The sequence below is a fragment of the Engystomops pustulosus genome, chromosome 6 (genome assembly GCF_040894005.1).
Source record: "Engystomops pustulosus chromosome 6, aEngPut4.maternal, whole genome shotgun sequence".
Taxonomy (NCBI): domain Eukaryota; kingdom Metazoa; phylum Chordata; class Amphibia; order Anura; family Leptodactylidae; genus Engystomops; species Engystomops pustulosus.
The window spans coordinates 25,890,417-26,034,595 of NC_092416.1; the positions used below are offsets into that span (position 1 = coordinate 25,890,417).

The following is a 144,179-nucleotide window of genomic DNA, read 5'->3' on the forward strand; positions in this document are numbered from 1 at the left end:
GTAGAAACAGGTTCTTTATAAAAAAAAAAAACAGCACCAGAACTAAGCTCAGAAGAAGAAATACAGCAGCAGAACCGAGCTCCATACAGAAATACAGTGCCAGAACCAAGCTCCACCCAGAAATATAGCAGTATAAACAGGTTCTTTATAGAAATACAGTACCAGAACTAAGCTCAGAAGCAGAATACAGCACCAGAACCAAGCTCTGTTCAGAGATACAGCGCCAGAGCTGAATTTCGTACAGAAATACAGTGCTAGAACCAAGCTCCGTACAGAAATACAGTGCCAAAACCGGACTCCACACAGAAATACAGCAGTAGAACTAAGCTCAGAAGCAGAATACAGCGCCAGAACCGAGCTCCATACAGAAATACAGTGCCAGAACCAAGCTCCACACAAAAATACAGTGCTATAACCGAGCTCTGTAAAGAAATACAGCAGTAGAAACAGGTTCTTTATAGAAATACAGCAACAGAACAATGCTAATTCCACAAAAACACACTGATACAGTGCCAGGTAGTCACTAAACTTTTTGTGCTCTCGAAATACACACACTCAACACACAGCCTTCAACCTCTAAACCACTGGCAACAACAGTTAGTACAACCCTAAGTGAAAATGGCCGAATTATGCCCAATTTCCCTCCAACGTCATGTGACTTGTTCATGTGAAAGTTCAACTTAGATAAAAGAAGGTTGAGAGCAAAACAAAGAAGGAAGAGGAGAGGAGTCGGAGATTGATCCCTCGGAGATCATCAATGGCTACAAGCCTGTGCCATATTACGTATATGTTACGCTGAGCAGTTTTTGGAGCATAAAGCTATGAGGCCTATTATTTAAGGAAACTTACCATCACTGGTCTACCTAATAACAAAGATCCGGTGACAGGTTCCTGAGTTCTTTACAAGTCTGATTCTTATTTTCATTAAACATTTAGTGCCCCAGAACTTCATAAAAATCAGATCTGCAAATTTTCTTTAGAGGCTACGAGGATGTGGAGTAACAGCACCATTTGAGTTGCAAATATGCTAAACCCTACATGAGAATGTTAGAAACTGCCTGTATCTCCAGTTCGGTAGCTCACAGAAACACAATCCTTACACATGCAATTTGACAGATGAGATTTTTATCTTTAATACAACACTAGCTGCATATTTCTAGTTGCCACAGAACGGAAGATATGGGTAACTGAGGTGATGCTCCCCTTGCAGCCTCTATACTTGACTCATCTCAGGCAAAATATGACTCTTCTCTGCTCATTTTCACATGGCTCTGGATAACATTTTTATTTATAGGTAAACGGGTTAGATTTCACATAAAATCAGGAATTCTAGAAAGGACAAGGGGCTGGTATTTTACCCCTTGCCGACACACTCCCACAGACTGAGCCCTCTCTGTACCAGGTGGGCATTTGCTGCATAGTGCAGCAAACACCCACCGGTAACACCCGCAGTTGGCACCAATCACGAATGTTAACTTAAATAAGTCCAGAAAAGCTGCCGGAGGCATTTAAATCCTGGCAGCGCATGCCCCGCCATATTGGATGAGGTCATCAGAGGGCGACAGAGACTTGTCATTCAGCCTGATCTCTGAGCGTCTGCTGGAGTGTAAGGAAGAAGCGATCAGACACCCAATGGTTAAAGTACCGTTGGAGGTCTAAAAAAATAGTAAAAAAAAAAAAAAAAGTAAAAAGAAAATAGAAAAAAAGAAGAAAAAAACCTAAAAGTTCAAATCACTCTGTTTTCCATAGAACTAATATAAAAATAAATGTAAAAAAAAAATCATTAACAAGTTCGGTATCACTGCATCACCAAAATGTCCAATCTATAAAAATATAAAAACAGTTATTCCTGGTGTTGAATTAAAAAAAAAACTGAAACTAGAATAGATTTAGATAGAACTAAAATAGAGCCCAAATATCCGTATTGCAACTTTTTCGCAACTGCTAAAAATTTTTTATAAAAAGTGATCAAAGGTTGCAGCAACCCTAAAATAGTAGCCATGAAAACGCCATCTCATCCCGCAAAAAACGAGACCACACACAGATCTGTACGCTGTAGTTTTTTATTAGAGGCAGAAGATTTTCTTTTTAAAAAAAATCTATTAAAACATATTAAAAACTCTATAATTTTTTGGAACAATTAGTTTTTATTTACAGTTTGCATTAATTAAAACCTATATCAATTTGGTATCGCCGTGATCGCACCAACCCAAGGAATACATCTGAGGTTTTAAATGGGACTAAAAGTGAAAAGCCATAAATAAAAGGCCTCATTTACTTATCCGGACCTGTCACGATCCAGCGGCGCATTCTCCGACGAGGATTCGGGTCTTCCGGCGATTCACTAAGGTCGTCCACTAGGTGTCGCTGCTGCGCCAAGGTCCGCCGGAGTTCACCATCCTATTCCTGCTGCATGTACAGTAAGTGCGTGTCAAGCAACACTTTTTTTAAAAAAAATAGCACGATTTTTCAGATTCCGTTGGGTTTTCAGACGGTCACGTCCCCGATTTTCGTCGCATGCAAGCCGGCGCCGATGCGACACAATCCGATTGTGGGGCAATTCGCGGCAAAACAGTAACATTTGGAAAACCCGACGGAAAAACGCGATTTTGGACCCTTAGTAAATGTGCCCCACAGAGTCCACAAGAAAGTGGTGCAGACATGTTTTTTCACCAATTTCACCACATTTGGGATTTTTTTTCCCCGCTTCCCAGTACACGGCATGGAATATTAGATACGATCACTGGAAAGTACAAAACAAGCCCAAACACAGCTCTGTACATGGAAAAGTCAAGAATTTTTAGATTTTTTGTAGCTGGGAAGCAAAAAATGGAAACACAAAAAGGAAAAGGAGCCAAGTGGTTACAATCTGGTGACCGGTTCCTTTTCAACCAATCATCTTCTTAACTGCTGTATCTAAATGTATCCAAATGTTTGCCATTCCATGTAAGTGTAGCCCACCCTTAGATACTGTATTACATGTCTACGCTGGGTGGATGTGGTCTCCTAGCTCCGGCACCTTCATTATACAGCACAGGGGCAGATATTGAAGGACAGGAGAAGGTTCTGTAATCTCCACGTCCTTGTTTTATCACAGTCCTGAGATTGGATCTTACCTACAGACGTAAAGGTCCAGGGTGAGGAGGGGGGGAAGGGATGGACTCCGTGCCTCTGGGTGGGTCCGTATCCCGAGCTTTATAAGGTGAACCCAAGTCCTGGCCAAGATTTGTTGGCAACAACCATCAGTCTGATCTGGAGTCCCCATAAGAACGAACCAGCAAGATGGGGAAGAAGGTAAGACAGTGCCTATGGGGGGTACAGTGCGGAGGGGGGATATAGTGCAGAGGGGGATATAGTGCGGAGGGGGATACAGTGCGGAGGGGGATACAGTGCGGAGGGGGGATATAGTGCAGAGGGGGATACAGTGCGGAGGGGGGATATAGTGCAGAGGGGGGATATAGTGCGGAGGGGGATACAGTGCGGAGGGGGGATACAGTGCGGAGGGGGGGTACAGTGCCTATGGGGGGTACAGTGCGGAGGGGGGATACAGTGCGGAGGGGGGATACAGTGCGGAGGGGGATACACTCAATTATCACACAGTAATCGTATAAAATTTTAGGGGGGCAAATACAAAAGTAACCCTAAATTTACCAAAATTCACAACTACATACAATATGTGAAGAACTGGTCTTAGAATGAAAACAAAACGAATTTCAACTGGCTACAATATATAATAGTACTACCCCCTATAGAGGACATGTATAGGTACTATGCCTATAATACCGCACTCCGGGCACACGTCCAGCTAATAATCTACCGTACAATTAGTAGTTGTGGATATAATATCTCACCCTTATCGTGTCCACCTGAAATTCTTTTTACCGGCATAACTGAGATTACATAAAGAAGTGTTTACCCAGTGCATTGTATACAAGATATGTGATTGTAAGAGGTTATTACAGCTAAAGTCTAGATTACAGAGCGCGGAAAGTTCTGTGATATCAGTGGAAAGTACAGAGAATAGTGAGGAAAATAGAGTAACAACATGTGATCTTATCAATGTTCAGGATGAGAAGTAAAACCCTGATTATATCAAGATCAAAATATGATTGAAATGATTTAGTAATGTCACTCACTGTATAACTTATATCTGTAACCTATATAATAACTATAATACTGTCCCCTATGTACAGGAATATAACTACTATAATACTGCCCCCTATGTACAAGAATATAACTACTATAATACTGCCCCTATGTACAGGAATATAACTACTATAATACTGCCCCCTATGTACAAGAATATAACTACTATAATACTGCCCCCTATGTACAGGAATATAACTACTATAATACTGCCCCCTATGTACAGGAATATAACTACTATAATACTGCCCCCTATGTACAAGAATATAACTACTATAATACTGCCCCCTATGTACAGGAATATAACTACTATAATACTGCCCCTATGTACAGGAACATAACTACTATAATACTGTCCCCTATGTACAGGAATATAACTACTATAATACTGCCCCCTATGTACAAGAATATAACTACTATAATACTGCCCCCTATGTACAAGAATATAACTACTATAATACTGCCCCCTATGTACAGGAATATAACTACTATAATACTGCCCCCTATGTACAGGAATATAACTACTATAATACTGCCCCCTATGTACAGGAATATAACTACTATAATACTGCCCCCTATGTACAAGAATATAACTACTATAATACTGCCCCCTATGTACAGGAATATAACTACTATAATACTGCCCCTATGTACAGGAACATAACTACTATAATACTGCCCCCTATGTACAAGAATATAACTACTATAATATTGCCCCCTATGTACAGGAATATAACTACTATAATACTGCCCCCTATGTACAGGAATATAACTACTATAATACTGCCCCCTATGTACAAGACTATAACTACTATAATACTGCCCCCTATGTACAAGACTATAACTACTATAATACTGCCCCCTGTGTACAAGAATATAACTACTATAATACTGCCCCCTATGTACAAGAGTATAACTACTAGAATACTGCCCCCTATGTACAAGAATATAACTACTATAATACTGCCCCCTATGTACAAGAGTATAACTACTATAATACTGCCCCCTATGTACAAAAATATAACTACTATAATATTGCCCCCTATGTACAGGAATATAACTACTATAATACTGCCCCCTATGTACAGGAATATAACTACTATAATACTGCCCCCTATGTACAAGAATATAACTACTATAATACTGCCCCCTATGTACAAGAGTATAACTACTATAATACTGCCCCCTATGTACAAAAATATAACTACTATAATATTGCCCCCTATGTACAGGAATATAACTACTATAATACTGCCCCCTATGTACAGGAATATAACTACTATAATACTGCCCCCTATGTACAAGAATATAACTACTATAATATTGCCCCCGATGTACAAGAATATAACTACTATAATACTGCCCCTATGTACAAGAATATAACTACTATAATACTGCCCCCTATGTACAAGAATATAACTACTATAATACTTCCCCCTATGTACAGGAATATAACTACTATAATACTGTCCCTATGTACAAGAATATAACTACTATAATACTGCCCCCTATGTACAAGAATATAACTACTATAATACTGCTCCTATGTACAAGAATATAACTACTATAATACTGCCCCCTATGTACAAGAATATAACTACTATAATACTGCCCCCTATGTACAAGAATATAACTACTATAATACTGCCCCCTATGTACAAGAATATAACTACTATAATACTGCCCCCTATGTACAGGAATATAACTACTATAATACTGCCCCCTATGTACAAGAATATAACTACTGTAATACTGCCCCCTATGTACAAGAGTATAACTACTATAATACTGCCCCCTATGTACAAAAATATAACTACTATAATATTGCCCCCTATGTACAGGAATATAACTACTATAATACTGCCCCCTATGTACAGGAATATAACTACTATAATACTGCCCCCTATGTACAAGAATATAACTACTATAATATTGCCCCCTATGTACAAGAATATAACTACTATAATACTGCCCCTATGTACAAGAATATAACTACTATAATACTGCCCCCTATGTACAAGAATATAACTACTATAATACTGCCCCCTATGTACAAGAATATAACTACTATAATACTGCCCCCTATGTACAGGAATATAACTACTATAATACTGCCCCCCTATGTACAAGAATATAACTACTATAATACTGCCCCCTATGTACAAGAATATAACTACTATAATACTGCTCCTATGTACAAGAATATAACTACTATAATACTACCTCCTATGTACAGGAATATAACTACTATAATACTGCCTCCTATGTACAAGAATATAACTACTATAATACTACCTCCTATGTACAGGAATATAACTACTATAATACTGCCTCCTATGTACAAGAATATAACTACTATAATACTACCTCCTATGTACAGGAATATAACTACCATAATACTGCCCCCCTATGTACAAGAATATAACTACTATAATACTGCCCCCTATGTACAAGAATATAACTACTATAATACTGCTCCTATGTACAAGAATATAACTACTATAATACTACCTCCTATGTACAGGAATATAACTACTATAATACTGCCCCCTATGTACAAGAATATAACTACTATAATACTGCCCCCTATGTACAAGAATATAACTACTATAATACTGCCCCCTATGTACAGGAATATAACTACTATAATACTGCCCCCTATAGGCAGTGTCCTCCTGCTATGTATGGGTCACGTGGTGTGACCGGTGTTTGTGTACTTGGCTGATGACCTTGCAGTGATGGTTGAGGACACAATACACACCACGTGCTGCAAACAAGATAAAACCCCTAGAGGACATTATTCCTCTAGGACAGACGGAGGAGACTTTATTGTATATTAATTCTCACTTTTCTGATCCTATCCTCCTCCTTCTCCCCACACAGGAGAACTATGATCTGTATTCGGTGGAGGTCGGGAAGGACGGACAGGGGGACATGGACGTGAAAATCAAGAAGAAAGAAGGAAAAGGGGTCAAGAAGAAGGAGAAGCTGGAAAATATGAAGAAGGAGATGGACATTGTAAGGATTCTCTTATGCCTTATACTCCAATCACATCCAAAGCTGCATTCAATGGCAACCAACCAAGTTATGCCCGCAGCTCTGGATGTGAATGGAGCATCAGCCATGCTTCTTCTCTAATTAAGCTCAGTATATGGACTGATAGATCTGAGGAAATTCCAATTCAATCGTCATTTTATAGGTTCCTTATACTTAAATTTATACTTGGCCAAAAAATGACACTTTAATTGGAAGTGACGGAAGGAAATGTCAACAGTTGTCAAAAATTTCTATAAGGAGGTGGAAAATAAAAAACCACAACCACATCCTGAGGAAATATCACAACAGACCACAAGCAGTGAACCTGCCGCCTGCTCTATTGCTCTCTGTTAGCAGCCAGCGGTTGCAAACATGACACAATTCCACAGGGTTTCCTTAATGTGTTACAATTTCTCCCAAATGATGTTCAATTCTCAGTAACAAACAACATTGCAGCCACTTAAAATCCCATATAGGTTAAGTCACCCAGCTTTCCCAGGATCCAGAGTGTCCAATTCATCCAGTTATAGAGAGATATCCGATCCCAGGGGGGTCTAATAATCTATGTTTCTTTATCTAGAACGACCATGAGCTGACCATAGAGGAGCTGGAGCTGAAGTATCAGACCAACATCACAAAAGTAAGTAAGATCCGGACCAAAGGGGCCCCTGATGCTGTGGGGCCCATTCCATAGGAATAATCAATGTAGAGCACAGATTATCTCATCTCTCCGAATTATACCCCCATAGGGTATGAAGAGCAGCTACGCGGGTGAGGTCCTAATCCGAGATGGGCCCAATGAGCTGAAGCCACCTAAGGGCACCCCGGAGTATGTGAAGTTTGCCCGGCAGCTGGCAGGAGGGCTGCAGTGCCTGATGTGGGTGGCTGCCGTCATCTGCCTCATCGCTTTCGGTATCCAGGAGTCGCAGGGAGATCTGACGGCCGCGGATAATGTGAGTGGTGGTCCTAGTATCCATAGACCACCTCAATCATAGCTTCCCTGATCATCCGTAATCTATGTGCTAATCACAGGGGAATAGGAAGGACGTAGTATATAATACATAACAACGTTATACCGCCATGCAGTGCTCAAGTAACACCTACATAGAGAAGACACATAATACCACCAAACAGTGCTCAAATAATACAATACCTATACAGTGACCACAAATATCACTGTACAGTAACTGAATGATACCACCATGGAGTGCTCAAATATTACTACTATACAGTAACCACATAATACCACCAGGATGTGCTCAAATAATACTGCAATACAGTAAACACATAATACCACTGTACAGCAACTAAATATTACAAGGCAGTGCTCAGATATTACCGCTATACAATACCGACTTAACACCACTGTATTGTATCTACATAATATCTCACATATTACCGCTATACAGAAACCACATAATGCAACTGTACAGTAACTATATAATACCACATGGCAGCGCTCAGATAATACTGCTATACAATAACCACAGAATGCCACTGTATAGTAACTACATAATACCACCAAGCAGTGCTCACATATTACCGCTATACAGAAACCACATAATGCCACTGTATAGTAACTATATAATATCACCAAGCAGTGTTCCAATCACATAAAACCACCTGGCAGTGCTCAAATAACACCACTATACAGTAAACACATAATACCACCAAATATTACTGTTATACAGTAACCACATAATACCACTGTACAGTAACTATATAATACCACCAGGCAGTGCTCAGATATTACCGCTATACAATAACCGCATACTACCACTGTATAGAATCTACATAATACCACCAGGCAATGCTCAGATATTACCGCTATACAATAACCGCATACTACCACTGTATAGAATCTACATAATACCACCAGGCAGTGCTCAGATATTACCACTATACAGTAACTACATAATACCACCAGGCAATGCTCACATATTACCACTATACAGTAACTATATAATACCACCAGGCAGTGCTCAGATAATACCGCTATACAGAAACCACATAAAACCACTGTACAATAACTACATAATACCACCAAACTACCACTATATAGTAACCACCTATTACCACTATATAGTAACCAAACTACCACTATATAGTAACCACCTATTACCACTATATAGTAACCACCTATTACCACTATATAGTACATACATACATCCACCTTGCAGACCTCAAATAACACCACTATACAGTAAACACATAATACCACCAAATATTACTGTTATACAGTAACCACATAATACCACTGTACAGTAACTATATAATACTCCCAGGCAATGCTCAGATATTACCGCTATACAATAACCACATAATTCCACCCAGGGCAGTGCTCAAATATTACCAAGATACAGTAACTACATAATACCACTGTACAGTAATTATAAATAATACCACCAGGCAATGCTCAGATATTACCGCTATACAATAACCGCATACTACCACTGTATAGAATCTACATAATACCACCAGGCAGTGCTCAGATATTACCACTATACAGTAACTACATAATACCACCAGGCAATGCTCACATATTACCACTATACAGTAACTATATAATACCACCAGGCAGTGCTCAGATAATACCGCTATACAGAAACCACATAAAACCACTGTACAATAACTACATAATACCACCAAACTACCACTATATAGTAACCACCTATTACCACTATATAGTAACCAAACTACCACTATATAGTAACCACCTATTACCACTATATAGTACATACATACATCCACCTTGCAGACCTCAAATAACACCACTATACAGTAAACACATAATACCACCAAATATTACTGTTATACAGTAACCACATAATACCACTGTACAGTAACTATATAATACTCCCAGGCAATGCTCAGATATTACCGCTATACAATAACCACATAATTCCACCCAGGGCAGTGCTCAAATATTACCAAGATACAGTAACTACATAATACCACTGTACAGTAATTATAAATAATACCACCAGGCAATGCTCAGATATTACCGCTATACAATAACCGCATACTACCACTGTATAGAATCTACATAATACCACCAGGCAGTGCTCAGATATTACCACTATACAGTAACTACATAATACCACTGTACAGTAACTATATAATACCACCAGGCAGTGCTCAGATATTACCACTATACAGTAACTACATAATACCACTGTACAGTAACTATATAATACCACCAGGCAGTGCTCAGATATTACCACTATACAGTAACTACATAATACCACTGTACAGTAACTATATAATACCACCAGGCAGTGCTCAGATATTACCACTATACAGTAACTACATAATACCACTGTATAGAATCTACATAATACCACCAGGCAGTGCTCAGATATTACCACTATACAGTAACTACATAATACCACTGTATAGAATCTACATAATACCACCAGGCAGTGCTCAGATATTACCACTATACAGTAACTACATAATACCACTGTAATTTCAATCAAGGTAAACGCAGCACTTCCTTTTAAAATCTTTTTTTCTTCTTTATTGATGACAAAGTTTAAAACATGATAGGCAGGATAAGATTACAGCTGACGCGTTTCGAGCTATTACAGCTCTTAGTCATAGCACTGTACAGTAACTATATAATACCACCAGGCAGTGCTCAGATATTACCACTATACAGTAACTACATAATACCACTGTACAGTAACTATATAATACCACCAGGCAGTGCTCAGATAATACCGCTATACGGTAACTACATAATACCACTGTACAGTAACTATATAATACCACCAGGCAGTGCTCAGATATTACCACTATACGGTAACTACATAATACCACTGTACAGTAACTATATAATACCACCAGGCAGTGCTCAGATAATACCGCTATACAGAAACCACATAAAACCACTGTACAATAACTACATAATACCACCAAACTGCCACTATATAGTAACCACCTATTACCACTATATAGTAACCACCTATTACCACTATATAGTACATACATACATCCACCTTGCAGACCTCAAATAACACCACTATACAGTAAGCACATCATACAACTGCGCAGTACTCAAATAGTATAGGGCACCTCCAACATAGTAACTTCCAGACTCCAGGCTGATTTTTGGAAATCCCAAATATAGTTGAGAAAACCCAAAATAGGGCATAGCAAAAAGTTGAGGGCTTCATTTTGTTGATTTGTGGTGGTTACAGCATCTAGACACCCCCCCCCCCCTCCCCCTCCACCGAGCAAAACATCTTACTATGACCTATCAGACCTGTGTTAAAGTAATAGTTCCCAGTTAACACGCCGTATGTCCACCACCAGTCAATAATTTATCTCTGTCTTCTTCTTCCAGCTGTATCTGGCCGTCGCCCTCATCGCTGTGGTGGTCGTCACTGGTTGCTTTGGTTATTACCAGGAGTTCAAGAGTACAAACATCATTGCCAGCTTCAAGAACCTCGTGCCTCAGGTATCACTAATCATGGCTGGTCACTAAGATCTCCACCAGCCGCATCATTCATACAACATGGAAATGTCATTGCTCGGTGTTAATGTCCATATTTCCGTTTTCAGCAAGCCACCGTAATAAGAGATGGGGAAAAGTTTCAGATCAACGCCAACCAACTGGTGGTGGGAGACCTGGTAGAGATTAAGGGTGGAGACCGTGTACCAGCAGACATCAGAATTATCACAGCGCAGGGCTGTAAGGTAAAGCTTCCAAAACATCTTTCCTCCAAAAAGTTACTAGTTTTGTAGACTCTACCTAATTGCTAAATGCATGACTCCTCCAGCATCTTCTGAGATCTTACGTCTGGGCTTGGGGGATGATCTTGAAAGCTACTCTTTCATAAAGCTGGTGTCTTTCTCATTCATCACGTTTTAGGTGGACAACTCTTCTCTAACTGGTGAATCCGAACCCCAAACTCGATCACCGGAATATACTCATGAAAGCCCCCTGGAAACAAGAAACATTGCCTTCTTCTCCACCATGTGTCTGGAAGGTAAAGAACCCTAGTCTACTACATATTAGGCCACTAAACATGTCTTCAAAGTCAAGTCTGGAAGTCTTATCCTCATCACGAACCTCTGTGGTGGTAAACTCTAGGCACACGCTGACCCGAGATTGAGTATGGCCATATTATGGGAATCTTCTGGGTCATGTGTGGTGCTCTTGGTACTAGAATGGAGTTATGTCTTCCTAATCCTTGACAACCCAGGAATCTAAGTTCATAATTAATGTCAATAATTTGACTTTGCTTCATCACAGGAACCGCCACAGGAATCATTATTAACACCGGTGACCGCACCATCATTGGTCGTATTGCCAGCTTGGCCTCTGGAGTGGGAAATGAGAAAACACCAATTGCCATTGAGATTGAGCACTTTGTGGACATCATTGCTGGACTGGCCATCTTCTTTGGAGGCACCTTCTTTATTGTTGCCATGGTTATTGGTTATCCTTTCCTCCGTGCCATGGTCTTCTTCATGGCTATTGTGGTAGCCTATGTCCCTGAAGGTCTTCTGGCCACTGTCACGGTAAGAAAATTAGTATAGAAAAAGACTACGGTACTGGTTGAAATGAGCAGATGGACCATGACTCCTTATGGGGACTGGTTATCGGATAGTGTTTGCTAGAAGTGGACCATCTGACATGTTTGTTCTCGGTCTTCAGGTATGTCTGTCTCTCACTGCCAAGCGTCTTGCTCGTAAAAATTGTGTTGTCAAGAATCTTGAGGCTGTGGAGACTCTGGGCTCTACATCAGTCATCTGCTCAGACAAGACAGGAACTTTGACCCAGAACCGGATGACTGTGTCTCATCTGTGGTTTGACAACCAGATCCATTCAGCTGACACCACTGAGGACCAGTCAGGTGATTTTTGTCGCCCAAAGTCTTACAGAATTCATAATATCATTGAGTGTTTGGTTCGTCTGAACTTATCGTTTCCAATTTCAGGACAAAGCTTTGACCAGACATCAGACACTTGGAGAGCTCTGAGTAGGGTGGTCAGTCTCTGTAACAGAGCCGCCTTCAAGGGTGGGCAGGATGGTGTCCCAGTACCTAAGGTGAGAACCACTTCATTGTAAACTAGATCTGCAAACCAAAAGCGGTTAGCAGCGAGTTCTCAAAACGTGTATTGTTCTATAGAGAATTGTTATTGGAGATGCGTCTGAGTCAGCTCTGCTGAAGTTCTCCGAGCTGACTGTCGGTAACGTCATGGAGTACAGAGAACGTTTCAAGAAAGTGGCAGAAGTTCCATTCAACTCAACCAACAAGTTTCAGGTGAGAAGGACGACGGATACTTTGAGGAGAAAGATCTTTGTAATGGTGACATTATGCTGATTATGTATTATTCTCCAGTTGTCCATCCATGAGTTGCAAGACCCCCTGGACCTGCGCTACCTTCTCGTAATGAAAGGAGCTCCGGAACGTATCTTGGAGAAATGTTCCAGCATCATGATTAAAGGACAGGAGCTTCCTCTGGATGCCCAATGGCAAGAAGCCTTCCAGACAGCATACATGGACCTTGGAGGCCTTGGAGAGAGAGTCTTGGGTAAGTAGAAGAACATAGGCAGAATATAGGACTTCTATAGAAATATCATTGAGGCTTTAGCCTCCATTGGATATTAGTATTAATGGTCCCATTTATTACACCCATCAGGTTTCTGTCATCTCTACCTCAACGAAAAAGAGTTTCCCCGTGGATTCAACTTTGACACTGAAGACATGAACTTCCCCACCAGTGGCCTGTGCTTCGCTGGATTAATCTCTATGATTGACCCACCTAGAGCCACCGTCCCCGACGCCGTCATGAAGTGCAGAACTGCTGGAATCCGAGTAAGTGAATACAAAGATCTACGAGATTCTATAGTTGAGAACTTTTACAGGAAGTCCTTACATCCCCTCTAAAGTGAAACTTTTGTATTTTCCGACTTGGTTTTCTGTCAACTGTAGCAACATGAGATGATAATATTTGTCCCTGTAGGTCATCATGGTCACTGGAGATCATCCAATCACAGCCAAGGCTATTGCAGCCAGTGTCGGAATCATCTCAGAAGGCAGCGAAACAGTGGAAGACATTGCGGCTCGTCTACGCATTCCTGTAGAGCAAGTCAACAAACGGTAATAAGACGTCCAGTAAGATCCTGATAATCAAAGATTTGGAATGTTACACCATGTGTCAGGCATGTGACGTGTCTCTATGTGACTCCTCAGGGATGCACGGGCCTGCGTCATCAATGGTGGACAGCTGAAAGACATGAGCAGTGAGGAGCTGGTGGAGGCCCTAAGGTTGCACCCGGAGATGGTGTTTGCCCGTACTTCCCCGCAGCAGAAGCTGATTATTGTGGAGAGTTGTCAGAAACTGGTAAATAACCGTCATGTCATATCATCTAGCACCCGAAATCTGGTGTAGACCCAATTGTATCCAGAACACTTAGGTGGTACACCATCAGATCTAACTGCTTGCTATGCCTACAGGGAGCCATTGTGGCTGTGACAGGTGATGGTGTCAATGACTCTCCCGCTCTGAAGAAGGCCGACATCGGAGTCGCTATGGGTATCGCCGGGTCTGATGCTGCCAAGAACGCGGCCGACATGATCCTATTGGATGATAACTTTGCGTCCATCGTCACAGGTGTAGAACAGGGTAAGCCACAACTGAAAGAATTTGTTACCACCGAGGGGCAACACTGGTGAAGAAATACTGTTTTGCTCCCCACCTCCCTTATGTGTATGATTCATGGGATCGTTGTTTTATCTCTCAGGTCGTTTGATTTTCGACAATCTGAAAAAATCCATTGCCTACACATTAACCAAGAACATCCCCGAGCTGGCACCATATCTCATCTACATCACCGCCAGTGTCCCCCTACCCCTGGGCTGCATCACCATCCTCTTCATCGAGCTGTGTACTGATATTGTGAGTACTGAAACTAGATAACAAGCAGAATAGTGAGTGCAGCTCTGGAGTATAATACAGGATCAGTACAGGATAAGTTATACATGTTCCACATTATAAATGTCCTCCTTTCTTCCTCTGATCAGTTCCCCTCTGTGTCCTTGGCCTATGAGAAGGCAGAGAGTGACATTATGCACCTGAAACCAAGAAACCCGCGCCGTGACCGCCTGGTGAATGAAGCTCTGGCTGTGTACTCCTACTTCCAGATCGGTAAATGATGGGGACATACAGACATAAGACACATCGCGAGTGTGTGGTGGTGGATGTGACTTGGTGGACTTGTCCTCCATCTATGACCCAGCAGATCTTCTCTCTCCGTTCTCCAGGTGTCATCCAATCATTTGCCGGCTTTGTGGATTACTTCACGGTGATGGCTCAGGAGGGCTGGTTCCCGGCTTACTGCCTGGGACTCCGCGGGAACTGGGAGAACCAGCACTTGCAGGACTTACAGGACAGCTACGGCCAGGAATGGGTAATTCAAGCAGGGGGACATAGCACCAAAAACCAAAATAGGGCCTCTAGCAATTTAAGCAATTGCCCTATATGCAGTACTCACAAACCTCCGCAAGGGTCACTGTTAGGGCAGTATAAAGTGTAGAATTAAAGTCCTTATTTAAAGGGATTAAAACAATATGGCTGCCTTTTTCCAGAAACAGCGCCTCGCCTGTCCTCAGATTGTCCCTGGTATTGCAGCTCAGCGATGAATAAGCAGTTGTGCGGCGCTGGTTTAGAAGGCGCAGCCATGTCTTGTTGATTTTGGACATCCCCTTTAAATCCGACTTGTATTTGCAGACCTTCGGGCAGCGCCTCTACCAGCAGTACAACTGCTACACCTGCTTCTTCATTAGTATTGAGGTCTGCCAGATCTCCGACGTCCTCATCAGGAAGACCCGGCGTCTGTCCGTCTTCCAGCAGGGATTTTTCAGGTGCGTATCTTCCGTCCTCATCCGGATTTTCCTATTAAATCATACGTCATTCCTTACTTTCTTCTTCCCTTAGGAATAAGATCTTGGTGAGCGCCATCATCTTCCAGCTGTGTCTCGGTAACTTACTGTGTTATACCCCAGGAATGCCCAACATCTTCAACTTCATGCCCATCCGGTAAGAGAATCCCTAAGACGTCCGTCCTTGTGTGTCGACCCCTGACCTTACATCCTTAAAGGGGGTTCTCCAGGATATTGCACATTGATTCCCTAAGCCTAGCATAGGTGACAGATATTAGATTGAATGGGGGCGCCATGATGTGTCCTATTCAAATAAACAGTGCTGAACTGCAATACCAAGCGTGGCCTCTATGAAAGGAATGGCGCTGTGCTCAGTAAGAAGTAAAGACACTGCAATGGTCATCTTTAAGCTGCAGTTTATTTTGTGGTCTGACAAACATCCCAGAGGATCCCTTTAACCCAGCCTTAACCTAATCGCTTCCTCCTTCTCCATAGATTCCAGTGGTGGCTCGTCCCTCTGCCGTTCGGTATCTTGATTTTCGTCTATGATGAGATCCGTAAGCTCGGAGTCCGCAGGCACCCAGGAAGTGAGTACATTTACCCCAAATACTATACAACATATATATATATCACACACACACACACGAAGGGGAGACCTCCATAAAGGGACTGAGATACGAATCAGTCATTCTCTGGCTCCTCCTCCTTGTCTATGTGCAGGATTTATAATAATCCCTTACTCACTGGAGGGTTATAATCGCCCCTTTCCTTTTCTCATCGATAAAGAAACTTATGTGTAGAAGCAGAGTTGAAGTGTAAAGGATGGCGGAGGGAGATACAGAACACTAGTCAGCAAGTTGACTATAGACTAGGGCAGCCTTAAAGGGGTTGTCCAGTCATGACAATTTATCCTGTAATTCACAGGACATGGAATAACTTGCTGATTAATGGGGGTCCATGGATCACGAGAGCAGTAGGGCGGACATGCACGCACCATAGAGACAAATAGAGCAGTAGGTGCATGTGTGAGCAGCTGCTCCGTTGAGTTGGGGTACAATGGACCCCCATTCTTGTGATCCATAGGGGTCCCAACATTGATCAGCAAGTTATTCCCTTTCCTGCGGATAGGAATTTTCACTTTAGCGGCTGAACAACCCCTTTAATCGGTCCTGTAGCTAAACTGGAAGCTCTGAGAGCTCATAGCTGTATCCATATAGACCTGCAGTGTAAAGCATAGAACAGATTACAGCTGTAGTGGGCGGAGCTTAGACTACCATACACTTCAATAGCAAGTGCATGTGAGCTGGCATCACCGATTTAATATATGAATGAATATCTGGATACCTTCTTGAATAACTTGATTACCTTCTTAATTCTTTGCTGCAATGCATAGGGGTGTGGCCTAATTTTACTACACCCCAAACCAATAAAAAGTTTTGTTCCCACCCCTTTAAGTCATCTTCATACTAACTTTGTGTTCTCCTTAGGCTGGTGGGACAAGGAGCTTTACTACTAGACCCCTTGCAGACCCCAGTCACATACCCTTCACCTCCTCCGCAGCTGAAGACGCAGGAAGTCAGGCCCCTCCCTCCCAAGGAGCCGCTCCGTATCATCTCTGTTCATTTTACAAGACAAATCAAGAGAATCTACTGTATATAATAAGAAATCTGGAAATCTTGATCTGAGAAACGGTGCGGCCAGGGAGCTGCTCTGGGTACTGCTGCAGTGTCGCTTCATTGTGCCTGGGCAGGCTGAGGGGCGGTGCTTATACTATCTACTTCTGCTGTGACCCCGCCCCATGCACCACCCCAAAAAGGGAGGCACGTGGTAATAGATCTCGGGTGATGTCACAGCTCCGTACGATGGAGATTAACAAGTTATATTAATAAATTATTAAAACAGTAACATTTGTCCTCTGTGTTCAGTCTTCACTGCAATCCTAGCATTCTATTCGTGAACCAGGAAGCACAGGATGAACAGTGCCTTCAATTATGTTCACATAGGAGAGAACTGCAGAGCAGGGAAATGGAGGAGGGTATAGAAGTCAAGCTGAAGAGCAAATAATGACTTAGTCCTAGTCACAGCTGAAGGTTTGTTACAGTTGTATTTAGTTTTTTTCCCTGCTTTTGCAAAATAGTCACCCCTGTAGGCCAGCATGGCTCTCTTAAGGTTCTGTTCTTGCTGGGCTAGAGGTAATGATAGTCTTAAAAGTTAGTTTTTTTTCCAAAGCATGGAAAGCCCCTGTAAGAATGCAGCTCTGGATGTGACTAGAGAAGATCTGATGCACCTTGATAAGTAATACACACAAAATAGAAATATTCAACAAGTCTCCTGCTGCACTGCATTATGGGAGATGTATTACACCACATAGTAAGGGCGATATCTTTCACAATGCACTGCAGCAGGACATGCTCTATGCATGCACTTACCAGCAGGGGTCAGCAGTGACATAAATTGCTCTGCATCTTTAAAGCAGATTAGTGAATGCAGCTTTGGTTGCAACCGGAGTAAGACCAGAGGTGAAAGGTCAGTGTGTGTTTTATTATAAAGAATTTATGAAATTAATTTAATACATACAGAAGAATACATATAGAGTTCTTCATGAATGAAGAGTCCGCAGAGGGCCACCAGGGGGCGCTCAGTTACCGTGTACGAGACTTACAAAGAGGGTGAGGCAGCTCAGGGACAGGACGCCGGTGCTCACAGCCTTCAGGAGCAGAGCCGTCCAGCTGCCCAGCAAGAAGATGTGCACAAAGCAGCTGCGGAGAGAGAGCAAAGACTGGGTCAGCACCTCTGCCTGCTGTCAGTGACTAGAATCATTCACATTTACATCCAGTTCATACGAGTCCAGGCTAAACATAAAATCTCCTGCCCAAGACCCCCACACATCACACAGGCCCCTTTAGTAGATACTCACTCCATGAGGAAGGACTTGTACATGCTGAGGCCCAGGAGGACCGTGACCGGGAGCCGGAAGTGTGCGGGAAGATCGTAGCGCGTCCACATCCAGACCAGGGCAGCCACCGCCATGTAGTGCACCTGACACCAATGGAAACACATTAAAGGTATAAATCTGGTATAATGCAACCACCATAGAAGACTCCACAAGCTTAAAGGGGTTGTGCCAAGGTTTAAAATGACCCCCAACCCACACACATCACAATATGATAGTTGGGGGTCCCATTTTCCTGTATGGTCTCCACACAAGACAGTGAGAATGTCTTACCAGGCTGATGTTAGAGTCGATGCTCATCTGGATGTATTTCCAATCAAATTCAATACCTCGGGCCCCGACCCATAGGGGGAGACACCTGGCACCAAAACAAGACAAGAAACAGCGTCAGCACACAATGTATTCACCAAACTCCAACAGGGACTTCTTAAAGGGGAAGTGATTGTTTCACATCATAGTCAGTCATTGTGCTCACATCAGGTGAAGACTTACAACTATCATTTAAAGGTGAAGTGAACACCACAGACATCACCTTGGTGCAGTCAGGGAGCTCACATTACCACTGATTTTGAGAAACGAGTGGCTGCCGTGCCGTATACTCCTCCGCACTTGGCACAATACAAAAATTGCATTTTTTACACGCACTTACCTGGACATGACAAGTTCTGCTGTCGCCCATCCCATCGCTGCCACCATGATCTTGTATTCGCCTTTCCCTGCGTTGCGGGACATCACCAGATGCAACCCCAGGAGGTCCGCCAGGTCAACCGTGGCCTTCATGAACTCCTAGGAGATGCCAATAATACCGTCATAATGGGCACTCACATCAAGGAGCCACAGTAAGTGTTATATGTGGTACTACAGAATGGGGCTAAGCTACTATACCAAACACAATCAATTTGGGACAATCCATTAAGGGTTACATCTTATACTCCAGTCACATCCAGAGCTGCTGCATGTAGTGGATGGCACTTGACGCCGGATCAAGAGTGAATAAGATAATGACTGATAAAATGCAGCTTTGTATGTGACTGGAGTATAAGACTTTACCCTTAATGGATTGTTATAACTAAACACGTGTGAGAGTAGAGTTACTATTAACCTATTGGTCACGGAGTCTCCCCATAACAAGCCCCAAGTGTCTCTCACCCCAATAAAGTCGTAGGCTCCGGCTGCTCCTTCCCAAGTTGGGAAAAACGTTGCCAGGAAAAGCATCTGGAAGAGAAAACAAGTCCATTACTAAGACACTATGGTGGTGGTAACTGGAGGACCCCGACCTAAGCCGTCCGGAGATTATAAATAAAAATCAATGCACTTACTTATAGAGCTAAACTGCCCAATACTGCACCACATTATTACATAGATGTCCCCCAGACCTCGTTACCCACAATAATAAGAGCTCGCTGCACCAGTATGTCCCTCCGATGCCACCAATAGCCCAGGTACCAGGCTGCCCCGCAGGCTACTCCCTCCTAATGATCCACCACCTGCCCAACGTTGTACAACTACCACTGCCCTCCTTTGCCATCAGTACCCCTGGTGTCACTTACCTTGCAGAGCTGCACACACAGGTAGGTGGCCCCAGCCTGGACACATCTCCAGAAGGCGCTGTACTCCGACCTGTGAGAGGCAGATTGTCAGTCATACCAGAGCCCGGTACCAGCACAACCTCCCCTCCACCCCCGAACCCGGGACCAGCGCATCCTCCCCGCCCCTGCAGCCTCCAGAGCCCGGTACCAGAAGCCTCCCCTCGCCCCCAGTGCCCGGTACCAGCGCTGCCTCCAGAGCCCGGTACCAGAAGCCTCCCCCCGCCCCCAGTGCCCGGTACCAGCGCAGACTCCCCTCCCCTCGGCCCCGGTACCAGCACTGCCTCCCGCAGTACCAGTACTGCCTCCAGCGCCCGGTACCAGAGGCCTCCCCTCCCACAGTGCCAAGTACCATCAACCTACAGTGCCTGGTACCAGTCTCCCCCTGGAGCCCGGTACCACATGCCTCCCCTCTCCTTAGTTACAGCAGTCTCCTCCCGGTACCACATGCCTCCCCACACCTCCCGGTACCACATGCCTCCCCTGTCCTTTGTGCCCGGTACCACATGCCTCCCCACACCTCCCGGTACCACATGCCTCCCCTGTCCTTTGTGCCCGGTACCACATGCCTCCCCACACCTCCCGGTACCACATGCCTCCCCTCTCCTCCCGGTACCACATGCCTCCCCTCCCCTTAGTGCCCGGTACCAGAACCTTCCCCCTGCTCCCGGTACTCACAGGCCGCTGCATTTGTATGTAATGAAATACGGGAAATAAGCTAAAGCAAAGCAATTCCCGAAATGAAAGAGCGTCATGGCGACCAGCGACCCCGGCCCGGTCACCTAAAAGAGACCAATCACATCCAGGACAGTGCGCCTGCGTAATGCAGCCCTAACCTCTTGGAACATGCGCACTACTGCACGGGCTGAGGGAACCGCTCGGAGCATGCGTATTACGTGTAGCAAGATGAGGGCCGTCTTTTTCAGGAGCATGCGCAGAGAGTGTGAGCTGTCAGTGACTACTCAGCAGATTTGGGACTTCTGTCACTGTCCTGCAAGTGAGGGATTTACTATAAGACTTCGGGATGTACATAAATACATAATCACTAGACCATATCCTGCCTGGATACCTCACTAATCCACCATCCCTGACAAATCCTTTAAGTCCTGCATCGGGGGAAATATTAATTGGCTTTAATGTTGCAAAGCATGCTGGGTTGTCCACTTACATTCATATGGTTTGTGTAAGGAAAAGTTCTACAATTTTCCAATATGCTTTCTGTATGAATTCCTTACGGTTTGCTAGATCTCTGCTTGCTGTCCTGCTATAGATTGTTAAAGAGTAGAAACTACTAAACCGTTCATCCCATTGTAATGTGGATCCCCTCAAATGAACGTTGGAAGTCTGGACTTTATGTTTAGGTGCATTATATAACTATATCTTACATATGCTTCAGTAAAGGGGTCATTTATGTAGGTATCTAAATATTTATGGACCTACATGCGTCACCTACATATGTCTATACTATGTCTTACTATACTATGTCATACTAGTGCAAGATTTGGGGGGCGGTAGGAGTAGCGGCAGAGGGAGGAGTGGGTTTTCCCACAAATTCAAGTTAGGACCTATCCACAGGGCCTAACTCGCTGATCGTGGGGGTCTCAGTGATAAGACCCCCACAGACCACAAAAACGAGGTGTCCGATGGGGCCCACATACCTCAGTCAGAACCTTTGTCACTCCGGGAGATTAATGGAGCAGACCGCGGAGCTTGTTTTTTGCTGGAAGACCTATCGTTTAATTGACGCAACTTTCATAAGTTTTTGGGGCCTTGTCTTGATTTTTGTCACATCTGTTGTGGATGCAGTAGGGTCATTAAAGAGGATGAGAAGGTGCGTTGTACACAGGGACTGGGAGCCATTCGGGGTCAATCAGATGACCCTATGTTTTCATTAGGACCGAAAACCGTAAAATAAAGTTACTCCTCTGTGTAGGTCAGGGAAATACCTTGGGGTAGTCTTCCGTGGGGTCGGCTTGTATTGGATTAGCTAGCGAAGCTGAGGAGCATTTTGAAGGAGTCTCCTACTATATTGGAGGTTCCATGGGTGTCATTGGGGCGGAGCTTTCTATGAATATAATGAAGCTCCTCCCCTATATTCAAAAATATCCCTCTTCTTTTAAATAGCCTTGTCCCCTTTTTTGTCTCATTCCTTATATTTGATGATATGACAATTTATGTGTTAGTTTATGTTTTTACTTCATTCACATCTGAATTTACTGACTCTCAGAGGGGTTGTCTGGTTTTGCAAAACATGCTGTCATTCGGGATTAGAGTGGGAATACCCCTCTAAATTTGAGCAAAGATGCGCCTCTTTCTCTCGGAGGAATCCCCCTTTATTATACAGCATCTCACTGATTTTATTAACAATGGTGTAATGCTTCCTATCCCCTGCGGGGGCACTGCAGGGAGGTGGAGCACTGACTGCTGATCATTCACGATCACAATGATGACACTTTTTTTTTCTTTTTAATTCATTTTACGCAACAATAATTTCAATGTTCAGTTTATTTTTGGAATTACCATTTTACAGCAATGTTTTGGTAAAATACAGAAAAGTTTTTGAAAAAAAATTTTAAACGGGCCGGTGTAATCTGAAGAAAGTTTCAGGATGTTTTCTGATATTCTGCCGATTTCTAGAGGTCTTAACTTTAGTTGGATGCAATAGTCTGAGTAAGAAACAGAGAGCAAAGAGTTAATTATAATAGATATTATACCAAACAATAAAGACATAAAAGTAGATGGATCACATGAACCAATCAGAATTTTGTTCAACAGGGATTGGTTGGTGGTGGGTTCTGCCCACCTGGATTTTTTGGTCTTGTACCATGTGACACTTACTGTACTGATCCAACTGTTGAAGTCGGAGACGCGGGTGAAGACGGACGGCTTCTTATAGTAGTTACATCCAAGAGAGGAGCCAAAGCTGACCACACCATGGACTTCCCAAGCACCCTGGTCATTCTGACAGTTCAGAGGTCCACCAGAATCTCCCTGCAGGACCAGAGCAGATTATGGGTGAGTGGTCTTCAACGCCAATACAACCCCCCACATGTCATGACATATAGAAATAGTATAAAAGTAAAATAAATTACATAGCAGCTTGAGATGATGCCATCTCCTCCGGCGCAAATCATATTGGTCTGAACGTTTCTACCCCACCAGTCTGCCTGAGAGCAGGTGGCGTGGTCCACTACCAGCAGAAGACCCTGCTGCAGCCTGTCAGGAGCAGGGCCATTAGCTGTAGAAAAAAAAGATGGTGAACTAATGACAAGATGTCCAAATGTTGTGGCACCACCATGGGGTCAGACATGTATCCCCAGACATGTATCAGACATGTATAAGTGTAGCTATAGATACAAAGATAGCAGTCATCTCCAGCTCCTGCAGACTGAGCCTTCTAAAGTCTGAGCTGTAAGAGGGCAATTAAGAGATGTATGGACCCTGTAGTAGCTGACAGAGCCTAGTACAGATTTTGCACCGGGGTCTTGTTACACTTTAAAGGGAACCTGTCACCAGGAGACCCATTTTTAGCACTCCCCCAGTCCCCACAGAGCATAGTACATACACTGCCAAAGTGTTTTTGTATTAAAAATTGGTTTTGCAGAAAAAAAGATATGTTACATTGTACCTTTCATTAGCATCTGCAGTTGCCTATTGGGAGTGGCTGGAAAGGAGCAGTTCCCCCCCTCCACCCTTGGGAAACAGCTTCTCCATGTGACCTTTTCAAATATATGAAAACACCCATCACTTGGCTTAGCGACGCCCCCTGCTCCTCTACAGCCAATCCTGAGTGTGGGAAGTTATTCATATATTTGAAAAGGTCACATGTTTCCCAAGGGTGGAGGGGGAACTGCTCCTTTCCAGCCCCTCCCAATTGGCAACTGCCTAGTCACACAGCAGATGCTAATGAAAGGTACAATATAACATATCTTTTTTTCTGTAAAACCTATTTTTTTTATATAAAAACACTTTGGCAGTGTATGTGCTATGCTCTGTGCGGACTGGGGGAGTGCTGAAAATGGGTCTCCTGGTGACAGGTTCCCTTTAAAGTCATTTTGAAAGGACTTAATACAACATTTACTTTGTTTGACTTCAACAATAATCATTTTATTTTTGTGGGGGGTTCCTTGGAAATTTTAGTTGCCATCCTGTGGAACCGCCATGGGGTCCCGCAACCACCCCATATCCCCAAGTGAAAAAGTGAGACTAGAAAAACTAAATTTTTTAACATTACTTACTTTGCAGGTTGCCCCATCCAGTGACGTAGCAGCCAAAATTGTGTGCCAGGATAGTGCCAGCAGGGGGCAGACATGCAGGCTGGATTGTATCACTGTATTCCACCGATTGTTCAAGTTTAATCAGAGAGATATCAAATCTGTGGGGAAATATTTGAATTATAATGAGTCTTTTCTTTGCTTCAGTGAGGATGGATTATTTATTATGCAGGACAACCTTATATTATGAAAAAATTGAGGTTTTGTGATCTTTTAAAACATGTTTAGCACAAAAATTTGTAAAACAAGGGACACCATGTATATGGGCTTATGGAGGTTCTTTCCATTGGATTGAGTCACTCATTAAGAAGTAGATACAAATTTAAACCCATAGAGACGGTCCCTGGTAAGACGTACCCTGCAGCGAGCCTGTTAGGGTTCCACCTGGAATGGTTGATCAGTTTGATGACACTGATGGTCTTCTGACCGGCTTCAGCCTCCCGGAAGTTGTGTTTGCCCAACATGACGCGGTAAGTGTAAGAGGAGCTGTAAAATAGAAAGAGAAGCCATGGGGGCGAGTTTGACGCCAACTTTCTAACTTGTGTCCATTTCCAACAACATCCATGAGTAAACCCCTGTTGCCATTTGTCAATGATCTGCTTTACCTGATGCAATGAGCAGCAGTCAGAACCCAGTTGGGTGCCACGAGGCTTCCTCCGCATGTATGATACCAGTATCCATTATAGATGTACTGGAGCGACACCTTTATAGAGAAAGACAGCACCCAGTATTATCACTGTGCACCCAGTCCATGTGAGGGTGCGGTGAGAGATCATCAGGATATTCCAGAACAATTCCAAAATTGTATGAAGATTTTAGGGGATCAGGACCTACATGTGATATTTATAGAGGATAAAGCTCTACTCACCTGCCATGGCCAGCTGTGGGGTACCACCTCCTCACCGTTCACCACTCTGGACACTGAAGGCTTGTAAGTGGGAACTCCACAGCCGGATGCTGCAAACGACAGGAGAATATCAAATATATATATTGTCAATAGAAAGATATATATATATCGCTAACACTGCCCTTCCTAAATACCCCCCTGTACCACCACTGCCCTTATCCAACTCCCCCAGTCACTGTCCATGTGAGTTATATAACTTATACATTACTATGCTTTCTCCCAGCCACCACATTCTACAGCCACATAATCTATCCGACTTACCACTAGCCACCAGGGACAATACTTGGCTTTCTTCCAGCCATATGGAACCGGCTCATTCCAGCCATTACACTCTACAGCCATGGAATCTATCCAACTTACCACTATCCAGCAGGGACAATACTTGACTTTCTCCCAGCCATATGGAACACAGCTCATTCCAGCCATTACACTCTACAGCCATGGAATCTATCCAACTTACCACTTGCCACCAGGAACAGTACTTTGCTTTCTCCCAGCCACATTGAACGCATCTAATCCCAGCCACCACATTCTACAGCCACATAATCTATCCAATTTACCACTGGCCACCAGGGACAATACTATTCTTTCTCGCAGCCATATGTAACCGGCTCATTCCAGCCATTACATTCTACATCCATGAAATCTATCTGACTTACCACCAGCCACCAGGAGCACTGCTACTACCAGGGGGATCATTGTGGGGAATGTCCATCTCCGCTCCTGGGCGAGTATTTATGGAGGGGGCTTATCTTGTATGTTACATGCACAGCCGCACCTGTACACTGGGATCTGGGGTTCTTCCCAGCACCAATAACATTTACAAACCAGATAATATGAGACCTTGTATATAAATAAGTTTCCAGGTTATAGTTTAGTTCTGAAAATAACCGCAGCTTTTATAATGAACCTGTTACCATGAAAGAAAACCCAAGGTCACACCGATATTAGCTCCATAGGTGTCACATGTCAGGGGTCACTGTTACTGGGGAATGGGAAACAGAAAACTTACACATTGCACACAAAGTTGGAAAACTAACGGCTCCAAAACTTTGGAAGGGGTAAAGTCATGCCCAGGGGTGTGACATGAAGCTGCATTGGTGTCCAGGGCTCTAAGAACGGCATTGAGACCCATGGCTGTCCTGTCCGCCTTTGGTTCCCTTATTGTATCTCATACTTGTATGTTACATCCTAACTAGTCATAAATACAATCTTGTAACATAACTTTGCAGCACCAGCTTGGCATTGAGCTGACTGTTAGTTTGCAGTCTAAACATTACCAATTTAATAAAGATTTAGCAGTATATAAAGGCAAACTTTTTCATAGACTGCAAGGCAGCTGCTACACCGCTCTGTGAGTATATATGTATAGTGTAGAGAGTGAGGGTGGGTGGAGGCAGCACACCTGGTCTGATCACACAGAAGAGATACCGGGGGCACAAATGACTCAATAAGTTCCAATGGGCTATGATAGAAAGGACTGTGTCAGGACACAGGACATGGCAGCTCGCTGTGTATGGGGGGTGTAGTCACAGAGAGGTCAGAGCCCCCATGCTGACCCCTGACCACTGCTGGCTATGATAGAAAGGTGTCAGGACACAGGACATGGCAGCTCGCTGTGTATGGGGGGGTGTAGTCACAGAGAGGTCAGAGCCCCCATGCTGACCCCTGACCACTGCTGGCTATGATAGAAAGGTGTCAGGACACAGGACATGGCAGCTCGCTGTGTATGGGGGGTGTAGTCACAGAGGGGTCAGAGTGCCCATGCTACCCCTGACCACTGCTGGCTATGATAGAAAGGACTGTGTCAGGACACAGGACATGGCAGCTCGCTGTGTATGGGGGGTGTAGTCACAGAGGGGTCAGAGTGCCCATGCTACCCCTGACCACTGCTGGCTATGATAGAAAGGTGTCAGGACACACAGGACATGGCAGCTCACTGTGTATGGGGGATGTAGTCACAGAGGGGTCAGAGCGCCCATGCTGACCACTGCTGGCTATGATAGAAAGGTGTCAGGACACACAGGACATGGCAGCTCGCTGTGTATGGGGGGTGTAGTCACAGAGGGGACAGAGCACCCATGCTGACCCCTGACCACTGCTGGCTATGATAGAAAGGTGTCAGGACACACAGGACATGGCAGCTCACTGTGTATGGGGGGTGTAGTCACAGAGGGGTCAGAGCGCCCATGATGACCCCTGACCACTGCTGGCTATGATAGAAAGGTGTCAGGACACACAGGACATGGCAGCTTGCTGTGTATGGGGGTGTAGTCACAGAGGGGTCAGAGCGCCCATGCTGACCCCTGACCACTGCTGGCTATGATAGAAAGGTGTCAGGACACACAGGACATGGCAGATCGCTGTGTATGGGGGTGTAGTCACAGAGGGGTCAGAGCTCCCATGCTGATCCCTGACCACTGCTGGCTATGATAGAAAGGTGTCAGGACACACAGGACATGGCAGCTCGCTGTGTATGGGGGGGTGTAGTCACAGAGAGGTCAGAGCGCCCATGCTGACCCCTGACCACTGCTGGCTATGATAGAAAGGTGTCAGGACACAGGACATGGCAGCTCTCTGTGTATGGGGGGTGTAGTCATAGAGGGGCCAGAGCGCCCATGCTGACACCTGACCACTGCTGGCTATGATAGAAAGGTGTCAGGACACACAGGACATGGCAGCTCGCTGTGTATGGGGGGTGTAGTCACAGAGGGGTCAGAGCTCCCATGCTGACCCCTGACCACTGCTGGCTATGATAGAAAGGTGTCAGGACACACAGGACATGGCAGCTCGCTGTGTATGGGGGGTGTAGTCACAGAGAGGTCAGAGCGCCCATGCTGACCCCTGACCACTGCTGGCTATGATAGAAAGGTGTCAGGACACACAGGACATGGCAGCTCGCTGTGTATGGGGGGTGTAGTCACAGAGGGGTCAGAGTGCCCATGCTGACCCCTGACCGCTGCTGGCTATGATAGAAAGGTGTCAGGACACACAGGACATGGCAGCTCGCTGTGTATGGGGGATGTGGTCACAGAGGGGTCAGAGCACCCATGCTGACCCCTGACCACTACTGGCTATGATAGAAAGATGTCAGGACACACAGGACATGGCAGCTCGCTGTGTATGGGGGGTGTAGGCACAGAGAGGTCAGAGCACCCATGCTGACCCCTGACCACTGCTGGCTATGATAGAAAGGTGTCAGGACACAGGACATGGCAGCTCGCTGTGTATGGGGGGTGTAGTCACAGAGTGGTCAGAGCGCACATGCTGACCCCTGACCACTGCTGGCTATGATAGAAAGGTGTCAGGACACACAGGACATGGCAGCTCGCTGTGTATGGGGGGTGTAGTCATAGAGAGGTCAGAGCGCCCATGCTGACCCCTGACCACTGCTGGCTATGATAGAAAGGTGTCAGGACACACAGGACATGGCAGCTCGCTGTGTATGGGGGGTGTAGGCACAGAGAGGTCAGAGCGCCCATGCTGACCCCTGACCACTGCTGGCTATGATAGAAAGGTGTCAGGACACAGGACATGGCAGCTCGCTGTGTATGGGGGGTGTAGTCACAGAGGGGTCAGAGCGCCCATTCTGACCCCTTACCACTGCTGGCTATGATAGAAAGGTGTCAGGACACAGGACATGGCAGCTCGCTGTGTATGGGGGATGTAGTCACAGAGTGGTCAGAGCGCACATGCTGACCCCTGACCACTGCTGGCTATGATAGAAAGATGTCAGGACACAGGACATGGCAGCTCGCTGTGTATGGGGGGTGTAGTCACAGAGGGGTCAGAGCGCCCATGCTGACCCCTGACCACTGCTGGCTATGATAGAAAGATGTCAGGACACAAAACATGGCAGCTCCCTGTGTATGGGGGGTGTAGTCACAGAGGGGTCAGAACACCCATGCTGACACCTGACCACTGCTGGCTATGATAGAAAGGTGTCAGGACACACAGGACATGGGAGCTCGCTGTGTATGGGGGGTGTAGTCACAGAGGGGTCAGAGCACCCATGCTGACACCTGATCACTGCTGGCTATGATAGAAAGGTGTCAGGACACACAGGACATGGCAGCTCACTGTGTATGGGGGGTATAGTCACAGAGGGGTCAGAGCGCCCATGCTGACCCCTGATCACTGCTTGCTATGATAGAAAGGTGTCAGGACACAGGACATGGCAGCTCGCTGTGTATGGGGGGTGTAGTCACAGAGGGGTCAGAGCACCCATGCTGACCCCTGACCACTGCTGGCTATGATAGAAAGTTGTCAGGACACACAGGACATGGGAGCTCGCTGTGTATGGGGGGTGTAGTCACAGATAGGTCAGAGCACCCATGCTGACCCCTGACCACTGCTGGCTATGATAGAAAGGTGTCAGGACACACAGGACATGGCAGCTCGCTGTGTATGGGGGGTGTAGGCACAGAGAGGTCAGAGCGCCCATGCTGACCCCTGACCACTGCTGGCTATGATAGAAAGGTGTCAGGACATAGGACATGGCAGCTCGCTGTGTATGGGGGATGTAGTCACAGAGGCGTCAGAGCGCCCATGCTGACCCCTGACCACTGCTGGCTATGATAGAAAGGTGTCAGGACACACAGGACATGGCAGCTCGCTGTGTATGGGGGGTGTAGTCACAGAGGGGTCAGAGCTCCCATGCTGACCCCTGACCACTGCTGGCTATGATAGGAAGGTGTCAGGACACACAGGACATGGCATCTCGCTGTATATGGGGGGGTGTAGTCACAGAGGGGTCAGAGCGCCCATGCTGACCCCTGACCACTGCTGGCTATGATAGGAAGGTGTCAGGACACACAGGACATGGCAGCTCGCTGTGTATGGGGGGTGTAGTCACAGAGGGGACAGAGCGCCCATGCTGACCCCTGACCACTGCTGGCTATGATAGAAAGGTGTCAGGACACAGGACATGGCAGCTCGCTGTGTATGGGGGGTGTAGTCACAGAGGGGTCAGAGCTCCCATGCTGACCCCTGACCACTGCAGGCTATGATAGAAAGGTGTCAGGACACACAGGACATGGCAGCTCGCTGTGTATGGGGGTGTAGTCACAGAGGGGTCAGAGCGCCCATGCTACCCCTGACCACTGCTGGCTATGATAGAAAGGTGTCAGGACACACAGGATATGGCAGCTCGCTGTGTATGGGGGGTGTAGTCACAGAGGGGTCAGAGCGCCCATGCTGACCCCTGACCACTGCTGGCTATGATAGAAAGGTGTCAGGACACACAGGACATGGCAGCTCGCTGTGTATGGGGGTGTAGTCACAGAGGGGTCAGAGCACCCATGCTGACCCCTGATCACTGCTTGCTATGATAGAAAGGTGTCAGGACACACAGGACATGGCAGCTCGCTGTGTATGGGGGGTGTAGTCACAGAGGGGTCAGAGCACCCATGCTGACCCCTGACCACTGCTGGCTATGATAGAAAGGTGTCAGGACACACAGGACATGGCAGCTCGCTGTGTATGGGGGGTGTAGTCACAGATAGGTCAGAGCACCAATGCTGACCCCTGACCACTGCTGGCTATGATAGAAAGGTGTCAGGACACACAGGACATGGCAGCTCGCTGTGTATGGGGGGTGTAGTCACAGAGGGGTCAGAGCGCCCATGCTGACCCCTGACCACTGCTGGCTATGATAGAAAGGTGTCAGGACACACAGGACATGGCAGCTCGCTGTGTATGGGGGGTGTAGGCACAGAGAGGTCAGAGCGCCCATGCTGACCCCTGACCACTGCAGGCTATGATAGAAAGGTGTCAGGACACAGGACATGGCAGCTCGCTGTGTATGGGGGGTGTAGTCACAGAGGGGTCAGAGCACCCATGCTGACCACTGACCACTGCTGGCTATGATAGAAAGGTGTCAGGACACAGGACATGGCAGCTCGCTGTGTATGGGTGGTGTAGTCACAGAGGGGTCAGAGCGCCCATGCTGACCCCTGACCACTGCTGGCTATGATAGAAAGGTGTCAGGACACAGGACATGGCAGCTCGCTGTGTATGGGGGGGTGTAGTCACAGAGGGGTCAGAGCTCCCATGCTGACCCCTGACCACTGCTGGCTATGATAGGAAGGTGTCAGGACACACAGGACATGGCATCTCGCTGTATATGGGGGGGTGTAGTCACAGAGGGGTCAGAGCGCCCATGCTGACCCCTGACCACTGCAGGCTATGATAGGAAAGTGTCAGGACACACAGGACATGGCAGCTCGCTGTGTATGGGGGGTGTAGTTACAGAGGGGTCAGAGTGCCCATGCTGACCCCTGACCACTGCTGGCTATGATAGATAGGTGTCAGGACACAGGACATGGCAGCTCGCTGTGTATGGGGGGTGTAGTCACAGAGGGGTCAGAGCACCCATGCTGACCCCTGACCACTGCTGGCTATGATAGAAAGGTGTCAGGACACACAGGACATGGCAGCTCGCTGTGTATGGGGGGTGTAGGCACAGAGAGGTCAGAGCGCCCATGCTACCCCTGACCACTGCTGGCTATGATAGAAAGGTGTCAGGACACACAGGACATGGCAGCTCACTGTGTATCGGGGGGTGTAGTCACAGAGGGGTCAGAGCGCCCATGCTGACCCCTGACCACTGCTGGCTATGATAGAAAGGTGTCAGGACACACAGGACATGGCAGCTCGCTGTGTATGGGGGGTGTAGTCACAGAGGGGTCAGAGCGTCCATGCTGACCCCTGACCACTGCTGGCTATGATAGAAAGGTGTCAGGACACAGGACATGGCAGCTCGCTGTGTATGGGGGTGTAGTCACAGAGGGGTCAGAGCGCCCATGCTGAACCCTGCTGGCTATGATAGAAAGGTGTCAGGACACACAGGACATGGCAGCTCGCTGTGTATGGGGGGTGTAGTCACAGAGGGGTCAGAGCTCCCATGCTGACCCCTGACCACTGCTGGCTATGATAGAAAGGTGTCAGGACACACAGGACATGGCAGCTCGCTGTGTATGGGGGGTGTAGTCACAGAGGGGTCAGAGCTCCCATGCTGACCCCTGACCACTGCTGGCTATGATAGAAAGGTGTCAGGACACACAGGATATGGCAGCTCGCTGTGTATGGGGGGTGTAGTCACAGAGGGGACAGAGCGCCCATGCTGACCCCTGACCACTGCTGGCTATGATAGAAAGGTGTCAGGACACACAGGACATGGCAGCTCCCTGTGTATGGGGGTGTAGTCACAGAGGGGTCATAGCGCCCATGCTGAGCCCTGACTACTGCTGGCTATGATAGAAAGGTGTCAGACACACAGGACATGGCAGCTCGCTGTGTATGGGGGTGTAGTCACAGAGGGGTCAGAGCGCCCATGCTGACCTCTGACCACTGCTGGCTATGATAGAAAGGTGTCAGGACACACAGGACATGGCAGCTCGCTGTGTATGGGGGGTGTAGTCACAGAGGGGTCAGAGCGCCCATGCTGACCCCTGACCACTGCTGGCTATGATAGAAAGGTGTCAGGACACACAGGATATGGCAGCTCGCTGTGTATGGGGGGTGTAGTCACAGAGGGGACAGAGCGCCCATGCTGACCCCTGACCACTGCTGGCTATGATAGAAAGGTGTCAGGACACACAGGACATGGCAGCTCGCTGTGTATGGGGGGTGTAGTCACAGAGGGGTCAGAGCACCCATGCTGACCCCTGAACACTGCTGGCTATGATAGAAAGGTGTCAGGACACACAGGACATGGCAGCTCCCTGTGTATGGGGGGTGTAGTCACAGAGGGGTCATAGCGCCCATGCTGAGCCCTGACTACTGCTGGCTATGATAGAAAGGTGTCAGGACACACAGGACATGGCAGCTCGCTGTGTATGGGGGGTGTAGTCACAGAGGGGTCAGAGCGCCCATGCTGACCCCTGACCACTGCTGGCTATGATAGAAAGGTGTCAGGACACAGGACATGGCAGCTCGCTGTGTATGGGGGGTGTAGTAACAGAGGGGTCAGAGCGCCCATGCTGACCCCTGACCACTGCTGGCTATGATAGAAAGGTGTCAGGACACACAGGACATGGCAGCTCGCTGTGTATGGGGGGTGTAGTCACAGAGGGGTCAGAGCGCCCATGCTGACCCCTGACCACTGCTGGCTATGATAGAAAGGTGTCAGGACACACAGGACATGGCAGCTCGCTTTGTATGGGGGGTGTAGTCACAGAGGGGTCAGAGCGCCCATGCTGACCCCTGACCACTGCTGGCTATGATAGAAAGGTGTCAGGACACACAGGACATGGCAGCTCGCTGTGTATGGGGGGTGTAGTCACAGAGGGGTCAGAGCGCCCATGCTGACCCCTGACCACTGCTGGCTATGATAGAAAGGTGTCAGGACACACAGGACATGGCAGCTCGCTGTGTATGGGGGGTGTAGTCACAGAGGGGTCAGAGCGCCCATGCTGACCCCTGACCACTGCTGGCTATGATAGAAAGGTGTCAGGACACAGGACATGGCAGCTCGCTGTGTATGGGGGGGTGTAGTCACAGAGGGGTCAGAGCTCCCATGCTGACCCCTGACCACTGCTGGCTATGATAGAAAGGTGTCAGGACACACAGGACATGGCAGCTCGCTGTGTATGGGGGGTGTAGTCACAGAGGGGTCAGAGCGCCCATGCTGACCCCTGACCACTGCTGGCTATGATAGAAAGGTGTCAGGACACACAGGACATGGCAGCTCGCTGTGTATGGGGGGTGTAGTCACAGAGGGGTCAGAGCGCCCATGCTGACCCCTGACCACTGCTGGCTATGATAGAAAGGTGTCAGGACACAGGACATGGCAGCTCGCTGTGTATGGGGGTGTGTAGTCACAGAGGGGTCAGAGCTCCCATGCTGACCCCTGACCACTGCTGGCTATGATAGAAAGGTGTCAGGACACACAGGACATGGCAGCTCGCTGTGTATGGGGGGTGTAGTCACAGAGGGGTCAGAGCGCCCATGCTGACCCCTGACCACTGCTGGCTATGATAGAAAGGTGTCAGGACACACAGGACATGGCAGCTCGCTGTGTATGGGGGTGTAGTCACAGAGGGGTCAGAGCGCCCATGCTGACCCCTGACCACTGCTGGCTATGATAGAAAGGTGTCAGGACACACAGGACATGGCAGCTCACTGTGTATGGGGGGTGTAGTCACAGAGAGGTCAGAGCGCCCATGCTGACCCCTGACCACTGCTGGCTATGATAGAAAGGTGTCAGGACACAGGACATGGCAGCTCGCTGTGTATGGGGGGTGTAGTCACAGAGGGGACAGAGCGCCCATGCTGACCCCTGACTACTGCTGGCTATGATAGAAAGGTGTCAGGACACAGTACATGGCAGCTCGCTGTTTATGGGGGGTGTAGTCACAGAGGGGACAGAGCGCCCATGCTGACCCCTGACCACTGCTGGCTATGATAGAAAGGTGTCAGGACACACAGGACATGGCAGCTCGCTGTTTATGGGGGGTGTAGTCACAGAGGGGACAGAGCGCCCATGATGACCCCTGACCACTGCTGGCTATGATAGAAAGGTGTCAGGACACAGGACATGGCAGCTCGCTGTGTATGGGGGGTGTAGTCACAGAGAGGTCAGAGCGCCCATGCTAACCCCTGACCACTGCTGGCTATGATAGAAAGGTGTCAGGACACACAGGACATGGCAGCTCGCTGTGTATGGGGGGTGTAGTCACAGAGGGGTCAGAGCGCCCATGCTGACCCCTGACCACTGCTGGCTATGATAGAAAGGTGTCAGGACACACAGGACATGGCAGCTCGCTGTGTATGGGGGTGTAGTCAAAGAGGGGTCAGAGCGCCCATGCTGACCCCTGACTACTGCTGGCTATGATAGAAAGGTGTCAGGACACACAGGACATGGCAGCTCGCTGTGTATGGGGGGTGTAGTCACAGAGGGGTCAGAGCGCCCATGCTGACCCCTGACCACTGCTGGCTATGATAGAAAGGTGTCAGGACACACAGGACATGGCAACTCGCTGTGTAAGGGGGGTGTAGTCACAGAGGGGTCAGAGCACCCATGCTGACCCCTGACCACTGCTGGCTATGATAGAAAGGTGTCAGGACACACAGGACATGGCAGCTCGCTGTGTATGGGGGGTGTAGTCACAGAGGGGACAGAGCGCCCATGCTGACCCCTGACCACTGCTGGCTATGATAGAAAGGTGTCAGGACACACAGGACATGGCAGCTCGCTGTTTATGGGGGGTGTAGTCACAGAGGGGACAGAGCGCCCATGCTGACCCCTGACCACTGCTGGCTATGATAGAAAGGTGTCAGGACACACAGGACATGGCAGCTCGCTGTGTATGGGGGGTGTAGTCACAGAGGGGTCAGAGCGCCCATGCTGACACCTGACCACTGCTGGCTATTATAGAAAGGTGTCAGGACACAGGACATGGCAGCTCGCTGTGTATGGGGGGTGTAGTCACAGAGGGGTCAGAGCGCCCATGCTACCCCTGACCACTGCTGGCTATGATAGAAAGGTGTCAGGACACACAGGACATGGCAGCTCGCTGTGTATGGGGTGTAGTCACAGAGGGGTCAGAGCGCCCATGCTGACCCCTGACCACTGCTGGCTATGATAGAAAGGTGTCAGGACACAGGACATGGCAGCTCGCTGTGTATGGGGGGTGTAGTCACAGAGGGGTCAGAGCGCCCATGCTGACCCCTGACCACTGCTGGCTATGATAGAAAGGTGTCAGGACACACAGGACATGGCAGCTCGCTGTGTATGGGGTGTAGTCACAGAGGGGTCAGAGCGCCCATGCTGACCCCTGACCACTGCTGGCTATGATAGAAAGGTGTCAGGACACAGGACATGGCAGCTCGCTGTGTATGGGGGGTGTAGTCACAGAGGGGTCAGAGCGCCCATGCTGACCCCTGACCACTGCTGGCTATGATAGAAAGGTGTCAGGACACACAGGACATGGCAGCTCACTGTGTATGGGGTGTGTAGTCACAGAGGGGTCAGAGCGCCCATGCTGACCCCTGACCACTGCTGGCTATGATAGAAAGGTGTCAGGACACACAGGACATGGCAGCTCGCTGTGTATGGGGGTGTAGTCACAGAGGGGTCAGAGCGCCCATGCTGACCCCTGACCACTGCTGGCTATGATAGAAAGGTGTCAGGACACACAGGACATGGCAGCTCGCTGTGTATGGGGGGTGTAGTCACAGAGGGGTCAGAGCGCTCATGCTGACCCCTGACCACTGCTGGCTATGATAGAAAGGTGTCAGGACACAGGACATGGCAGCTCGCTGTGTATGGGGGGGTGTAGTCACAGAGGGGTCAGAGCTCCCATGCTGACCCCTGACCACTGCTGGCTATGATAGAAAGGTGTCAGGACACACAGGACATGGCAGCTCGCTGTGTATGGGGGGTGTAGTCACAGAGGGGTCAGAGCGCCCATGCTGACCCCTGACCACTGCTGGCTATGATAGAAAGGTGTCAGGACACACAGGACATGGCAGCTCGCTGTGTATGGGGGGTGTAGTCACAGAGGGGTCAGAGCGCCCATGCTGACCCCTGACCACTGCTGGCTATGATAGAAAGGTGTCAGGACACAGGACATGGCAGCTCGCTGTGTATGGGGGGGTGTAGTCACAGAGGGGTCAGAGCTCCCATGCTGACCCCTGACCACTGCTGGCTATGATAGAAAGGTGTCAGGACACACAGGACATGGCAGCTCGCTGTGTATGGGGGGTGTAGTCACAGAGGGGTCAGAGCGCCCATGCTGACCCCTGACCACTGCTGGCTATGATAGAAAGGTGTCAGGACACACAGGACATGGCAGCTCGCTGTGTATGGGGGTGTAGTCACAGAGGGGTCAGAGCGCCCATGCTGACCCCTGACCACTGCTGGCTATGATAGAAAGGTGTCAGGACACACAGGACATGGCAGCTCACTGTGTATGGGGGGTGTAGTCACAGAGAGGTCAGAGCGCCCATGCTGACCCCTGACCACTGCTGGCTATGATAGAAAGGTGTCAGGACACAGGACATGGCAGCTCGCTGTGTATGGGGGGTGTAGTCACAGAGGGGACAGAGCGCCCATGCTGACCCCTGACTACTGCTGGCTATGATAGAAAGGTGTCAGGACACAGTACATGGCAGCTCGCTGTTTATGGGGGGTGTAGTCACAGAGGGGACAGAGCGCCCATGCTGACCCCTGACCACTGCTGGCTATGATAGAAAGGTGTCAGGACACACAGGACATGGCAGCTCGCTGTTTATGGGGGGTGTAGTCACAGAGGGGACAGAGCGCCCATGATGACCCCTGACCACTGCTGGCTATGATAGAAAGGTGTCAGGACACAGGACATGGCAGCTCGCTGTGTATGGGGGGTGTAGTCACAGAGAGGTCAGAGCGCCCATGCTAACCCCTGACCACTGCTGGCTATGATAGAAAGGTGTCAGGACACACAGGACATGGCAGCTCGCTGTGTATGGGGGGTGTAGTCACAGAGGGGTCAGAGCGCCCATGCTGACCCCTGACCACTGCTGGCTATGATAGAAAGGTGTCAGGACACACAGGACATGGCAGCTCGCTGTGTATGGGGGTGTAGTCAAAGAGGGGTCAGAGCGCCCATGCTGACCCCTGACTACTGCTGGCTATGATAGAAAGGTGTCAGGACACACAGGACATGGCAGCTCGCTGTGTATGGGGGGTGTAGTCACAGAGGGGTCAGAGCGCCCATGCTGACCCCTGACCACTGCTGGCTATGATAGAAAGGTGTCAGGACACACAGGACATGGCAACTCGCTGTGTAAGGGGGGTGTAGTCACAGAGGGGTCAGAGCACCCATGCTGACCCCTGACCACTGCTGGCTATGATAGAAAGGTGTCAGGACACACAGGACATGGCAGCTCGCTGTGTATGGGGGGTGTAGTCACAGAGGGGACAGAGCGCCCATGCTGACCCCTGACCACTGCTGGCTATGATAGAAAGGTGTCAGGACACACAGGACATGGCAGCTCGCTGTTTATGGGGGGTGTAGTCACAGAGGGGACAGAGCGCCCATGCTGACCCCTGACCACTGCTGGCTATGATAGAAAGGTGTCAGGACACACAGGACATGGCAGCTCGCTGTGTATGGGGGGTGTAGTCACAGAGGGGTCAGAGCGCCCATGCTGACACCTGACCACTGCTGGCTATTATAGAAAGGTGTCAGGACACAGGACATGGCAGCTCGCTGTGTATGGGGGGTGTAGTCACAGAGGGGTCAGAGCGCCCATGCTACCCCTGACCACTGCTGGCTATGATAGAAAGGTGTCAGGACACACAGGACATGGCAGCTCGCTGTGTATGGGGTGTAGTCACAGAGGGGTCAGAGCGCCCATGCTGACCCCTGACCACTGCTGGCTATGATAGAAAGGTGTCAGGACACAGGACATGGCAGCTCGCTGTGTATGGGGGGTGTAGTCACAGAGGGGTCAGAGCGCCCATGCTGACCCCTGACCACTGCTGGCTATGATAGAAAGGTGTCAGGACACACAGGACATGGCAGCTCGCTGTGTATGGGGTGTAGTCACAGAGGGGTCAGAGCGCCCATGCTGACCCCTGACCACTGCTGGCTATGATAGAAAGGTGTCAGGACACAGGACATGGCAGCTCGCTGTGTATGGGGTGTAGTCACAGAGGGGTCAGAGCGCCCATGCTGACCCCTGACCACTGCTGGCTATGATAGAAAGGTGTCAGGACACACAGGACATGGCAGCTCACTGTGTATGGGGTGTGTAGTCACAGAGGGGTCAGAGCGCCCATGCTGACCCCTGACCACTGCTGGCTATGATAGAAAGGTGTCAGGACACACAGGACATGGCAGCTCGCTGTGTATGGGGGTGTAGTCACAGAGGGGTCAGAGCGCCCATGCTGACCCCTGACCACTGCTGGCTATGATAGAAAGGTGTCAGGACACACAGGACATGGCAGCTCGCTGTGTATGGGGGGTGTAGTCACAGAGGGGTCAGAGCGCTCATGCTGACCCCTGACCACTGCTGGCTATGATAGAAAGGTGTCAGGACACAGGACATGGCAGCTCGCTGTGTATGGGGGGGTGTAGTCACAGAGGGGTCAGAGCTCCCATGCTGACCCCTGACCACTGCTGGCTATGATAGAAAGGTGTCAGGACACACAGGACATGGCAGCTCGCTGTGTATGGGGGGTGTAGTCACAGAGGGGTCAGAGCGCCCATGCTGACCCCTGACCACTGCTGGCTATGATAGAAAGGTGTCAGGACACACAGGACATGGCAGCTCGCTGTGTATGGGGGGTGTAGTCACAGAGGGGTCAGAGCGCCCATGCTGACCCCTGACCACTGCTGGCTATGATAGAAAGGTGTCAGGACACAGGACATGGCAGCTCGCTGTGTATGGGGGGGTGTAGTCACAGAGGGGTCAGAGCTCCCATGCTGACCCCTGACCACTGCTGGCTATGATAGAAAGGTGTCAGGACACACAGGACATGGCAGCTCGCTGTGTATGGGGGGTGTAGTCACAGAGGGGTCAGAGCGCCCATGCTGACCCCTGACCACTGCTGGCTATGATAGAAAGGTGTCAGGACACACAGGACATGGCAGCTCGCTGTGTATGGGGGTGTAGTCACAGAGGGGTCAGAGCGCCCATGCTGACCCCTGACCACTGCTGGCTATGATAGAAAGGTGTCAGGACACACAGGACATGGCAGCTCACTGTGTATGGGGGGTGTAGTCACAGAGAGGTCAGAGCGCCCATGCTGACCCCTGACCACTGCTGGCTATGATAGAAAGGTGTCAGGACACAGGACATGGCAGCTCGCTGTGTATGGGGGGTGTAGTCACAGAGGGGACAGAGCGCCCATGCTGACCCCTGACTACTGCTGGCTATGATAGAAAGGTGTCAGGACACAGTACATGGCAGCTCGCTGTTTATGGGGGGTGTAGTCACAGAGGGGACAGAGCGCCCATGCTGACCCCTGACCACTGCTGGCTATGATAGAAAGGTGTCAGGACACACAGGACATGGCAGCTCGCTGTTTATGGGGGGTGTAGTCACAGAGGGGACAGAGCGCCCATGATGACCCCTGACCACTGCTGGCTATGATAGAAAGGTGTCAGGACACAGGACATGGCAGCTCGCTGTGTATGGGGGGTGTAGTCACAGAGAGGTCAGAGCGCCCATGCTAACCCCTGACCACTGCTGGCTATGATAGAAAGGTGTCAGGACACACAGGACATGGCAGCTCGCTGTGTATGGGGGGTGTAGTCACAGAGGGGTCAGAGCGCCCATGCTGACCCCTGACCACTGCTGGCTATGATAGAAAGGTGTCAGGACACACAGGACATGGCAGCTCGCTGTGTATGGGGGTGTAGTCAAAGAGGGGTCAGAGCGCCCATGCTGACCCCTGACTACTGCTGGCTATGATAGAAAGGTGTCAGGACACACAGGACATGGCAGCTCGCTGTGTATGGGGGGTGTAGTCACAGAGGGGTCAGAGCGCCCATGCTGACCCCTGACCACTGCTGGCTATGATAGAAAGGTGTCAGGACACACAGGACATGGCAACTCGCTGTGTAAGGGGGGTGTAGTCACAGAGGGGTCAGAGCACCCATGCTGACCCCTGACCACTGCTGGCTATGATAGAAAGGTGTCAGGACACACAGGACATGGCAGCTCGCTGTGTATGGGGGGTGTAGTCACAGAGGGGACAGAGCGCCCATGCTGACCCCTGACCACTGCTGGCTATGATAGAAAGGTGTCAGGACACACAGGACATGGCAGCTCGCTGTTTATGGGGGGTGTAGTCACAGAGGGGACAGAGCGCCCATGCTGACCCCTGACCACTGCTGGCTATGATAGAAAGGTGTCAGGACACACAGGACATGGCAGCTCGCTGTGTATGGGGGGTGTAGTCACAGAGGGGTCAGAGCGCCCATGCTGACACCTGACCACTGCTGGCTATTATAGAAAGGTGTCAGGACACAGGACATGGCAGCTCGCTGTGTATGGGGGGTGTAGTCACAGAGGGGTCAGAGCGCCCATGCTACCCCTGACCACTGCTGGCTATGATAGAAAGGTGTCAGGACACACAGGACATGGCAGCTCGCTGTGTATGGGGTGTAGTCACAGAGGGGTCAGAGCGCCCATGCTGACCCCTGACCACTGCTGGCTATGATAGAAAGGTGTCAGGACACAGGACATGGCAGCTCGCTGTGTATGGGGGGTGTAGTCACAGAGGGGTCAGAGCGCCCATGCTGACCCCTGACCACTGCTGGCTATGATAGAAAGGTGTCAGGACACACAGGACATGGCAGCTCGCTGTGTATGGGGTGTAGTCACAGAGGGGTCAGAGCGCCCATGCTGACCCCTGACCACTGCTGGCTATGATAGAAAGGTGTCAGGACACAGGACATGGCAGCTCGCTGTGTATGGGGGGTGTAGTCACAGAGGGGTCAGAGCGCCCATGCTGACCCCTGACCACTGCTGGCTATGATAGAAAGGTGTCAGGACACACAGGACATGGCAGCTCACTGTGTATGGGGTGTGTAGTCACAGAGGGGTCAGAGCGCCCATGCTGACCCCTGACCACTGCTGGCTATGATAGAAAGGTGTCAGGACACACAGGACATGGCAGCTCGCTGTGTATGGGGGGTGTAGTCACAGAGGGGTCAGAGCGCCCATGCTGACCCCTGACCACTGCTGGCTATGATAGAAAGGTGTCAGGACACACAGGACATGGCAGCTCGCTGTGTATGGGGGTGTAGTCACAGAGGGGTCAGAGCGCCCATGCTGACCCCTGACCACTGCTGGCTATGATAGAAAGGTGTCAGGACACACAGGACATGGCAGCTCGCTGTGTATGGGGGGTGTAGTCACAGAGGGGTCAGAGCGCTCATGCTGACCCCTGACCACTGCTGGCTATGATAGAAAGGTGTCAGGACACACAGGACATGGCAGCTCGCTGTTTATGGGGGGTGTAGTCATTGTCACATATAATGGCCTCTCCTCTGTGCGCCATCCACTGTCTAAAACTGGTAATGCAGCTGAATTATATAATATTATTTGCCTGGGGAAAGAGGGTTTAATTGCTCCCCAATGATAATTATTGTGTCACTTATGTCAACAATGTTCTGCCCAAGGTTCCTAATGGGTGAATGCCTGAAACTCCGCCCAGAAGAGAAGTTTAACCTATACTCCCCCTGGATGAAGTTCCAGATCTTTCTGAGATTCTTCTGCTGCTGTCGTCTTCTATGTGAGGATAATGGGAAAGGCAAGGTAAGTTTTCCTGCTGGAAACCCTGGCATCATGTGGATCTTAATGTGAGACATGAACATCCCCTGTCCCCAGGGGCGTAACTTTAGGGGATGCAGAGGTTGCGGTGGCACTTGGGCCCAAGAGGTTTAGGGGGCCCTTATGGTGTCACTTTCCCATATGAGAAGACTATTACTATGCACCATACATTATAGTCAGGGGCCGGTACAGACTTAGCACTGGGGCCCATCAGCTTCTACTTACGGCGCTGTCTGTCCCCATCACTGGGAGTTTTACATGTATATTTCTGTATTTGTGTCCCCTCAGTGGTTTGGGTCGTGTCTTATAGATACAAGTTTTCAGTTCAGCACAGATTCTAAGTTTCTTTATTGTTTTACAAAGTTATTACATTGTACAAGACATTAACCACAAGATGATGTGTGATACGATCTGTCCAGGGTTTACAGGATGAATCTCCATGACTCTTCTTAGTTGTTGATGATTTTCTGTAAAGGAAGAGACACAAGTGAGAAACCAGAGCAGGATCGTATCTAAGCAGCAATACCCCCCGCAGTACCCCTGGCCCCCCGTAGAGGGCGGACACTCACATTGTTTATCCAATCTATGTAGGCGGACACGCGGGTGAAGACGGTGGGCTTCTTCTCATAGTTACAGCTGATACCAGAGCCAAAGCTGACAATACCGTGCACCTGCCAGGGTCCACCGGCAACCTGACAGTTCAGAGGACCCCCAGAGTCTCCCTGCAGAGCAACATTCACGTGTTATAATCTGTATTAGTAATAATCTGTACTAGTTATAATCTGTACTAGTAATAATCTGTACTGGATACAATTTATTATAAGGTGCACACTATTGGGTCGCTGCGGTCACAGTGCAGCCGCGACACCAAACTGGCGGAAACACTTCATAAATACACATGAAGCAGATTGATAAATCCGGCTCAGGGTGTTCCATATTATCTACACATTCTACTCAAATTACCAGGTTGTATATCGTATGGATACAAAATGTCCAACTTCGACCCCAGAGCTGCAGTCACAATACTGATGGGTGGTAGCTGACGTTTAATACAGGATGTAACTCGGGATCAGTACAGGATAAGTAATGTCATGTATGTACACAGTGACTGCACCAGCAGCAGAATAGTGAGTGCAGCTCTGGAGTATAATACAGGATGTAACTCAGGATCAGTACAGGATAAGTAATGTCATGTATGTACACAGTGACTGCACCAGCAGCAGAATAGTGAGTGCAGCTCTGGAGTATAATACAGGATGTAACTCAGGATCAGTACAGGATAAGTAATGTCATGTATGTACACAGTGACTGCACCAGCAGCAGAATAGTGAGTGCAGCTCTGGGGTATAATACAGGATGTAACTCAGGATCAGTACAGGATAAGTAATGTCATGTATGTACACAGTGTCTGCACCAGCAGCAGAATAGTGAGTGCAGCTCTGGGGTATAATACAGGATGTAACTCAGGATCAGTACAGGATAAGTAATGTCATGTATGTACACAGTGACTGCACCAGCAGCAGAATAGTGAGTGCAGCTCTGGAGTATAATACAGGATGTAACTCAGGATCAGTACAGGATAAGTAATGTCATGTATGTACACAGTGTCTGCACCAGCAGCAGAATAGTGAGTGCAGCTCTGGGGTATAATACAGGATGTAACTCAGGATCAGTACAGGATAAGTAATGTCATGTATGTACACAGTGACTGCACCAGCAGCAGAATAGTGAGTGCAGCTCTGGAGTATAATACAGGATGTAACTCAGGATCAGTACAGGATAAGTAATGTCATGTATGTACACAGTGACTGCACCAGCAGCAGAATAGTGAGTGCAGCTCTGGGGTATAATACAGGATGTAACTCAGGATCAGTACAGGATAAGTAATGTCATGTATGTACACAGTGTCTGCACCAGCAGCAGAATAGTGAGTGCAGCTCTGGGGTATAATACAGGATGTAACTCAGGATCAGTACAGGATAAGTAATGTCATGTATGTACACAGTGACTGCACCAGCAGCAGAATAGTGAGTGCAGCTCTGGAGTATAATACAGGATATAACTCAGGATCAGTACAGGATAAGTAATGTCATGTATGTACACAGTGACTGCACCAGCAGCAGAATAGTGAGTGCAGCTCTGGTGTATAATACAGGATGTAACTCAGGATCAGTACAGGATAAGTAATGTCATGTATGTACACAGTGACTGCACCAGCAGCAGAATAGTGAGTGCAGCTCTGGTGTATAATACAGGATGTAACTCAGGATCAGTACAGGATAAGTAATGTCATGTATGTACACAGTGACTGCACCAGCAGCAGAATAGTGAGTGCAGCTCTGGAGTATAATACAGGATATAACTCAGGATCAGTACAGGATAAGTAATGTCATGTATGTACACAGTGACTGCACCAGCAGCAGAATAGTGAGTGCAGCTCTGGTGTATAATACAGGATGTAACTCAGGATCAGTACAGGATAAGTAATGTCATGTATGTACACAGTGACTGCACCAGCAGCAGAATAGTGAGTGCAGCTTTGGGGTATAATACAGGATGTAACTCGGGATCAGTACAGGGTAAGTAATGTCATGTATGTACACAGTGACTGCACCAGCAGCAGAATAGTGAGTGCAGCTCTGGAGTATAATACAGGATGGTACTCAGGATCAGTACAGGATAAGTAATGTCATGTATGTACACATAGACTGCAAAAGCAGCAGAATAGTGAGTGCAGCTCTGGAGTATAATACAGGATGTAACTCAGGATCAGTACAGGATAAGTAATGTCATGTATGTACACAGTGACTGCACCAGCAGCAGAATAGTGAGTGCAGCTCTGGAGTATAATACAGGATAAGTAATGTGATGTATTTTCCTTACATTACATCCGGACACGATTCCGTCCCCTCCGGCGCAGACCATGGTTTGTCTCACTTGGAAGCCCCACCAGTCAGACTTGCTGCAGGTAGCGTGATCAACCACGGGGAGAAGAGCCTGCTGGAGAGTGTCAGCGATGGGTCCATTGGCTGAAGAACAGGAAATACATAATAATAGTAAGTAAATTACTATAGTTGAAGACTCCCGGACAATGACATGATACATATGAGGCACATAGAGAAACGCTGTAAAGTTCTTGTTTTCATTCTCTGCACAGAAATGTCATGATGCAGGGCTCCCCCTACTGGACGAAAACTATAAGGACTTTTTGAAAAGTTGCATTTAATAACTAGGATTAAATAGGATTTGATGAATTTTCCTAATTGTACCCAGTCTATGGAGCGGTTACTTACTGTACAGACGTCCCCATCCGGTGACGTAGCAGGGGAAGTCGTTTGCCAGGAGGGCGCCATCAGATGGCAGGCAGGCGGGCTGCACAGTCTTGCTTCTCACTACGGGTTGGGACAGCTTGATGAGGGCGATGTCATTACTGAGACAGAAGCAGAAGTGGAGCTTTAGACCCTTTTCTTGTTGGGGGGGCCAGGGATGCATGTCCTCACCAGGGTCTGATGTACTTACAGGATAAAGAAGGAGTTCCAGTTCTCGTGGACAATGATCTTCTCAGGAGTGATGGCTTCGGATCCTTCCTCCTCTTCCAGCAGGTTGTGCTTTCCGACAAAGACTCTGTAGACGCGGGTGGAGCTGGGGGGGGGGGGACAAGAGATATGATAGGGTCAGAGGTCAGAGATCAGGGCACGACCCTGGTATTGTATGAGGACAGTACCTGATACAGTGGGCAGCGGTCAGCACCCAGGTGTCAGAGATCAGGGTGCCCCCGCATGTGTGTGCCCAGTTGCCGGTGCTCGCCAGGTACTGCAGAGAGATCTAGAGAGAAGGAGAAAACATCACATAATGGAGGTTTTTTCTTTCAGTTTTTCTCTTCATATTCGATACCCGGCTCAGGGTCCGTACCTGCCATGGCCAGCTGTGTGCGCGCGCATCAATGCCATTCACCACCCGGGTCAGGATGGGCTGCACAGCCGGAACACCACAGCCGTAGGCTGCAACAAAAACAATACATATCCATCAAAAATCCTGTGGTGACAACCTAGAGGACAATCACCCAGCTTTTCTACCATCCTGAATGTCAGATCCTTCCTAATATTTAGCAAGAAAGCCTTGGACAACTAGACCTGTCTGGGAAAGCTGGGTGCCTCTATCACCCAGCTTTTATAGGACTTTTACATGCACATCACTCAGCTTTTCTACCATCTTGAATGTCAAATCCTTCCGATTATTTAGCAAGAAAGTCCTGGACAACTAGACCGGTCTGGGAAAGCTGGGTGTCTCTATCAACTGCCAACCCATGGGGCACCTCTATCACCCAGCTTTTATAGGACTTTTACATGCTTTTCATCCATACTTGATGGCAAATTCTTACTATTTGCTTCGTGACTAGACCTTTCTAGAAAAGCTGGGTGACAACCGATAGGGCGCTTATATATATATATATATATATATATATATATATATATATATATACATATACGTAGGGAAAGTCCAAAACAGCACATCAAAGAAACAGCAGTGGTGGGTGCAGGCACCAGGCTTTAGGTCCTCCAGAGGTAGGTAATTGAAAATAGGCAGCACTCCAAGGTATTCAGTGAAAAAGCGGTGTTCTTTATTCCATGTTAGAGTACATTAAAGTACATAAGCAGCGAAGTTTCGGCTCCCTGGAGCCAAAACGTCGCTGCTTATGTACTTTAATGTACTCTAACATGGAATAAAGAACACCGCTTTTTCACTGAATACCTTGGAGTGCTGCCTATTTTCAATTACCTATATATATATCACCCAGCTTGCACCCTTACGGCATAACTGGGTGCATCTTTAAAAGCTGGGTGAAAACCTGAAGGGAGCTTATATGGCCATCACTCTGCTTTTCTACTGTCCTGAATGGCAAATCCATTCTGTTATTTAAGAACCCACCCCATACCGCACAACCAGGCCTACCTGTCCAACTTTTCTGGTGCCCTGAATGGCAAATCCATCCCGATATTTCTGTGACACATTACTTAGTGTATAACTGGGTGCACCTGGGAAAGATGGGTTTTAGCCATAAAAACCGCCCTATTGATTAGCACCCAGGTTTCCGAGGTGCACCACCCAGCTTTTCTACTATCCTGAATGGCAAATCTACCTCAAATGCACCTCCTGTTGTGTAAATGCCCTTTTGGAAAAGCTGGGTGAAAACCTTTAGGGATATATGGGCATCATTCTTTTACTGCCCTGAATGGTAAATCCATTGCATTATTTAGCAACACACCCCATATTGCATAACCAGGCCCACCTGGAAAAGCTGGGTGACAATATCTAGGACACTTATATGCCTGTTACTCAGCTTTTCTATCCTCCGAAATGAGAAATCCATCTTGTTATTAAGTAACGCAAACCTCATTGTTCGGGAAAGCTGGGTACCAGCCTATAGGGCGCTGCTTATATCCCAACTGGAGGGTATAGAAGACAAAGAGTTGTCATTACCGTAAGCCAGGCACAGAGCGAGGACCACAAGCTTCATCATGTTGACGTGTGAGGTCCTCCCAGAGCCAGGTAACCCCTTATATGTAGAGGCACCCTGGCTCCCTGCCACCCAGGAGATAGGTGCAGCCAATGAGACCCATCCACCCTGCTCCTGGAGGACGTTGACCGCAGAATCCCTACATTACAGCCAGACGAGATAAGGACCTGTTTACCTTGGAAGACTGAATCCGCCACAACTTACACGGACAGATGTGCGGACAACGAAATATTCACAGGCCGAGGCCTCAACCGCAACTCTAATGATCCATAGGCATCCGTAGGGTTATGTATAAGGATGGTTCTGTCTCTGGCTAGTCATGTGATGCTGTGCGGAGGCATCATGGGATTAACAGCAGAAGAGTCAGCAGCCTTTTAAGAATTACAGTGCAAATATCAAGTGTAGTAACTATAAAGAACAGTCAACTGCAATAGGATGGAGACCTTTACACTGGACGTCTCCTTTGATTCTCCTTTAAAGAGAACCTATCATCAGATTTTACCCCAATAACCTACCAGCCCCCTCAAGTAGGGGATAAAATGTCCTTTCTAAAATTTTTAGAAATCTGCCCCATTTACCTATATAAAAATCTCCTCCAGGATCATGTGATAATGAGCAAAGAAGAGACACATTTTGCCTGAGATGAGTCAGGTTAAGAGGCTGTCACTTCAGATGCCCCAGTCTTCGATTCTGTAGCACCTAGAAACATGCTGCTGGTGTCATATTAAGGATGAGAAACTCATCTTTCAGATCAGGGACTTGTGATTCATTCGTCTACAAGGGTGATGTCACACATGCCGTTTTTAGGCCGTTTTTGAGACGTTTTTAGTTAGTGCGTTTTCAGATCGAAAAAAAATGCATGCGTTTTTGTTCGGTTTTCCGAAATTGCGCAGTTAAAAATGGACAAAAACGCATGCGTTTTTTCTAAAAAAAATGGCTGCGTTTTTTACGATCTAAAAACAGGCCAAAAACGGCCTTAAAACGCCATGTGTGACATCACCACAAAACTATATAATACAGTTCTAGTACAAAAAAACATAATAAACACCCTAAGGGCTTTATTTTCTTTGTACCTGAAATAGTTAAAGGAGATTGGAGCAGGGAGGACCTGGAAAAGAAACTAATCCAACTAATTGGATTAATAAATCCAAAGGTTATTGGATTTATTAACTTAAAGGGAACCTGTCATCAGCAATTAGCCTTATAAACCACTACCAGAATATTGTAAAACAGTGTAACACCCTCTAGTTTATGTTTCTTTCATGGTCCACTATTGGTGGCATCATCCAGAAAATCAAATTTGGAGTGAGATGTAAATTGGTTGTATAAAGTCACGAAGGAGGAGAGTTTACACTGAAGTCAAGGTCGGAGCTCTGAACGCCTCCTCCTCTGTGATTGACATCATTCAGCGCACTTCAGGAGATCTAGTGAGTGATGTCTCTGGATGCAGGACCATCAATTACAGTGAAAGGGGCTTTCTGAGGAAGAGAGAGCTTGACTTCAGCGTTATAATCTCCGCCTCCTTGACTTTTATACAACCAGTTCGCATCTCACATCAAAGTTGATTTTGTGGATCAGACCAACACACTGGGTCATAAAAGAAACATGATCTGCAAGGTATTCAACTGCTTGGCAACATACTAATAATGGTTTATTTGTTCAATTTCTGCTGACGGGTTCCCTCTAACACATTATAATCCAGTTGGGCTCAATATACATTTTGAGATTAAAAGTGAAATGGAGCCTTCCAAGGAGCGTCCTCCATGACCAGTCTCACCGCTATTCCCAAACCTTCTATTGTTTCCCCCTCCTTTTAGGTGTTGTAGTTGGGAGGCTAAATAGTAAATCCACGGGTTGGGAATGGCCAAGCCCCCGTCATCTTTTAACACGTTGCAATGTTTTCCCTTCTACAATGAGGATCAAAATGTCTTACCTAGTTTTCGGAAATATTTCAGGGGTCTCCAGATTGGGGTGTTATGTAGCAAGTGCAGCTATTGGGGCATTAAAATCATTTTAATCAAATTACTTTGTCCTAACTGGGATATTGGAAGCTCACACCACACACATGGAGCGCCCTAAGATTGGGGGAATGTTGAGGGTCGTATATTCTGTAGGGTTTCTGGAAATGACCACCACCAAATATTTGAAGCTCTGAGCACATTTTATTTGCGTCTCCTCTAAAAGTTGGATTCCGGGAGCAGATCACCCGGCATTTAATTAATAATTCCTAAGGATTAATTTAATAATATTCATAGCAGGTTCCAGTGATGACCCCACATGTCCCAGATATAGCCGCATGTCACCACGTACCAAGAGATGTATCCTCCATCTCCCCCCTACGAAAGCCACCAAATCCGGCGAGTGCCTAATCAGCAGGGGAGATAGGCTTTATCCCTAAAGTTCACTTCGGGGAGTCCCAGTTACCTCCATACGGAACTACCCCTTCATCAGAGCTAAAATACTCTTTCACTTTAGCTGGAATAATTCCCCTACTAACTGCTACCAGAATGGGCTGACCTTCCAAAATCCCTAATCAGGGGTGCCCCCTGTCACCACAACAAGTAGTGAGTGATCCCTTCTAGCCAAATACTGAACCTCCCCTACATAGGGGAGCAGCAGATCTGAGCCCATTGCTAAATCAATACAGGAAAGGAAACCGGTGCGAAAAATTAGTTTTTCACAATTTTGTGCTGGGATTATCAATAAAGCTTCATTACAGACACCTTACAGCTGATCATTGCAGCCTGGGACTATAGTAACATCCAGAGAGGTCACCAGAGGTCACAGGGGGCAGTTTGTAACTAGGGGTTGTCTGCAAGTCGGGTGTCCTAAAATCAAGGACCGCCTGTATTGTCTAACCCCTGTATTCCTGTAGTTCTACACATCCAATATAGGGAAAACACTGTAGTGGGGGCCAACTCCAGTGCGGGGAATCGGCCACAAAGAACCATACTGGTGAACGGGGCAGGAGGGGGACATAGATTGCACCAATAATGCACTGAACCTCATCAATGGCGCTTTGCAAGCAGAGCAGATGGTTCTAGTTTCTCATGGGAGCCAATCAGATTAGTTCCCATGGGCAAATAGAACAGTTTTACCCCAGACGCTTCTGATAAATCTCCCCCAATGTCTCTGTCCTTGAAATAAAGGAGCCTAATCAGAACCGGCCCTGGAGCGCCTCCGGGTGGTTGAGACCCTATCGATTTGCCCCTCAAGTCTCCTTCAGCCGGATTTTACTGCATCCTTGCCCTCTGTTTTTTCAGGGACACCATCTATGTGCACGTGTTTCTTCAGGGTCTGCGCATGTTATTTCTTCGAAGTCTAAATTCCAGATCATCCGTTTTAGATATGAGCGTCTGTGTGACGGTAACAACGCTTTCCATATCCCTCAGGATGTCAGGCAGGACTGTCCCGCGCAAAAAGCTGAAGCCGGGCCACAAAGTCAGTCAGGCAACTTTTGGCGCAGCGCTCTACCGCCATGTGCCCCAATGAACCACCTCTCCCCAAATTCTCTTGATGGGCACCGCGCCTAGTGATCTTTGAGCTGATCGGAGCCAGCAGTGCGATAGCATGTTCTTGGGAGTCGGTGGAGCAGTTCCGGTGAAAGTCCCCCAAGAAACAGGCCAGATATAATAATAGTAATAATTATTATTTATATAGCGCACACAGATTCGGTCCCTGTCCCCATGAGGTTCACAATCTAATCAACCTACCAGTATGTTTTGAAGTGTGGGAGGAAACCGGAGGATCCGGAAGAAACCCACGCAAACACAGAGAGAACATACAAACTCTTTGCAGATGTTGATCCCGGGTCGGACTTGAACCCAGGACCCCAGCGCTGCAAGGCTTTAGTGCTCATCACTCAGCCACCATGCTGCCCATATCCAGATATGCAGGATTTCACTGTATAGTTTGCAGGAGACAGTCACACATGCGTCTGCTTACATCAGCGCACTAGTAGATGGGATTCTTATCTTTAATATGACACCAGCATCTGTCTAGGTATAATAGAACAGAAGATAGGGGTGTCTGAATTGATGCTACCTCTGCAGCCTCTGAACTTGACTCATCTCAGGTAAATATGACTCTTCTCTGCTCATCTTTTTTTAAAAAAAATTTTTTTTATAGGTAAACAGATGATATTTGACATAAAAGAATTTTAGAATTCTAGAAAGGACATTTCATACCGGAACTAAGGGGGCTGGGAATTTAATGGGGTAAAATCTGGTGACAGGTTCCCTTTAATGAAAGTTACATGGTGTAAACATGTGCCCTATTTTCCTGGCAGGAGCACTAGATACGCTCGCTCTCAAGGATACATCGGCACGTCGCAGGGCCGGGCTTGGTGCAGCAGCTGGGCTTCTTCTCAGTCAATAGAAGTAAAGGGTCAGGTCCTTAAAAAGTCAATTTTACCTTAAAGGGGTCTTCTAGTTCTATGCCACTAGGGCGAGTAACGACACGTAGCCCCTTGTCCACGTCCCACAAGGTTTGTTAGACTAGTCTGATACACTGTAACAAACACACAGGTGACAAGTCATACAAATTTTTCACATTTTTTTTTTTATTTTTCATAGAAAAATACAAAAGTTGACCCTCCAGCGACCTGTGGAGGAGGGATCTTCATGTCACTGGTCCTGGCGCGGTGTGACCTGGCCCCCATCCTTTATAATATATGTCTTATTCAGAATAAGATGCGCTGTCATCCCCGCTTCAGTACGCTCTGAAGAAAAACCTCTTTCGGAGAAAGTTGAACATTCCCGGGATCTGCTTGTAGGTTCCCTTTCCCGAAACTCTGTCTGCAACCTACATCATATAAAGGACGGTTACTGATGACATCATAGCTCCTTATCTGATAACCCCGCCCTTCATTCGGTGACATCACCATCTCCCACAATCCTCTCTGTCTTGGTGTGACAGAAGGTCCAGACGTTACTGACTCACAGCTATACTGTAGGCTGTAAAGCGACATACTGGATTATACATAAGGATTACTAGAGGAAGGAAGAATATTAAAGGCCCAAACAATACATCACATTAATATCTGACAGGTGCATGCTCCATCTACCCGGGGTCAAGGGGTGAAGTCACTACAGAGGGGGAAGGGGATAGAGACTTACCATCACCAGCATCGTCTGCAGATCTAATTTCCTAGAGAACTGATCCAAGACATCGTCCAACGTCTCCACGTACCAAGAACCCTTTAATTTCTCCCTCCAAGATACATAACCTGCATAGGGGGCAGTATTATAGTAGTTATATTCTTGTACATAGGGAGCAGTATTATAGTAGTTATATTCTTGTACATAGGGAGCAGTATTATAGTAGTTATATTCTTGTACATAGGGGCAGTATTATAGTAGTTATATTCCTGTACATAGGGGGCAGTATTATAGTAGTTATATTCCTGTACATAGGGGGCAGTATTATAGTAGTTATATTCTTGTACATAGGGAGCAGTATTATAGTAGTTATATTCTTGTACATAGGGGCAGTATTATAGTAGTTATATTCTTGTACATAGGGGCAGTATTATAGTAGTTATATTCTTGTACATAGGGGGCAGTATTATAGTAGTTATATTCTTGTACATAGGGGGCAGTATTATAGTAATTATATTCCTGTACATAGGGGGCAGTATTATAGTAGTTATATTCCTGTACATAGGGGGCAGTATTATAGTAGTTATATTCTTGTACATAGGGGCAGTATTATAGTAGTTATAGTCTTGTACATAAGGAGCAGTATTATAGCAGTTATATTCCTGTACACAGGGGGCAGTATTATAGTAGTTATATTCTTGTACATAGGGGGCAGTATTATAGTAGTTATATTCTTGTACATAGGGGGCAGTATTATAGTAGTTATATTCCTGTACATAGGAGGCAGTATTATAGTAGTTATATTCTTGTACATAAGGGGCAGTATTATAGTAGTTATATTCTTGTACATAGGGGCAGTATTATAGTAGTTATATTCTTGTACATAGGGGTCAGTATTATAGTAGTTATATTCCTGTACATAGGGGGCAGTATTATAGTAGTTATATTCCTGTACATAGATGGCAGTATTATAGTAGTTATATTCTTGTACATAGGGGGCAGTATTATAGTAGTTATATTCTTGTACATAGGGGGCAGTATTATAGTAGTTATATTCTTGTACATAGGGGGCAGTATTATAGTAGTTATATTCTTGTACATAAGGGGCAGTATTATAGTAGTTATATTCCTGTACATAGGGGGCAGTATTATAGGAGTTATATTCTTGTACATAGGGGGCAGTATTATAGTAGTTATATTCCTGTACATAGGGGGCAGTATTATAGCAGTTATATTCTTGTACATAGGGGGCAGTATTATATTAGTTATATTCTTGTACATAGGGGGCAGTATTATAGTAGTTATATTCCTGTACATAAGGGGCAGTATTATAGTAGTTATATTCTTGTACATAGGGGGCAGTATTATAGTAGTTATATTCCTGTACATAAGGGGCAGTATTATATTAGTTATATTCTTGTACATAGAGGGCAGTATTATAGTAGTTATATTCCTGTACATAAGGGGCAGTATTATAGTAGTTATATTCTTGTACATAGGGGGCAGTATTATATTAGTTATATTCTTGTACATAGGGGGCAGTATTATAGTAGTTATATTCTTGTACATAGGGGGCAGTATTATAGTAGTTATATTCCTGTACATAGGGGGCAGTATTATAGTAGTTATATTCTTGTACATAGGGGCAGTATTATAGTAGTTATATTCCTGTACATAGGGGGCAGTATTATAGTAGTTATATTCTTGTACATAGGGGGCAGTATTATAGTAGTTATATTCTTGTACATAGGGGGCAGTGTTATTGTACAGTATGTAGACCAACAGACAAAAAAAAGAATATTCCATCTACAATATATAGATCAATACATCTTTATTAGACATAATACACACTTAAACTCACATAACAAAGCCAATACAATAAAGGGCTCAAATGAACACCATGACACACAAAACTGGTGGGAGGCACAGTATACAATTCATATATTATATAGTGCCAGTGCAGGTCAGTAAGTCTACATGTGGATAAACAATCTGTACAGATCGGTAAAATTGCATAAACTGGTGATTCATAACCTTCCTTGTAAACTCTGTACAAGGCAAATGCAAAAATATATAAATGAATGGTAAAGCATCTTACCCCTGTATGAATTGTGTCAAAACACCATGTACGTTTTAGCGGGTCACTACAGGCAGTCCCCGCGTTACGTACAGGATAGGTTTTGTAGGTTTGTTCTTAAGTTGAATTTGTATGTAAGTCGGATCTGTATATTTTATAATTGTAACCCCAGACAGAATTATTTTGGGTCTCTGTGACAATTGGATTTTAAAAATGTTGGATTGTCATAAGAACCAGGATTAATAATAAAGATTCATTACAGACACCGGTGATAACTGTTACATCTTATCATTGTAGCCTAGGACTAAAGTACAATAAATTACCAATATCCAGAGGTCCGTTTGTAACTAGGGGTTGTCTGTAAGTCAGGTGTTCTTAAGTAGGGGACTTCCTTTCCAATATATGATTTGTATACTAGGTTTCTGTGTCGGGGTGTTTCTTTGAACCCTTTATCCTATTGGATTTGCCATGTGGTTTACTATGATGTATATATTGTAGATGGAATATGTAGGGACATATATTTACTGACTTTATGGTCTCAGGTTTCTGTATTTCTCTGGTTTGTGTACTACAGTATCATAGTGCTCTGTAGGTAAAGACGATGATGCAATTACCTGGAAAGGTTGAATAGGACACCAGGATATCCCCAGGTGTGGGCAGTGTGGCCACGGCATCTGTCTCGTCTGTGTCCCCTGCGTCCGGGGGCAGGGCGCTTGCATCGCTCTGTAAGGAATCTGTGTCAGGTTTATTGGGTTGATCTCCCGAGTCCCCCAGATCCACCGTGCAGCCTTTATCCTGTTCCTCTAAAAATAAAAATGCAAAAAGTCAGCAGATGGGAAGTCGTAATTACACACTGTGACCAGCAGGTGGCGACAGTGCATATGGATATTAGTCACATATAGACTGATAAGGGGGAGAGGTGGCTGATAACAAGGAGTAATGATCAGTCCATCCCGAATTTGGGTCAAGGGGTACACTGAAAGACTGTGTATGCCCTGCAGGAGCTCTGAAATGGCTGATACCAGAGAACAACAGATAGCATTAAGCAAGTAAAGACCACAGAGTGACTGATCTCTACCTCCCCCGCAGGCCTGGATGAAGAACAGCTTTGGTTTTCCCCGCAGTCCGGGGCAATTGTAACCGTTGAAGTAATTCACGATCCCTTCAACAGAGATGCGCCCCCCGTCTGTCCCGTATACCCCACCAGGAAAGCGAGTGTGCCGGGTCTGAGCAGGGGGAAGAGAGAGTTTATTAGTATAAAAAACTGTACAAGTCCATTAGGCTGTGTTCACACGTTGGGGCCATTTACCAAGAAATCATGAATGTGTCGCTTCCTCGAACTGGCCCGAAGGAGTCCACCATCTTTTTTGTCGTGCAGCTTTAACATAGGGAATGCGACGAAGTTAAATATGGCGCTTGGTCCGAATCAGTCGCCAGCATGCCCTTAATTTGTGCCACGTGGAGGCCAGCGCAGCTGCGCCACAAAAGGATCACGTGCGACACAATAGCGGTACAGACACTTCTTATATACCTGTGCAAGTGGTTTGAGGCTAGAAGAAGGTGCACAGTCCGACAAAAGTGCAGCGCAACCCTTAGTAAATGAGCCCCATTGGGGGTCATTTACTAAGGGCACGAATCGCGTTTTTCCGACGGGTTATCCGAAAAATTCCAATTTGCGCTGATTTTCCCTGAATTGCCCCGGGATTTTGGCGCACGTGATCGGATTGTGGTGCATCGGTGCTGGCATGCACACGACGGGGGCGTGGCCAAACGAAAACCCGACGGATTTGGAAAAACCGCCGCATTTAAAAAAAAAAAAAAAGGGTCGCTTGATACGCACTTACCGGCACCCACGATAGGACGGTGAACTTCAGTGCATTTCGATGAACTTCAGCGCAGCAGCGACACCTGGTGGACGTCGGAGGAACTACCGTAGTGAATCCCACCAGAACCCGAATCCACCGCAGAGAACGCGCCTCTGGATCGCGAATGGACCGGGTAAGTAAATCTGCCCCAATGTGTTTCAATTGTATTAGCGTTATGTTTCTATTACAACTACACTGTGTTTACATCATATTTACATTATGTTTAATATTTGTTTACATCATGTTTACTTTGGGTTTATATTTATCATTGCTGCTTGTTTACATTACATTAATGTCAACACAATGTTAATGGAATGTGTGAACGTAGCCTTAATCGGGCACCTTCTGAATGTTGTGGGATTGTCAGGAATGTATCTGTGTGTCCGTCATGCGGCAGTAGGGGGCGCTCACCTCGCAGCCATGGGATAAGATGACCACCAGGCAGCAGTCGCGCTCCGTGTGATCCCTGGCGGCTAGCCTCTGCAGCTCCTCGCGGATCTCCTGCCAGGATACACAACGATACATTGTAACCAGAGGATTCCGGAATTATCGGACTCCACATGGATGGCTCCTCCCACTTACCGCCGCCTTCAGGTCGTTCTTCACCGTCACTTCGAAGCGATACAAGCGCATCCGCTTCTCCAGCTTCTCGCGGTCAATGTCTGAGCCGGTTCTGTAGGACAAACCGGACGACTCTGAAAACTTCATGTTATTGATGATCAGGCAGTAGCCGCAGGGGTCAAAGTTCATGGGATAATCCTAAAACGAGGATATATAAACGTATAGCGGAGACTGAGCAAGTGCCGCACTATTTACCCTCCACCAATCAGAGACAAGATCATACATGTACATACCGTCTCCACGTTCAGGGGATCAGGCGTCTGATCAACGGGATCTGGAGACAGAAGAACAGGTACAAATATTACAGCGCTGCTCATCCTGAGCTCCCTGGTTCATGAACAGAACTCCAGGAGGAAAGGTCCTGGATGTGACATTATAGACTCACGTCTCTTCTTAGGGATCTCTGTGACGGGTGTTTGGGGTGTAGGTCTGATCACCTCCCTCTGCCCCCCGCTTTCCTGCAGGAGGTTGGCGAGGACGAGCTGCCCGGACTCTCGCAGACATTGTAGGAAGAGGTGGAAGGCGTCGCTGCCGCGGGTCTCCAGGTCTATCAGTAACTGGCGAGCCTGATCCCTGCGCGTCCCGGACACCTGGGGGAGAGAGGGGGAATTGGGGGACATGCCCTCTATGTCTGGGGGGTCCTGACTGCTCCTCTGTGTCTGGGGGGGTCCTGACTGCTCCTTTGAGTCTGGAGGGGGGGGGGGGGGTCCTGACTGTTCCTTTGAGACTGGGGGGGGGGGGGGGGTCCTGACTGCTCCTTTGAGTCTGGAGGGGGGGGGGTCCTGACTGTTCCTTTGAGTCTGGGGGGGGGGGGGGTCCTGACTGTTCCTTTGAGACTGGGGGGGGGGGGGGGTCCTGACTGCTCCGTTGAGTCTGGGGGGGGGGGTCCTGACTGCTCCTTTGAGTCTGGGGGGGGGTCCTGACTGCTCCTTTGAGTCTGGGGAGGGGGGGGGGGTCCTGACTGCTCCTATGTGTCTGGGGGGGGGGGGGGGGGGAGTCCTGACTGCTCCTCTGTGTCTGGGGGGGGGGTCCTGACTGCTCCTATGTGTCTGGGGGGGGGGGGGGAGTCCTGACTGCTCCTCTGTGTCTGGGGGGGGGGTCCTGACTGCTCCTATGTGTCTGGGGGGGGGGGGGGGGAGTCCTGACTGCTCCTCTGTGTCTGGGGGGGGGGGGGGGGGGGTCCTGACTGCTCCTATGTGTCTGGGGGGGTGTCTCGGGGAGGTTCCTGACTGCTCCTATGTGTCTGGAGGGGGGGGGGGGGTCCTGACTGCTCCTCTGTGTCTGGGGGGGAGGAGTCCTGACTGCTCCTATGTGTCTGGGGGGGGGGGGGGTCCTGACTGCTCCTTTGTGTCTGGGGGTCCTGACTGCTCCTTTGTGTCTGGGGGTCCTGACTGCTCCTTTGTGTCTGGGGGTCCTGACTGCTCCTTTGTCTCTGGGGGTCCTGACTGCTCCTTTGTGTCTGGGGGTCCTGACTGCTCCTTTGTGTCTGGGGGTCCTGACTGCTCCTTTGTGTCTGGGGGTCCTGACTGCTCCTTTGTGTCTGGGGGTCCTGACTGCTCCTTTGTGTCTGGGGGTCCTGACTGCTCCTTTGTGTCTGGGGGTCCTGACTGCTCCTTTGTGTCTGGGGGTCCTGACTGCTCCTTTGTGTCTGGGGGTCCTGACTGCTCCTTTGTGTCTGGGGGTCCTGACTGCTCCTTTGTGTCTGGGGGTCCTGACTGCTCCTTTGTGTCTGGGGGTCCTGACTGCTCCTTTGTGTCTGGGGGTCCTGACTGCTCCTTTGTGTCTGGGGGTCCTGACTGCTCCTTTGTGTCTGGGGGTCCTGACTGCTCCTCTGTGTCTGGGGGTCCTGACTGCTCCTCTGTGTCTGGGGGTCCTGACTGCTCCTTTGTGTCTGGGGGTCCTGACTGCTCCTTTGTGTCTGGGGGTCCTGACTGCTCCTTTGTGTCTGGGGGTCCTGACTGCTCCTTTGTGTCTGGGGGTCCTGACTGCTCCTTTGTGTCTGGGGGTCCTGACTGCTCCTCTGTGTCTGGGGGTCCTGACTGCTCCTTTGTGTCTGGGGGTCCTGACTGCTCCTTTGTGTCTGGGGGTCCTGACTGCTCCTTTGTGTCTGGGGGTCCTGACTGCTCCTTTGTGTCTGGGGGTCCTGACTGCTCCTCTGTGTCTGGGGGTCTGACCCCTCCTTTCCCCCCGGTATATACTCCCAGTGCAGCCGCCATCACCTGGATCTCCTCGATCATGTCACCGCTGAACACTCCCTTCTCCAGCAGCGGGTCCCACAGCTCCTTCACCTCCAGGGACTTCACCAGCTGCACCCGGTTCCGCTGCAGGATCTGCCGGTGTCTTTGCTCCATCTTCTCGGTTCTCTGTCACTGCCACTTCCGTAAACAAAACGTCATCACAGAGCGCCGGCGCCATGTTTGTACACCCCGCAGACATCACTGGCCGCCGTGTATATACACCCCCGTTAGGAAGTCGCTGGCCGCCATGTTTGTACACCCCTTGAGAGAAGACACATCCGCCATGTTTGTACTCTCAACACTAGTATACACAGTGTCATCTATAACGAGGCGTCTTCTCAGAAATGTCCGCAGTTTCAGTGTAAGACTGACAACTACATTTAACAATCACATTTAATTTCCTAAAAACATATTAGAAAATGAAAGCTGCACAGTTATTTTTTTTGTCAGTCTGACTCTACTAACCAATCACAGTGCAGCTTTCATTTGAGAGGAGTTTTCCTTTTTCTATAACTTTTCTTGACTTTATCTACTTTCTCCCATCATCGCTCTGGGGTACATGGAACATTTTTTTTAAATTTCAATTTATGTATTTTCTCCTTTATTTTTCTCCTTGTCTAGAAAAGCAAATATCTCATATAAAAAGAAAAATATTTTACAATTTGTTTACAATAATGTATTAAAAATATGTATAATTAATAGGAAAAGGTTGGTTTTTGGATCTGAATTTATTTTTATTATAATTTTATTATATTTTTTATATTATAATTTTATTATATTATATTTTTGAGTAGATCATGTGATCCCCTCTTCAGTGATATAATAATATCCCATGTGCGCAGTGGAATATGGCGTAGATAGGGGATTAGATGTGACACATCCTCTCCCCTCCCCCATCTTTTAGGCACTTTTTTTTATAGGAACCCTTTGGATGCCGTGTTCCATATTTGCCCACAACATCTAAGGGGTTTTTAAGGGTTTGCCCATAAAAAAAGAAAATTCTCAAATTTCAACCCCCTAGTGATGTTTACACAATAAAGATAACTCCTTACTTTACAATTTTACTCAGTTTTATTACTGCTTTAGCTCCTATCACTCAGTGATGGTCAGTGCAATAATCCAGAGTGTGAGCAGGGACTCTCTAAGCAGACACTTCATGATTCCACTGTGCTATGAGATGCTGTGTGCTGACAATGTGCTTGGATAATCAGGGTGCAGGGTTTATATACACTTTAATTTAGCTTCTGAACATTCTGCTAGCATCTGACACATAGAAAGAGAGATGAGACAGATCACAGATCATGAGATCCTTATTACACATGACTCCTATGATTGCCATAACATACACAGCTCTGCTATATCTCACCTACAATACTGATCTGTTTCAGTGGTCAGATCTGCTGTGCCTCACCACGAGATCGGATTGTGGCGCAGCTGCGCTTGCTTTCATGCGACAGAAATTGGGAGGCGGGCCGTCTGACTGATTCGGACTGAGCGCAGGATTTAATATTCAAATTGTGTAACAAGCCCAAGCACTTACATGCACCAGGAAGAAGAAGGTGAACTCTGTCAGACCTGAGCGGGGAAGCGCCATATGTAGGATATTGGGCGCACGATCTTTGTGAATTGCGGCACAGCGCATTGATGTCGGAAGATGCACTTCAGGTGAACTCCGCCGCACGGGTAGGTAATTGTCCCCAGTGTGTCACATTGTAGCCCCTCTAATATTGTGCCCCCAGCTCCCCCTCTTATTCTGTTCCTCAGAAGCTCCCTCTCTTAGGGTGAAGACATACGTGGTGTTTTTAGGCCGTTTTTGGGCCGTTTTTACTAAATGCGTTTTCAGATCGTAAAAAAACCCATGCGTTAAAAAACGCATCCGTTTTTTAAAAATGCATGCGTCTGTGTCCGTTTTCAATTGCGCAAATTCAGAAAAACGGACAAAAACGCATGCGTTTATAACGATCTGAAAACACACTAACTAAAAACGCCCCAAAAGCGGGCTTCACCCTTATGCCGCGGTCACACGTATCGCTAGGCGTCCGTCATAAAGCGACACTAGCGCACAGGGGGAGGTCCTCGGCCCTCGGACGCCTAGCGGTATGTGTGACCGTGGTATATAGTACCTGTGAGGGCGCGTTCACACGTTGCGCTTTGGTTGCGTTTTCATTGCGTTTTAAAACGCATAACAGCAGGTGAGGAGAGGTGATTTGACTAATTACATTACTATTTACATGTGTTAACGCTATGTTAATGCATGTGTTAACAAAACGTATGCGTTAACTTGCTGTTAACATATGAGGTATGGAGGTATGAAAGAGCCTTAAAGGGGTATTCTCGCCTAGGCATTCTCATTCAGTTTGATAAATCTTCCATATATAAACATTTCTTCAATAAGATGTTATTAATAAAAATGTTCCTGTGTGAAGATAATTTCTCATAAATGTAGTCATATGGTCCCTTAGAAACGAGACAGCTTCCTCGGATACGGCCACCTCTGCTGGAGGGATTACACAAATAAGCAAAAAAGGTTTTTGTATATGAAGTGTCCTGGAGTTACTACATGTCGCACAGCCGTCCTGTGGTAATGATTGCTGAATCCTGGTGGTCCGGCAGGACTCTATAGCGCAAGTCTGGCCACCGCTGCCAGAGTGTGACGTGGTCGTATCCGAGGAAGCCATCTTGTTTCTAAGGGACAACATCACTACATTTATGAGAAATTATCTTCACACAGGAACATTTTTTTTAATAACATCCAATTGAAGAAATGTTTATAAATGGAAGATTAGTGAAACTGAATGTGAATGCCCAGACGAGAATACCCCTTTAAGGCTCTAAGGCCTCTTGCACACTAGCGTTGCGTTTCACGTCAGGGTGCAATGCGTGAAAAACTGACGTTTTGGCTGCGTTTTTGTTCCATTTTTCCTTGGAGTAATTTGCGTTTTTTTGCGTTTTCGGCGCATTTTTGACGCGCGATTCAATGGGAGACTCGAGCATTTTTCAAAGGGACCATGGTTTGGGATTAAAATGTGTTATTTAATTGAAAAATAATGTCTTCTGATAATTTGCAAACATCTGCAATCTATTCTTCACTGTTCCGCGCGTATATTATCTCCCGACAATTTAGCAGATGTGAAGAACAGTGAAGAATAGAATAAAAACATTGTACACAGTGAACACAGTGACCACAGGATCATTTAAGAGAAAAACACAGTGCAGAATAGATTACAGATGTTCGGCACATCTGCTTACTTGTCGGGAGATACGCGCGGAACGGTGCGCCCAAAATAGCATGTGAAGAACAATATATATGTGTGTGAAGAACACATTGCAGATGTTTAAATACATCTGCAATGTGTTCTTCACACATATATATTGTTCTTCACATGCTATTTTGTTCGCGCCGTTCCGCGCGTATCTCCCGACAAGTAAGCAGATGTGCCGAACATCTGTAATCTATTCTGCACTGTGTTCTGCACTGTGTTTTTATCTTAAATGATCCTGTGTTCACTGTTTTTATTCTATTCTTCACTGTTCTTCACTGTGTTTTTTTAATTAAATGATCGTTCGCGAGCAGGGGAAATAATGTTATTCTGGTCACCTAGCAACCCTTACGTTTAAAACGCATTGCACTCGCATTGCACTTGCAATGATTGCGAGTGCAATGCGTTCTTGATGCATCTCCATAGACTTGAATGGGGCGTGAAAATTGCGCGTGACTTGCAAAAATAGAGCATGCTGCGATTTTGACGCGCGTGCAAACGAACGCAAGCACGCGCGTCAAAAACAACGCTAATGGAGAAAGACCCATTGAATACAATGGGACAGAGTGCAATGCAAGTTCTGAGCGTCAAATGCACGCGCAGAACTCGCGCGTGAAAAACGCCAGTGGAGAAGGGGCCTTAGGGGTGTTACTGGAGCCTTTCAATGCTGCAGATTCACAGGCTGTTACACTGTGCAGGACCCTACCCACTCGCAGTGTGCACAGAAACTTCCTCTGCTGCCGTGAAATTACTATTATTGTGGAGGTGAATTAACCACTTTTTTTCCTTTTTAACTGCTTTGGCGCAATTTAGAAATTCTAAAACCTGTTGAGCTAATTGAATATGTTTCTTTTCAGATGTTCAGCAGCAGTACCGCATCTCACCAGCAGATGGCACCATTTTGTTTTTGTATTTCTCCTTTGTCTTTGTTGGTCGTTGAGGCCCCTGAATTCACAGCGGCTAAATTTGACCCCCACATTGTCTAAAAACACCCCAATTATCCAGTGACGCTTTATTTACCTTCCTCTGCAATAAAGGGGGTATCCTGCTGCTGATGATTGTGATGCAGACCCTCACTTATCCAGGATGGGGGAATGATAGGGGGTGTTAATTCACTGCCAGGGTGCGTCATTCATAATGGGGGAACAGGACCCCCTATTCTTGTGATGAGTGGGGATCACAGATTTTCACCAATCAGTATGTTATGCTATATGCTGTGGCCAACCCCTTTAAGTGGGGGTGTGTTACTGTTGAGTGTAGGGATCGGCTGTGATACAATAGAAGAGGTGGGGGCCTTAAGGGCGAGGGGTGCAGTCAAGTTATTACCACTTACAGGACCCGTCCTCAAAGTAAGAGCTTCATAATGAGATGAGGAGCGGAGGGGATAATGACAGCCCCAGTAATTACATGTCACCCAATATTACGCCAGATGCTCTCCTCTTACAGGGGATCTCCACTCACTGCAAATCTACATCCAGAAAATGACCTGATTCAACTCACAGCTGAGGGTTTGTTACAATTGTATCCAATCTAAACACTCCAGCTCTGTACATTCCGCCTGCGCTGAGACATTGAAACAAACCATCAGCTGCTGATAGGTTCAGCTCACAGGGGATTGCCTCGACTGGGTACAATTGCAACAAACCCTCAGCAGTGAGAAGTATTAGTATGTCTGATAGAGGTCAGTGCTGTAGGGTGGGATGATAACACTGTGGAGGCATTTAAGCACCATAATCACAACTCATTCCAATATGGTTGTCACCCAGCTTTCCAGGATCCCTGAATGGCAAATTTACCAGCTGTACCTAAGTTTTTGATCAGGGAGTATAAACTTATTGATAAGAGCTGTATTTATTGTGACCCAGCTTTCCAGGACCCCTGAACGGCAAATTTACCAGCTGTACCTAAGTATTTGATCAGGGGCTATAGGCCTATTGATAGGAGCTGCATTAATTGTGACCCAGCTTTCCTAGATGCAGATATTGAATTATTATTATGGAATACACATAAAGCTATGATAGAATTTTTCCTCCATTTTATTTTTTAAAGAGACAGGACGAGAGGAATTCACAAAATCTGCTGAGAAAGATCGGAGGAAGGTTCAGCACCGCGGCCAGCGCCCACATCTACTCACCCTGTACCAAGTATACAAAGCTTACTATGAGGTTCTGCAGTTACTGAGGTGTGTACTATGAGGTTCTGAAGCAGCTGAGGTGTGTATTATGAGGTTCTGCAGTAGCTGAGGTGTGTATAATGAGGTTCTGCAGTAGCTGAGGTGTGTATAATGAGGTTCTGGAGCAGCTGAGGTGTGTATTATGAGGTTCTGCAGTAGCTGAGGTGTGTATAATGAGGTTCTGGAGCAGCTGAGGTGTGTATTATGAGGTTCTGCAGTAGCTGAGGTGTGTATAATGAGGTTCTGCAGTAGCTGAGGTGTGTACTATGAGGTTCTGGAGCAGCTGAGGTGTGTATTATGAGGTTCTGCAGTAGCTTAGGTGTATTATGAGGTTCTGCAGTAGCTTAGGTGTATTATGAGGTTCTGCAGTAGCCGAGGTGTGTATTATGAGGTTCTGCAGTAGCTGAGGTGTGTATTTTGAGGTTCTGCAGTAGCTGAGGTGTGTATTTTGAGGTTCTGCAGTAGCAGAGGTGTATTATGAGGTTCTGAAGCAGCTGAGGTGTGTATTATGAGGTTCTGCAGGAGCTGAGGTGCGTCTTATGAGGTTCTGCAGTAGCTGAGGTGTGTATTATGAGGTTCTGAAGTAGCTGAGGTGTGTATTATGAGGTTCGGCAGTAGCTTAGGTGTATTATGAGGTTCTGCAGCAGCTGAGGTGTGTATTATGAGGTTCTGCAGCAGCTGAGGTGTGTATTATGAGGTTCTGCAGTAGCTGAGGTGTGTATTATGAGGTTCTGCAGTAGCTGAGGTGTATTATGAGGTTCTGCAGCAGCTGAGGTGTGTATTATGAGGTTCTGCAGTAGCTGAGGTGTGTATTATGAGGTTCTGCAGTAGCTGAGGTGTATTATGAGGTTCTGCAGCAGCTGAGGTGTGTATTATGAGGTTCTGCAGTAGCTTAGGTGTATTATGAGGTTCTGTAGTAGCTGTGGTGTGTATTATGAGATTCTGCATCAGCAGAGTTGTGAATAATGAGGTTCTGCAGCAGCTGAGGTGGTTTTGAGGTTCTGCAGTAGCTGAGGTGTGTGTTCTATGAGGTCCTGTGGCAGCTGAGGTGTGTATTATGAGGTTCTGCAGTAGCTGAGGTGTGTTATGAGGTTCTACAGCAGCTGAGATGCTCTATCCCCATTCTTGCAGACCTTGCTTTTGAGGATTATTGGAAGCTATTTCTGGTCCCTGCTGTTGTATTGGCATCTGATGGGCACGGACTGATGTGTTTGGTTTTGATGGAGAAGTCGGTGATTGCAGGAGATGATGAGATTTTCCTAGAGGAAGGGGCTCGGAGGGTGGGACCCAGCGCTGGAGTTCCCTTATCCTCGCTGTCAGTAGCCGCTCACTCACCCGCTCGTACACATCTCACATTCGCTGCCTTCCAAAGGCTGTTGCATGTGATTAATATCGGCTCTGCCAGATCCGCTGCTCCTGCAGGAGGGGGAGTTATGGCGGAGACGAGGACGAGAGTCTCACAGAGGAGAAGTGACAGCGAGACAGGAGAAGACACAATAAACTGCAGGAAAACAGAGTAATTACAGGGAAGGAACAACCACCCGGAGGAGATTATTATTAGAGACGAGAAGACGTAGGAAGACGACGGCAAAGACTCATCCAAATTAACGAAAAATCAAGGAAAAAGTGGAAAAGATTGAAAAAAAGTGAATGGAACATAAAGCACAGGACCGGGATTGTGGACCATAAGTGGATGGTGGAAGAGGTAAGAAGATAAGACAAGACCAAGATCTGGGTGGTGGAGAAGGTGGGAAGATAGGACCATAAGTGGATGGTGGAAGAGGTAAGAAGATAGGACCAGACCAGGATCTGGGTGATAGAGAAGGTGAGAAGACAGGACCATAAGTGGATGGTGGAAGAGGTAAGAAGATAGGACAGACCAGGATCTGGAAGGTGGAGAAGGTGAGGCGATAGGACCATAAGTGGATGGTGGAAGAGGTAAGAAGATAGGACAGACCAGGATCTGGAAGGTGGAGAAGGTGAGGCGATAGGACCATAAGTGGGTGGTGGAAGAGGTAAGAAGATAGGACCAGACCAGGATCTGGGTGATAGAGAAGGTGAGAAGATAGGACCATAAGTGGGTGGTGGAAGAGGTAAGAAGATAGGACCAGACCAGGATCTGGGTGGTGGAGAAGGTGAGAAGATAGGACCATAAGTGGATGGTGGAAGAGGTAAGAAGATAGGACAGACCAGGATCTGGAAGGTGGAGAAGGTGAGGCGATAGGACCATAAGTGGATGGTGGAAGAGGTAAGAAGATAGGACAGACCAGGATCTGGAAGGTGGAGAAGGTGAGGCGATAGGACCATAAGTGGGTGGTGGAAGAGGTAAGAAGATAGGACCAGACCAGGATCTGGGTGATAGAGAAGGTGAGAAGATAGGACCATAAGTGGGTGGTGGAAGAGGTAAGAAGATAGGACCAGACCAGGATCTGGGTGGTGGAGAAGGTGAGAAGATAGGACCATAAGTGGGTGGTGGAAGAGGTAAGAAGATAGGACAGACCAGGATCTAGAAGGTGGAGAAGGTGAGGCGATAGGACCATAAGTGGATGGTGGAAGAGGTAGAAGATAGGACCAGACCAGGATCTGTGTGATAGAGAAGGTGAGAAGATAGGACCATAAGTGGATGGTGGAAGAGGTAGAAGATAGGACCAGACCAGGATCTGTGTGATAGAGAAGGTGAGAAGATAGGACCATAAGTGGATGGTGGAAGAGGAAGATAAGAATTAGATAGGACTAGATCAGGATCTTGGTGGTGGAGAAGGGGAGAAGACAGAATAGAATGAACCAAAGATATGGTTGGTAAAAGAGGTAGAAACTAAGGTCGATCTGGAATTTTGGAGAAGGTGGAACACATCCTGGTTGTTGGAAAGGTTAAAAGAAACAAAAGGTGGAGAGTATAAGAAATCGGTACAGGATCAAGGTGGTGGAAGGTGAGAAGTTTAGACAGGATCTGATTGGTGGAGATGGTGAGAAGATACTATATGATAGGGCCAGGATCTGTGTAGTGAAAAAGCTAAATATCTAAGACTGGTCTGGAATTTTGGTGGAAACGGGAAGAAGATAAGAAGATGGTTCAGAAGATGGGAGAGTAGAACCAAGTTTAGAAAGTGGAATGTGAGAAAGTAAGAAAGGATCAGAAGTGGAGGTGAAGGAAGGAATATAAGACAGAACCAATATAGCTTTAAAGATGGAAAGATAGGACAGGGTCAGTATCTACTTGGTAGAGAAGGTTGGAGAATTGGACTGGACTAAAATCTCAGTGGTGGATACTGTGAGAAGATTGGACTAGACGGGTCAGAATGGTGAAGAAGGAACAAGTTAAGATGGGGCCACGTTGGGAATGGTGGAGCAGATAGGGCAGGACCAGTGTTGGAATGGTGGAGAAGCTCTAGGATCGATGGAGATACACCCGGGAAAGAGGAGACACTTGCATTGGTCACGTCTTGATAGGATAATTCTTCATGGCTCAACAAATGGATGAACATTGGGATGGACTGTATAGCAGAGCGGCAGAGGGGTCATCTCCCAATGGGCGACGGGTCTGGATGGCGGTTTTCCTTTCCTTTATCATCTTTCTTACGACCTTAGGAAACTCTCTGCTTATCTTACTGATCTTCACCCAGAGATCCCTGAGGAACACCTCCAACTATTTCCTGGTGTCCCTCTTCATGTCGGACCTCATGGTGGGACTGGTGGTGATGCCACCGGCCATGTTGAATGAACTCTATGGGAAGTGGGTCTTAGACGTTGAGTTCTGCAGCGTCTGGTATTCCTTTGATGTCATGTGCTGCAGCGCGTCCATCCTCAACTTGTGCGTCATCAGCCTGGACCGCTACCTGCTTATCATCTCTCCACTAAAGTACAAGCTCCGGATGACGTCCTGCAGGGCGCTGGCGCTGATATTGGCCACATGGACCCTGGCGGCTTTGGCTTCCTTCTTGCCCATTGAGATGGGATGGCATGACCCGGAGTCCGAGTTACAACCGTCCAACCTGACATTGGTGTCCGAGGAGAAGCAGTGCCGCCTGCTGGTGAGCCTACCCTATGCACTGATCGCCTCCTGCCTGACCTTCTTTCTACCATCAGCCGCCATATCATTCACCTACTGCAGGATCCTACTGGCCGCCAGGAAGCAGGCGGTGCAGGTGGCATCACTGACCACAAATGTGCCCAACATGTCCGAAGACCATGTGCAGGTGAGTGCACTATCCATATATACAGGAGAAGTGGTACTGTGCACTGCCCATATATACAGGAGAAGTGGTACTGTGCACTGTCCATATATATACAGGACAGGAGAAGTGGTACTGTGCACTGTCCATATATATACAGGACAGGAGAAGTGGTACTGTGCACTGTCCATATATCTACAGGACAGGAGAAGTGGTACTGTGCACTGTCCATATATATACAGGACAGGAGAAGTGGTACTGTGCACTGTACATATATACAGGACAGGAGAAGTGGTACTGTGCACTGTCCATATATATACAGGACAGGAGAAGTGGTACTGTGCACTGTACATATATCTACAGGACAGGAGAAGTGGTACTGTGCACTGTCCATATATATACAGGACAGGAGAAGTGGTACTGTGCACTGTCCATATATATACAGGACAGGAGAAGTGGTACTGTGCACTGTCCATATATCTACAGGACAGGAGAAGTGGTACTGTGCACTGTCCATATATATACAGGACAGGAGAAGTGGTACTGTGCACTGTACATATATACAGGACAGGAGAAGTGGTACTGTGCACTGTCCATATATATACAGGACAGGAGAAGTGGTACTGTGCACTGTCCATATATCTACAGGACAGGAGAAGGGGTACTGTGCACTGCCCATATATATACAGGACAGGAGAAGTGGTACTTAGCACTGCCCATATATATACAGGACAGGAGAAGTGGTACTGTGCACTGTCCATATATATACAGGACAGGAGAAGTGGTACTGTGCACTGTCCATATATATACAGGACAGGAGAAGTGGTACTGTGCACTGTCCATATATATACAGGACAGGAGAAGTGGTACTGTGCACTGTCCATATATATACAGGACAGGAGAAGTGGTACTGTGCACTGTCCATATATATACAGGACAGGAGAAGTGGTACTGTGCACTGTCCATATATATACAGGACAGGAGAAGTGGTACTGTGCACTGTCCATATATATACAGGACAGGAGAAGTGGTACTGTGCACTGTCCATATATATACAGGACAGGAGAAGTGGTACTGTGCACTGTCCATATATATACAGGACAGGAGAAGTGGTACTGTGCACTGTCCATATATACAGGAGAAGTGGTACTGTGCACTGTCCATATATATACAGGACAGGAGAAGTGATACTGTGCACTGTCCATATATATACAGGACAGGAGAAGTGGTACTGTGCAATGTCCATATATATACAGGACAGGAGAAGTGGTACTGTGCACTGTCCATATATATATACAGGACAGGAGAAGTGGTACTGTGCAATGTCCATATATATACAGGACAGGAGAAGTGGTACTGTGCACTGTCCATATATATACAGGACAGGAGAAGTGGTACTGTGCACTGTCCATATGTATACAGGACAGGAGAAGTGGTACTGTGCACTGTCCATATATATACAGGACAGGAGAAGTGGTACTGTGCACTGTCCATATATATATACAGGACAGGAGAAGTGGTACTGTGCACTGTCCATATATATATACAGGACAGGAGAAGTGGTACTGTGCACTGTCCATATATATACAGGACAGGAGAAGTGGTACTGTGCACTGTCCATATATACAGGACAGGAGAAGTGGTACTGTGCACTGTCCATATATATACAGGACAGGAGAAGTGGTACTGTGCACTGTCCATATATATACAGGACAGGAGAAGTGGTACTGTGCACTGTCCATATATATACAGGACAGGAGAAGTGGTACTGTGCACTGTCCATATATATACATAGGACAGGAGAAGTGGTACTGTGCACTGTCCATATATACAGGACAGGAGAAGTGGTACTGTGCACTGTCCATATATATACAGGGCAGGAGAAGTGGTACTGTGCACTGTCCATATATATATATATACAGGACAGGAGAAGGGGTACTGTGCACTGTCCATATATATACAGGACAGGAGAAGTGGTACTGTGCCATGCCCATATATATACAGGACAGGAGAAGTGGTACTGTGCACTGTCCATATATATACAGGACAGGAGAAGTGGTACTGTGCACTGTCCATATATATACAGGACAGGAGAAGTGGTACTGTGCACTGTCCATATATATACAGGACAGGAGAAGTGGTACTGTGCACTGTCCATATATATACAGGACAGGAGAAGTGGTACTGTGCACTGTCCATATATATACAGGACAGGAGAAGTGGTACTGTGCACTGTCCATATATATACAGGACAGGAGAAGTGGTACTGTGCACTGTCCATATATATACAGGACAGGAGAAGTGGTACTGTGCACTGTCCATATATATACAGGACAGGAGAAGTGGTACTGTGCACTGTCCATATATATACAGGACAGGAGAAGTGGTACTGTGCACTGTCCATATATACAGGAGAAGTGGTACTGTGCACTGTCCATATATATACAGGACAGGAGAAGTGGTACTGTGCACTGTCCATATATATACAGGACAGGAGAAGTGGTACTGTGCACTGTACATATATATATACAGGACAGGAGAAGTGGTACTGTGCACTGTCCATATATATACAGGACAGGAGAAGTGGTACTGTGCACTGTCCATATATATACAGGACAGGAGAAGTGGTACTGTGCACTGTCCATATATATACAGGACAGGAGAAGTGGTACTGTGCACTGTCCATATATATACAGGACAGGAGAAGTGGTGCTGTGCACTGCCCATATATATACAGGACAGGAGAAGTGGTACTGTGCACTGTCCATATATATACAGGAGAAGTGGTACTGTGCACTGTCCATATATATACAGGAGAAGTGGTACTGTGCACTATCCATATATATACAGGGCAGTAGAAGTGGTACTGTGCACTGTCCATATATATACAGGACAGGAGAAGTGGTACTGTGCACTGTCCATATATATACAGGACAGGAGAAGTGGTACTGTGCACTGTCCATATATATACAGGACAGGAGAAGTGGTACTGTGCACTGTCCATATATATACAGGACAGGAGAAGTGGTACTGTGCACTGTCCATATATATACAGGACAGGAGAAGTGGTACTGTGCACTGTCCATATATATACAGGACAGGAGAAGTGGTACTGTGCACTGTCCATATATGTACAGGACAGGAGAAGTGGTACTGTGCACTGTCCATATATATACAGGACAGGAGAAGTGGTACTGTGCACTGTCCATATATATACAGGACAGGAGAAGTGGTACTGTGCACTGTCCATATATATACAGGACAGGAGAAGTGGTACTGTGCACTGTCCATATATATACAGGAGAAGTGGTACTGTGCACTGTCCATATATATACAGGACAGGAGAAGTGGTACTGTGCACTGCCCATATATATACAGGACAGGAGAAGTGGTACTGTGCACTGTCCATATATATACAGGAGAAGTGGTACTGTGCACTGTCCATATATATACAGGACAGGAGAAGTGGTACTGTGCACTGTCCATATATATATACAGGACAAGAGAAGTGGTACTGTGCACTGTCCATATATATACAGGACAGGAGAAGTGGTACTGTGCACTGCCCATATATACAGGAGAAGTGGTACTGTGCACTGTCCATATATATACAGGATAGGAGAAGTGGTACTGTGCACTGTCCATATATATACAGGACATGAGAAGTGGTACTGTGCACTGTCCATATATATACAGGACATGAGAAGTGGTACTGTGCACTGTCCATATATATACAGGACAGGAGAAGTGGTACTGTGCACTGTCCATATATATACAGGACAGGAGAAGTGGTACTGTGCACTGTCCATATATATACAGGACAGGAGAAGTGGTACTGTGCACTGTCCATATATATATACAGGACAGGAGAAGTGGTACTGTGCACTGTCCATATATATACAGGACAGGAGAAGTGTTACTGTGCACTGTCCATAAATATACAGGACAGGAGAAGTGGTACTGTGCACTCCCCATATATACAGGACAGGAGAAGTGGTACTGTGCACTGTCCATATATATACAGGACAGGGGAAGTGGTGCTGTGCACTGCCCATATATATACAGGACAGGAGAAGTGGTACTGTGCACTGTCCATATATATACAGGACAGGGGAAGTGGTGCTGTGCACTGTCCATATATATACAGGACAGGGGAAGTGGTGCTGTGCACTGTCCATATATATACAGGACAGGAGAAGTGGTACTGTGCACTGTCCATATATATACAGGACAGGGGAAGTGGTGCTGTGCACTGTCCATATATATACAGGACAGGAGAAGTGGTACTGTGCACTGTCCATATATGTACAGGACAGGAGAAGTGGTACTGTGCACTGTCCATATATATACAGGACAGGAGAAGTGGTACTGTGCACTGTCCATATATGTACAGGACAGGAGAAGTGGTACTGTGCACTGTCCATATATATACAGGACAGGAGAAGTGGTACTGTGCACTTTCCATATATATACAGGACAGGAGAAGTGGTACTGTGCACTGTCCATATATATACAGGACAGGAGAAGTGGTACTGTGCACTGTCCATATATATACAGGACAGGAGAAGTGGTACTGTGCACTGTCCATATATATACAGGACAGGAGAAGTGGTACTGTGCACTGTCCATATATACAGGACAGGAGAAGTGGTACTGTGCACTGTCCATATATATACAGGACAGGAGAAGTGGTACTGTGCACTGTCCATATATATACAGGACAGGAGAAGTGGTACTGTGCACTGTCCATATATATACAGGAGAAGTGGTACTGTGCACTGTCCATATATATACAGGAGAAGTGGTACTGTGCACTGTCCATATATATACAGGACAGGAGAAGTGGTACTGTGCACTGTCCATATATATACAGGACAGGAGAAGTGGTACTGTGCACTGTCCATATATATACAGGACAGGAGAAGTGGTACTGTGCACTGCCCATATATATACAGGACAGGAGAAGTGGTACTGTGCACTGTCCATATATATACAGGACAGGAGAAGTGGTACTGTGCACTGTCCATATATATACAGGACAGGAGAAGTGGTACTGTGCACTGCCCATATATATACAGGACAGGAGAAGTGGTACTGTGCACTGCCCATATATATACAGGACAGGAGAAGTGGTACTGTGCACTGTCCATATATATACAGGAGAAGTGGTACTGTGCACTGTCCATATATATACAGGACAGGAGAAGTGGTACTGTGCACTGTCCATATATATATACAGGACAGGAGAAGTGGTACTGTGCACTGTCCATATATATACAGGACAGGAGAAGTGGTACTGTGCACTGCCCATATATACAGGAGAAGTGGTACTGTGCACTGTCCATATATATACAGGACAGGAGAAGTGGTACTGTGCACTGTCCATATATATACAGGACATGAGAAGTGGTACTGTGCACTGTCCATATATATACAGGACAGGAGAAGTGGTACTGTGCACTGTCCATATATACAGGACAGGAGAAGTGGTACTGTGCACTGTCCATATATATACAGGACAGGAGAAGTGGTACTGTGCACTGTCCATATATATACAGGACAGGAGAAGTGGTACTGTGCACTGTCCATATATATACAGGACAGGAGAAGTGGTACTGTGCACTGGCCATATATATACAGGACAGGAGAAGTGGTACTGTGCACTGTCCATATATATACAGGACAGGAGAAGTGGTACTGTGCACTGTCCATATATATACAGGACAGGAGAAGTGGTTCTGTGCACTGTCCATATATATACAGGACAGGAGAAGTGGTACTGTGCACTGTCCATATATATACAGGACCGGAGAAGTGGTACTGTGCACTGTCCATATATATACAGGACCGGAGAAGTGGTACTGTGCACTGTCCATATATATACAGGACCGGAGAAGTGGTACTGTGCACTGTCCATATATATACAGGACAGGAGAAGTGGTACTGTGCACTGTCCATATATATACAGGACAGGAGAAGTGGTACTGTGCACTGTCCATATATATACAGGACAGGAGAAGTAGTACTGTGCACTGTCCATATATATACAGGACCGGAGAAGTGGTACTGTGCATGAATCTGGTATACTGGGCCTGTAGAACAGTGATTTGGTTCTGGTTCTGGTGCTTGTACACTGTGGATATTACTATGGAGATAGTAGTAAATCTCAGTGAATGATTAGACTTTATAACGTGATGGTAATTTCCCTTCCTCTTTTATCAGGAAATAATTATTGGCTCCTGTCACTAGTGATGTGTTGGTCGCGAACGGGCTCGGCACAAAGAGCTCACTAAATCCTGGCCCTAAACAGCTCACCACGCCCCCTTTAACCCGATAAAATCGCTTTAATAGTGGAGTTGTGTGGGGGGACTTAGTGGCCGTTCAGGAGCCAGAAGAGCTGGAATTCCCATCACTTGGAGTCACTGACCCTCAGGCAGATATAATAGAGGATTGTATTACCTGCTGCAGCCATAGGGGGCAGTGCACTGCACAGAGAGCAGCACCTAGTGGTGGTTAGTGGTAGTGCTATAAGGCTCTGGGCAGCAGTCACATGCAGGGATTTGTGAAAGTTTTCACCCCCTTGAAGTTGTACTTGGCCACAAACAAATATTTTATGTGGTTGAGGAACACAAAGTATCAGGAAATGTTCAGGAAATGATACCTGATTCTCCAAATTTCTGCAAATTATAAAATGTAAATGTGTTATATATTTACATCCACATCCAGAGACTGGAGGTTTTACCTATTCTTCTTTTGAGTGTCCTAACCCTGCTGTGCTCTTAGTTCTCTGCACTGAACTTCACATCCTTTCTGCTCTGAGTAACTGCTTTCATTAAAAGAGGAGGGGCTCTGAAGCAGTTTAATTCAGAGAGCTAAGAGAACAGCAGTGTGAGGAGCTACAATCCTGCGGATAACAACATGTGCAGAGGTAAGGGGCAATAACTAACACTGGCTGTAGAGAGCACAGAGCACAGCAGTGCACATATTACAGTCCTGCAGCTACTGTTGCTAGGTTAGTGGCTTTCATCAGGTTGAGGACCACTTACCTAAAAGAAGAGAGCACAGAGCACAGCAGTGTAAGAAATATAAATCTATTTCACAGTCCTGCTGCTACTAACAATATAGACCTGTAACAAACTTAAAGGTCTGATTACACAGATCCCCAATAACTAACATTGGCTGCAGAGAGCACAGAGCACAGCAGTGTGAAGACACTCCCCTAGTGTACTTGGGGAAAAGTTACAACCCTGTAATATAAATCCATATTTTACAGTCCTGCTGCTGATAACATATGGAAGGGTAAGGGCAAATAACTAATGCTGGCTGCACAGAGCACAGCAGTGTGAGGACATACCAACAGTGTACAACCCTCTAATACAACCCTTCTGCTACTAAAAACATACACGAAGGTCTGATCACACATCTCACCAGGGACAATACCTTACACTGCTGCAGGGTAAGATTGATTGAAACATCCCCTTTAAAGAGGACCTTTCATCACCTCATACTTGTGGAGATGAACCCAACATAATGTAGGGACTGCCACACAGATTCAGGGGCACTTTCTGGTTGTGGAGATATCAGTCCAAGGATCTGACCATTATAATTCTCTCCACTGTCAGAGAGGAGGAACTGGAGCAGAGGAGGGGGCGTGTGTTATGCTAATCTACAATTCTGAGACACTGAGAAGATTATTATAAGACACGCCCCCTCCCAGCTCCTCCTCTCTGACAGTGGAGAGGATTATAATGGTCACATATCTTCAGTTTGTCCGAGAAAATTAGCATAACACACGCCTCCAGCTCCTCCTCTAACAGTGGAGAGGATTACAATGGTCAGATACCAGGACTGATATCTTAGCAACCGTGGGGACTAGAAAGAAAATTCAAAGTGCCCCTGAATCTGTGTAGTCGCCCCTACAGCATGTATTATACTCATCTCCAGTGGTGAAAGGTCCTCTAGAGTGAAAGTTTCCACCTCTGATTGTGATCATTTCCTCTTTGTGAGTCCGATGTAGAAGACCCCTGTGTATACGTCCAGAAGCTTGGGGTGTATTCACACTATCCCAGGATGCGTGTGCTCGCTGCTGCAGATGAATGGGACTGATTATAAAGCTGCAGCATGTGAACAGTCCCAGCCGGGTGCAGAACAGCCGCTGCGATGAGTCACATGTCTCCCCCTCCCCGATCTCCCTGTGAACATGAGTCCTGCCAGGCACCACGCATGCATAAAACATCCACACACCCCTCTACCCTCTGCTGCGGGGTAACCCGTGCCAAGTCACTGTGTGGCAGGGGGAGGGGAGCCATTGCCAGGTCTCTGCTGTTCCACGTTATAATAACACTGACAGGTCCTCAGCTCTGGTAACATTCCCTTTAATTAAAGGCATGAATATAAAAAGCGGGTGCTGCTTCACCCACAGGACACCTACTGCTAGACCCTGCGCGATAGAAAAGACCCACAGCCAAATCCATGATAGAAAATGAAGAGAGGCTTAAAGGGAACCTGTCAGCAGGTAAACCATATTGTCCCTGGAGAGATGTGTAATCATGCCTTTGTGTATATTGTTAGTAGCAGCAGGACTGTGGCGTAAGGATTTATATTCCAGGACTGTAGTTTCTCCAAATGTCCTGGGGTAGGTGTCCTCACACTGCTGTGCTCTATGCTCTCTATAGTCAGTATTAGGTGTTGGCCCTGGAGAGAGATGTAATCATTCCTAAGTGTATATTGTTAGGAGCAGCAGGACTGTGAAATATATATTTAAATTCCAGGATTGTAGTTTCTCCAATTGTCCAGGGGTAGGTGTTCCCACACTGCTGTGCTCTATGCTCTCTGCAGTCAGTGTTAGGTATAGTCCCTGGAGATCTATGTAATCAGACCTTTAAGTATATTGTTAGGAGCAGCAGGACTGTGAAATATGTTTTTAAATTCCAGGATTGTAGCTTTTCCAAATGTCCTGGGGGTGTGTGTCCTTACACTGCTGTGCTCTATGCTCTCTGCAGTCAGTGTTAGGTATTATTCCTGGAGATCTGTGTAATCAGACCTTCAAGTATATTGTTAGGAACAGCAGGACTGTGATATATGGATTTATATTCCAGAACTGTGGCTTCTCCAAGTGACCTCACACTGCTGCGCTCTTTGCTCTTAGGTTAGGGGGCTTCAACCTGTAAGAACTCTTCCACTCCCAACATGTCCTGATTCCTTCAGAGAACACAGTTCTATCTTCCCTACTGAATTCAGCTTTAGATGTGACTGGAGTATGAGGTAGAAATGCACATAAAGGGAACCTGTCAGCAGGTATGACCATACAGGCTGCAGCCAGTGTTAGGTATTGTCCCTAATGAGATGTGTTACCATACCTTTATATTTGTAGCAGGAGGACTGTGAGATATGGATTTATATTCTAGGATTGGATGGGTGTGTCCTCACACTGCTGTGCTCTGTGCTCTCTGCATTGAGAACGTCACAGCACATCCCCTCTGCTTTCCACTAAGGCTGTAGCAGTCTTCTAGTTTACATAGTACAGAAGTCACTCACACCAGAGATGAGGTACTGTGGAGCAGCTTCACTCCAGATAGCTCAGAGCACAGCAGTGTGAGGACACCGCCATAGTGCAGTGACCTTATCAGGACAGAAGAGAGATTTACACAGCACACATTTAGCTTCAAGGGGATTGTGTTAACTGGATGTAACTGTTACAAACCCTCAGCTGTAAGGACTGGTTCTTATATCACGGGCAGTAACGGGCAGATGTGGGCATCGCCCGGCAGCTGCTATGATGCCAGCGCTGCACATCTCCAGCTCTGATCTCCCGAGCCGCTGCTTGACCCACATTAGATTTTGGAGAGCGGCTGCGGATGTGTAATCCAACGACAGATTGGCAGGTTACGTGGGCGCGGTGCCAGGGGGATTATCATGCCCACAATATGTGATGTGTAATCCATTACACCTCATTATACACTCACTGTACAATATGTCTTATACTCTAGTCCCCTCCAGAGCTGCATCCACAATTCTACTGAATCACTAACTGATGTTAGCTACACATCTCCCATTGTTCTATTGATTTGGTGAATTATGGGCAAAGCTGCAATACCAGACTCAGCCATGGACAAAGGGGGGCCCCATTTCTCTCATGCAGCCCAAATCATGTAACCCCGCCCCCCTCTCTCTCTTTTACGCCCCCAGGTGCTTGCAGTCCCGGTCGTGGAGGGCAGGAGGTTTGTGACGAAGCACAGTAAGAAGGCTCTGAAGGCCAGCCTCACCCTGGGCATCCTCCTGGGCATGTTTTTCGTGGCCTGGTTGCCGTTCTTTGTTGCCAATGTGGTTCAGGTAAGGAGGATTCCATTATATCTGTTCACGGGAAAGCTGAGTGGCAGTAAATATGGCTGCTAATATTGCTTCCTCTCAGGATTCAAGGAAAGCAGGAATTTCCCCAGACCAAGCATCTTTGGTAAACCGTATCGGCTCTGCTGCATCAACATCACAGAATAGCAGCCTGCAGCAGTCAGTGTGTTCTCTCACAGAAATCCCCAGACCCAGAGCCCTAGGTGGAGCCAGTCTTTATAGACTTGCTATGTCTAGACGCTCTGGGCTGCCAGCTAATCACAGCCTGCTACACCTCAGGAAAGTCCAGAGCCATACACGGAGCCTGTCTTTATAGACTTGCTATGTCTAGACACTCTGGGCTGCCAGCATATCACAGCCTGCTACACCTCAGGAAAGTCCAGAGCCATACACAGAGCCTGTCTTTATAGACTTGCTATGTCTAGACACTCTGGGCTGCCAGCATATCACAGCCTGCTACACCTCAGGAAAGTCCAGAGCCATACACGGAGCCTGTCTTTATAGACTTGCTATGTCTAGACGCTCTGGGCTGCCAGCTAATCGCAGCCTGCTACACCTCAGGAAAGTCCAGAGCCATACACGGAGCCTGTCTTTATAGACTTGCTATGTCTAGACACTCTGGGCTGCCAGCATATCACAGCCTGCTACACCTCAGGAAAGTCAAGACCCAGAGCCCTAGATGGAGCCTGTCTTTATAGACTTGCTATGTCTAGACACTCTGGGCTGCCAGCATATCACAGCCTGCTACACCTCAGGAAAGTCCAGAGCCATACACAGAGCCTGTCTTTATAGACTTGCTATGTCTAGACGCTCTGGGCTGCCAGCTAATCGCAGCCTGCTACACCTCAGGAAAGTCCAGAGCTCTAGAAGGAGTCTGTCCTTATAGACTTGCTATGTCTAGACGCTCTGGGCTGCCAGCTAATCGCAGCCTGCTACACCTCAGGAAAGTCCAGAGCCATACACGGAGCCTGTCTTTATAGACTTGCTATGTCTAGACACTCTGGGCTGCCAGCATATCACAGCCTGCTACACCTCAGGAAAGTCCAGAGCCATACACGGAGCCTGTCTTTATAGACTTGCTATGTCTAGACACTCTGGGCTGCCAGCATATCACAGCCTGCTACACCTCAGGAAAGTCCAGAGCCATACACGGAGCCTGTCTTTATAGACTTGCTATGTCTAGACGCTCTGGGCTGCCAGCTAATCGCAGCCTGCTACACCTCAGGAAAGTCCAGAGCCATACACGGAGCCTGTCTTTATAGACTTGCTATGTCTAGACACTCTGGGCTGCCAGCATATCACAGCCTGCTACACCTCAGGAAAGTCCAGAGCCATACACGGAGCCTGTCTTTATAGACTTGCTATGTCTAGACACTCTGGGCTGCCAGCATATCACAGCCTGCTACACCTCAGGAAAGTCCAGAGCCATACACGGAGCCTGTCTTTATAGACTTGCTATGTCTAGATACTCTGGGCTGCCAGCATATCACAGCCTGCTACACCTCAGGAAAGTCCAGAGCCATACACGGAGCCTGTCTTTATAGACTTGCTATGTCTAGACACTCTGGGCTGCCAGCTAATCACAGCCTGCTACACCTCAGGAAAGTCAAGACCCAGAGCCCTAGATGGAGCCTGTCTTTATAGACTTGCTATGTCTAGACACTCTGGGCTGCCAGCATATCACAGCCTGCTACACCTCAGGAAAGTCCAGAGCCATACACGGAGCCTGTCTTTATAGACTTGCTATGTCTAGACACTCTGGGCTGCCAGCTAATCACAGCCTGCTACACCTCAGGAAAGTCAAGACCCAGAGCCCTAGATGGAGCCTGTCTTTATAGACTTGCTATGTCTAGACACTCTGGGCTGCCAGCATATCACAGCCTGCTACACCTCAGGAAAGTCCAGAGCCATACACGGAGCCTGTCTTTATAGACTTGCTATGTCTAGACGCTCTGGGCTGCCAGCTAATCGCAGCCTGCTACACCTCAGGAAAGTCCAGAGCTCTAGAAGGAGTCTGTCCTTATAGACTTGCTATGTCTAGACGCTCTGGGCTGCCAGCTAATCACAGCCTGCTACACCTCAGGAAAGTTACAGTAACTTCAGACATAAAATACATAAATCCATTTAACGCTTTGTAACAGCACAGCAGGAACAGCGTCTCTGGTCAGAAAATGGCAGGTAATTAATGGGGTCAATGGCTCTTAAAGGGGTGACCCAAGCCTTAAAGGAGCTATGAGCTTGAAGGTGGTCTATGGAGGACAGCAATACCATCACTGCTGAGGTTTATTTGTTCAGAGACTGACAACCATGTGAGAGATTTAGAATAGCAGCCATATTGTTTGTCACCCAACTTTCCAAGTCATATTTAACATCCTGACATAAGAAAACCACTAAACCTTAATGCACTGAGATAAGGGGCGCCTATCTATGGTAATAAATGACCATGCAGACTGTAGCCAGTGTTAGGCATAGTCCCCGGAGATCTGTGTGATCATACCTATGTGTATGTTATTAGTAGCAGCAGGACTGTGATATATGGATTTATATTCCCGGATTGTAAATAATATGGGTGTGCCTCACACTGCTGTGCTCTCTGTAGTGAGTGTCAGGTATTGTTCCTAGACATCTTGTGTGATCATACCTATGTGTATGTTATTAGTAGCAGCAGGACTGTGATATATGGATTTATATTCCAGGATTGTAGATAATACTGGTGTGCCTCACACTGCTGTGTTCTCTGTAGTGAGTGTTAGGTATTGTCCCTGGAGATCTCTGTGATCAAACCTGTGTGTATGTTATTAGTAGCAGCAGGACTGTGATATATGGATTTTTATTCCAGGATTGCAGATAATAGAAGTGTCTCACACTGCTGTGCTCTCCCTAGACACTGTCAGGTATAGTCCATGGAGATATGTCTAGTCATACATGTAAGTATGTTTTAGTAGCAGCAGGAAGGTGAAATATGTATATAAATACTCCAGGGTATTACTGGTGGGTTGTCCACACACTTGTCCACACACTGTTGTGCTCTGTGCAGCCAGTATTATGTGTAGTTCCTGGAGACAGGTGTAATTATACCTTTGAGTATGTTATTAGGAGAAGCAGGACTGTGAAATATGGATGTATACTTAGATTCTACTCATGTGTCCTCACACTGCTGTGCTCTTAGTTCTCTACATTGATCTGCTTCACAGTCACTGATATAGGATTCAACGAGAATCATGCAACTGTTTTTACTTCTGAGGGACTATGGAGCATCTCAATGCAGAGACCTTAGCACAGCAGTGTGAGGAGCTGTACTCTTAGTGTAAAGAACCATTTTCACAGTCCTGCTGCTACTAGCAAAAAACCCCCAACGGTATGATTACAGATCTCTCCAGGGACAATACCTTACACTGACTGCAGAGAGCACAGCAGTGTGAGGATTAGGGTTCACCCCCAGTAAAGTTAGAGAAGTTACACGCCTGGATTATAAATCCATATTTCACAGTCCTGCTGCTACTAATAACCTACACAAATGTATGATTACACATCTTGGCAGAATACCTAACACTGGATTCAAATTCAGATTGAGGAGCTGCAATCTTAGACTAAAGATCCATTTTCACAGACCTGCTGCTACTAGCAACACACATAAAGGTATGATTACACATCCAGTTAAAATACCTAACAATGGCTGCAGAGAGCACAGAGCACAGCAGTGTGAGGAACTGCAATCTTAGACTAAAAATCATTTTCACAGTCCTGCTGCTACTAAGAACATACACTAAGGTATGATTACACATCCAGATATAATATATAACAATGGCTGCAGAGAGCACAGAACACGGCAGTGTGAGGAACTGCAATCTTAGACTAAAAATCATTTTCACAGTCCTGCTGCCACTAAGAACATACACTAAGGTATGATTACACATTCAGGCACAATACCTTACCTGGCTGCAGAGAGTACAGAGGACAGCAGTGTGAGGAGCTGCAATCTTAGACTAAAGATCCATTTTCACAGTCCTGCTGCTACTAAGAATGTACACAAATGTCTGGCTACACATCCAGGCACAAAACACAACACTGGGTGCAGTCTGTATGCTCATACCTGCTGATAGGTTCCCCTTAAACGCCATCTTGTACTTTGTACCCCGCAGGCGGTCTGTGACTGCGTCCCCCCGGACCTGTTTGATGTCCTGACGTGGCTGGGCTACTGTAACAGCACCATGAACCCCATCATCTACCCGCTCTTCATGAGAGACTTCAAGCGCGCCATGGGGAAGTACCTACCCTGCTGCCGCCGCTCCAGGGTCATCTCGCTCTCCGTGCGCAACTCCAACAGCGCCCCCCGCCTGGGGCTGTCCCTGAGGAACGTCCTGACCCTGCGCGGGGAGACAGACTCCTTGTACTCCGCCACCCTGGGCAACGAGCACCTACTACACAACTACAAAGACCACAGCACCGACCCCCTGCCCGTCACCGCCGCGGACTCCGTCAACCTCTTCGACCTGGAGCAGGAGATGCAGGTGCACCAGCTCAACACACCCATGGACTGAGCCGGCACCCACCCTCAGCGTCTGCTCATCCAGGGCCGCCTGCTTCACGAGTAGAATTCTGGATGCGCAGTAAAGACTGACACATGTATAGTTTATATAGGTGACCTCAGGGACAGTGCATTTGTAGAGGGGGGTTGTGTTTTTTTTGGTTCCGGGGGTCATGTGATCGTGGCTAATTCACTGTGAGAGGAGTAAATCACCAGCGCCGATGCTGAAAACATTCTGCTTCACCGTTTCGTTTCTTATATTGCGCCGTCGTGTTCTCCAATCACAGCCAAAGCAGCTTCCAAAACTCCCAGCAACAGACATGGCTGAGCCGCCACCCATTGTGGGTGACCCAACCCGACTTGGCTCTAAGCTCACATAATGCACTAACAACACCGGGAAACACTAGGATTGTGACCGCAGCTTTGGATGTGATTGGAGTAATGAGATGTTTTTTTTTTTTTTTAAAGAAAACTAGAAAGGAATCAAAATCAGAGCTTTCCTTTAAAAGGAATATATCATAGAAATGTGTGTGTGTGTTGTTAGTAGCAGCAGGATTGTGAAAAATGCATTCATATTCCAGGATTGTGGCTGCTCCAAGTGTCCTCACACTGCTCTGCTAAGCACTCTCAGGAGCCTTGCTTCTGGGGATCTGTGCAATCATGCCTTTGCTTATGTTGTTAGTAGCAGCAGGATTGTGAAAAATGCATTTATGTTTCGGGGGCATGTCCTCACACTGCTGTGCTCTGTGCTCCCAGCAGACAGTGCTGCCCCTCTAGAGATGTGTAATCATACCTTTGTGTATATTGTTATTAGCAGCAGGATTGTTAAAAATGGATTCCAAGTTTGTACACTGGGGGTGTTTCCTCACACTGCTGTGCTCTGTGCTCCCAGCAAACACTGTTGCTCATGGAGAGATGTGCAATTATAGTTTTGCGTATGCTGTTAATATCTGCAGGACTGTGAAAAAAGCATTTCTGTTGTAGGGTTGTAAATGTCGGGTGTGTCCTCACACTGCTGTGCTCTGAACACTCGGCATCAAACTTCATTACTGAATGACGGTGACTATAGTATCCATCCAGGTGTCTGTTATAGCTTTGAGTCTGAGCAGAGTTAAGCTGTGGAGAAGGTCATTGCAGAGAACAAAGAACACAGCAGTGTGAGGATACGACATGCACAGAAATGCAGCTCCCCTTTAAGCACGGCTTCATTCTGCAGCGAGGTCCATAAGTTGCCTCGTGTCACCATCCCGGGGCATCACCGCTGACATTTTATACAGCAATTTACTGCTTTTCTCTAAAATGTATGTTTTTAAATAAAATCTGTGATATTTGATGAGAACACGGGGGAGGGGTCAGTCCTCGCCTCCGGCAACGATGGAACAACCTCCATGACATTACACAAATGTCAGGTACTTGTAGCCTGGGAGACAGAAAATTAAAAAAAAGTGAACCTCCCCTTTAAGAAACTGCAGCCTTCATCTGTCCAGTAGTCATCACGTGACTCGTTATCTTCTCATCTCTGACTGCTCATTTACAACCTACAGCTGGGAGGAGACGTAGCTGCTGTGACTCACCCCCCTCCCCTCTCCATAGACTATTTTCTAACCAATTTTTATTGGTGTCCCATGAAAGAAAATTGCTCAGTGAAGTCTGTACTTCCTGAGAATGTTATTTTTATAAGCGACATTCTAGAATGTTCTTGCAGTTCTCTGTATGTTAATTGCTGGGAGGGGCCTAGCACCTGCGACTCGCTCTCCATAGATCCCCCTCCCCTCTCCATAGACTACTATATAATTGAAAAACTCCCCGACCTGCTGTCTAACTTCTTGGGAAAAGTTTCCTGTTTCACCTCTTAAATGGGTTTTCTTGCAATTTCACCGAAAATTAAACAATTTGTCCCGGCCCCAATCCCTTCTTAAAGGAAATTGTTATTTATAGAATGTCAGGAAAACCCCTTTAAGAGAGGGCAGATCTTGAGAGACTGATTCTACGCGGAGGGTGTAGATTTTTTTTGGTATTTTTAATGATGGCAGTAAGGAGGGGCTTCCTGTTGAGCAACCCCCCTCAGGCAGCGGAGCGGATACTCAATGCAGTGTCACAGCTTCTCCTCCAGGGGGCGATAGAGCCTGACATCTGTCCTGCCCCCCCAGGTCATGGACGGTCTCCTTGTATCACAGTATCTGGGTTGATAAGTCTGGATCACCTTTCAGAGCCGCAGCTGATCCCCGGCTCGTGTTCTGTCTCTTTAAGAGGAGGAGGAGCCTCCATTTCTTTGGTGGTGATGTTGTTATTGTTGGCGCAGTCCTTACAGAATGAACCCTCCCCCTGTGTGGTGCCGCAGCGGGTGCAGGGAGATGGGGCGGAGCTGCTGACAGGTTCCCAGTGCCAGGGGGAGGTGTCCTCCTCGCTGGGCGCTTCTTCTTCCGCAGCAGCAGTACTGGGAGATGGGGCGAGGACGCCCCCTAGTGGGTGCAGGAGGCCGTTGTGCTCTTCCAGGCGACACTCCTTAGTCTTGATACCTACAGCCTTCAGGATGGTGTCCATCTGCTTCATGTAGTCCAGGTGTCCATTCACCTATGGAGTAGACACGAGATCAGTATCAATGTGCGACCATTGTGCGTCCTATAAACACAGTGCAAAATGTATTCCCCCCCCCCCCCTTAAAGGGAACCTGTCAACAGGCGTGACCATACAGACAACAGCCAGTGTGAAGTATTATCCATGGAGAGCCCTGTAACTGTACCTTTATGTGTTGTTGGTAGTAGCAGCAGGACTGTGGAATATGGAATTATATTCCTGGATTGTAGCTTCTCCATGTGCAGTGTGTCCACACACTGCTGTGCTCTTAGAGCCCTGCAGCCAGTGTTATCTATTTAAGCATACCCCTGTTACCTTGTGTGTAGTAGCAACAGGACTGTGGACTGAAATATGCATTTTTATCCCATTACTGTAGCTTCTCCAAGTACCCCAGGGGAATGTACTCACACTGCTTAGCTCTGTGCTCTCTGCAGACGGTGTCAGGTATTGTCCCTGGAGAGATGTGTTCTCTGACCTTTGTGTATGTTTTTGTAGGAGCAGGACTGTGAAATATGGATTTATATTCCAGAATTGTAGCTGCTCCAAATGCAAAGGGTGGGTGTCCTCACACTGCTGTGCTCTGTGCAGCAGTGTTAGGTATTGTCATTCAAGACATAAATATTCATACCTTTGTGCATGTGATTAGTAGCAGCAGAACTGTGTAATATGGATTTATATTCCAGGACTTGTTCATCTCCAAGTGTCCTCTTAGCGCTCTGCATTAAGCTGCTCCACAGCCTGAGTCACTGTTGTCATATTCAACCAGAAGCATGCTACAGATGCGGGGCCGTGGAGCAGTTCAATACACAGAGCTAAGAGCACAGCAGTGTGAGGACACGCCCCCAAAGCACTTAAAGAAGCTACAATCCTGGAATATAAACCCATATTTCACAGTCCCGCTGCTACTAATACTACATGCAAAGGTATGATTACACTTGTCGCCAGGGTCAATACCTAACACTGGCTGGAGATAACACAGAGCAAAGCAGTGTGAGGAAACACCCCAGTACAAACCTGAAATATTAATGCCTACTTCACGATCCTGATTATGTAAATTCCGTGGACCAATTTGTGTAGTCCTACATTTGTGTATGATAGTAGCAGCAGGACTGTGAAATCGGCATTTATATTTCAGGATACTACACTGGCTACAGAAAGCACAGAGCACAGCAGTGTGAGGACACAGCCCCAGTACAATCTATGAATATAAACTTGGGGATAGAAAAGCTGGGTAACCACATGGGTACGATGGTCAGGAATTGGCGCTGGTGGTGATTACGTGGGAGTCGCGGTGCGATACGTGATCTCATTGCTGCAGCTGGATCTCAGCGCCAGACGAGGGCGAGGTCTCAGGATACGAAATTACAGAAATAGAAGGAAATTCTGAGAATATAAAGTGGATTATCGCTGCGGGTAATTATAGGGGGCAGCGCTGCGCCATTGTACCCAGCAGCTGCCCCCCTCCCTCAATATACACGACCTGCTGGGCCTGAGGGGCTGTGAATGGGACGGCGGGTCAGCGCATAACCTGGAGGTGTAATTAAGTTCTGCCAGGTGGGGGCGCCGCGCCAATTATCTGCTGTGAGCCTCAGCGCTGACCATTAACTCAATGACAAAACACGGCAAAGAAATGTGCAGAGAAAAACAGCAAATATGTGGGCGAGACAGGCTGGGACTTGTAGTACCACAGGCCATGGACTAGGAGAGCACAGAGAATAACATACAGACAGGCTGGGAGTTGTAGTACCACAGGTCATGGACCAGGAGGGCACAGAGAATAACATACGGACAGCTGGGAGTTGTAGTACCACAGGCCACGGACTAGGAGAGCACAGAGAATAACATACAGACAGCTGGGAGTTGTAGTACCACAGGTCATGGACCAGGAGGGCACAGAGAATAACATACAGACAGCTGGGAGTTGTAGTACCACAGGTCATGGACCAGGAGGGCACAGAGAGTAACATACGGACAGCTGGGAGTTGTAGTACCACAGGTCATGGACCAGGAGGGCACAGAGAATAACATACGGACAGCTGGGAGTTGTAGTTCTACAGATGCTACAGTACTAATCTGCTACACGGCCCATATTATGTGTAATGTAAAGCTGGGACTTGTAGTCCCACCGCAGGTGATGAGCAGCTAGTATGTCTCAGGTCCCAGCAGTCTCCACATCTAAAGCTTTTATCACCTGTAACGTGCAGCGCCCTCCCCCTGCCGGAGGTGATAATGCATCCCCTCAGGGGTAAGTACTCAGGCCTGGCCTATATATAACCCCACAGACCCATCACCGCTCCACAGCACGAGCAGCCGCCGCTCCAGGGGAAGACGTCTAGTGCTGAGAGATGGAGGCCGGAGGTGACATGACTTATTCATCACTAGCGGCTCCTCTGTAGTATCCTCCTCTGCTCCACATCCAGCAGGGAACAGGGAGGGAGAGAGGAAACTGACACGTGAGTGCACCCGCAGCATCTCCAGCTCCAAATAATCATCCCCTACTGATCCTGAGTTATACTCCAGAGCTGCACTCACTATTCTGCTGCTGGTGCAGTCACTGTGTACATACATGGCATTACTTATCCTGTACTGATCCTGAGTTATATCATGTATTATACTCCAGAGCTGCACTCAGTATTCTGCTGCTGGTGCAGTCACTGTGTACATACATGACATTACTTATCCTGTACTGATCCTGAGTTACATCCTGTATTATACTCCAGAGCTGCACTCACTATTCTGCTGCTGGTGCAGTCACTGTGTACATACATGGCATTACTTATCCTGTACTGATCCTGAGTTACATCCTGTATTATACTCCAGAGCTGCACTCACTATTCTGCTGCTGGTGCAGTCACTGTGTACATACATGACATTACTTATCCTGTACTGATCCTGAGTTACCTCCTGTATTATACCCCAGAGCTGCACTCACTATTCTGCTGCTGGTGCAGTCACTGTGTACACACATGACATTACTTATCCTGTACTGATCCTGAGTTATATCCTGTATTATACTCCATAGCTGCACTCACTATTCTGCTGCTGGTGCAGTCACTGTGTACATACATGGCATTACTTATCCTGTACTGATCCTGAGTTACATCATGTATTATACTCCAGAGCTGCACTCACTATTCTGCTGGTGCAGTCACTGTGTACATACATGACATTACTTATCCTGTACTGATCCTGAGTTACATCCTGTATTATACTCCAGAGCTGCACTCACTATTCTGCTGGTGCAGTCACTGTGTACATACATGACATTACTTATCCTTTACTGATCCTGAGTTATATGCTGTATTATACTCCAGAGCTGCACTCACTATTCTGCTGGTGGTGCAGTCACTGTGTACATACATGACATTACTTATCCTGTACTGATCCTGAGTTATATGCTGTATTATACTCCAGAGCTGCACTCACTATTCTGCTGCTGGTGCAGTCACTGTACATACATGACATTACTTATCCTGTACTGATCCTGAGTTACATGCTGTATTATACTCCAGAGCTGCACTCACTATTCTGCTGCTGGTGCAGTCACTGTGTACATACATGACATTACTTATCCTGTACTGATCCTGAGTTACATCCTGTATTATACTCCAGAGCTGCACTCACTATTCTGCTGCTGGTGCAGTCACTGTGTACATACATGACATTACTTATCCTGTACTGATCCTGAGTTACATCCTGTATTATACTCCAGAGCTGCACTCACTATTCTGCTGCTGGTGCAGTCACTGTGTAAATACATGACATTACTTATCCTGTACTGATCCTGAGTTACATCGTGTATTATACCCCAGAGCTGCACTCACTATTCTGCTGCTGGTGCAGTCACTGTGTACATACATGACATTACTTATCCTGTACTGATCCTGAGTTACATCGTGTATTATACTCCAGAGCTGCACTCACTATTCTGCTGCTGCTGGTACAGTCACTGTGTACATACATGACATTACTTATCCTGTACTGATCCTGAGTTACATCCTGTATTATACTCCAGAGCTGCACTCACTATTCTGCTGCTGGTGCAGTCACTGTGTACATACATGACATTACTTATCCTGTACTGATCCTGAGTTACATGCTGTATTATACCCCAGAGCTGCACTCACTATCCTGCGGCTGGTGCAGTCACTGTGTACATACATGGCATTACTTATCCTGTACTGATCCTGAGTTACATCCTGTATTATAGCCCAGAGCTGCACTCACTATTCTGCTGCTGGTGCAGTCACTGTGTACATACATGACATTACTTATCCTATACTGATCCTGAGTTACATCCTGTATTATACTCCAGAGCTGCACTCACTATTCTGCTGGTGCAGTCACTGTGTACATACATGACATTACTTATCCTGTACTGATCCTGAGTTACATCCTGTATTATACCCCAGAGCTGCACTCACTATTCTGCTGCTGGTGCAGTCACTGTGTACATACATGACATTACTTATCCTATACTGATCCTGAGTTACATCCTGTATTATACTCCAGAGCTGCACTCACTATTCTGCTGGTGGTGCAGTCACTGTGTACATACATGACATTACTTATCCTGTACTGATCCTGAGTTACATCCTGTATTATACTCCAGAGCTGCACTCACTATTCTGCTGGTGGTGCAGTCACTGTGTACATACATGACATTACTTATCCTGTACTGATCCTGAGTTAAATCCTGTATTATACTCCATAGCTGCACTCACTATTCTGCTGCTGGTGCAGTCACTGTGTACATACATGGCATTACTTATCCTGTACTGATCCTGAGTTACATCATGTATTATACTCCAGAGCTGCACTCACTATTCTGCTGGTGCAGTCACTGTGTACATACATGACATTACTTATCCTGTACTGATCCTGAGTTACATCCTGTATTATACTCCAGAGCTGCACTCACTATTCTGCTGGTGCAGTCACTGTGTACATACATGACATTACTTATCCTTTACTGATCCTGAGTTATATGCTGTATTATACTCCAGAGCTGCACTCACTATTCTGCTGGTGGTGCAGTCACTGTGTACATACATGACATTACTTATCCTGTACTGATCCTGAGTTATATGCTGTATTATACTCCAGAGCTGCACTCACTATTCTGCTGCTGGTGCAGTCACTGTACATACATGACATTACTTATCCTGTACTGATCCTGAGTTACATGCTGTATTATACTCCAGAGCTGCACTCACTATTCTGCTGCTGGTGCAGTCACTGTGTACATACATGACATTACTTATCCTGTACTGATCCTGAGTTACATCCTGTATTATACTCCAGAGCTGCACTCACTATTCTGCTGCTGGTGCAGTCACTGTGTAAATACATGACATTACTTATCCTGTACTGATCCTGAGTTACATCGTGTATTATACCCCAGAGCTGCACTCACTATTCTGCTGCTGGTGCAGTCACTGTGTACATACATGACATTACTTATCCTGTACTGATCCTGAGTTACATCGTGTATTATACTCCAGAGCTGCACTCACTATTCTGCTGCTGCTGGTACAGTCACTGTGTACATACATGACATTACTTATCCTGTACTGATCCTGAGTTACATCCTGTATTATACTCCAGAGCTGCACTCACTATTCTGCTGCTGGTGCAGTCACTGTGTACATACATGACATTACTTATCCTGTACTGATCCTGAGTTACATGCTGTATTATACCCCAGAGCTGCACTCACTATCTGCTGCTGGTGCAGACACTGTGTACATACATGACATTACTTATCCTATACTGATCCTGAGTTACATCCTGTATTATACCCCAGAGCTGCACTCACTATCCTGCGGCTGGTGCAGTCACTGTGTACATACATGGCATTACTTATCCTGTACTGATCCTGAGTTACATCCTGTATTATACCCCAGAGCTGCACTCACTATTCTGCTGCTGGTGCAGTCACTGTGTACATACATGACATTACTTATCCTATACTGATCCTGAGTTACATCCTGTATTATACTCCAGAGCTGCACTCACTATTCTGCTGCTGGTGCAGTCACTGTGTACATACATGACATTACTTATCCTGTACTGATCCTGAGTTACATCCTGTATTATACCCCAGAGCTGCACTCACTATTCTGCTGCTGGTGCAGTCACTGTGTACATACATGACATTACTTATCCTGTACTGATCCTGAGTTACATCCTGTATTATACCCCAGAGCTGCACTCACTATTCTGCTGCTGGTGCAGTCACTGTGTACATACATGACATTACTTATCCTATACTGATCCTGAGTTACATCCTGTATTATACTCCAGAGCTGCACTCACTATTCTGCTGGTGGTGCAGTCACTGTGTACATACATGACATTACTTATCCTGTACTGATCCTGAGTTACATCCTGTATTATACCCCAGAGCTGCACTCACTATTCTGCTGCTGGTGCAGTCACTGTGTACATACATGACATTACTTATCCTGTACTGATCCTGAGTTACATCCTGTATTATACTCCAGAGCTGCACTCACTATTCTGCTGCTGGTGCAGTCACTGTGTAAATACATGACATTACTTATCCTGTACTGATCCTGAGTTACATCGTGTATTATACCCCAGAGCTGCACTCACTATTCTGCTGCTGGTGCAGTCACTGTGTACATACATGACATTACTTATCCTGTACTGATCCTGAGTTACATCGTGTATTATACTCCAGAGCTGCACTCACTATTCTGCTGCTGCTGGTACAGTCACTGTGTACATACATGACATTACTTATCCTGTACTGATCCTGAGTTACATCCTGTATTATACTCCAGAGCTGCACTCACTATTCTGCTGCTGGTGCAGTCACTGTGTACATACATGACATTACTTATCCTGTACTGATCCTGAGTTACATCCTGTATTATACCCCAGAGCTGCACTCACTATTCTGCTGCTGGTGCAGTCACTGTGTACATACATGACATTACTTATCCTGTACTGATCCTGAGTTACATGCTGTATTATACCCCAGAGCTGCACTCACTATCTGCTGCTGGTGCAGACACTGTGTACATACATGACATTACTTATCCTATACTGATCCTGAGTTACATCCTGTATTATACCCCAGAGCTGCACTCACTATCCTGCGGCTGGTGCAGTCACTGTGTACATACATGGCATTACTTATCCTGTACTGATCCTGAGTTACATCCTGTATTATACCCCAGAGCTGCACTCACTATTCTGCTGCTGGTGCAGTCACTGTGTACATACATGACATTACTTATCCTATACTGATCCTGAGTTACATCCTGTATTATACTCCAGAGCTGCACTCACTATTCTGCTGCTGGTGCAGTCACTGTGTACATACATGACATTACTTATCCTGTACTGATCCTGAGTTACATCCTGTATTATACCCCAGAGCTGCACTCACTATTCTGCTGCTGGTGCAGTCACTGTGTACATACATGACATTACTTATCCTATACTGATCCTGAGTTACATCCTGTATTATACTCCAGAGCTGCACTCACTATTCTGCTGGTGGTGCAGTCACTGTGTACATACATGACATTACTTATCCTGTACTGATCCTGAGTTACATCCTGTATTATACCCCAGAGCTGCACTCACTATTCTGCTGCTGGTGCAGTCACTGTGTACATACATGACATTACTTATCCTGTACTGATCCTGAGTTACATCCTGTATTATACCCCAGAGCTGCACTCACTATTCTGCTGCTGGTGCAGTCACTGTGTACATACATGACATTACTTATCCTGTACTGATCCTGAGTTACATCCTGTATTATACTCCAGAGCTGCACTCACTATTCTGCTGGTGGTGCAGTCACTGTGTACATACATGACATTACTTATCCTGTACTGATCCTGAGTTACATCCTGTATTATACCCCAGAGCTGTACTCACTATTCTGCTGCTGGTGCAGTCACTGTGTACATACATGGCATTACTTATCCTGTACTGATCCTGAGTTACATCCTGTATTATACTCCAGAGCTGCACTCACTATTCTGCTGGTGGTGCAGTCACTGTGTACATACATGACAATTTCATCTTTTCTTTTTCTCTTAGACACATAATGTTAAGTGACAGGTGACTTTTCATGTAACAGTCTTAAAGGGATAGCCCATTAAAGCCTAGATCCTGCAGACTCCTTTCCCCCTGTATCACAGCTGTCAGTCCTATAACATGTAAGGTGCACAGTGAGGCGTGAAATCCCAGATCGCCGCTGATGCCTCGTGATGTAGGACGTGTAGTAGGGGCTGAGTGATGCCCGGGCGCTCAGTATAGAAATCATGTCTCTTATGTAAAGAGCAGTATAAGCGTTGGAGCAGAAGGGGTAACATATGTGCCACAGGCAAGGAGGGAGGGGGCAGACAAATGTAGGGGAGTGGAGTACGTCCTGCCGCACAGCTCATGCCCGCAGCACAATGGGGATATCACACTGGACAATCTCAGCACTGCTACATCAGGGGAGCTTCCTTCTAATATTAGACAAGTCTCATTCACATCCATGTTGTCAAACTGCAGTACCAGACCCAGCCCTTGGTTCTGTGTGGCACTGTTTTTGTAAAAAGCCTTGTTCTATGGCTTCATCCAGCTTTCCCAGGAACAGATGTAACTAAGAAATATCTGAATATAATCTATATAAGTATGTGATGGTTTTCTATACAGATACATGGAGTGCGCTCAGGACCCGCTCGCTCTGGGGATTAGAACCAGCGAAGGGGCCGCTGGCACAGAGACCACCCTCACATCTTGTGCTGGATTAGATGTTCATCTTATTAGCATCTTCACATCCAAGAGCGAAACCAACGGGGATTAAGAGATAATTACATCTGATGGAGATGGGAACAAAGCTCCACGGATGTAACATATAGAGAGCGAGGAGTAAGGGACATGGATGTAACATATAGAGAGCGAGGAGTAAGGGACACGGATGTAACATATAGAGAGCGAGGAGTAAGGGACATGGATGTAACATATAGAGAGCGAGGAGTAAGGGACACGGATGTCACATATAGAGAGCGAGGAGTGAGGGACATGGATGTCACATATAGAGAGCGAGGAGTGAGGGACATGGATGTCACATATAGAGAGCGAGGAGTGAGGGACATGGATGTAACATATAGAGAGCGAGGAGTGAGGGACATGGATGTAACATATAGAGAGCGAGGAGTAAGGGACACGGATGTAACATATAGAGAGCGAGGAGTAAGGGACATGGATGTAACATATAGAGAGCGAGGAGTGAGGGACACGGATGTAACATATAGAGAACGAGGAGTAAGGGACATGGATGTAACATATAGAGAGCGAGGAGTAAGGGACATGGATGTAACATATAGAGAGCGAGGAGTAAGGGACACGGATGTAACATATAGAGAGCGAGGAGTGAGGGACATGGATGTAACATATAGAGAGCGAGGAGTGAGGGACACGGATGTAACATATAGAGAGCGAGGAGTAAGGGACACGGATGTAACATATAGAGAGCGAGGAGTGAAGGACATGGATGTAACATATAGAGAGCGAGGAGTAAGGGACACGGATGTAACATATAGAGAGCGAGGAGTGAGGGACACGGATGTAACATATAGAGAGCGAGGAGTGAGGGACACGGATGTAACATATAGAGAGCGAGGAGTGAGGGACACGGATGTAACATATAGAGAGCGAGGAGTGAGGGACACGGATGTAACATATAGAGAGCGAGGAGTAAGGGACATGGATGTAACATATAGAGAGCGAGGAGTGAGGGACACGGATGTAACATATAGAGAGCGAGGAGTGAGGGACATGGATGTAACATATAGAGAGCGAGGAGTAAGGGACATGGATGTAACATATAGAGAGCGAGGAGTAAGGGACATGGATGTAACATATAGAGAGCGGGGAGTAAGGGACACGGATGTAACATATAGAGAGCGAGGAGTGAGGGACACGGATGTAACATATAGAGAGCGAGGAGTAAGGGACACGGATGTAACATATAGAGAACGAGGAGTGAGGGACACGGATGTAACATATAGAGAGCGAGGAGTGAGGGACATGGATGTATAACATACATAGTGGGGAGCAGTGTCTATGAGCACCTACCACAGATGACAGGTCCACGTTCACCATTCTGCGGTCATCCAGGTCCACGGGCTGTAACCCGGCCACGCTGAGCTTCACCGAGGAGCTGCGGTACACAAAGCTGAGCAGCCAGTCACCTCTGCAGGGGATACATCAGCATATAATACTCACAGTCACTATACAGAATTCTGGATTCCTGCAGTCACCACTAGATGGCGCTCACTGAATACAGATATCATACATAACCCACAGAGCTCAATCAATGTTCTGCACTTCTACATGTAAGAACGGTCAGGCCAGCAGTGCATTTTACCCTTGAGTTCCATTCACTGACAGCAAGCAGTGCACTGAGAATATTGGAGGAAAAGACAGATAAAAGTGCCTATACTGTAACATATGATGAGAGCTATCACAGCCCGGGCAGGCATGATGACATCATCCTCACAGTCCTCCCCCACACACTCCGCTCCCAGATCTATTCCCGGTTTTGTGTAATCAGGATAATTATTTATCGCACTATTTATTCCGCTGCAAACAATGAGTAATGGTCCGGAGGAGGGGGGAGTAATACAATGTATACACACACATATATATGTACCTATACATCTATGAGCTGCGGGGGAGGGGTACTACCTGCAGTAGCCATTTATGATCCTGCCGGCCACGACTCGTGTGAGGGGCTTCCATTTCTTAACGTCTCCTTCCACGGGGGCCCCCAGCAGCACCACGTCCTCAATGATCCCTTCAGCACCTGCAAAGAGGATACAGAATAATAACTGGTAATACTGGATTACAGGAAATCTACCACCAAAATCCATCCTGATAAACCCGGGACATTACTCATAGATCCAGGCACCGGGACTGTGGTATCTTCTTATATTTGTTATCCATGGTCTCCATCCTTCCAAAATCAACTGTTAGAATTCTGCTAATGAGCCAGAAGGGCTTTGGGGGCATTACCAGAGCTCCTCCATGCTGCAGCTTCACAGGCTGATAAACTGTGCAGAAGCATTTCCTCTCACTGACTGAGATTACATCAGGCAGAGGAAGGGGGAAGTGCTGAGAGAGGAGGGGAGACAGTGTAACAGCTTGTGAAGCTGCAGCATGTGAGAGCCTCTGGCAACACTCCCCAGTAGCCCTGCTGTCTCACTAGCATAAATATCAAAGTTGATTTTAGAAGGAAGGAGGCCATGGATAACAAATATCTGTGATCTAGCATTATGCTAATGAAGCTGAGGGGCTACGCTAGCCCTTCTGTGATCTGATTTTATAGGCTGTTACACAGTCTCACCCCCCCCCCCCCCACTTGTTCAGTCAGCAGGAAGTCTGAGTGTTACATCCTTTAAGGCCAGATCACAGAGGGGCTTGTATTTGTTATCCATGGCATCCTTTTAAAATTACCTTTTATAATTCTCCTAATGAGCCTGTAGGGCTCCTGGGGAGTGTCACCAGAGCCCCTCCATGCTGCAGTTTCACGGGCTGTTACACCGCCTCCCCCTCCTCTCTCAGCACTTTACCCTCCCTCATGTAATCTCACACTGTGGTAGGAAGTGCTACTGCACAGTGTAACAGCATGTGAAGCTGCATCACAGAGGAAGGGGTCCATAGACAACAAATATAAGATGATACCACAGTCCCGGTGCCTGGATCTATGAGCAATGTCGCTGGTTTATCAAGATGGATTTTGATGGGAGATTTCCTTTAAACCCTAAACCTACCATATACAGAGAGGATCGTGCCAAGCAGTAATCACTTTGCATAACAACAAAAGTAAGTCAAAGAAAGTTGGGTGAAGAGAAATATGAATTCTGTTACAGAACCCAAAAGAAGTGAAACCCAGCTTTCCTAGATACAGATAAGGGATGACTGCAGAACTCCATTTACGGTGTGCATTATTCCTGGTGCACTCATTTTTTGGGCCAAAATAGATTGAGAGCCGACCCTATTATAGGTCATTGGGGTCATCACATAATGGATTTGACATGTGTTGTGGTTTCAAATTTAAAGGGGTCGTCTACTTAGTCATCAAAATCAGTTTGATAGTCGAACCCCTAAAAAACACTCTGCATGAAAATCAGTTTGATAGTTGAACCCCTAAAAATCATCTCTGCAGCATGGCACTCCACATAAACAAGACCCCCAATTAGTTACTTACCCCCTATGGTGGAGCAACCCCTTTAGGATAAGTATTCAACGTGTAAATCCTTGGCTAAAACCCTGCCCCCTACATGATGCCAAGGCTGAGTGTGCCTCTTACCTGCCTCCTGTGCCAGCTCCTGTAGGCAGAAGTATAAGACCCGAGCCCCTAGGCTGAAGCCTATTAGTGTTACCGGCCGCCGTCCCTGAAAACGGAGAACAGAACCGGATTTTATGCCAAGCATACCCACCAGTCACATCTATGGGGAATGGGGAAGGAGGATTGTGCCACTCTCACCTCTGACCTCCCTCCTCGGGGTGCCTCAGGGCACTGGATGTTTAGAGGAAGAGTCACTGACTGTGTACTGGGAACTGTAAGCCTCAATCTTTATATGATTGTACTGCATAAACTCACCACAGGGTGGCGCTCTTAGATTGGAGGGGTCCATTGGATCTGACATGCAAAACCCAACAGCGATCAGATGTGACATGAATTATCTGCTGCTCAGTCTCATTCAATAGGAATGGAGCAAAGCTGCAATACCAAGTGTGGCCACTAATCTAAGTCAGGCGCTCTATTTAGTGGACTGTGATCAGACCTAAGATCTCTGATATACAATGGGGCGGGTGTCAGACTTACGCTATTCATCAATCATAAATGGAATCCCCTTTAACTAATCGTCTTCTTTGTTACAACTTTATCCCCTATGAAAGGAGCACAAATGTCTTGCACTGCGCTGACAATTTGTTGCAATGTATCAGTGTAATTCAAATGTACCAGTTTGGAGCCTGACCTGCAACTGTAACAAATTCTCAGCGGTGAGAAGTTTTGGGATATCAGTCCCCTTGGGGTTATAATAGAGACTTTGCTTTTAGTGTATGACCCCTGCATGAACTAAGTAACTATAAGAGGGGAGGGGGGTCCTCTGCTCCGCTATGAATTAATAATGTCACCCCCATGCCGGAGGAAACGCCAGCACACCAGCCGGGGGGCTGACACCACCCACACAGCTGTGCCTGACCAAGTGGCGACATGGAGAATAGCAGGGACGTGCGGCGCGGCTGCTCTGCATAAGTAACGTAATGAAGTGGCCGCGTCTAATCCGCAATTATCCGTCTTCAGCTCCGAGGACATATGGTCGTTACAGAGATAGCTGTCAAGAAATAAAATCACCCGCCTGCTAGACGTCAGCCCCCACCCGCAGGTGTGTGACCCCCTCATACACGCAGTGATTCATCAAGCCTTCCCACGTGTCTCTGCATATAGCGAGATGTGCTGCAGGGAGGGGGATAACTCACCCCCCCCCCCCCCCACCCGCTACACATACAGAGACACGAAGAAAGACAACGCTGAAATGATTGTCCTGCCCTGACACATTGTAATGACCCTGCCCAATCCCTGCTCTATGTCTCTCCCCCCCAACTCCATTACCTGCTGTCTGCGGAGCAGTATGTGTGCCAGATGCTTCCCAACCTCAGCGGAGCGGCTAAGGCAAACACCCCAGGGGTTATCAATCACGCTGGCCACCGTGATTAGGGAGGCCGGCCACGTCAGGGCAGCCACAATACCTGGAGATGAGAGAAGGAAGGACACAGTGACTGCAGCAGAATAGTGAGTGCAGCTCTGGGGTATAATACAGGATGTACCTCAGGATCAGTACAGGATAAGTAATGTCATGTATGTACACAGTGACTGCACCAGTAGCAGAATAGTGAGTGCAGCTCTGGAGTATAATGCAGGATGTAACTCAGGATCAGTACAGGATAAGTAATGTCATGTATGTACACAGTGACTGCACCAGCAGCAGAATAGTGAGTGCAGCTCTGGAGTATAATACAGGATGTACCTCAGGATCAGTACAGGATAAGTAATGTCATGTATGTACACAGTGACTGCACCAGCAGCAGAATAGTGAGTGCAGCTCTGGAGTATAATACAGGATGTAACTCAGGATCAGTACAGGATAAGTAATGTCATGTATGTACACAGTGACTGCACCAGCAGCAGAATAGTGAGTGCAGCTCTGGGGTATAATACAGGATGTAACTCAGGATCAGTACAGGATAAGTAATGTCATGTATGTACACAGTGACTTCACCAGCAGCAGAATAGTGAGTGCAGCTCTGGAGTATAATACAGGATGTAACTCAGGATCAGTACAGGATAAGTAATGTCATGTATGCACACAATGACTGCACCAGCAGCAGAATAGTGAGTGCAGCTCTGGAGTATAATCATATTATAATATATATATATATATATAGCATGCCTATACCTGATAATATGGTGTACTTCAGGGCTTCCTGCGCCACTATATTCACCAGGCCGTTCAGTAAAGTATCCAGTGCGTTTCCGAGCTCCATGAGGTACTTGGACTCCCATGCCAGGCAGTATTGCTCTGTGGAGTGCAGCAGACTCTGCCATGGGGCAGCAAAACTCCCTACACGGGATATAAAGATATTACATGGGGTCCCCCTACCTCACCCATATACTATAACCAGTAAGAAGTCTCACCGTACTTCCCGGTACACAGCCACCCAGTGACAGCGATGCAGATATGAAGCTGCCGCCCACCGGTCAGAGGCAAAAACTCAAACTCCTCGATGGCTCCGACGCGTTTCTTCATCTTATAACCTGAGACAAAGGAGGACGCTCCGTCATTTATAATAGGATATTGGGTCCATGATTCCTGGGTGGCTGCACATGGGGGTCGTCCATTTTCAGCAAATAAACTTAGAAAGTTCTACAATTTTCTAACATACTTTCTGTTCCGCAGTTTTCTAGATCTCTGCTTGCTGTCATTCTGCAGAAGCTTCATTGTTTACTTCCTGTGGATAAACACTGCTCCTTGGACATGTGATGTCACACAGGTGCACTGCTCGTTATATCACACAGCTCTAATTATGCTTTTTGATAATGAGCCGTGCACCTGTGTGACATCACATGACCAGAGATATAACGTGCCGTGCACCTGTGTGACATCAAATGACTGGGGATATAACGAGCGGTGCACCTGTGTGACATCACATGACCAGGTATATAACAATCCGTGCACCTGTGTGACATCCAATGACCGGGGATATAGCGAGCCATGCACCTGTGTGACATCACATGACCAGGGACTGGCATTAATTTACAGGAAGTAAACAATAAAACTTCCTATACTGTAGAAGCAAGCAGAGATCTAGAAATCTGTGAGGAATTGATATAGAAAGTATATTTGGAAAATGTATAACTTTTTATTACACAAAGAATATTAAATATATTACGTATATTATTCTGGTGCCATCATGGTTACTACAAACCTGTTAACCCTGCCCCTGCTGCTCCGAATAGTGACGCCATGATAGCGATGCCAGCGGTGGACCCCAGAACGGCAGCTCCGGCGCTTCCAATGATGGTTGCGGCTCCTGCGGCTACGAGTGGCGCTGCCAGCCCTCCCGTCAGCCCTGTCATCAGAGGCAGAATACATCAGAGACATGACAGGAGGTGACCGGGTCACACTAAGGGGTAACAAGACCCTCACCTATAACCGTCCCCCCGCCCACAGTGGCCAGGCCTATAAGGAGGTAGCGCTTCATCTTCTTCCGACTTTCCTTCTTTTTGCGAGACGCCTGTTCTGACCTGAAAACCAAAAAGGACCAGGATGTTATCACAAATGTAAAACATACTGGCTGCCACCCAGCTTTCCCATGAACTCATCGTGAAAGGGAACCTGTCAGTAGGTATCCCTTTAATATCCAGTTTCAAGGGAAAGGTGGTTTAACCACATCAGTGCTGGAGCTCACATTCTCAGCTATACAAAAGCCGCTATTATTATTATTATTATTATTATTATTATACAGGAATGATCTGTGCAGTGACTGTAAAAACAAATGAACCCGGCGGGATAAAAGGAGAAAACAAGCAAAATAATTGCAGGCGGGAGTCAGGTGACGCTGTCAAAAAGACGAACAGCCGGGAGCCGAGAAACACAACAACACGAGAGGAGGCCACGGATCAGTGCACAATCCTCCAACGCTATCAGGAAGAAGCAACAAGCGTATCAAGCCGATCCCTGTGTTATACACAAGGCGTACTGATATATAATACACGTAACACCCCGGAGCAAACACAAAGGCCTGAAAGAACAACTACAATCAATACTAATAAGACATAAGAGCAGCAAGAAGCACCGTCTGATCCACTAACAAAAGACTTACTGTGACTTTATCGTAAATAAAAGATGTGTGCTCAGTGCTGCCCCCTATGTGCAAGAATATAACTACTATAATACTGCCCCCTATGTACAAGAATATACCTACTATAATACTGTCCCCTATGTACAAGAATATAACTACTATAATACTGCCCCCTATGTGCAAGAATATAACTACTATAATACTGCCCCCTATGTACAAGAATATAACTACTATAATACTGCCCCCTATGTACAAGAATATAACTACTATAATACTGCCCCCTATGTACAAGAATATAACTACTATAATACTGCCCCCTATGTACAAGAATATAACTACTATAATACTGTCCCCTATGTACAAGAATATAACTACTATAATACTGCCCCTATGTACAGGAATATAACTACTATAATACTGCCCCCTATGTACAGGAATATAACTACTATAATACTGCCCCCTATGTACAAGAATATAACTACTATAATACTGTCCCCTATGTACAAGAATATAACTACTATAATACTGCCCCCTATGTACAAGAATATAACTACTATAATACTGCCCCCTATGTACAAGAATATGACTACTATAATACTGCCCCCTATGTACAAGAATATAACTACTATAATACTGCCCCCTATGTACAAGAATATAACTACTATAATACTGCCCCCTATGTACAAGAATATAAACTACTATAATACTGCCCCTATGTACAGGAATATAACTACTATAATACTGCCCCCTATGTACAGGAATATAACTACTATAATACTGCCCCCTATGTACAAGAATATAACTACTATAATACTGCCCCCTATGTACAAGAATATAACTACTATAACACTGCCCCCTATGTACAAGAATATAACTACTATAATACTGCCCCCTATGTACAAGAATATAACTACTATAATACTGCCCCCTATGTACAAGAATATAACTACTATAATACTGCCCCCTATTTACAGGAATATAACTACTATAATACTGCCCCCTATGTACAGGAATATAACTACTATAATACTGCCCCCTATGTACAAGAATATAACTACTATAATACTGCCCCCTATGTACAAGAATATAACTACTATAATACTGCCCCCTATGTACAAGAATATAACTACTATAATACTGCTCCCTATGTACAAGAATATAACTACTATAATACTGTCCCCTGTGTACAAGAATATAACTACTATAATACTGCCCCCTATGTACAAGAATATAACTACTATAATACTGCCCCCTATGTACAGGAATATAACTACTATAATACTGCCCCCTGTGTACAGGAATATAACTACTATAATGCTGCCCCCCTCTGTACAAGAATATAACTGCTATAATACTGCCCCCTATGTACAGGAATATAACTACTATAATACTGTCCCCTATGTACAAGAATATAACTACTATAATACTGCCCCCTATGTACAAGAATATAACTACTATAATACTGCCCCCTATGTACAAGAATATAACTACTATAATACTGCCCCCCTATGTACAAGAATATAACTACTATAATACTGCCCCCTATGTACAAGAATATAACTACTATAATACTGTCCCCTATGTACAAGAATATAACTACTATAATACTGCTCCTATGTACAAGAATATAGCTACTATAATACTGCCCCCTATGTACAAGAATATAACTACTATAATCCTGTCCCCTATGTACAAGAATATAGCTACTATAATACTGCCCCCTATGTACAAGAATATAACTACTATAATCCTGCCCCCTATGTACAAGAATATAACTACTATAATCCTGCCCCCTATGTACAAGAATATAACTACTATAATACTGCCCCCTATGTACAAGAATATAACTACTATAATACTGCCCCCTATGTACAAGAATATAACTACTATAATACTGCCCCCTATGTACAAGAATATAACTACTATAATACTGCCCCCTATGTACAAGAATATAACTACTATAATACTGTCCCCTATGTACAAGAATATAACTACTATAATACTGCTCCTATGTACAAGAATATAACTACTATAATACTGCCCTCTATGTACAAGAATATAACTACTATAATACTACCCCCTATGTACAAGAATATAACTACAATAATACTGCCCCCTATGTACAACAATATAACTACTATAATACTACCCCCTATGTACAAGAATATAACTACAATAATACTGCCCCCTATGTACAAGAATATAACTACTATAATACTACCCCCTATGTACAACAATATAACTACTATAATACTACCCCCTATGTACAAGAATATAACTACAATAATACTGCCCCCTATGTACAAGAATATAACTACTATACTACTGCCCCCTATGTACAACAATATAACTACTATAATACTACCCCCTATGTACAAGAATATAACTACAATAATACTGCCCCCTATGTACAAGAATATAACTACTATAATACTGCCCCCTATGTACAAGAATATAACTACTATAATACTGCTCCTATGTACAAGAATATAACTACTATAATACTGCCCCCTATGTACAACAATATAACTACTATAATACTGCCCCCTATGTACAAGAATATAACTACAATAATACTGCCCCCTATGTACAGGAATATAACTACTATAATACTGCCCCCTATGTACAAGAATATAACTACTATAATACTGTCCCCTATGTACAAGAATATAACTACTATAATACTGCCCCCTATGTACAAGAATATAACTACTATAATACTGCTCCCTATGTACAAGAATATAACTACAATAATACTGTCCCCTATGTACAAGAATCTCATTGATATAATATCCTCCCTTTATGGATATGATTGGATAGAAGATTTTCATATATGACTGGAGTTGCTCTTTAGGGCTTGTTCACACAGACACATAATAGGAGTATTATCATGCAGGTACATACCGCGGTGGCGTCTCCTTGATGGGCAGCACAGTGAGTAAAGACAAGGTTATTGCAGGTGATAATCATATAACATTAGATATAGGTGTTGTACTATCTGTCCTCACCCCTGATCTGCAGGTCCCCCCAGGCTCGGGTCATTGTATAGGTAGCGGTAACTAATGCCCATAATAAAGCTGTGTGATTTATGTCACCTTGTCATGTCCCCACACACAACGCACCATAAATATCACACAGATCAATAGTACCGGCCACTAATGGCAAAACAACAGATACCGAAATGTTTTTCTGACCTCACCCGGAGCTGAACCTCCTGCACTGCATCGCTGTACAATACTGCAACTTCCTCATACAGTTTACAATTATTAATTCTGCTGGAAATGGGAAAGGAAGACAATGCTGCTGCCTTGGGGAAGGGGCAGGAAGAGAGACAATACTACTGCTGGTTGTGCAGAAATGTGGTACTTGGAGTTACTGGGGAGATATTTTGTACTGCATTGTTCTATTTAGAGCTGTCAGGGAGGTATTTTGTGTTGCACTGTGCACCCGTGTAGGGAGGTATTTTGTGCTGTAGTGTAGTACTTGGAGCTACTGGGGAGGTATTTTGTGCTGTACAGTAGTACTTGGAGCTACTGGGGAGGTATTTTGTGTTGCACTGTGCACCCGTGTAGGGTGGTATTTTGTGCTGTACAGTAGTACTTGGAGCTACTGGGGAGGTATTTTGTGCTGTACTGTAGTAATTGGAGCTATTGGGGAGGTATTTTGTGCTGTACTGTAGTACTTGGAGCTACTGGGGAGGTATTTTGTGCTGTACTGTAGTACTTGGAGCTACTGGGGAGGTATTTTGTGCTGTACTGTAGTACTTGGAGCTACTGGGGAGGTATTTTGTGCTGTACTGTAGTACTTGGAGCTACTGGGGAGGTATTTTGTGCTGTACTGTAGTACTTGGAGCTACTGGGGAGGTATTTTATGCTGTACTGTAGTACTTGGAGCTACTGGGGAGGTATTTTGTGCTGTACTGTAGTACTTGGAGCTACTGGGGAGGTATTTTGTGCAGTACTGAGATACTTGGAGATGCTGGGGAGCAATTGTTTCCGGTCCTAGGGTACAGTATTTGAAGCTACTGGGGAGGTATTTTATACTGCACTGTTCTTTTTAGAGCTGTCAGGGAGGTATTTTGTGTCGCACTGTGCTACACAGGAGGTATTTTGTGCTCTACTCTAGTACTTGGAGCTACTGGAGAGGTATTTTGTGCTGTACTGTAGTATTGGAGCTACTGGAGAGGTATTTTGTGCTGTTCTGTAGTACTTGGAGCTACTGGAGAGGTATTTTGTGCTGTACTGTAGTACTTGGAGCTACTGGAGAGGTATTTTGTGCTGTTCTGTAGTACTTGGAGCTACTGGAGAGGTATTTTGTGCTGTACTGTAGTACTTGGAGCTACTGGGGAGGTATTTTATGCTGTACTGTAGTACTTGGAGCTACTGGAGAGGTATTTTGTGCTGTACTGTAGTACTTGGAGCTACTGGAGAGGTATTTTGTGCTGTACTGTAGTACTTGGAGCTACTGTAGAGGTATATTGTGCGGTACTGAGACACTAGGAGTTGCTGGGTAGCAATAGTTTCCGGTCCTCGGGTACAGTATTTGAAGCTACTGGGGAGGTATTTTCTACTGCATTGTTATATTTAGAGCTGTCAGGGAGGTATTTTGTGTTGCACTGTGCTATACGGGTGGTATTTTGTGCTATACTGTAGTACTTGGAGCTACTGGAGTGGTATTTTGTGCTGTAGTGTAGTACTTGGAGCTACTGGAGTGGTATTTTGTGCTGTAGTGTAGTACTTGGAGCTACTGGAGAGGTATTTTGTGCTGTAGTGTAGTACTTGGAGCTACTGGAGTGGTATTTTGTGCTGTAGTGTAGTACTTGGAGCTACTGGAGTGGTATTTTGTGCTGTAGTGTAGTACTTGGAGCTACTGGAGTGGTATTTTGTGCTGTAGTGTAGTACTTGGAGCTACTGGAGTGGTATTTTGTGCTGTAGTGTAGTACTTGGAGCTACTGGAGTGGTATTTTGTGCTGTAGTGTAGTACTTGGAGCTACTGGAGTGGTATTTTGTGCTGTAGTGTAGTACTTGGAGCTACTGGAGTGGTATTTTGTGCTGTAGTGTAGTACTTGGAGCTACTGGAGTGGTATTTTGTGCTGTAGTGTAGTACTTGGAGCTACTGGAGTGGTATTTTGTGCTGTAGTGTAGTACTTGGAGCTACTGGAGTGGTATTTTGTGCTGTAGTGTAGTACTTGGAGCTACTGGAGTGGTATTTTGTGCTGTAGTGTAGTACTTGGAGCTACTGGAGTGGTATTTTGTGCTGTAGTGTAGTACTTGGAGCTACTGGAGTGGTATTTTGTGCTGTAGTGTAGTACTTGGAGCTACTGGAGTGGTATTTTGTGCTGTAGTGTAGTACTTGGAGCTACTGGAGTGGTATTTTGTGCTGTAGTGTAGTACTTGGAGCTACTGGAGTGGTATTTTGTGCTGTAGTGTAGTACTTGGAGCTACTGGAGTGGTATTTTGTGCTGTAGTGTAGTACTTGGAGCTACTGGAGTGGTATTTTGTGCTGTAGTGTAGTACTTGGAGCTACTGGAGTGGTATTTTGTGCTGTAGTGTAGTACTTGGAGCTACTGGAGTGGTATTTTGTGCTGTAGTGTAGTACTTGGAGCTACTGGAGTGGTATTTTGTGCTGTAGTGTAGTACTTGGAGCTACTGGAGTGGTATTTTGTGCTGTAGTGTAGTACTTGGAGCTACTGGAGTGGTATTTTGTGCTGTAGTGTAGTACTTGGAGCTACTGAAGTGGTATTTTGTGCTGTAGTGTAGTAGTAATTTTTATGGTATTGTGGTAGCTGGGAGCTACTAGGGATTCTGTGCAGGACTGTAAGGTTTTCGGGCAATTCAGGGGAGGTATATTGTGCTGTATTGTGTGTTAATCAGGCAATGCTACCAAGGTTAATTATGTATAAGAGGCTTTTCTCCTGGGATATCATGTCACTCTATCACTTGGGGATAACCTGTCCCCGTTATCAGCGTGTGATAGTGAGGAAGCCATTAATGATACGGCTCCATCCATCTCTGGAGCCCACGCCCTGTACAATACGCTGAGGTCAAGGCTGCTGTTGGTAAGGGTGATAAGTATGTGATTACAACACTACCCCACACATCACAGGGATCAATGGTGGCTGCACTGATAATAGGAGGTATAAACAATGCTATAAAAGGGATGATAACCCTATAGAGAAAACTAGGACAAGGGAGAACAACACCCTCCAAATAGGGAATGAGGAGGTTATGGAGTCATAGAGGATAACTCTCAGAATAATGGTGGACAACCCATACTGCAAGCGCTGACCATTAGGACCCCCAGTTGCTCTCGGGGTCCCCTGGGGCATCCAATGTCAATGGCCAGAGTTCCATTCACTTCTATAGGATTTCCATGGTGCATGCAGCTCAGCTCTGGGATAACTATGTGATTATACCCCACTCTGCTGTATCAGTACTCACTCTGACGGCTCCTCCGTATACTTTTTCAGGTTCTCCATCATGGACTCCTCACTCAGTTCCATGGTTTCCGGTGGGACCCGCAGCAGCCAGGAGACGTGGGAGATTAATACTCGGCTCCTTGCATCATAATACCCTGCAGATAAGGAAACAAATCAGGACATGTACAGTGGGAGCTTCTCCTGTAGAAGACTCCTCTACAGTGAAACAATCGTCAACCCCTTTTAGTCGTTAAAGGGGGTGTTCAAGGTTGGAGTCTATCAAGAACTAAAAGTTTTTGCATCAGATTTCTCTGTGCGAGTCGTAGGGCCAATCTCACATCATCCGCCGCTCAGTTTATGGGGCGACATAAAAGGCGACGATCTCTGCGGCTGCAGTTTCATCAGATAAAACAGATGGATTTTGGAATTAGCATTTAGATCACTGCAGGTTTTACAGCGCGACGCGTTTTACCGCTGGGTGACGTCAGCGCGGGCATCATTCAGGGGCTTATAGAGGTTCAGCCGTAAAACACTGGCATAGGAGATGGAGGATTGTGAGATTATTGTATGGGGGGGGGTCATCATCATTTGTCGTAACTCACCGTCTCGCAGGCAGAACGACACCAGATCCTGAAATATAGAAAGAAGAAAATATAAGGACAAGAACTGATCAGCTTATGTGATGAGATCCCAGTAACCATTAATGTCCTAATCAGCTAACGGAAGCTGGGGGACCACTATACTTCTGACCGAGCACACTGCCATACATCATACAGTGGTTGTGCTTGGTATTACAACTCAGCCCCATTCAAGTGAAAACACTTACTCATTGATCCAGGCACTGTTACTGTGGTAATCTCTTATATCTCATTTCCATTCCCACCTTTCTTATAAAATAAACTTTTAAAAAACATCTACCACCAGGATGAAGGATTGTAAACCCAGCACACTGATAGACTGGTGTGCGCCCCCTCTGGCAGGATCTGCTCTTCTTTTAGCTTCTTATGCCCTAGTTTATACAAAAAAAAGGCTTTCAAAATTACGCAAATGAGCCCAAGGTGCTCCGGTCTCCATAGATGTTAATGGAGCATAGAGCCCCTCAGGCTCATTTGCATAATCATTACAGCCCTTTTACTTAAAACCAAGGCCATAAGAAAGAAGCGCAGAAGCTAAAAGAACTGCAGATCCTGCCAGAGGGGAAACACCAGTATTTCAGTTTGCTTGGTTTACAATTCTTCATCCTGGGGGCAGATGTTCTTTAAAATTATGCTAGTGAACCAGAAAGGTTCTTGGGGCGTTAGCAGAGCTGCTCCTTGCGCTTCACAGACTGTTACACTGTCTCACCCTCCCCCTTAGAACCCACCACCACTGTGTGAGAATACAACAGGAAGAGGTGCTGAAGGAGCAGGGTGAGACAGTGTATCTGCAGGAGTTCTGCTAACACGCCCTAGAGTCCTACTGGCTCATTAGCAGAGTTTTAAAAGTTGATCTTAGAAGGAAAGAGGCCATGGAGAAGAAATATAAGCAGATTACCAAATTGTGTGTGCGTCAAAGTGATGTAAATGTAATGTAAATATAATGTAAGCACAATGTAAACGCAACCTAAATGTGTCCTACCTCTGGGATTGTTATTGAGAATGTTCCCTATTCACTGATAGCAAGCAGGGGGCAATATGAAAGAAGATAATATATTATTAAAGTCAAGCTTCAGCAACTATTCAGAAGGCGAAAAAGAAGGTCCTCGGTTCCGGGAAACAGTGATTCCAGGACATGCATTACCTGAGTTATTATGGTCGGGTTGGTCTTTAGGTCTGAATCTTCCAGTAAAACTTTAGTGAACGTGTCGGTTCCTTCACCGCCCAAACCACTGGCAAACGCCTCCATGGCCGGAATGACGGAGGGGCACAGGTCCAGCCATCGCACCAGGTCCTCCACAAACTTCCTGCAGAACTCCCTGCATAGGGGGAAAACATCCCATGTTAACCAGGGGGCAGTGGCAGGGCCGTGGAGTTGGAATTTGTGACCAGTTTGGTGGAGACAGGGTCGTAATAAAATGGACCGGATCCACAAACATATTCTGAAATTTCCGTTAAATGTCTGTTTAGTTCCTGATCTAAGGATTCGGGCCAGGGTGAACAACATTTATTGGTCCAAGGGCCGCACCGTTATACAGATCCGTCACCAGCATCCTAGTTAATAACAGATAATAATAGTACTGGAGACCGCAAGAGCAGACGAATACTAATACTGGAGACCCCCAGAGCAGATGAATACTAATACTGGAGACCCCAGAGCAGATGAATACTAATACTGGAGGCCCCAGAGCAGATGAATACTAATACTGGAGACCCCAGAGCAGATGAATACTAATACTGGAGACCCCAGAGCAGATGAATACTAATACTGGAGACCCCAGAGCAGATGAATACTAATACTGGAGACCCCAGAGCAGATGAATACTAATACTGGAGACCCCAGAGCATAGGAAAAGTAATACTGGAGACCCCCAGAGAATTCTCTCCTAAGTTTTTAGTTGAGGGGAATGTGGCTGCACTTTATGTACATGCTCAGGAGTGAAGCTCCTCCCCTACAGATCACAGGAATAATGCCCTAGGAAGGACTCATGTCAGCACTGCTAGACTGATCAGGAAAGCAGGACTGTGGAGTCGGTGACAATTTTGGAGGAGTTGGAGTTTGAGTTAAGGTGGAAATTTGGTTTACTGACTCTACAGCCCCGGGCACTGGGTGAATCAGGAGAGAACAAACATCCCTGAAATCTTTCAGTCCTTACCTCTGCTCTTTCTCTGGGAAGAGCTGCGCCAGTGACATGCCGCACAGCCCGGCGTAGGAAAAGCGTGCAGGTTCGCTCAGCGACCTCCCCAGCAGGATGGCGGCGCTGCTTCCATCTGATTCGTCCTGCATGATGTCACCTCCGCTGGCTCACCTGTAGACACAGAACAAGCTTCAGCCCGGAGCACTAATTTATTACAATAAATTACAAAGCCTGTGCGCTCTTCTGGCCTCTCCCATGCTTTACACTACAGCACTGCTTGTATGCACTGGCAGGCAATGTATTAATGGAAGCTCAGCAGAACAGGATGCGGTACTGCGGCTCCTTCCACATGGAGGACATAGGTGATAGGACAACCCCTCTAATGAGGCTAATAGCGCACATTACTCCTGGTATCTGTGATTCTGGGTCAGGTAGTAAACTCTATGGATTTCTTCACGTGCAGCGAATAACAAATAGCGGAGATAATACAGGACACGGCTGAAAGGGCCGGTGGTCTCAAGGTATTCACATCCTTGTGTTCATATATCTCTATCAGCAGTGGGGGTCGCTGTTTTTTACAATGGGAGGGACCTGAAAGAACTCGGATCCTTGCTGTTCAGTCCCTTACATACTTCAGTAGTTTTCCAGGAATCCTTGCATAGATCCAGGCACCGTGACTGTGATAACCTTCTCATATTTCTTATCCATGACCAAAGAAATTTTAAAATGATGCTAATAAGCCAGAACAGCTTCAGAAGCTTCACAGGCTGTTACACTGTGTGAGATTACTTCCCCAATCCCGCTGTGTAAGATTACATCAGGCTGAGGGAGCAGGCGGAAAGGAAGACAGTCTGTAAAGCTGCAGCATGGAGGAGCTCTGGTAATACCCCACCAGAGTACTTGTGTCTCGGGAGCATCATTTTAAAAGTTGATTTTAGAAGGATGGAGTTCCTGGATAACAAATAAAAGAAGATGACCACAGTCACGGTGCCTGGATCTATCCTGCTTGCATTTGATAGAGACTATGGTCGGTGGCAGCAGATTGATACATTGTAACAGCAGGGCAGAGAGTATGAAAACATATGGCACTTTTCCTGGTAACACGTGGCATCTGTCTGGGTACCACGTGACCCAAAGATATAGTATATATATACAGAGATATACTGAGATATAAATGTGTCACCGAGGATGACGTACATAAAAATCTGATACATGGGGACCATCGCAAATCACTGTAACAACTATACATGGAGAGACTTCTCTAATACTAAACTCACAAGCAGTGATCAGATCAGTACTCCCAGGCATAGTATCAGTCCTGCTTGGTGTGATATCAGTACTCCCTAGTATATTATTACTACTGTCCAGCGTAGTATCAGAACCCCCTGGTGTAGTAACAGTACTGCCTGTAGAATAAGTATGGCCGGGCTGTAGCATCAGTACTCCCTGGTGTAGCATCAGTATCTGCCTGCCTTGGTGTAGTATCAGAACCCCTGAGTGTAGTAATAGTACTGCCTGCCGTACTCCGTGAAGTAGTATCAGAACCCCTAGTGTAGTATCAATACTCCATGCTGTAGTATCAGTACTGCCTGGCACACTCCGTGCTGTAGTATCAGTACTGCCTGGCACACTCTGTGCTGTAGTATCAGTACTGCCTGGCACACTCTGTGCTGCAGTATCAGTACTGCCTGGCACACTCTGTGCTGCAGTATCAGTACTGCCTGGCACACTCTGTGCTGTAGTATCAGTACTGCCTGGCACACTCTGTGCTGTAGTATCAGTACTGTCTGGCACACTCTGTGCTGCAGTATCAATACTGCCTGGCACACTCTGTGCTGCAGTATCAATACTGCCTGGCATACTCTGTGCTGTAGTATCTGTAGTGCCTGGCATACTCTGTGCTGTAGTATCAGTAGTGCCTGGCATCCTCCGTGCTGTAGTATCAATACTGCCTGGCATACTCCGTGCTGTAGTATCAATACTGCCTGGCATACTCCGTGCTGTAGTATCAATACTGCCTGGCATACTCTGTGCTGTAGTATCAGTGCTCCCGGGTGTAGCATCAGTGCTCCCGGGTGTAGCACCAGGGCTCCTTGGTGTAGCATCAGGGCTCCTTGGTGTAGCATCAGGGCTCCTTGGTGTAGCATCAGGACTAATTGGTGTAGCATCAGGACTCATTGGTGTAGCATCAGGACTCATTGGTGTAGCATCAGGACTCCTTGGTGTAGCATCAGTACTCCGTGGTGTAGCATCAGTACTCCGTGGTGTAGTATCAGTGCTCCGTGGTGTAGCATCAGTACTCCGTGGTGTAGCATCAGTACTCCGTGGTGTAGCATCAGTACTCCGTGGTGTAGCATCAGTACTCCGTGGTGTAGCATCAGGACTCCGTGGTGTAGTATCAGGACTCCTTGGTGTAGTATCAGGACTCCTTGGTGTAGTATCAGTGCTCCCGGGTGTAGCATCAGTGCTCCCGGGTGTAGCATCAGTACTCCGTGGTGTAGCATCAGTACTCCGTGGTGTAGCATCAGTACTCCGTGGTGTAGTATCAGTACTCCGTGGTGTAGCATCAGTGCTCCCGGGTGTAGCATCAGTACTCCGTGGTGTAGCATCAGTACTCCGTGGTGTAGTATCAGTACTCCGTGGTGTAGTATCAGTGCTCCCGGGTGTAGTATCAGTGCTCCCGGGTGTAGTATCAGTGCTCCCGGGTGTAGTATCAGTGCTCCCGGGTGTAGTATCAGGACTGCAATCTTCATGTGGGCCCCCAAAACATACAATGCAAAATGTCCAATAATCGAATCCCAGTCGGGCGCATGCTGGGAGTTGTAGTCCCCCTGCCGGGCCAGGTGAGGGAGGAGCTTGTGGTGACATCACCATGGCAGCAGGTGACATAGGCTCAGCCCGGGCTGTATACACTTTACATTGCACTTTCCTCCACCCCCGGAGCCATACTGTACCCCTCACCCCTCTATCCCCCACAGAGGCACTACTACCACCACCATCACACACTGAGGCACTACTACTCCCACCATCACATACTGAGGTAGTACTACCACCATTACAGCCAACACAGAGGTAGTATTACTCCCATCATCACATACAGAGGTACTACTACCACCACCATCACAGTCTCACATAGCGGTACTACTACTCCCACCACCGCAGCCACACTCCGCACTACTCACCCCAGCGGCGCCAGACCCGGAGCCAGGCCGCATCTACGGAAAGAGCGCAGATCGCTGTGAATCCCGCCTGTACGCTGGTGGCGTAGCGCGGGGCACGGGCGGCCGTGGCCAGAGATACGCACATTACGTAAGGTTACTCCGGGCCGTGAGCTGGCAGGCGGACTTTGAGTCCCGGGGAGGGACTGTTACTATGGAGACGGGACACTTCCGGCTGGGACAGACAGCTGATATTAATTCTCTAACCCTATAACTTCCTATTGTATCTGCGCCTGGGAAAGCTGGGTGACAGCTGGGTACATGAGTCCTTATGATAAATCCACCTTGTTACAGAATATCACCAGGAATGTACAGACACCATGGAATAGACGTGTATGGCTAAGGCTCTGTTCACATTACACACATTGTCTTCACATTAAAATAAGATATGTCAAATTTTACTGTCATTGGAAACAGTCAGCAAATTGGTTGCTTGATGGAAACCTAATAATGCGGTGGGTTCAATCAGTGTTAGGCCTCGCACACACTACTATATATGGGGCTGCCATTAACCGTTTCAGGACCTCGCCCTTTTTTGTTTTTTCATTTTAATTTTTCACTCCCCATGATCAAAAATCTATAACTTTTTTATTTTTCCATCTACAGAGCTGTGTGAGGTCTTGTTTTCTGCATAACAAATTGCACTTCATAGTGATGGTATTTAATATTCCATGCCGTGTACTGGGAAGCAGGAAAAAAATTCCAAATGCAGTGAAATTGGTAAAAAAACGCATTTGTGCCGTTTTCTTGAGGGCTTGGATATTACGGCTTTCACTGTCCACCACAAATGACAGGTCTACTTTATTCTTTGGGTCGGTACGATTACGGGGATACCAAATTTGTATAGGTTTTATAATGTTTTCATACATTTACAAAAATTAAAACCCCCTGTACAAAATTTTTTTTGTGGGATTTTGCCATCTTCTGGCGCTAATAACTTTTTTATACTTTGGTGCATGGAGCTGTGGGTGGTGTCATTTTTCATGACGTTTACAATGTCATCATTTTTAGGACTGTACGACCTTCTGATCACTTTTTATAGAATTTTAAATTTTTTTTTAAATGGCAAAAAAGTGCTATTTTTGACTTTGGGCACGATTTTCCATTACGGGGTTATACGCAGTGAAAAACCGTTAGTATATTTTGATAGATCGGGCATTTTCGGACGCGGCGATACCTAATGCGTTTATGATTTTTACTGTTTATTTATATCAGTTCTAGGGAAAGGGGGGTGATTTGAGTTTTTAGGTTTTTTTATTACAACTTTTTTTTTTAAACTTTTTTTTTATTTTTAGTATTTTTCAGACTCCCTAGGGTACTTTAACCCTAGGGTGTCTGTACGATCCTATCATATACTGCTATACTACAGTATGTCAGTATATGGGGATTTTACTACTCATACATTACAATGTGCTGATAGCACATTGTAATGAATGGGTTAACCCGAAGTAGCCTCTGGTCTTCGTGAGACCCGAGGCTACCATGGCGACGGATCGACGCTCCCCGATGACATCACGGGGAGCTACGATCCTTGGAAAAATGGCAGCGTCCATGCGCCACCATCTTTTTGAAGCCGCCGGCAGCTTTGCCAGCACCGATCGCGGGTGTTACCAATAAGCCTTAGCTGCAGTATGCAGCAAAGACTTACCGGCTATGGAGAGGGCTCAGCCCGTGAGCCCTCTCCAATCACCCGCGGCCGACCCGTGACCTGCTATTACGTCACGGGTCGTGAAAGGGTTAATAATCATAATAATAATTCCTTTATTTATATAGCGCGCACAGATTACGCAGCGCTGCACAGAACTTGTCAGATCAGTCCCTGTCCCCAATGGGGCTCACAATCTAATCAACCTACCAGTATGTTTTGGAGTGTGGGAGGAAACCGGAGGACCTGGAGGAAACCCACACAAACATGGAGAGAACATACAAACTCTTTGCAGATGTTGACCTGGGTGGGATTTGAACCCAGGACCCCAGCGCTTGCCTTTGACTACTATAATACACAGAAGCGGGTTATAATATTGGGCCCGTGACCACCTGAACCAATTGCCATGTTTGATACTGTCCTGTAGAGATAATAAAGAGAAGGAGCCATATAGGCTCTGGTACGTGGCGGCACTGTCACCACCGGCCTCTGCCTGTGACGAGGCATGGACAACGCGCATCTGCTACAGCAGCTGTTGCAGGCAGTAGGGAGTGTATGGCTGGCGACATGATGTCACCATTGAGCCCCTGTGTACATACAGAGGCCCGCAGTGATGGCTGCTCTCACTGCAGAAATGGAAAGCCGGAAAAACTGAGCCCACAAGAAATTTTTTTACCAATTTTAACACATTTGGAATTTTTTCCAGCTTCCCAGCACATGGCATGGAATAATAAATAACGTCACTGAGAAGTAATATTTCTTACACAGAAAATGAAAAAGTTATGGATTTTTGAAGAAATCTGTAAAAAAAAAAAAAAAAAACCTCCGTCATTAAGGGGTTAAAGAAGAGCAGATCCTGCTCTGGGGCGCACACCAGTATGTCAGTGTGCTTGGTTTACAATCCTGGTGGGAGGTGTCCTTTAAGACAAATCTACCATCAAATCCATCATGATAAATTTACTCACATTTACTCATAGATCCGGGCACCGTGCCTGTGGTATCTTCTTATATTTGTTTTCTAAGGCCTCCTTCCTTCTAATATCAACTTTCTTAGTTATTCTAATAAGCCTGAAGGGCTACCCTAGCCCCTGTGATCTCATTTTACAGGCTGTTGCACTGCTTCCTAGGTCCAGTCAGTAGCCAGTCTGAAACAGTGTAACAGCCTGTGAAGTCAGATCACAGAGGGGCCAGGGTAGCCCCACACCCCAAGTCCATCAGGACTGATGTATATGAAGTCTAGTGAATGGATGGCTTTTGGCCCCCGGCTGATGAAGTTACTAGCCGTCGGACCCCCAGCTATTAGACACTTATCCCCGATCCTGAAGGATTTTCTCCAGTTTTTGAAAAACACTTCCTCAAATACATCACAAGGGCTCCCATAGTCATCAGACATGGGTGATTGGGTTGGTGATCAGCCTTCCAGTCTCGGTTCTCTGGTTTCCAAAATCTTTATAACCAACAAAGAATTTCTTCTACTGACCCTCATAGTGACACAGGTCATATAATCCATACCTCATCACTGGCCACAGACTACCATCTTCTCACTTCCTGCCAATATTGACATCTACCACCAGGATGAAGGTTTGTAAACCAAACGCACTAACATACTGCTGTGTGCCCCCTCTGGCAGGATCTCTCTTCTTTTAACTTCTTAGGACGTTGTACTTATGAAAATACAGGTTTTAAAAATTATGCAAATAAACCTAAGGGGCTCCAGGCTCAAAATATGTCAATTGAGACTGGAGCCCCTCAGGCTATTTGCTAAATTTTTAAATCCTTTATTTCTTAAAAACAAGGGCATACAAAGCTAAAAGATGAACAGATTCTGCCAGAGGGGGCACACACCAGTATGTCAGTGTGCTTGCTTTACAAACCTTCATCCTGGTGGTAGATGTCCTTTAAGCTACATCCCATCCATAGAGAGCTGTATAGATCCATAGAGGTCCCAGTATAGACTTATCCAAGATACATAGTAACCTTATATTTATCCGGAGAAACAAATAGGAATTTGTAACACATTGCGCTGCATAGGGGCTGCATACAACAAAAACAAATAAATAAAAGTATAGACTAATAAAACTAATTTAAATAATCCTGAATTCTTTATTTTATATGCAATCGGTTGCTTTAATAGATACAAAACAGTAAAAATACAAAATAAAACCATACGGGAGGTTCAGGGGTCTGGAGTGTTGCTTGAGAGGGAACATAATGAGCACTGAGGGTCCTTCCTATAAAGATTACATAAGAGTTGGTGGTCTTGGTATAGATTTCACTTACTTCTGCCTCTAGGCACTGTAATAACGACTCCCGTGGCAGCGCATAGCAATAAAGGCGGGGTCTCTGGTCGCTAATGTTACAGAATATACAAGATTTATTAATATATAAACGTAGACCTCACTGACGCGTTTCAGTTCATCCCTCTCTATGTATCCCATACATCACACAGTGGAGACCACATCATGACAGTCCATTAGGCGGATGTTGCGGTTTGGAGTAATGTAGAGCAGTCATTGTGTTCTAGAATTAATACAAGGTTCACGCGTTTCAGTCTCATCACACAGCAATGTCGCCACCAACGCATTTCAGACCGCCATGTGTGTAGTTGTCCATCCACCAGCCGACTGAATTCCGTCCTTGATGTATTATTATTCCAACGCGTTTCATCCCAGGTATATCTATCTCCCGCGCGTTTCAGTCTTTACATCACACAGAGGAGACATCATTGTCCGTTTGTTGATTGATCAGGGGGAAGCTCATCCTGCAGTATGGGTTAAAGCAGAGCAGGATGGTGATAATCACGACCACAGCGAGAGTGAACCCGAGGACCCATTTCATTATCCCCGTGTAGAGAAACTGCATGATGATAATGAGAAGAATGAGCAAAATTAGCAAAAGTATGACGAGCCTCCTAGCCGCTATTCTCAGGTTCCCATGACGCTCGTCTACTATAGGATCACCTTGTCTATGGTCCTCCAGATTTACGGCCATGTTTGTTGTCCCGGGAGGCTCAAGAACGGCAGGTTTGGGCATAGGGTTCTCCAGTCTGCTCATGAGTGACTCCTGGTTTTGTAAAGTACGTACAAGCCCTCCATAAACTGGGGTAGGTGCCCTACAGATGGGGCAAATGATCCTCCAGGTGCCCTCCTCATTGAAGATCAGAAGTTTAAGGCAGACAGCGCAGAAGTTATGTTTGCAGGACAACTCCTTGGGAACCCTATAGACGTCGTATCTGCTGAAACAGATTGGGCAGTCCATGTCGGTGAGGCAAGAGTCCGACCTATTAGTGGGGGATGAATCCAGTGATGGATCTGTATCGTTGAGGGATGTCTGCTGGTCCTCCACAAGGTTAGGCTGTTCTTCATCTGGACCCAATGTGGCACCAGGGCTTGACCATTCTTGTACGCCCTCATCAATCCCAGGTTCTTCATCTTCACCGCTGGTGGGATGAAGGTCTGGAGAACCCTCCATGATGGATCAGGACCAAGCTCCTACGTTCTCCTTGTATCTTGCCTTGTGGGGAATTCAGGCAGCTGAGCCTGACGGTTAGCAGCGCAGAAGCAAATGTTCCTTATCAGCCAGAGATTAATCATTAACCTAATGTTTGATATGTTTTATGGATGATGATAAAACCTCTGCTACCCTTCGTGGGAGCACGTATCCACCACAGGAAACAGCTGGTTTATATAGCAACCAGAAAAGTGACCGGCTGAAAGAGCAATTCCCTATAAGATATACAGTATATGACCGGATGTATCCGACCCGGGGATGTCTCAGATGTGCGGAGTCTCAGTCTCATTCATCTTTTACCCAGGAAACAAGGTGGTAAAATTCAGTTATCGCCGCAGCCACACGCTCCATAGACACAAGTGCACTAAGGCTCGGATCAAATTAGACCCCGCTTTATGGTATCAGGTTTAGCCAAGAAGATGGACCAGCCAGGTCTGAACTTGTTTTCACCACATGCCAAGTGAAGCCCCATGGCAATCGTCTATGAATCGGAGTGCATTGGACATTATGGGGGCTCCAAACACATCTGGAGGGGTTTTCTAGGAATTTTCGGGTGAGGTGTTAAAAAGAACCAAAATCTACTTAATCTGTGCCGCTTCCTGCTTCGTTCCCGTACTTCGATCTCCAGGACCTTCATCTGGCCAAAGACCATCTTTCGCCTTTTAGTGGCCTTCTGAGACTACTTCCATCTGGACCATCAGGCACCAAAGACCATAAATACTGGAGTAACGTCAGAACCTGGACAGTTTGTATATTTTTCCCACCCCTGTCCTGATCCCGCCCCCCAGAATTCCAGGAAAATCCTTTAAGATTCCAAGTTTAATACTTATGGAAGATGTTGGTCACCGCCCCGCATCTCCTGATTCTCTGAACCAGCTGTGTTTTAAACCACCAGACTGGGAGAATCTGCATCCCACTGCTATATGGTTCCCTTCGATCCAATCTCCAGGATCCGATGAAGTTGTGTGGGATGCATTATGGGCAAATTTACCTTTGTTTATGGAATATATAGAGCTTCTCACATCAGGGGTGTACACTGCCCCTCCATACACTGCTGTGGGAATTCCAAGAAACACCCGTTTTCAGAACTCCCAGAGGAATAAAAGGGTATGGAAGTCCCCAAACACCCCCCTCGCTGGCTGTAACACGTTTACAGCATGTCCCATGAATGTCCTGTCTGTACAGAGATCAGATGTGTTATTATCAGGTGATAGGTTATAACGCTCAATGCCAGTCTTCTGCATCCAAAGCCAACCGGATATTGCCCTCTTATGAGGAAGCCGTGGCTTCTGGAGAGTAAGTATTATCTTATTCCTCTATAAAGCTCTGGTCAATGTCTTTACAAGGTTTTAAAGTTTTAAGGTTTTACTTTACCTTTGTGTAAGGCTGTGACCACAGGAAAGCACAAGATAGTTAGCAAGTGAGGATATCCCTGAGCACAGCAGATTATCCAACATCCAACAATTTCCTTACTACCTTCGACTCCCCCATTCAGGCCCGGCGCCAGCACCTGGCCAACCCGGGCAAGTGTCGGGGCCCCGGGGTACTGGAGGGGCCCACTCGAGCCCCCGGATCAAGTGTACCAGTGTGTCCGCAGGGGGAGGGGGGGTCAGTGTGTCCGCAGGGGGAGGGGGGGCAGCATGGCCACTGAAGGGTGGCCCATGAAGAGGCCCACTAAGGCTCTGTCGCCCAGGGGCCCACTAAAACCTGGAGCCGGCCCTGCCCGTCATTCTTTAGTGATTTTAACTAAGGATCTGTTCACATCATATTTCAGCAATAGTAGCTGCGGGACTGTGAAAACCTACAAGAAGTCTAAAAACATGATGTGGGGTTAAGCCAAACCAGTCTATCTATTCCATAAGGAACAGAGTCCCAACTGTAGACAGCACTGTTTCGACCTGGTTGGGTCTCCTCAGTACAGTGTAGGTAACTGATTTGGCTACACTAGTCAATAGCCTCTCACATAGCCAAATCAGTTACCTACACTGTACTGAGGAGACCCAACCAGGTCGAAACAGTGCTGTCTACAGTTGGGAGTCTGTTCCTTCTGTAATGCTGGGGGGCTGCCTTTCAAGGTAGCAATAGGAGGTATTGTTTTCCATGTAACACCTTGGAAAATTATTTGCATTTTTCCCAGAATTCCCTAGTGGAGCATCTATGGCTTTAAGTCTCCACGTGCCTTTAAGGTGGCCTTAATTGGCAATCGCTTCTTAAGGAGAACACTAGAGATGAGCGAACACACTTGTCCGAGCTTGATGCTCGTTCGAGCATTAGCGTACTCGAAACTGCTCGTTGCTCGGACGAATACTTCGCCCGCTCGAGAAAATGGCATCTCCCGCCGTTGTGATTTTTGGCGGCCAGAAACAGAGCCAATCACAAGCCAGGAGACTCTGCACTCCACCCAGCATGACGTGGTACCCTTACACGTCGATAGCAGTGGTTGGCTGGCCAGATCAGGTGACCCTGGGATAGACTAGCCCCTGCCCGCGCCGCTCGGATCATTCTGTGTCTGGATTAGAATAGTGTTAGACAGGAGTGATTCTACAAGAACCCAACAGCCCTTCTTAGGGCTACAATAACGTTTTATTTTAATTTTTTTTTGTTTGCTTGTGGCTGGGCTTGCTGGCACTAGTAGTGCAGCTAGTACCATATTGTGAGGAATTTGCAGTGAACCTTGGGAACGTTCTATTTAGCTCTTAGTGACACGCATATCCATGTCAAACACCGAAGTGGGACAATTTATTAGGGGTTTGATTTGAATTAGGCACAGTCTGCTGATTTATTTATTTTTTTTATGTTTATTTTTTTTTATAACTCAAAGTCATCAGGCACAGCACAAAATCCAGTTGTGTGCTGTCAGTGTAGGTTAGAAACTAGCCATAGCAATAGGATAGCATCGTTTTGTTTAAAAAAAAAAAAATTTACAGTTTACACTTTAATTTTGAAAATGTTTAACCCGAGGGCTAGGGGTAGAGGACGAGGGCGTGGATGTGGACGTCCAACTACTGCAGGGGTCAGAGGCCGTGGTCCTGGGCGGGGTGAGACACCACCTGCTGATGAGGGAGCAGGGGAACGCCGCAGAGCTACACTCCCTAGGTTCATGTCTGAAGTTACTGGGACTCGTGGTAGAGCACTGTTGAGGCCAGAACAGTGCAAAGAGGTGATGTCGTGGATTGCGGACAATGCTTCTAGCCATTTGTCCACCAGTCAGTCTTCCACACAGTCCACCCATGTCACCGAAATCGCCACTCCTCCAGCTCCTCCACCTCAGCCTCCTCCCCACCAGTCTGCCCCCTCCCAGGAAAATTTGGCATTTGAACCGGCATACTCTGAGGAACTGTTTTCTGGACCCTTCCCACAGTCACAAACCACTTGTCCGGTTGCTGCTGAGCTATTTTCCGATGCCCAGGTTTTCCACCAGTCGCAGTCTGTGGGTGATGATGACCTTCTTGACGTAGTGGAAGAAGTGTGTAAAGAGGTGTCGCACGATGAGGAGACACGGTTGTCAGACAGTGATGAAGTTGTTGTCAGGGCAGGAAGTCCGAGGGGGGAGCAGACTGAGGAATGAGGATGATGAGGTGACAGACCCAAGCTGGGTTGATAGGCCGGGTGAACACAGTGCTTCTGAGACGGAGGCGAGTCCTATACCAGAACAGGTTGGAAGAGGCAGTGGTGGGGCCAGACGGAGAGGCAGGGCCAGAGCTGGTGCATCAGTGCCAAATGTTGCCCGTAGTCAAGCTCCCGTGATGAGGGCTAGATTTTCAGAAGTCTGGAGGTTCTTTAAAGAAACACCGGATGACCGACGGACTGTGGTGTGCAACCTGTGCCAAACCAGGATCAGCAGGGGTTCCACCACTACTAGCTTAACTACCACCAGTATGCGCAGGCATCTGAATGCTAAACACCCCACTCAATGGCACCAAGCCCGTTCACCTCCAGCCTGGCACACCACTGCTCCTTCCCCTGTGTCATCTGCTAGTCAGCAGGAAGGGGGCATGTCCCTCGAAACGTCACAGCAGGTGGACGATACCACTCTGTCCAACAGTCAGAGACAAGGCAGTCTCAGCCCTGGGGCCTCCAAACATGTGAGTGTTGAGAAGAAAAAAACTACTAGAACGCCAAATGAGGTGAATTTCTTTATATCTCTAAAATTCATGTTATAGCACACTCACTAGGACGTACGTACACTAGCCGAAAAAATGTTGTAATATATAAGAAGATTTAAGAAAATGAAAATGAATTGATGTAAATACATGTATATATTTGAAAGAAGTAAAACTTGATGAAACAAAAAAATGGTTTCAAATGGTTGATTTATAGGGCACTATTCATAGATGCGTTTATTTGGTGGACCAGGAGATCCCCGAAGCACTAGACCTAAGATTCACTAAAATACCTCTGTATCTTATTATCAAATACGTCTGTCCATCTGCTAGTCAGCCCCCTGCCCAGGACCCCGGCCCAAACACCTCCCGTGCGAAAACCCCATCTTCGCCTCCACGATCCTCCACAGCATCCACCAGCGTTCAGCTCTCCATACCCCAGACGCTGGAGCGCAAAAGGAAGTATAGCGCAACCCACCCACACGCCCAAGCCCTCAACGTCCACATCTCCAAACTGCTTAGCCTGGAAATGCTGCCCTATAGGCTGGTAGAGACCGAGGCCTTTCGAAACCTCATGGCGGCGGCCGCCCCTCGGTATTCGGTCCCCAGCCGCCACTACTTTTCCCGATGTGCCGTCCCAGCCCTGCACAAGCACGTGTCAGAGAACATCATCCGTGCCCTGACCAACGCCATTTCTGACAAGGTCCACCTGACCACGGACACGTGGACGACTGCTGCCGGGCAGGGCCACTATGTATCGCTGACGGCACATTGGGTTAACTTGGTGGAGGCTGGGACCAAGTCTGACGCTGGGGCTGGTCATATACTGCCGACGCCGAGGATTGTGGGGCCTACCTCGGTCCAGGTCTCAAAGGCCTACTATGCCTCCTCCTCCTCCCACCCCTCCTCCACCTCCTCCTCTGAATTACCATCCGTGGGCATGGCGCCATCAGTCGGTAGCTCTAGGCACAGCAGCAGTGCCATCGCTAAGCGACAGCAGGCGGTGCTCAAACTGCTGAGCCTAGGCGATAAAAGCACACCGCCCAAGAGCTATTACAGGGCATCACGGCGCAGACTGATCTGTGGCTGGCACCGCTGAACCTGAAGCCAGGCATGGTTGTGTGTGACAACGGCCGTAACCTGGTGGCAGCTCTGCCACTCGGCAGACTGACACATGTGCCATGCCTGGCCCATGTGATAAATCTCATAGTTCAGCGTTTCCTCAATACATACCCCAATCTGTCTGATTTGCTCATGAAGGTGCGCCGCATCTGTGCGCATTTCAGGAAGTCCAGCACAGATGCTGCCACTCTCAGGGCAGCGCAGCACCGCCTCCAACTGCCCGCTCACCGACTGTTGTGCGACATGCCCACGAGGTGGAATTCAACATTAACCATGTTATCCAGAGTTTACCAGCAGCGCAGAGCGATTGTAGACTGCCAGATGTCAACTTCCACCAGAACTGGTAGTTAGGTCAGTCAGCTTCCTCAAGTCTACAATGAGGAGTGGACGTGGATGTCTGATATCTGTCAGGTGCTGAGTAACTTTGAGGAGTCAACACAGATGGTCAGTGGCGATGCCGCCATCATCAGCCTCACCATCCCGCTGCTTGGCCTGTTGAAAAACTCTCTGGTCTGCATGAAGTCGGAAGCTTTGCGCTCCTCACAAGAGACGGGGGAAGAAGATTCCCTTGTTGATAGCCAAAGCACCCTTAGGTCTGTTTCTCAGCGCATATCGGAGGAGGTGGAGGAGGATGAGGAGGAAGAGGAGGAGAATGTTGGCGAGACAGAAGAGGGGACCATTGTTCAGTCCTTCACTGTTCAGCGTGTATGGGCAGAAGAAGAGGAGTTGGAGGAGGAGGAAATGGACAGTCAGGCCAGTGAGGGGAGTGAATTCTTGCGCGTTGGGACTCTGGCGCATATGGCAGATTTCATGCTAGGCTGCCTATCCCGTGACCCTCGTGTTCAAAGAATTTATTCCAGCACCGATTACTGGGTATTCACTCTCCTGGACCCACGGTACAAGCAAAATCTTTCCACTCTCATCCCTGGAGAGGAAAGGAGTGTGAGAATGCATGAATACCAGCAGGCCCTGGTGCACAAGCTAAAACACTATTTCCCTTCTGACAGCGCTAGCGGCAGAGTGCGTACTTCTGCGGGACAAGTAGCGAGGGAGAGTAGGCGAGCAGGCAGCTTGTCCAGCACTAGCAGGGGTACGCTTTACAAGGCCTTTGCCAGTTTTATGTCACCCCAGCAAGACACTGTCACCTGTCCCCAGTCTCGGCAGAGTAGGGCTAATCTTTACAGAAAGATGGTGAGGGAGTACGTAGCTGACCATACCATCGTCCTAAATGATCACACAGCTCCCTACAACTACTGGGTTTCAAAGCTGGACATGTGGCACGAACTGGCGCTGTACGCCTTGGAGGTTCTTTCCTGCCCTGCCGCTAGCGTCTTGTCCGAGCGGGTTTTCAGTGCAGCTGGTGGCATCATCACCGATAAGCGTACACGCCTGTCGACTGACAGCGCTGACAGGCTGACGCTTATCAAGATGAATAAAGCCTGGATTTCTCTGGATTTTCATTCTCCAACAGGTGAAAGAAGCTCAACCTGAATAATGTATGCACTCCTCCTCCTCATTGTCCTCCTTCTCCTCCTCTTTGTACACTAAAGCAGAGGAAACTGGCTATTTTTTGCCAGGGCCAACTGGCTCTAGCTATAGTACTCTATGTATTTAATTTTTCTGGAGGGCCACCTACCCGGTCCTCTGTTTTAAACAATTTTTTGGACTGCCACATACAGGCACTCAATCTATTTAATTTTTCTGGAGGACCACCTACCTCCTCCTCTGGTTTGAAAACTTTTTTGGACTGCCACATACAGGCACTATTCAAATTAAATTGTCTCCATAGCAGCCTCCACACGTCGTCTTTATAGCTGCCTCCACGCGTTGTCCATATAGCTGCCTCCATACATGGTCCCCTTATCAAACGAGCTGTGTCAGGCAGAATTTTGGGTTGTTTTCATGGCTTCCACATCAAACTTGTTAACTTTGTCGCCACCCTGCTGTGTAATCCACAAAATATACTGGCAAACTTTTATCATTTACCGATATTATTTCAGCGCTTCTTGTGCATCTGTTTACATTCCCCTCACCCGCCATATCCCAAACTTACAAGAACACTACTACACTTGATCTTATACAAAAGGTTCTTAGAAGTGCTGTTTGGGGAGGAGCCGAGAGACAGGGGCTTGGATAGGCGAAAGCTCGTCTGGCAGCGGAGCGCCAGCTCCATCCCAAGATCCAACTAACATAGTTTTAACTGCAGCACCTTTAATCTACTACTAGTTCACTGCCTCCATACATCGTCCCCTTATCAAACGAGCTGTGTCAGGCAGAATTTTCAGGTGTTTCACCAGATACATAGTGGAACTCGGCCCATCTGTCGCCGCCATGCTGGAGACCTGAAGTTGCAATCATAGCAGCGCAATATGGATGCCCCATACTGTCGCTCTTAATCATGGAACCATTTCCGAAAAAACAATTAAATACAGAACCACTATGCTATTCCATTATTCCTAGGTGAAATATTCAAACGACCCGGCCTGCTTTGGAAATTATAATTTTTTCAAAGTAAACGCTTCTGGCCCCCAGGCCCATTTTGGGTGGGGAGGAGCCGAGAGACAGGGGCTTGGACAGGCGAAAGCTCGCCTGGCAGCGGACCGCCAGCTCCATCCCAAGATTAGGCAGCCTCAGAGGCATCCATGCATGCTGCCCCTGCTGTTTCCTGTCCATTTTGCCTCCACGATCCTCCACAGCGTCCACCAATGTCTCCATGCGCAACTTTCAACTCTCTATACCCCAGACGCTGGAGCACGAGAGGATATGCAGCACATCAAACGAGCTGTGTCAGGCAGAATTTTCAGGTGTTTCACTAGATACATATTGGAACTCGGTCCATCTGTCGCCGCCATGCTGGAGACCTGAAGTTGCAATCATAGCAGCGCAATATGAATGCCCCATACTGTCGCTCTTAATCATGGAAGTCGTCTCCATGGCTGCCTCCACATGTCGTCCCCTTATCAAAAGAGCTGTGTCAGGCTCATTTTTCGGGTGTTTCACCAGATACGTTATGGAACTTGGTCACTATGTCACCACCATGCTGTGTTATCGACTAAATATACCATCAACCTTTTGTTGACATAGGAAATCATTTCAGCGCTTCTTGCTCACCTCCTTTGGTGAAGCCTGAGTCCATTTAGGGTATGTCGTCATGACACTCTCTAGCCTGCCGCTGCTGCCGCTGCCTCTGCATGCCGTCCCCTATAGTGTCAGGGTCAATTATTGGATGTTTTAGATGCTATCTAGCTTCATTCTGTCACTCTGTCATGGCCATGCTGTTGCCCATAATTTCGGCATAATGGTGCGATTAAGCAGCCTCAGAGGCATCCATGCATGCTGCCCCTGCTGTTTCCTGTCCATTTCCGTGGTGTTTCCATCCTTTTCTGAGGTTCCCAGGTGTTTGGCCAAGCTTCCCTGTGCAGAGCCTTGGTCCCCTTGAAAAATGCTCGAGTCTCCCATTGACTTCAATGGGGCTCGTTATTCGAGACGAGCACTCGAGCATCGGGAAAAGTTCGTCTCAAATAATGAGTACCCGAGCATTTTAGTGCTCGCTCATCTCTAGAGAACACCTACTGTCTGACCCTATTACAAACTCTCCACAGACAATAACTTTCACTGTCTGCACTGCTGAATGGTCAAATTCCCTTTAAAATCAAAATCAAGCATGTATAAACGGGGGTCACTGTGATTGTGGTAATCTTCTTATATTTAATATCCATGGTATCCTTCCTTCTAAAATCAACTTTCATAATTATGCTAATGAGACAGAAGGGCCTAGATTCAAGTTGTTACACTGTCTCACTCAACCCTCTGCTCCCATTTCCCCTGCCTCTGCCTGATGTAATCTCTGTGCAGCAGAGGAAGTTACAGCACACAGTGGGTGGTGGGAAATGTTGCTGCACAGTGTTACAGCCTGTGAATCTTCAGCACAAAGGGGCTCTGGTAAAAGCCCCAGGAGCCCTTTATCCCCATTAGCATAATTATACAAGATTATTTTAGAAGGGAGGAGGCCATGGATAACAAATATAAGAAGATTACCACAGTCACGGTACCTGGATCTATGAGTAAGTGTCCCTGGTTTATCAGGATGGAATTTGATGATAGATTTCCTTTAATGTGTGTTTTATCTTAAAAATTGTGAGGAACTTAAATACAAAGTCTATGAGAATGTTACAGAACTTATTCTTGTACAATGTTGCTCCATGATAGTGGAGAAAGCTCCTAATGTGGTGAATATGGAAAGTGATATATATTAGGTGGGTGCAGCAGTCTTGTGTTGGGGTTGTGGGGGGTTAGTCAGTGGCCCCTTCTCTGCTGTGGTCTCTCAGGGTGTTAGGGGACCGTCATCTCCAGTGTTCACACATCTGCTGAGAGAGCAAAATATTCATTAGAAAACAGGGCAATAAATGACGGCCAAAGTCTCCTATTAATAATAGTGCGGAGCAATGTACAGCCACAGACCTGACATGCTGCCGGCCCCGGCCCCCAAGAATACATTGTATGACATTGTAATGATATTGTTGTGGTTGTAATTTATGGGGGTTTTCAGACTGAGGCAACTGCTTCAGAAGAAAGGGCAAAACAGACCAGTAGGGCAGGCGATAGGGGGTGTCAAACATGCCATTTGCCCAGGGCCCCTTGTACTAAAGAGGCCCCCTGCATGTATACTTTTGTGGGCAGAGGATGTATTGCTCCTTGGTTGAATGTCAGGATGAAGATGATTATCATCTATCTCCTGTCTATACACTCACCGGCCACTTTATTATGTACACCTGTCCAACTGCTCGTTAACACTTAATTTCTAATCAGCCAATCACATGGCGGCAACTCAGTGCATTTAGGCATGTAGACATGGTCAAGACAATCTCCTGCAGTTCAAACCAAGCATCAGTACGGGGAAGAAAGGTGATTTGATGCCTTTGAACGTGGCATGGTTGTTGGTGCCAGAAGGGCTGGTCTGAGTATTTCAGAAACTGCTGATCTACTGGGATTTTCATGCACAACCATCTCTAGGGTTTACAGAGAATGGTCCGAAAAAGAAAAAACATCCAGTGAGCGGCAGTTCTGTGGGCAGAAATGCCTTGTTGATGCCAGAGGTCAGAGGAGAATGGGCAGACTGGTTCGAGCTGATAGAAAGGCAACAGTGACTCAAATCGCCACCCGTTACAACCAAGGTAGGCAGAAGAGCATCTCTGAACGCACAGTACGTCGAACTTTGAGGCAGATGGGCTACAGCAGCAGAAGACCACACCGGGTGCCACTCCTTTCAGCTAAGAACAAGAAACTGAGGCTACAATTTGCACAAGCTCATCGAAATTGTACAGTAGAAGATTGGAAAAACGTTGCCTGGTCTGATGAGTCTCGATTTCTGCTGTGACATTCGGATGGTAGGGTCAAAATTTGGCGTCAACAACATGAAAGCGTGGATCCATCCTGCCTTGTATCAGCGGGTCAGGCTGGTGGTGGTGGTGTCATGGTGTGGGGAATATTTTCTTGGCACTCTTTGGGCCCCTTGGTACCAATTGAGCATCGTTGCAATGCCACAGCCTACCTGAGTATTGTTGCTGACCATGTCCATCCCTTTATGAGCACAATGTACCCTGTAACATCTGATGGCTACTTTCAGCAGGATAATGCGCCATGTCATAAAGCTGGAATCATCTCAGACTGGTTTCTTGAACATGACAATGAGGTCACTGTACCCAAATGGCCTCCACAGTCACCAGATCTCAATCCAATAGAGCATCTTTGGGATGTGGTGGAACGGGAGATTCGCATCATGGATGTGCAGCCGACAAATCTGCGGCAACTGTGTGATGCCATCATGTCAATATGGACCAAAATCTCTGAGGAGCTTCCAGCACCTTGTTGTATCTATGCCACGAAGAATTGAGGCAGTTCTGAAGGCAAAAGGGGGTCCAACCCGTTACTAGCATGGTGTACCTAATAAAGTGGCCGGTGAGTGTATATCTTCTATCTACTTATCTCCTATCTATTATGTATCAATCTATCAATCAATCTTCTATCTCTCTTCTACTGTACCTATATATTTCTTATATCTATCTTTCGACTATCTTTATATATGATTTCAGCATCTATAAATCTGTATCATCTTTCATAATTCTCTTCTATCATCCATCTCCCTCTCATCTATCTCCTATAACATTCTCCTACAGCCCCATATTACAGATACTTACCTACTACTGTGTGTAACTACAACCTGTTATTATTGTGCAGGGATAAGGGAGCCTCTTACTGACTGTGACTGTTCATACAATAGATCAGAGATTGGCTGTCAGAGCCTATTTTGGGAAACCCCTTTAAGTGTCTTGGGCTCCCCACTTCACACCTCAGTTACCTGCTATTTATTACCTTCATCTCTGAACCATCAATATCTCCGGCTCTGCTGTATTTCCTTCTTAATACTTGGCTATGACTATGGCTATTACAGATGGTAAAAATCTGAAGTGACCTAACACTTCTCACAGCTGAGGGTTTGTGACAGTTGTATCTATTCCAGACAATCATATAAGCCAAAGACAGCAGCACAAATGTCATTTCCTAGAAGCTTGTTACAATGTATCGGCGCAGTCATAATGAGTCTGAAGTTCAAGTCTAATGCACAGAAATATCTGACCAATGTGGACCGGTGCTGCCACCTAGTGAGCAACTACTGAGTTGCAGTCATAAGGTAATTAGGCACATACATTACTTATCCTGTACTAATCCTAGATTACATATGTTGTAAATCTTTTATTAAACCATCAGTGACAATGGCTGAAAAGGCTTTGACTGTCCAATTTAGTGAATTTTCAGACATAGAAGTAGTGGTTTAAGGTGTTTTGTGTGCTACCTCAATCATTGCCTGTCGGTTTTCCCAGAATCTCCTAGTGGAGCATCAGCGGCTGTAAGGGTGCTGTCCCATGTACTGATTTTTTGGAAAGGTATGTGATCGGTAAACAGAGCACCCGGTGTCTTCCAGTTAAACGTAAATGTAGGACATCAGGTGCTGGTTACTAAACACATGTGTTTCCATAAAAGCCCATATGTGATTGGCCGTGGCACATTCATTGCACTTCTAAACTGAATCAGAGCGCTACATGTGACCGCACCCTGAGGGCGCATTCACACGATGCGTTGCGCGTTACGTTTTTGACGCATTCCACTGGCTTCAGCCTTGATCACATGTTGAGGTTACATTGCGTTTTAGCAGATGCAGAGGAAACACAATGTAACCGTAGCATGTGATCCTGGCTGATTACATGCTACGAAAAAAACCGTGACACACTACGTGACGCAACGCATCGTATGAATGCGCCCTCCACACACCTGCTAGGCGGCCTTAATTTCCAACATGTCCGTAATGAGAATTCCTACTTCCTGACCCTAGTCAAAAGCCTCTCCGTCAGCCAAACCTGTTCCCTACACTGCACTGAAGAGATGCAACCACATAGAAACAGCTCTGTCTACTGCTGGGAGTCTGTTCCTTCTGGAATAGATAATCCCTCATCATATCATTAGGCTTCCTGAAAGTCGGACTAGAAGGTAAATTAAGCTACGAGGTTTCTAAGCGGTGTTTTTCCTTGTCCCATTCTGGAAAAGCTTATTTGCATATTTCTCAGGTTTTTTTGGGGGGAACAGTTTATAAAAATCTGTAAATGTTTTTTGTTTTCATTTCTAGTTTTATTTGGGGTTAAAGTTACAAAAAGTGTGTGGGGGGAGCATTTTTGCAATGTTTAGTCCCTTTCAAGCCCACCGAAAATAATATCCCACTAATGTGACTTTCCTCCCTGAAATCAGTTTCCAAAAGCTGGCACAGTGTGATGCATTTACAAAATGACTGAAGACTTCCCTAAAAAAAAAAACGCAATAACGTCTGTTGTAAGATGTTCCTGTCCCTTTAGGAAGAGCCAGGAGGACAGACAATAGAGAGCAGAGCAAGGAGTGTGGGCGTGTCTGGTCCTTCTCCTCGCCTCTCTATGGTCCCTCGTCCTATCACGTGGTCTGTAGATGCCGGAAGTGTCTTCTCTCGCTGCTGCCGTTGTGGCTCCCGGTTCCTCTGTGGTTGGGACGTTGGCGGCGGCATGTCCAGGAAGCAGGGTGTCCGCTCCCGGCCGGGGAAGAAGGCGGAGCTGGAGCGGAAGAAAGATGAGAGGGCTGCGAAGAGAGCCATAGCCAAAGAGCGGCGGAACCGGCCCGGGGATGGCGGGGACACCGAGGAGTTTCTTAGCTTTGCGAACCAGCTCCAAGTGCTCGGGCTCCGGCTGCGGGAAGTGCCTGGAGACGGGTGAGGACTGACAGGGGGGATCCCAGCCTGACATCTTACTCCTCCGGCGCCATCTTGGTACTCCCATGGTGGCAAAACAACACCTAGAACCTGCACCGGGCACCATATTCGTGCTCCCATAGACACATCTGAAACCTTTATCCCGTGTGGTCCCACTGGTAGCTATGGGTACTATCTATATGCTGCCATATAGTGTCAATACCTGCAATCTGTACCGGGAGCCATATTGGTGCTCCCATAGACACTTCTAGAACCTTGATCCCATGAACATTGATATAACAGCATCATATCACTGTTATCTAGAACTTAAAATGAAGCCTTGATGGTACATGATCTGAAGCACCTAATACAGTGATGAAGATCCTTTTAACGACCCACTAATGTATTGTAAAGTGCCAACACAACAATTTATGAAGTAACGCTTTGCTGGGGTGACGGCCTGGGTACATACAGAGAGGGCTCTGAGTGCCACATCTGGCGCACGTGCTATAGGTTCGCCACCACTGCCTCAGTACTTTGAATGAATAATGTGATAAAATCCTAGCAGCACCCAGGTCCTCAGCTCTAAGGGTAATCTTAGTGTCCTCCCCAATAGAAACCTTACTGAGAACCTCAGGTGATAACACCTAGAACATCAAATCTGGATGTCATTATGTTCTCACACCATGAAGCACCTAGAACATTTGTGATGAGCACAGACATCCTAGTGGTATCTAGAACATGTGATCGTGTCATCTGCCTTCTCCTCCTCTCTGTAGTAACTGCTTGTTCCGGGCTCTTGGGGATCAGCTGGAAGGACATTCCCGTAATCACCTGAATCACCGGCAGGAGACTGTGGATTACATGGTGAAGCACCGCAACGATTTTGAGCCTTTTGTAGAGGATGACATTCCATTCGAAAGACATGGTGAGAGCCATCATCATCATCATCGATGATCTTGTCATCTGCACTCAAGGCCCTATCACTTACTGATAGCCTATCTTACCCCTCCTTATGTCACTTGTTTCCTATCAACCCCCAGTTCTTTCTCCTTGTCTTGTCAGCTTCTCCTGTTCATCTTTTGTTCCACCTCTTCTTTTACCCCACTTCATCCACATTTTACCCCCCCCCTTCTCCACATTTTACCCCACCTTCTCGATCCCCACTGTAGTTTGCTCTACCTCCTCCTCCTCCTCATCTTCTTCTCGCCTGCCTCTTATATAGTGCCAGAGAAATCTACATTTCCACAAAACTGGACTTGGAGATGAAGGACATAAGCTGAATCCTGTGTTTGTGTTTTTTTTTCCTGCACCTAAAAGGCAATGATACAAACCCCCAAGTTGTCTTTGATTACTTCTCCATCGCTCTAGTTAAAATCTTTTTACTTCTTCACTCCCAGTTGAGAACCTGGCACAGCCCGGGACCTTCGCCGGTAACGATGCCATTGTGGCATTCGCACGGAACAACCAAGTGATCGTTGTGATTCACCAGCTGAATAATCCCCTGTGGCAGGTAACAAATCCATGGGACACTCAGAGAATTTATACAGCACCACATCATATTGTCTTATGTCACAGTCTATTCAGTATCCTGTGGCATGAGAATATGTAGTAACTGAAGCTGGACCAAGTTACCTGGTTATGTAGGGTGTCCATGAATCTCTGCATAGTTAAAGGGCTTGTCCTAAGTTTTATGGATATCACCTATTCACAACACCTCTCCAATCATGAAACCATGGGTTCTGTTCCCACGGATGAATAATCTACATGCCAGACCTGTCCCCTGCAGTGATGTTTGTTGTCTATTGTCCTATAGAAAGTGAATACCAAAACATCTCCTTTATTTCCTTCAAATAGTTGTTAAAAGGGTTGTCCCAAGGTCGAAAAACATGGCGTCTTTCTTCCAAAAACTGCGCCATACCTGACCATAGCATGTGTTTTTGCAATTTGGCTCCATTCAACTCTAGAGCAGAGCTGCAATACATGCACAACCCCTTGTCATATGTGGCGCTGTATTTAGAAGAAAGCAGCCACGTTTTTTCAATGTCCGATGAATTACATGCTAAAGTTTTTTGATAAGATAAAGAATTGAGAAACCCACTATTCCAGGATCTCTATTTATGTAGGTAAGATTATGATCAGGTTTGGGCAGGAATTGGTTAATGGCATTAATTCAGTGACCGGCGCAGCTTGCGTTACCTGTCTGGCAGCTTTCACACATCGCAGCTCCCTCTCGTAGGATGTTCTGCCAAGACAAACGAACACGGAGGATTAGAGGGTAAATGCCAAGTGTGAAAGATACGAAGGAATCTCTCCTTTCTGTCCACACAGATCAGAGGCTCCGACAAGGCCAACGCCCGCGAGCTTCACATCGCTTATCGCTACGGAGAACACTACGACAGCGTCCGCTCCATCCATGACAATACAGAGACTCCGGCACTTCTACAGACAGAGGTGACTGCCACACGTTGAGGCATTGGATCCATAAGTTATATTATGCCTTGGAGCATACCCCTATATATATATCTATAAGAAAACATGACCACTTCCTACAGACAACTGTCCATGTGCTGTATGTTTTTGCATTGGTTTGACTTGCAGTACCACACAACACCTGAACACCGTGGTTTTAAAAGGACTTTGCCATCATCATTTTTATGGCTATGTCCGTAGGATAAAACAAAAACATCTGTGACCCATATCTTTCTGTCAAATGGGCCCCGTTTGCGGTTGAGCAAGCAGTCTCCTGTACAAGTGGATGGAATAGATTTTCACTTGTGGCCACAAACAGGACCCTTCTATCAAGGCAGATACGGGTCCCCGAGGCAGGACATCTATCAAGCTTTTAAGAAATTTGATGAATGTTGGGATGGCCAAAATCCCACTGCTTACTGACCTTCTCCTGTGATTTACACCCACATGCAGATGCTTTCTAAAGATGTCTCCAATCGGAAGGGTAAAACGAAGTCCAACATATCGCAAGGACAGGCAGAGCAGCGAGGGGACGCAGTGCAGAAAGTCCGGAACGCCACGGGATGCGCGGTACGTCCCTGCTATATTGTACACTCTTCATGGTGTATCATGTCACTGGATCACTGGCCATTGGACATTTTAGGTAGAGGCACCTGCCTCCAGTCCCTTCTCACATTGTACCTGCATGTTATTGCTTCCTAGGACGTCCGTCTGATCCTGCAGAGTTTAGAAGCAGAGAGCTACGACATCGAGTCCACCATCCAAGTCGTCCTACAGATCGAGGAGCTGAAGCAAATCGGTGAGAGGGAATGACACAAAATGTATCAATGCTGAATGAAATAAGTATTCCCATTCAGAGGGTTTATGACCTATCCGCAGGATCTGTTATTACTATATGATAGATGTGGGTCTGACTGCTGGGGGCTTGTAGGAACGGTGGCCACTTGCTGCCCGCTTTTATGGTGCTATGGGAAACAGCTACCCTAAAGATGCCACTGTGGGTGAGATTTATGATCAGACAGAATCTCACTCTAGTTTTATCTGCACATCAGATTTATCATAGTGTCTTAGACTGTTTTTATAACTATCGCACATGATGTATTAATGGAATGGATTTGCACCTAAATTTAAGATTTGTTTGAAAAGTTGCACTTCTTAAATCTGTCTACCCCATCTGTATGCACTTGTTATATCTGGAGGAAGGTTATGTAAAAAAGTTCACTAGGTTTGGAAAAGTCAACAATTTTTTTATGCCAATGGTCAGATGTGACAATTGTGAGACATTTTGCGGAGAGAAAACAATACCTCCCCCTTATGCGTCCTTATCATTGGAGGTCCCAGCAGTCAGACCCCAGCAGTTAACTGGTGTATAGAGAATAAGATTACATAGTGGTACATGGTCATTTAGCCGGAGGCAGTCGACACCTAACAGAGCTCCATCATGTTAACCTCCATGTCCTAAGGTGACGGTGATGAAGACTGTATAGCAGAGGGAAGTGACTGCTCCTACTCCTCTGCAACCTGGGAACCCAGTGACTGTGAGGGTTTGGACACCCAAAGGAGACCTCCGACCCCACAGAAAGAAGCGGCAGAGCACCGGAAGCATAGCCGGCAGTCCAGGCCTGGCAAGGATACACAGGAGCAGAACAGGAAAAACAGCAACCAGAAGGTAAGTGGGTTTATGGATGGATACTGTGTGTGGCTGTGGTGTCTGCAAGCCATAACCGGATAGTTAGACCTGAATGTCTGATCCAGGGCAAATGCAGGAAGTGCACAGACACAGTGCTGGGGGGTGCAGATATACAGTCTGGTAGTCCTTACATGTTTTGGGTCATAAAAGTGGGTTTTCACAATACAGTTGTGCCTTGTCTTGCCACAGGCAGGTACAGGTGAGACTAGGAGGCGGTGTGTGCTGCACTTTGCTGACGTGTTGACCTGTCTTTTCTCTTCCATCCCGCACCCCTCACCATTCTGCACTGATGCAATTTTCCAGATAAGTAATAAGCAGAGGAAGGAGCAGCAGCGGCTGGAGAAGAAGAAACGGCAGGAGGAGCGGCATCGGCAGAAGGTGCAGGAGCAGCGGAGTAATAACACGGACAATAACCGGCAGGAGGAGGAGGCCTCCAGTGTGACCCTGGTGAAGGCGCTCTCCACCCTTAACATCTGACCCTCCAGAGCTGTGCTTACACCTTCATCCAAGACGCCTCTTCCTCCCCATGGTGCCTTGTCTCTGCTCCTGGGGGATGGGTAACATTTGTGGTGCATGATGGGAGATGGCATCAGATACGGTTACCTACTACAATGGCTAAACCTTAGGAGGAACTGTAAGTCCTAATCCACTGACTGTAGAGGGAGTCAGGTTGTTAATGGTTCCATGAATGTTTCTCGAGATGGAAAAAAAAATCTCTAGTTCTAAATAATAAAGGGTTCAAAGGTTAACTGCTCTATGCAAAACCCCTCTTAAAGGGATGGCGATATGTGGTCTCCTATCTGTTGCATATAGTGTATTGTTCCTTGTTGTCAGCCAATGACATAAGATATTGACCTTACACTGAACCTTCTACACATCATTTCAATCCTCCAGTCACCTCCAAAGCTGCAACCACAATACTGTTGAAAAAAAAATATTACTTTTAATTTTGTGGGGTTTTTTTTTTCATCAAGTCTGCACTTTATAAATATATATTTTGAATTACTTTATTTTATGCGCAGTGATCATTTCCAGTGATGTCAGAAATAACCGTGTGACCGGTCAACAACGGAGAAATAAAATTATGCTACATTTTCACATTGGTGACATTTGATGTATTAAAGTTCTGTTCATGTTGGGAATGCGGATGGGTCAGAGTCGTTGTAGCAGGTGCCCACCACAGAAATGAATCGTAGCCCCTTGAATCTGCAGCAATAATTAAGGGTGAAGTCAGAGATTGCTACTAATACTTCTCTCTGTTACTGCCTTGAGTCCAGTGTGTCGTCTCCCGCCCCTGCTGGCCTCTCCTAGTATACAGAGACTCAGTATTTTGATCCCTGAATTCCCCTTTTTAAAGATGGTGACTTGATTCTTCCTGACTTTGTTTTGGCATCTGAATCCAGCGCTCCTTTAACCATTTGTTGTGTGGAATTTCCGGCCCGATGTGACCTCAGCATTTGCACGGTGGCTGAGCCCCATTACAATGCCTCCTAAGGTAATTACGGCTGTTCTTTCTGGAAAAGCAGTTGTTGTGTATTTGGAAGCAGATGGCGGCCTCCCGGTCACACTCGCAGGTCTTTCTTGCCAGCCCATCCAGGTCCTCGTCATCTGTGCCGGAGACAATGGGGATTAGTATACAAGTATCTGATCACAGTGCTGCAGAGCTGACAATCTATTTCACTACTTATAACATGGGGGGGAGATCTGTTCAACCAAGCCCCCTTTCACACCAACGTTGTGGGGCCTGATGTAGAGCTGGATATCGTAACCCTTAGACACATGTGGTGCCCGGCCACGGTATGTGTGTCACTGTATCCTTCCGCTCCATTGATGGAAAAATACAGAGCCAGGCACCATGCATCCTTACGGAGGGGAGGGGTGAGGGGGGCCTCACCTTTTTCTCTGCCGCCTGGGCAGGCATAGGTTTGTGTGACAGAATACTGTAGTAATATGCACCAACAAAACTGTATTGCTCCACGGCCATTTTTTTTTTTTAAGGCCGGAACCGTAAAAGGGCGTGGGTCTCAGAAAAGGGAATGAGTCATTGCCAGGAAAAGTTAGTGCTCCAAAAGTTATGCACCAGCATTTTGGCGCAGTTTTAGTGTATAAACTAATAGATTGTCTAGTCATACTTTGCACCATCTTAAACAGCACCAGATTTATCGTCGGGCAACTGACATGGTGATAAATCTTGGAAAGGAGAATATTATAATATAATGGAGAGACGAGTAAGAGTACATTCACACGGCCGTCTTGGGGGGATGTATATGGGGTCGCAAATTTGCGGTTGCATATACATCCCCATAGACGGCAATGGCGGCAGTACGGTGCCACACGTGTGCCAAATAGCATGCTCTATCTTTACCCGCGTGAGTGCCCGTGCACCGCTGTTCTCTTTGGAGGGACCATAGGTCAGCACCTCCTCTCCAGCGCACAGCGTTACTCGGCTGCATGAATGTAGATGATGTAATGAAATAGTTGATGGAAATGCAAGAAGTGTAGAAGCTTTTGGTTCCTGCATAAACTCTAGAAGTACAGTGAAAACTGACACCACATAGGTAGAGTAGTCAGGACTATCTGAATTACACCCTATATTAGACATACAGTCTGTCTCTGCTATATACAGTCATTTCTGTGCTATAGGGTGTATGATGGGAGGTAACGATCAGCCTTACCACATGTAATGGTTCTATAAATGATGGTGTATTTATATTTCTGAGTCAGTGGCGAGCCTCCCATCTTTTCCACCACGCCATAACAGCAGTCGTGGGCATGACAGCACCTGCAAAGGACAAGAAATATCACTGACACAACCAAACCAACCTCAGCTGCAAAAAGAAAACATATTGAGGGACCTATGAATACAAGAGTATTATGTGTGATACTGAGCTGCAGTGGGTGATGTTCAGGATGAATCTAAAATACCCTCTAGTCTTTATAGATGAACTTAAAGGGAACCTGTCACCAAATACAGATAGTTACCAGGGCTCTAAGGGAACCGGTCACTAACTGACACCTTTCTTTTAGCTAAAAATTGTTTCCCTGAGATTCCCATATATTCAACTTTCTAATTTTACCTGGTATCTAAGCATGTCTACAGCGAGTCAAGTCGGGCGTGGCCTCCTTGGGCTGAGTCCAGCAGCTCCTCCCCATGCTATCTCTGTATGCAGCCGTAATGTAATGTGATCAGGTGACATCATCGCAGGTCCTATAGCTTTTGTAGCATTAGAAAACTACACCAAGCATATTTCTCATGAAATCACAGCATATTGTATCATATGAAAGCCTGCAGGGAAAGGAGTAGAAGTCCATGGAGGCTGCTGTGATTGTTTTATGTGGTCAGATATGTACATGGGGTACAGTTTGCTAATGTTAAGTAGCTTATGGAACTTTGATGATGTCACCCTGGTCACATGACATTAGGCCACGCCCCTCCACTTGCTCCAAAGATGCATAGATATCAGGCAAGATTATAACTCTGGTTTTGTAGGGATCTGTGGAAAACTATTGCTAGCTAAAAGCAGGGTGTCAGATAGTTACTAGGGCTCTATGGGAACCTGCCGCTACCTGTGTTTGTGAAAATAGTGGTGACGGGTTCCCTTTAATGTGCGGTCCGCAGATCCTTAGTAAATGAGCCCCGTTGTGTCAGATATAATTCATGCGCCAGGCTATGTAACAAGTTATGCACCCAGCGCCGGTTATATACAGTGACAGGTATGTGGGAGAGCACCCAGCGCCGGTTATATACAGTGACAGGTATGTGGGAGAGCACCCAGCGCCGATTATATACAGTGACTGGTATGTGGGAGTGCACCCAGCGCCGTCTGTGTACAGTGACTGGTATGCGGGAGTGCACCCAGCGCCGGTTGTATACAGTGACAGGTATGCGGGAGTGCACCCAGCGCCGGCTGTGTACAGTGACTGGTATGTGGGAGTGCACCTAGCGCCGGCTGTGTACAGTGACTGGTATGCGGGAGTGCACCCAGCGCCGGCTGTGTACAGTGACTGGTATGTGGGAGTGCACCTAGCGCCGGCTGTGTACAGTGACTGGTATGCGGGAGTGCACCTGGCGCCGGCTGTGTACAGTGACTGGTATGCGGGAGTGCACCCAGCGCCGGTTGTATACAGTGACAGGTATGCGGGAGTGCACCCAGCGCCGGCTGTGTACAGTGACTGGTATGTGGGAGTGCACCTAGCGCCGGCTGTGTACAGTGACTGGTATGCGGGAGTGCACCCAGCGCCGGTTGTATACAGTGACTGGTATGCGGGAGTGCACCCAGTGGCGAGCCGGTGAAGATATGTTGCTGACACAGACTCACCAGTCAATATCGTCTACCGGCTGACCAGACCCTCCAATCCCACAATAGCAGCCGTAGAATAAATAGGAGAAAGGAGACCTCCCTGTCAAGTATTTTATCATCACCCCAAAATCTTGGACTGCGGCTTGTGCTTCCGCCACCATCAATAGACCTGAAAAGAGACATCGGGTCAGACCCTCAGGAGTCAGGACACAAATAAAACAAGTCTGTTAAACTGACCAAAAAATAAAAAACTGGTGCACTTAGTGTAGACACAATCAGCACCTGATTATTGCAGACCGTGCGCCAGTATTCAATAATATGGCGCACTCTGTCCTTCAGTCAGGCAAAGACTTAATGATAAATCTGGCCCATGTTATCATGCAGCTACTGGAGATTATCAATAAAGTTTCTTGACATTTAGAGCAGTGGGGACAGACACATTTATTGAACTAGGCCTCGTTGCCCATAGTAACCCATCTCAATGCAGCTTCAATAACACAGCAGCGCTAACGGCTCACTGTCCGCCAAATATTTTATTCAATAAACTATTTATATTGTCCTAGACTGTACTTACAGGTCCCCAGGAGGGTGAGCAGGGAGGACGCCATATTTTATCAATCACAGCAACCAGAAGGAGACTGTAGGATCCGATATCTGGTGTAATAAAGAGAGAAACCAGGAGAATGACAAGGGGCCCCTGAATTGTA

At 46.6% G+C, this 144,179-nt stretch overlaps 10 protein-coding genes across 12 annotated transcripts in view; 3 read left to right on the forward strand and 7 right to left on the reverse strand.

Moving 5' to 3' along the window:
* The first annotated feature begins 3,158 nt into the window (after nt 1–3,158).
* Nucleotides 3,159–17,984, forward strand: ATP4A (ATPase H+/K+ transporting subunit alpha). Its single transcript, XM_072155163.1, has 23 exons — nt 3,159–3,294; nt 7,030–7,164; nt 7,763–7,822; nt 7,932–8,135; nt 11,531–11,644; nt 11,749–11,883; nt 12,059–12,176; nt 12,443–12,711; nt 12,848–13,046; nt 13,131–13,240; nt 13,323–13,457; nt 13,536–13,728; nt 13,837–14,012; nt 14,161–14,297; nt 14,391–14,541; nt 14,655–14,823; nt 14,942–15,096; nt 15,222–15,345; nt 15,462–15,607; nt 15,928–16,061; nt 16,135–16,236; nt 16,575–16,666; nt 17,567–17,984. Exons 1-23 carry the CDS (start codon nt 3,283–3,285, stop codon nt 17,593–17,595), a joined length of 3,099 nt encoding a protein of 1,032 aa, XP_072011264.1. The 5' UTR covers nt 3,159–3,282; the 3' UTR covers nt 17,596–17,984.
* Nucleotides 17,985–18,601: 617 nt separating this feature from the next.
* Nucleotides 18,602–21,482, reverse strand: TMEM147 (transmembrane protein 147). Its single transcript, XM_072155165.1, has 7 exons — nt 21,297–21,482; nt 20,583–20,652; nt 20,182–20,247; nt 19,682–19,818; nt 19,306–19,390; nt 18,997–19,118; nt 18,602–18,838 (listed from the first exon to the last, which is right to left on the reverse strand). Exons 1-7 carry the CDS (start codon nt 21,371–21,373, stop codon nt 18,718–18,720), a joined length of 678 nt encoding a protein of 225 aa, XP_072011266.1. The 5' UTR covers nt 21,374–21,482; the 3' UTR covers nt 18,602–18,717.
* Nucleotides 21,483–23,105: 1,623 nt separating this feature from the next.
* Nucleotides 23,106–26,596, reverse strand: LOC140134680 (chymotrypsin-like elastase family member 2A). The gene is made up of 8 exons (XM_072155164.1): nt 26,459–26,596; nt 25,761–25,849; nt 25,498–25,595; nt 25,250–25,378; nt 24,857–24,993; nt 23,711–23,856; nt 23,457–23,609; nt 23,106–23,284 (listed from the first exon to the last, which is right to left on the reverse strand). The coding sequence occupies exons 1-8, from the start codon at nt 26,496–26,498 to the stop codon at nt 23,267–23,269; spliced, it is 810 nt and encodes a 269-aa protein (XP_072011265.1). The 5' UTR covers nt 26,499–26,596; the 3' UTR covers nt 23,106–23,266.
* A 16,798-nt stretch (nt 26,597–43,394) lies between these two features.
* On the reverse strand, nt 43,395–48,696 carry LOC140134682 (chymotrypsin-C-like). The gene is made up of 8 exons (XM_072155166.1): nt 48,552–48,696; nt 46,983–47,071; nt 46,795–46,895; nt 46,590–46,712; nt 46,364–46,500; nt 45,954–46,099; nt 43,640–43,792; nt 43,395–43,537 (listed from the first exon to the last, which is right to left on the reverse strand). Exons 1-8 carry the CDS (start codon nt 48,589–48,591, stop codon nt 43,520–43,522), a joined length of 807 nt encoding a protein of 268 aa, XP_072011267.1. The 5' UTR covers nt 48,592–48,696; the 3' UTR covers nt 43,395–43,519.
* Nucleotides 48,697–53,127: 4,431 nt separating this feature from the next.
* On the reverse strand, nt 53,128–60,681 carry CASP9 (caspase 9). Its single transcript, XM_072155170.1, has 9 exons — nt 60,470–60,681; nt 58,636–58,840; nt 58,484–58,524; nt 58,212–58,388; nt 58,041–58,130; nt 56,843–56,990; nt 56,379–56,567; nt 53,706–53,815; nt 53,128–53,391 (listed from the first exon to the last, which is right to left on the reverse strand). The coding sequence occupies exons 1-9, from the start codon at nt 60,599–60,601 to the stop codon at nt 53,299–53,301; spliced, it is 1,185 nt and encodes a 394-aa protein (XP_072011271.1). The 5' UTR covers nt 60,602–60,681; the 3' UTR covers nt 53,128–53,298.
* Nucleotides 60,682–66,583: 5,902 nt separating this feature from the next.
* Nucleotides 66,584–86,306, forward strand: HTR6 (5-hydroxytryptamine receptor 6). Of its 2 annotated transcripts, XM_072155168.1 has the most exons (4): nt 68,151–68,168; nt 68,246–70,116; nt 80,281–80,424; nt 84,582–86,306. In XM_072155168.1, the coding sequence occupies exons 2-4, from the start codon at nt 69,382–69,384 to the stop codon at nt 84,978–84,980; spliced, it is 1,278 nt and encodes a 425-aa protein (XP_072011269.1). In that variant the 5' UTR covers nt 68,151–68,168; nt 68,246–69,381; the 3' UTR covers nt 84,981–86,306. The 2 variants fall into 2 exon arrangements, with proteins under 2 accessions (XP_072011270.1, XP_072011269.1); XM_072155169.1 differs by lacking the exon at nt 80,281–80,424 and having other exon boundaries at nt 66,584–70,116.
* Nucleotides 86,307–86,966: 660 nt separating this feature from the next.
* TMCO4 (transmembrane and coiled-coil domains 4) lies at nt 86,967–116,475 on the reverse strand. Its single transcript, XM_072155167.1, has 14 exons — nt 116,328–116,475; nt 113,164–113,316; nt 112,152–112,326; nt 110,975–111,002; nt 110,395–110,527; nt 103,300–103,397; nt 103,079–103,222; nt 102,288–102,407; nt 102,049–102,213; nt 101,205–101,341; nt 99,894–99,978; nt 98,270–98,387; nt 97,658–97,775; nt 86,967–87,541 (listed from the first exon to the last, which is right to left on the reverse strand). Exons 2-14 carry the CDS (start codon nt 113,292–113,294, stop codon nt 87,167–87,169), a joined length of 1,827 nt encoding a protein of 608 aa, XP_072011268.1. The 5' UTR covers nt 113,295–113,316; nt 116,328–116,475; the 3' UTR covers nt 86,967–87,166.
* Nucleotides 116,476–120,138: 3,663 nt separating this feature from the next.
* Nucleotides 120,139–121,547, reverse strand: RNF186 (ring finger protein 186). Its single transcript, XM_072113195.1, has one exon. It carries the CDS (start codon nt 121,477–121,479, stop codon nt 120,715–120,717), a length of 765 nt encoding a protein of 254 aa, XP_071969296.1. The 5' UTR covers nt 121,480–121,547; the 3' UTR covers nt 120,139–120,714.
* Nucleotides 121,548–134,708: 13,161 nt separating this feature from the next.
* On the forward strand, nt 134,709–140,278 carry OTUD3 (OTU deubiquitinase 3). The gene is made up of 8 exons (XM_072155171.1): nt 134,709–135,030; nt 135,789–135,937; nt 136,410–136,522; nt 137,341–137,463; nt 137,935–138,051; nt 138,184–138,280; nt 138,945–139,150; nt 139,475–140,278. The coding sequence occupies exons 1-8, from the start codon at nt 134,723–134,725 to the stop codon at nt 139,646–139,648; spliced, it is 1,287 nt and encodes a 428-aa protein (XP_072011272.1). The 5' UTR covers nt 134,709–134,722; the 3' UTR covers nt 139,649–140,278.
* The window catches only part of LOC140134688 (group IIE secretory phospholipase A2-like), a 15,127-nt gene continuing 11,109 nt past the window's right edge, over nt 140,162–144,179 (reverse strand). For both annotated transcript variants that reach the window (XM_072155173.1, XM_072155172.1), the window contains 4 exons: nt 144,047–144,126; nt 143,491–143,641; nt 141,847–141,953; nt 140,162–140,779 (listed from right to left, as the gene is read on the reverse strand). In XM_072155173.1, coding sequence (XP_072011274.1) covers nt 140,622–140,779; nt 141,847–141,953; nt 143,491–143,641; nt 144,047–144,080 — 450 coding nt within the window. In that variant the 5' untranslated portion in view covers nt 144,081–144,126 and the 3' untranslated portion in view covers nt 140,162–140,621. The remainder of the gene's footprint in view (nt 140,780–141,846; nt 141,954–143,490; nt 143,642–144,046; nt 144,127–144,179) is intronic.

Bases quoted from the DNA above. Each gene is read 5' to 3' on its own strand.
- ATP4A (XM_072155163.1), top strand. The intron at 12,177-12,442 runs GTAAAGAACCCT...GCTTCATCACAG, and splicing joins CTCCACCATGTGTCTGGAAG to GAACCGCCACAGGAATCATT. The intron at 15,346-15,461 runs GTAAATGATGGG...TCCGTTCTCCAG, and splicing joins GTACTCCTACTTCCAGATCG to GTGTCATCCAATCATTTGCC.
- LOC140134680 (XM_072155164.1), bottom strand. From the start codon at position 26,498: ATGATCCCCCTGGTAGTAGCAGTGCTCCTGGTGGCTGGTG. The intron at 23,857-24,856 runs GTAAGTAATGTT...TTTTTTCTACAG, and splicing joins TGGATGGGGCAACCTGCAAA to CTAATGGCCCTGCTCCTGAC. The intron at 23,610-23,710 runs GTAATTTATTTT...CTGGTCCTGCAG, and splicing joins GCATCATCTCAAGCTGCTAT to GGAGATTCTGGTGGACCTCT.
- TMCO4 (XM_072155167.1), bottom strand. From the start codon at position 113,294: ATGCAGGACGAATCAGATGGAAGCAGCGCCGCCATCCTGCTGGGGAGG. The intron at 102,214-102,287 runs GTGAGACTTCTT...TATCCCGTGTAG, and splicing joins GCTGTGTACCGGGAAGTACG to GGAGTTTTGCTGCCCCATGG. The intron at 97,776-98,269 runs GTAGTACCCCTC...TATCCCCTGCAG, and splicing joins ATCATAAATGGCTACTGCAG to AGGTGACTGGCTGCTCAGCT.
- TMEM147 (XM_072155165.1), bottom strand. From the start codon at position 21,373: ATGACGCTCTTTCATTTCGGGAATTGCTTTGCTTTAGCTTATTTCCCG. The intron at 20,653-21,296 runs GTGAGTACCGGG...TGCCTCTCACAG, and splicing joins ACATACAAATGCAGCGGCCT to GTCGGAGTACAGCGCCTTCT. The intron at 20,248-20,582 runs GTAAGTGACACC...TTTCTCTTCCAG, and splicing joins TGTGTGTGCAGCTCTGCAAG to ATGCTTTTCCTGGCAACGTT.
- RNF186 (XM_072113195.1), bottom strand. From the start codon at position 121,479: ATGGAGGGTTCTCCAGACCTTCATCCCACCAGCGGTGAAGATGAAGAA.
- HTR6 (XM_072155168.1), top strand. From the start codon at position 69,382: ATGGCTCAACAAATGGATGAACATTGGGATGGACTGTATAGCAGAGCG. The intron at 70,117-80,280 runs GTGAGTGCACTA...TTACGCCCCCAG, and splicing joins TGTCCGAAGACCATGTGCAG to GTGCTTGCAGTCCCGGTCGT. The intron at 80,425-84,581 runs GTAAGGAGGATT...TGTACCCCGCAG, and splicing joins TTGTTGCCAATGTGGTTCAG to GCGGTCTGTGACTGCGTCCC.
- OTUD3 (XM_072155171.1), top strand. From the start codon at position 134,723: ATGGTCCCTCGTCCTATCACGTGGTCTGTAGATGCCGGAAGTGTCTTC. The intron at 136,523-137,340 runs GTAACAAATCCA...CTGTCCACACAG, and splicing joins TGAATAATCCCCTGTGGCAG to ATCAGAGGCTCCGACAAGGC. The intron at 139,151-139,474 runs GTAAGTGGGTTT...GCAATTTTCCAG, and splicing joins GGAAAAACAGCAACCAGAAG to ATAAGTAATAAGCAGAGGAA.
- CASP9 (XM_072155170.1), bottom strand. From the start codon at position 60,601: ATGGAGCAAAGACACCGGCAGATCCTGCAGCGGAACCGGGTGCAGCTG. The intron at 56,991-58,040 runs GTGAGCGCCCCC...CCCCCTGCTCAG, and splicing joins TCTTATCCCATGGCTGCGAG to ACCCGGCACACTCGCTTTCC. The intron at 53,816-56,378 runs GTAATTGCATCA...CCCCCTATGCAG, and splicing joins GTCCTATTCAACCTTTCCAG to GTTATGTATCTTGGAGGGAG.
- LOC140134682 (XM_072155166.1), bottom strand. From the start codon at position 48,591: ATGATGAAGCTTGTGGTCCTCGCTCTGTGCCTGGCTTACG. The intron at 47,072-48,551 runs GTAATGACAACT...TTTTTGTTGCAG, and splicing joins CGCTCTGTGCCTGGCTTACG to CCTACGGCTGTGGTGTTCCG. The intron at 46,100-46,363 runs GTAAGTAACCGC...CCTGTTCTTCAG, and splicing joins CGGATGGGGACGTCTGTACA to CCAATGGACCCATCGCTGAC.